At 44.6% G+C, this 144,179-nt stretch overlaps 1 protein-coding gene across 1 annotated transcript; it reads right to left on the reverse strand.

The window, feature by feature from the left end:
* Window positions 1–9,190: 9,190 nt before the first annotated feature.
* Window positions 9,191–87,011, reverse strand: LOC135051245 (vomeronasal type-2 receptor 26-like). The gene is made up of 9 exons (XM_063957335.1): window positions 86,728–87,011; window positions 79,546–79,837; window positions 77,356–77,368; window positions 75,354–75,445; window positions 74,545–74,805; window positions 68,425–69,228; window positions 61,918–62,148; window positions 29,402–29,525; window positions 9,191–10,480 (listed from the first exon to the last, which is right to left on the reverse strand). The coding sequence occupies exons 1-9, from the start codon at window positions 87,009–87,011 to the stop codon at window positions 9,567–9,569; spliced, it is 3,015 nt and encodes a 1,004-aa protein (XP_063813405.1). The 3' UTR covers window positions 9,191–9,566.
* Window positions 87,012–144,179: the final 57,168 nt, after the last annotated feature.

Below are 144,179 nucleotides of genomic sequence, written 5' to 3' on the forward strand. Positions count from 1 at the left end.
TCTCTGCAAATGTTATATCTGCCCCCCCCTGAAGTGCGCATGGTTTTGCCCAACTGCTAAAAAAATTCCTGCTGCAATCAACTTGGAATTACCCCCTGTGTCACATGATTTTAGCTATTTGGCTGGCACCAAGTCATTCCTGGTGCTAAAAATTATTTTAGGAAAAGTCCCATCATTGCATGCACAGCGGACAGTATTGCTGTTTATTAATTCAAACTAAGATTGCTGCACTAATCCTGCTAAACTGTTTTTCAGCTTAATGCACACGTGTTGCAACTATCAGCCGACTTATGCATGCCTTTTGTTTATATATTAACTAGTCTGAGTATATCAGAGATAAGACAGTACTGTCTAGTTATTAAATGTTCCTGTGTTGTGTATTTTTTATTGTTTATAAAGTGATATCACACTTATGTTATGCAAAATTGCCTGTGTAAAATAAATGGTTATTTGTGAAACCAGCATCTAAATTAACATTCTATTTTTGAGCGCCCACATTAATTATTCCTCTTATCTAATTAATTGTTGGTGAATAACGAGATACGCCTTGTGTGGGCTGCCATTAGAATAATTAATTTTATTAATATTGTACTAAAAATAGTGCCCAATTATTGTTTGCATATTTAACTAAAAGACACCCTCCACAACAGTCTAAGGGTGTCATTCCGACCCGTTCGCATGCAGTGGTTCTATGACGCCAGCAAGAAATGTGATCGCAGCTGCAATCACAAGAAGATGGACAGGTGGGAGGCTTTCCAGAATGGATCCTGGCATTTGGAGGGTGGATGTATGACGTCAGGACCGGGACCTTCGCAGCTGGATCCGTCACACTTGGTGAGTAACTCCAGCCCTGGTCTTGTTTTACTTGAAACTGTTTTAGCATAGCAGGGCTGCACAAGTGTTTGCAACCCTGCTATGCAAAAATACACTCCCCCATAGGCAGCATCAGGTTGCTCGCACGAGCAGCAAAAAGTTTCTACGAGTGATCAACTCGGAATGACCCCCTAAATCCTGACAATTGCAAAGAATAACAGAAAGTAGTTACTACGCCACAGTTGGTGAACACAATCCACGAAGAAGAATGTAAAGAGGGAGGATGAATTAAAAATGACACAAAGGTGGAGATTTATCAAAGTGTGGAGAGATATAAAGTGGAGAGAGATAAAGTACCAACCAATCAGCTTCTGACGTTTTACAGATTGTGTTTGAAATAGGACAGTAGCTGATTGGTTGGTACTTTATCTCTCTCCACTTCATCTCTCTTCAAGCTGTGATACAGTTGTGCCCTCATACTGTACATAAAGCTGCAATACACCATGCGGCATGAGATGTCTGTAGTGAATGAGCCACCAGATCCCAATCAACTCTGGATTATTTGTATGTGAATGGAGACTGTGCTGATTAATTTGATAAGACACTTGTATGTGTGTGACTGAGTCTGTACACGGAGCACAACAGAACTTGTTCTGAGAAATAGTGTCCTCTGCTACATTGTAGCACTTTGTTTACAAATTCAAAGACACACACAGACAAACAGTGCTGAATATCAAATTAATCAGCATTCACGACTGCTAATTTATGCATGCCTGGAAAATGCCATCTGAATGGGAATGACATGCCTGCGTTTGGCTGACCACTACCTGTTACTACCACTAAATGCTTTCTTCCTGTCACTCACTCTGCAGCTAGTTCCTTGATGCAGATGCCATCGCAATTCAATTGCTGAACATGCACAGTGCGACTCAGATGCATGCACAGTAAGAAACCATCGACCGATATTCATACAATAGCCCCTTTGTGACTGTATCTCAATTAGGCCCTGAGTCTAATGAAAATTTAATGTTCACCAAGGATTGCTGGTAGGTTTTCAGGTTGTTGCCTTCTGCTGTGGCTAAAGATGGAATCTTTTGTCATCAAGCAGAGACTGAAACAAAATCAGACTGGGGATCCTAAACTTCCTACTCAGTTCTCACATATGAAGATTCTGAATGGATAGCCATATCATATTTCCTAGCCTAGTCTCGGGATTATCCTTGTAATCTCATCTGCCAATCACTTTTAGCTTGGATTAATTTGAGCACAAATGTTACAAACCACTTGCAACCAGGAAGATACAGTAGGAAGGTAAGCACTGGTAATACGGGGGGATAAAGTACCTGAATAATGACGATGGTAGAGTTAGGGGTTGATGTAACAAGTACAGAAAAGAGTGGAAAAGTTGCCCATTGCAAAACAAACATCTGTCTATCATTTTATAGAATGTTCTTCTTGATAAATGCTTCCCCTGCAATGAGCAACTTCTCCACTGATCCACTTTTACATGCTTTTCTCTGCTTGATACATCAACCACTTAGAGGGTATTGTTATTATGAAGAAATTCAGCTGAAGGTAGTAGATCTACCGAGTTGTCTTGTATAGCCAAGATGTACATCCTAAGAAAGGTCTCCAGATCTAATAGAGAGGAGTACAATATTAATTTAGAGCTCATGATCACACATGAGGTTTGTATATATGTGTAAGCATTGTCTCTGCCTGTCTAACAGGCAGAGGCGATCACAAGACGGGGGCGCAATGCTCCATTTCCTAGACAGAGACAAAGCATTGTGGGGGGGTAGGCGGCCAAAAAGGGATGGCATCGCTAAAAACAAGGGACATAGTGTGGGCGTGATAGCGGCAGCTGCATGAAGTCACATGCAGCCGCCGTAATCAGAAACATGGCGGAAGGCCTCCTTCTGTGCCAGCAAGAGGCAACCTTAATTTCTGCTGTCAAGCAGAAATTGTGATGCGATCGCAATTTCTGCTTAATGTAGGGAAGGGGGGGGGAGTCAGCATGCTGGGCGGCCTTGCCCTGCGATGGGCGACCCCAGCATGCGAACAAAAGGATTGCAAATTCTGGTAATTAGCAGAATTTGCAATCCTTATTGAATTAGGCCCCATATGCTATATTCAGTGGAGTGTAAATGAGTAGGACATGCACATACTGCCCTGTAACTTATCCTACTTAGTAATTATGTATACATACAGTAAATAAAAACTATGGTACTGTGTCCAGAGCTGTGGAGCACATAATAATAACAATAATAATAATAATAATAATAATAATAATATTCATTACCACCACCACCATAACATTTTATGGAAATTATATAAAACAATTTAAGTGGTCCACTCTCATTGACACAGGCTGTCTCAAACAACTTATTGCCAATCAGACCATCGAAATGTTCATTACAGCAGAGTTGTACAGTGATTGTTCTTATGTTGCTAGATCTTTTTCGAGGCAGTGACTTGGCCTCTAGCAGTATAATTTACAGTAATTGAGAGTAAGACTGTACAAGGCAGGGGTATTGTCATGATGTAAGTAGGTTAACGTCGTCTATTTGTAAGGCACACAGGCTATAATGTCTATTAATATAAATATCCCCAATAAATAAAATATGTGATTGGTTACAGAAAAAATCTTGAAAAAAACCCTAAATGATTGTAAAATGTGCTATGGTTTACTGTAAGAGACATGTATATCAAAAGTATGGAATTAGTCATGCTCCAAGAGCTTTCTACAAATTAAGAGTGTGGGAACAGACTCGATGGCTCATACAGTAGTTTATAAAGCTTTCTTTAATTTTTCCATGGCTGTTTAGGCCTATAATTGATGATTGCTTAATCCTAAGGGAACAGTACACCAAATAAGAACAATTAAAGAAACTAATGGGTAATTTCAAGTTGATCGCAGCAAGAAATTTTTTAGCAGTTGGGCAAAACCATGTGCACTGCAGGGGATGCAGATTTAACATGTGCAGAGAGTTAGATTTGGGTGTGGTGTGTTCAATCTGCAATCTAATTTGCAGTGTAAAAATAAAGCAGCCAGTATTTACCCTGCACAGAAATAAAATAACCCACCCAAATCTAACTCTCTCTGCAAATATTATATCTGCCTCCCCTGCAGTGCATATGGTTTTGCCCAACTGCTAAAAAAATTCCTGCTGCAATCAACTTGGAATTACCCCCTGTGTCACATGATTTTAGCTATTTGGCTGGCACCAAGTCATTCCTGGGGCTAAAAATTATTTTAGGAAAAGTCCCATCATTGCATGCACAGTGGTTTTGCCCAACTGCTAAAAAATGTCCTGCTGCAATCAACTTGTTAATTTAGAAGCCAGCTAAATAGTGTCTATAGTGTTTAATGAAAGAATGTTGGAGGTTTTTTTTTGTTTTTTGAGTATACAATGGTTGTGATACTTAGGCTTCAGCATTTATCCACATGTGCTTGTGAGGGTGAACTGGAACCACGGGTCCACCTAGGTATCATTCTACATTCAAGGAAGTCACGATTTAATGTTTTATACACAAATTCAGAACAAAATAATAATTTTATATATATATATATATATATATATATATATATATTTTTTTTTTATAAAACTTCTAATAAATAATATTGTTTTTAAATATCTTGCTGTTTAGTTGAAAATAATCTTAATGGTTTTATTTAATTGAAGTGAGATTAAGTCATACTACATTTATTTTTAATTCCTCCCCATGGGAGTTCTCAGATTGGAGATGGAAGTCCAGGGCAAGTCCCTGGTCTACTCACTTCCTCAGAGAATGAGATGACTCCCTGACACGGGCCCTCATTCCGAGTTGATCGCTCGCTAGCTGCTTTCAGCAGCCGTACAAACACTAAGCCGCCACCCTCTGGGAGTGTATCTTCGCTTAGCAGAAGTGCGAGCGAAAGGATCGCAGCATTGCTACAAAAAAAGATTGTGCAGTTTCAGAGTAGCTCCAGACTTACTCCTAGCTAGCGATCACTTCAGACTATTTAGTTCCTGTTTTGACGTCACAAATACGCCCTGCGTTCGGCCAGCCACGCTTACGTTCTTCAAGACACTCCTGCGTTTTTATCTGGCACGCTTGCATTTTTTCACACACTCCCCAAAAACCACCCATAAACACCCACTTCCTGTCAATTACTTTGCAGCCAGCAGTGCGACTAAAAAGCACTGGATTTTGTGAAAGTACGACGCGTGTGCGCAGTGCGCCCCATGCGCATGCGCAGAAATGCCATTTTTTGGCCTGATCACTGCTTACGTTCTTCAAGACACTCCTGCGTTTTTATCTGGCACGCTTGCATTTTTTCACACACTCCCCAAAAACCACCCATAAACACCCACTTCCTGTCAATCACTTTGCAGCCAGCAGTGCGACTAAAAAGCACTGGATTTTGTGAAAGTACGACGCGTGTGCGCAGTGCGCCCCATGCGCATGCGCAGAAATGCCATTTTTTGGCCTGATCACTGCACTGCCAACAAAAGCAGCTAGCGATCAACCCGGAATGAGGGCGACTGTGAGAGATTGAGGTGTTTGTTAGTTTTTCAGCGACAATGAGGTATACATGTAGCTAATACTGTAAGTCATTGTCAGTGAACATGAAAACGTAACACATAAATTTAGACATTGTGAATACTAAAAGGAATTTGTATAAGGAGTAGAATGAATATAACAAGTAGAAATAAACATTTTAATATTTTGTGCTCATGCTTTAATAACAGATTATTTTAACAATTATCAACATCATAATCATTAACCAAACTCTAGTGTTACAAATAATGCTTACACAGTATTGATTAATGAGAATTGTTTATTAAATAACTAAGCAAATGTAAACTGGTTTTATTACATAGCAACCTATTTATCAAGGTGAACGAGCCTGATATATATGTACGGGATGCAGTTGGGATCCTGGCGTTCAGGATCCCAGCAGTCAGAATGCCAGCGCCGGATTCCCGAAAGCTGTCAGAATGTTGGCACCGGAATCGTGACAGCCTGAATCACCAATGTAAGTATACTTGGAGGGTGAGGGTTAGGCTGTGGGGGGGGGAGGGTTAGGTTTAGGCTGTGGTGAGGGACGGTTATGGTTAGGCTGTGAGGAGGGAGAGTTAGGGTTAGGCTGAGGGGAGGTTAGGGTTAGGCTGTGGGTAGGGAAGGTTAGGGTTAGGATTTGGGGAGGGGAGGTTAGGGTTAGGCTCGGGGAGGGAAGGTTAGGTTTAGGCTGTGGGGAGGGAAGGTTAGGGTTTGGCTGTGTGGAGGGAAGGCTAGGGTTAGGCTGTGGGGAGGGGAGGTTAGGGTTAGGCTCGGGGTGGGAAGGTTAGGTTTAGGCTGTGGGGAGGGAAGGTTAGGGTTTGGCTGTGGGGAGGGAAGGCTAGGGTTAGGCTGTGGGGAGGGTAGGTTAGGGTTAGGCTCGGGGAGGGAAGGTTAGGTTTAGGCTGTGGGGAGGGAAGGTTAGGGTTAGGCTGTGGGGAGGGAAGGCTTGGGTTAGGCTGTGGGGAGGGGAGGTTAGTGTCAGGCTCAGGGAGGGACAGTAAGGTTTAGGCTGTGGGGAGGAGTGGTTAGGGATAGGCTGTGGGGAGGGAAGGATAGGATAGGGTTAGGCTGTGGGGAGGGGAGGTTAGGGTTAGGCTGCAGAGAGGGAGGGTCAGGGTTAGGCTGTGGGAGGATGGTTAGGGATAGGCTGTGGGGAGGGGAGGTTAGGGCTAGGATGCGGGGAGGGAGGGTTTCTTATCCCGTGCCCAACCCACATGGGCAACCAGTACTTTCCACATACGGTATATTAAGCTATGGACACATTTTTCATTGTGGCAGTGCAGATAATATCATGGAAATGTCTCGCAAACACAGCACAGGCACAATGTCTATATATGCACATACACTGGAAGTTTTCAAAGCTTGACTGTGGAGAATTATAATATCTTCAAGGAGATTTCGATTGTGAGGAGGGATCTATTCTTACCCTACCACTTTTGTTGGCCCTCTCGGTATACATGAACAGTAACACTACCAAGATGGTACCCAGAAGTGTAAACTTTGGCGCTACTATTGGTGATGAAGTAGGTAGAGTTAGAGATCATGAGATAACTTATTTTCACAATTGCTCTAGTAGGATCTTCCAACGTTAATTCTTGCAATTGACAGCTTTCGCTAATTTAGTGATAAATACGCCCCATAATAAAGTAGTTAAGGGGATTTGGCAGTACACCAAAAATAAACATTATTGTTAAAAAAGATTAATATAAGCTAATTAGTAATTGTGTGTAGTTTATTAGCTAATGAGCATAGGCAAGAGCTTTAAGCATATTTCAGTTCTGGGTTGACTTCTGTATTTACTGCAGGTGTATTTACTTTTATGTCACAAAGAACCGAAATGTGGGGATCAGTATGATTTACAACAGACAGAGAGGGGGGGGGGAGTGCAAATCCCCACCCCTAAATTTCCCTTTAGCACACTAAAAATTACCTGTAACCATCCCTGAACCTATCTGGTAATAAAAATTCAGAGAATTAGTCACACATGTTTGCAAACACATGTTTAGCTGCTGGCCACTTCACGGCTTCTCCGATATCAGCAGTCCTAACACTACAATGCCTCTCGAACACAAGCAGACAAACAATGGCAGTTGCTCGGTCATTCCTGGAGATAATTATGTAATTTAGGGGTGGGGATTTGCACCCCTTCCCTCACAACTGCCATTGCTCTTCTGCTTGTGTGTGAGAGTCATTGAATGGGAGCAGTATTTGGAAGGCATGCTGTTCCTTGTAGTGCCAATGGGAGATCCTGGGGGTGGCTCCCGGGAAAGTTAGCTCTCCGTCTGGATGTGTTTTAGTAATAGCCTTTATCATGAGGCCTACTGTGACAAATTGCATGGCCATATGTGTGCACTACTATTATGTAGTGCTAGAAATGCTGATATCAGAGAAGCTGTGAAGTAGTCAGCAGCTAAACATGTGTTTGCAAACATGTGTGACTAATTCTCTGAATTTTTATTACCAGATAGGTTCAGGGATGGCTACAGGTAATTTATAGTGTGCTGAAGGGAAATTTAGGGGTGGGGATTTGCACCCCCCCCCTCTCTGTCTGTTGTTTGTCTGTGACCCCTCCCCCTTTCCAGCACCTGATACATAATTATCTCCAGGAATGACCGAGCAACTGCCATTGTTTGTCTGCTTGTGTGCGAGAGGCATTGAATGGGAGCAGTATTTGGAAGGCATGCTGTTCCTTGTAGTGCCAATGGGAGATCCTGGGGGTGGCTCCCGGGTAAGTTAGCTCTCCGTCTGGATGTGTTTTAGTAATAGCCTTTATCATGAGGCCTACTGTGACAAATTACATGGCCCTATGTGGGCGCTGCTATTATGTAGTGTTAGGACTGCTGATATCGGAGATGCCGTGAAGTGGCCAGCAGCTAAACATGTGTTTGCAAACATGTGTGACTAATTCTCTGAATTTTTATTATCAGATAGGTTCAGGTATGGTTACAGGTAATTTTTGGTATGCTGAAGCGAAATTTAGGGGTGGGTATTTGCATCCCCCCTCTCTGTCTGTTGTTTGTCTGTGACCCCTCCTCCTGTCCAGCACCAGATACATAATTATCTCCAGGAATGACCGAGCAACTGCCATTGTTTGTCTGATCAGTATGATTTACCTACAATCAAAATCCCAACGGTCAAAATACTGACAACAATTGACCAATGGTCAAAATACTGACAAGGTCAAAATACCGACATGGTCAAAATGGCAACATTTAAAATGTTGACAGTCAAAATGCCTACATTTAAAATGTTGACAAGTCAAAAAGTCGACACACGTTTTTCTAATTTTTTTCGGTGTGTATGTCAACATAGGTTGACATGGACACCGTATAAGTGTACCACGTCCCCTTGCTTGGCTTGCTGCACTCGCCATGCTTTGCCAGGCTTATATTTCCCCTCCATGTCCACTGAGATGGTAAAGTGTGAACAAGTCAGTTTCAATGAAAAATCATGAAAAACTCATGTCAATTTTTTGACCTGTCGACATTTTAAATGTTGGTATGTTGAATGTGTCGGCATTTTTAATGTCAGCATTTTGACCATGTTGGTATGTTGACCTTGTCAGTATTTTGACCATCGGTCAACGGTTGTCGGTATTTTGACTGTCGGGATATGGATTGTTGGTAAATTGACTACATCTCGTCAGAAAAAGCAGTGGCTACTACATTGAATCATACAGATTCAGAATCATTCTCACACCATATAGAGAATGTATGAGGCACTAGCATTGCTACGAATCTAACAACTTTAGCTCGGTAATAAACATTAGGAATTTTTTACTTTATTCATAATACATATACAATTCACACACAGATACACAAATGTCACACATTACATTGACAGAATAATGTAGAAAAGTATTTTTTTTTCACTTTAAGTTCTTTTATTTATACGAATAAGACCCACATTTTCAGCCAGAAAGATGCTCAGCATGGCCAAGTCGCCCGATACTTAGTGCACCGAGATGAGCTGCGTGGCTAAGGCCAGGGCACATCTGTATAATATATATGCTTAGAATGCAGAGATGTATACATATTTTCAGATCTACATCTGGACATATATATGCTATTTCTACACTTGGCATAAATCTAATATGGCACAGGAATGAATGTAACTCGAGATGTGTACAGCTGGTTACGTGCAAAGGTATTTATATAATATTATGAAGTAGAGATAAGGAGAATATTACGGGAAATGAAATCATGTTATGAGGAACTGGGTGTTTTTCGGACGAAAAGATCTTTTTTGTTTATTTCAGTTCTCGTCAGTATATAGTAGCATTTAGGGAAAAATATACAGCCTAATAACCCAATACATGAAGCTAATATAGCAAACACTTCTACAATGACCATATTTTTCCCCTTACTGCTCAGATAGGCCGGGATGGCACAGACCCACACACTGCAGAACACCAGCATGCTGAATGTAACGTATTTGGCCTCATTGTAGATGTCAGGTAATGTCCTCACCATGAAAGCCAGAACAAAGCTCACAGCTGCCAGGAATCCCATGTAACCCAACATGAAATAAAATGCCAGCACAGAACCCTCATTACATTGGATAATGATAGTCCCGGGATATGTGTCCATGTCAAACTCTTGAAATGGAGGAGAAACTGACAACCAGATGACACCATTCAGGACCTGGACAGATGAGCAGATCACCACTAAGGAATTTGATAGCTTTACTCCCATCCATTTTTTCCAAGAACTTCCAGGACTTGTGGCCTTAAAAGCGATGCAAACCATTATAGTCTTGGCCAGGACTGAGGACACAGCGATAGTAAATATGATTCCAAAGCAGATCTGCCGCAGCATGCAGGTTATATCCACTGGGTGACCGATGAAGAGAAATACACAGAGTAAACTCAACTTTAGAGAGATGAGGAGAATAAAGCTGAGGTTCTGGTTATTAGCTCTGACAATTTGGCTGTTCCAGAAGGAAATAAATATTCCAATTATGAGGACAATTATAACAGTAAATAAGGCAGTGATGACAGTAAACACTGAAGTTATAGTGTCTGTTCCATAAGAGAGAAACTCTTGTGCTTTGGCAATACACTGGTTTCTTGCATTGTTTGGCCATTCAGTGTTTCTGCACTTTATGCAATTTTCATTGTCTATAGAACAAAAGAATTGTGACATAAATGAAATATTTCAGCAATAATATCAACTTAAATTATTCTCCCTCTCTCTGTCACCTCTTCCCCATTCATTCTCTTTCTCTCTTTGGGGTAAATTTACTAAGATGGGAGTTCTGTTTAAGATGGGATGTTGCACATAGCAACCAATCAGATTCCAGGTATTATCTTCAAGAAGGTGCTAGATAAATGAGAAGTAGAATCTGATTGGTTGCTATGGGCAACATCCCATCTTAAATAGAACTCCCATCTTAGTAAACTTACCCCATTCTCTCTATTCACTTAGGAACCAATTTCTTAATAGTCACAGTTTTGCCCTGACAAGTTTTTTTCATAAAACTGCATACGGTATCAAAGAAATAATAAATGTATATGATACTGTAGGAGCTTATCCCAGCAGAGAATAAGAAGTAAAGGATAGATTTTGATATAAATAATAAATAACAGTCACACTATTAAATAGTTTAAAAACTGATACTCAGATGATTCAAGAACAACCCACAACACATGGGATTGCTATTGTTAATAAAATTGTACCAGCAGAAATAATGTTTGTTATGAAACTTAGAATATAAGTAATATCAGTGAATAAATATATACAAGTTAGTCATGAAAAAACTGAATTTTTTTTTTTTTAACAGCACCCAGGAGTGTTCCATTAACTATAAAAACTAGTGATGTGCACCGGAAATTTTTCGGGTTTTGTGTTTTGGTTTTGGGTTCGGTTCCGCGGCCGTGTTTTGGGTTCGAACGCGTTTTGGCAAAACCTCACCGAATTTTTTTTGTCGGATTCGGTTGTGTTATGGATTCGGGTGTTTTTTTCAAAAAACCCTAAAAAACAGCTTAAATCATAGAATATGGGGGTCATTTTGATCCCATAGTGTTATTAACCTCAATAACCATAATTTACACTCATTTTCCGTCTATTCTGAACACCTCACACCTCACAATATTATTTTTATTCCTAAAATTTGCACCGAGGTAGCTGTGTGACTAAGCTAAGCGACCCAAGTGGCCGACACAAACACCTGGCCCATCTAGGAGTGGCACTGCAGTGTCAGACAGGATGGCCCTTCCAAAAAATACTCCACAAACAGCACATGACGCAAAGAAAAAAAGAGGCGCAATGAGGTAGCTGTGTGACTAAGCTAAGTGACCCTAGTGGCCGACACAAACACCTGGCCCATCTAGGAGTGGCACTGCAGTGTCACGCAGGATGGCCCTTCAAAAAAATACTCCCCAAACAGCACATGACGCAAAGAAAAAAAGAGGTGCAATGAGGTAGCTGTGTGACTAAGATAAGCGACCCAAGTGGCCGACACAAACACCTGGCCCATCTAGGAGTGGCACTGCAGTGTCACGCAGGATGGCCCTTCAAAAAAATACTCCCAACACAGCACATGACGCAAAGAAAAAAAGAGGCGCAATGAGGTAGCTGTGTGAGTAAGCTAAGCGACCCTAGTTGCCGACACAAACACCTGGCCCATCTAGGAGTGGCACTGCAGTGTCACGCAGGATGGCCCTTCAAAAAAATACTCCACAAACAGCACATGACGCAAAGAAAAAAAGAGGCGCAATGAGGTAGCTGTGTGACTAAGATAAGCGATCCAAGTGGCCGACACAAACCCCTGGCCCATCTAGGAGTGTCACTGCAGTGTCACGCAGGATGGCCCTTCAAAAAAATACTCCCCAAACAGCACATGACGCAAAGAAAAAAAGAGGCGCAATGAGGTAGCTGTGTGACTAAGATAAGCGACCCAAGTGGCCGACACAAACATCTGGCCCATCTAGGAGTGGCACTGCAGTGTCACGCAGGATGGCCCTTCAAAAAAATACTCCCCAAACAGCACATGACGCAAATAAAAAAAGAGGCACAATGAGGTAGCTGTGTGAGTAAGCTAAGCGACCCTAGTGGCCGACACAAACACCTGGCCCATCTAGGAGTGGCACTGCAGTGTCACGCAGGATGGCCCTTCCAAAAAATACTCCCCAAACAGCACATGACGCAAATAAAAATGAAAGAAAAAAGAGGTGCAAGATGGAATTGTCCTTGGGCCCTCCCACCCACCCTTATGTTGTATAAACAGGACATGCACACTTTAACGAACCCATCATTTCAGTGACAGGGTCTGCCACACGACTGTGACTGAAATGACTGGTTGGTTTGGGCCCCCACCAAAAAAGAAGCAATCAATCTCTCCTTGCACAAACTGGCTCTACGGAGGCAAGATGTCCACCTCATCATCATCGTCCGATTCATCACCCCTTTCACTGTGTACATCCCCCTCCTCACAGATTATTAATTCGTCCCCACTGGAATCCACCATCTCAGATCCACGTGTACTTTCTGGAGGCAATTGCTGCTGGTGAATGTCTCCATGGAGGAATTGATTATAATTCATTTTAATGAACATCATCTTCTCCACATTTTCTGGAAGTAACCTCGTACGCCGATTGCTGACAAGGTGAGCGGCGGCACTAAACACTCTTTCGGAGTACACACTGGAGGGAGGGCAACTTAGGTAGAATAAAGCCAGTTTCTGCAAGGGCCTCCAAATTGCCTCTTTTTCCTGCCAGTATACGTACGGACTGTCTGACGTGCCTACTTGGATGCGGTCACTCATATAATCCTCCACCATTCTTTCAATGATGAGAGAATCAGTAGACGACATGTCAGTAATCATTGGCAGGTCCTTCAGTCCGGACCAGATGTCAGCATCAGCAGTCGCTCCAGACTGCCCTGCATCACCGCCAGTGGGAGGGGTCAGAATTCGTAGCCTTTTCCTCGCACCCCCAGTTGCGGGAGAATGTGAAGGAGGAGATGTTGACGGGTCGCGTTCCGCTTGACTTGACAATTTTCTCACCAGCAGTTCTTTGAACCTCTGCAGACTTGTGTCTGCCGGAAAGAGAGATCCAACGTAGGTTTTAAATCTAGGATCGAGCACGGTGGCCAAAATGGAGTGCTCTGATTTCAACAGATTGATCACACGTGAATCCTGGTTAAGCGAATGAAGGGCTCCATCCACAAGTCCCACATGCCTAGCGGAATCGCTCTGTTTTAGCTCCTCCTTCAATGCCTCCAGCTTCTTCTGCAAAAGCCTGATGAGGGGAATGACCTGACTCAGGCTGGCAGTGTCTGAACTGACTTCACGTGTGGCAAGTTCAAAAGGTTGCAGAACCTTGCACAACGTTGAAATCATTCTCCACTGCGCTTGAGACAGGTGCATTCCACCTCCTTTGCCTATATCGTGGCCAGATGTATAGGCTTGAATGGCCTTTTGCTGCTCCTCCATCCTCTGAAGCATATAGAGGGTTGAATTCCACCTCGTTACCACCTCTTGCTTCAGATGATGGCAGGGCAGGTTCAGGTGTTTTTGGTGGTGCTCCAGTCTTCTGTACGCATTGCCTGTACGCCGAAAGTGGCCCGCAATTCTTCTGGCCACCGACAGCATCTCTTGCACGCCCCTGTCGTTTTTTAAATAATTCTGCACCACCAAATTCAAGGTATGGGCAAAACATTGGACGTGCTGGAATTTGCCCAGATGTAATGCACGCACAATATTGCTGGCGTTGTCCGATGCCACAAATCCCCAGGAAAGTCCAATTGGGGTAAGCCATTCTGCGATGATCTTCCTCAGTTGCCGTAAGAGGTTTTCAGCTGTGTGCGTATTCTGGAAAGCTGTGATACAAAGCGTAGCCTGCCTAGGAACGAGTTAGCGTTTGCGAGATGCTGCTACTGGTGCCGCCGCTGCTGTTCTTGCAGCGGGAGGCAATACATCTACCCAGTGGGCTGTCACAGTCATGTAGTCCTGAGTCTGCCCTGCTCCACTTGTCCACATGTCCGTGGTTAAGTGGACATTTGGTACAACTGCATTTTTTAGGACACTGGTGAGTCTTTTTCTGACGTCCGTGTACATTCTCGGTATCGCCTGCTAGAGAAGTGGAACCTAGATGGTATTTGGTAACGGGGGCACACTACCTCAAGAAATTGTCTAGTTCCCCGTGAACTAACGGCGGATACTGGACGCACGTCTAACACCAACATAGTTGTCAAGGCCTCAGTTATCCGCTTTGCAACAGGATGACTGCTGTGATATTTCATCTTCCTCGCAAAGGACTGTTGGACAGTCAATTGCTTACTGGAAGTAGTACAAGTGGTCTTCCGACTTCCCCTCTGGGATGACGATCGACTCCCAGCAGCAACAACAGCAGCGCCAGCAGCAGTAGGCGTTACACTCAAGGATGCATCGGAGGAATCCCAGGCAGGAGAGGACTCGTCAGACTTGCCAGTGACATGGCCTGCAGGACTATTGGCTTTCCTGGGTAAGGAGGAAATTGACACTGAGGGAGTTGGTGGTGTGGTTTGCGCGAGCTTGGTTACAAGAGGAAGGGATTTACTGGTCAGTGGACTGCTTCCGCTGTCACCCAAAGTTTTTGAACTTGTCACTGACTTATTATGAATGCGCTGCAGGTGACGTATAAGGGAGGATGTTCCGAGGTGGTTAACGTCCTTACCCCTACTTATTACAGCTTGACAAAGGCAACACACGGCTTGACACCAGTTGTCTGCATTTCTGTTGAAATACTTCCACACTGAAGAGATCATTTTTTTTGTATTTTCACCAGGCATGTCAATGGCTATATTCCTCCCACGGACAACAGGTGTCTCCCCGGGTGCCTGACTTAAACAAACCACCTCACCATCAGAATCCTCCTTGTCAATTTCCTCCCCAGCGCCAGCAACACCCATATCCTCATCCTGGTGTACTTCAACACTGACATCTTCAATTTCACTATCAGGAACTGGACTGCGGGTGCTCCTTTCAACGCTTGCAGGGGGCGTGCAAATGGTGGAAGGCGCAAGCTCTTCCCGTCTAGTGTTGGGAAGGTCAGGCATCGCAACCGACACAATTGGACTCTCCTTTGGGATTTGTGATTTCGAAGAATGCACAGTTCTTTGCTGTGCTTTTGCCGCAAGTCTTTTCTTTTTTCTAGCGAGAGGATGAGTGCTTCCCTCCTCATGTGAAGCTGAACCACTAGCCATGAACATAGGCCAGGGCCTCAGCCGTTCCTTGCCACTCCGTGTCGTAAATGGCATATTGGCAAGTTTACGCTTCTCCTCAGACGCTTTTAATTTTGATTTTTGGGTAATTTTTTTACTGATCTTTTGTGTTTTGGATTTTACATGCTCTGTACTATGACATTGGGCATCGGCCTTGGCAGACGACGTTGATGGCATTTCATCGTCTCGGCCATGACTAGTGGCAGCAGCTTCAGCACGAGGTGGAAGTGGATCTTGATCTTTCCCTATTTTTTTAACCTCCACATTTTTGTTCTCCATATTTTGCGCACAACTAAAAGCCACCACAGGTATACAATGTAGATGGGTGGATAGTATACTATTATTACTTATACTTATGGACGACGAGTGACGACACAGAGGTAGGTACAGCCGTGGCCTACCGTACTGCTATATATATAATATATACAGAATAATAATAACGGACCTGGTGGACACTGTCAGCAGAATGCTAAACTAGTATGAAGAAAAAAAAAAAACACCACAGGTATACAATGTAGATGGATGGATAGTATAGTATTATATTACTTATGGACGACGAGTGCACTGACGACACAGAGGTAGGTACAGCTGTGGCCTACCGTACTGCTTATATATATAATATACTGTATATAACGGACCTGGTGGACACTGTCAGCAGACTGCTAAACCAGTATGAAGAAAAAAACAACAACACAGGTATACAATGTAGATGGATGGATAGTATAGTATTATATTACTTATGGATGACGAGTGCATTGACAACACAGAGGTAGGTACAGCCGTAGCCTACTGTACTGCTTATATAAATAATATACTGTATATAACGGACCTGGTGGACACTGTCAGCAGACTGCTTAACTAGTATGAAGAAAAAAAACAACAACACAGGTATACAATGTAGATGGATGGATAGTATAGTATTATATTACTTATGGACGACGAGTGCACTGACGACACAGAGGTAGGTACAGCCGTGGCCTACCGTACTGCTTATATATATATATATAATATATACTGTATATAAGTATAACGGACCTGGTGGACACTGTCAGCAGACTGCTAAACTAGTATGAAGAAAAAAAAAAACACCACAGGTATACAATGTAGATGGATGGATAGTATAGTATTATATTACTTATGGACGACGAGTGCACTGATGACACAGAGGTAGGTACAGCCGTGGCCTACCGTACTGCTTATATATATAATATACTGTATATAACGGACCTGGTGGACACTGTCAGCAGACTGCTAAACTAGTATGAAGAAAAAAAACAACAACACAGGTATACAATGTAGATGGATGGATAGTATAGTATTATATTACTTATGGACGACGAGTGCACTGACGACACAGAGGTAGGTACAGCCGTGGCCTACCGTACTGCTTATATATATAATATACTGTATATAACGGACCTGGTGGACACTGTCAGCAGACTGCTAAACTAGTATGAAGAAATAAAAACAACAACACAGGTATACAATGTAGATGGATGCATAGTACAGTATTATATTACTTATGGACGACGAGTGCACTGACGACACAGAGGTAGGTACAGCGGTGGCCTACCGTACTGCTTATATATATAAGATACTGTATATAACGGACCTGGTGGACACTGTCAGCAGACTGCTAAACTAGTATGAAGGAAAAAAAACAACAACACAGGTATACAATGTAGATGGATGGATAGTATAGTATTATATTACTTATGGACGACGAGTGCACTGACGACACAGAGGTAGGTACAGCCATGGCCTACCGTACTGTTTATATATAAATATATATATATATATATATATATATATATATATAAAATATATACTGTATATAAGTATAACGGACCTGGTGGACACTGTCAGCAGACTGCTAAACTAGTATGAAGAAGAAAAAAAACACCACAGGTATACAATGTAGATGGATGGATAGTATAGTATTATATTACTTATGGACGACGAGTGCACTGACGACACAGAGGTAGGTACAGCCGTGGCCTACCATACTGCTTATATATATATATAATATATACTGTATATAAGTATAACGGACCTGGTGGACACTGTCAGCAGACTGCTAAACTAGTATGAAGAAAAAAAAAATCACCACAGGTATACAATGTAGATGGATGGATAGTATAGTATTATATTACTTATGGACGACGAGTGCACTGACGACACAGAGGTAGGTACAGCCGTGGCCTACTGTACTGCTTATATATATATTATACTGTATATAACGGACCTGGTGGACACTGTCAGCAGACTGCTAAACTAGCATGAAGAAAAAAAACAACAACACAGGTATAATATAGTATTATATTACTTATGGACGACGAGTGCACTGACGACACAGAGGTAGGTACAGCCATGGCCTACCGTACTGCTTATATATATATATATATATATATATATATATACTGTATATAAGTATAACGGACCTGGTGGACACTGTCAGCAGACTGCTAAACTAATATGAAGAGAAAAAAAACACCACAGGTATACAATGTAGATGGATGGATAGTATAGTATTATATGACTTATGGACGACGAGTGCACTGACGACACAGAGGTAGGTACAGCCGGGGCCTACCGTACTGCTTATATATATAATATACTGTATATAACGGACCTGGTGGACACTGTCAGCAAACTGCTAAACTAGTATGAAGAAAAAAAACAACAACACAGGTATACAATGTAGATGGATGGATAGTATAGTATTATATTACTTATGGACGACGAGTGCACTGACGACACAGAGGTAGGTACAGCCGTGGCCTATCGTACTGCTTATATATATATATATATAATATATACGGTATATAACGGACCTGGTGGACACTGTCAGCAGACTGCTAAACTAGTATGAAGAAAAAAAACAACAACACAGGAGTGTTTTTCAGGCAGACAAACGTATACTGGACTGGTGGTCACTGTCAGCAAAACTGTGCACTGTACTCCTGCTATAACTGCTCCCCAGTCCCCACAATTAGGCAGTGTGAGCAGTGCACTCAGCACAGATATATCATGCAGCAGTGCAGCACACTGAGTGAGCACAGATATGGTGGAGCGTTTTTTTCAGGCAGAGAAACAAAGGATTAAACTCACTGGTGGTATAATCATCAAAACCCTGCACTGTACTCCCTAACAGCTGCTCCCCGTCCCCAATCCTCCCCACAATTATAACTAACCAAGTGACTCTGTGTTCTACTATAACGGAGAGGATGCCAGCCACGTCCTCTCCCTATCAATCTCAATGCACGTGTGAAAATGGCGGCGACGCGCGGCTCCTTATATAGAATCCGAGTCTCGCAAGAATCCGACAGCGGGATGATGACGTTCGGGCGCGCTCGGGTTAACCGAGCAAGGCGGGAGGATCCGAGTCGCTCGGACCCGTGTAAAAAAAAGTGAAGTTCGGGCGGGTTCGGATCCCGAGGATCCGAACCCGCTCATCACTAATAAAAACTATACAATACTGTATACATAATATATGCAAACTAATAAACAAACATAATGGCATGCAATATACTCAGTAATTAGGGATGTGCGCCTGCCCAAATCTCGGGTTTTGGTTTCTCGTTTAGGATCTGTCTCTCCTTCTTGTTTTGGATCTATATTTGTTTTGATTCTGTATTTTTTTTAAATCATAGAAACAGCTAAAATCACAGAATTTGGGCCTGTTTTTGTTCCTACAGTATTTTTAAACTCAATAACATTGATTTCCACTCATTTCCAGTCAATTTTGACCAGCTCACAATATTGTTTTCATCCAGTTTAGGCCAAAAGGTTGCTCCGAGGTAGCTGTATGACTAAGCTAAGCGACAGCAGTGGACAGCTCAAACGTGTGGCACTTAAACTTCCAACGTGGCACATCTAGGAAACAGAAAGCACTGCAGTGGCAGACAGGGTGGCAGTTTAATAAACTATACAAATGTTTGTCATAGAGATGAGCGGGTTCGGTTCTCAGAGAACTGAACCCTCCCGAACTTTGGCTTCCGAGGTGGATCCGAGCCAGGCTCGAATCTTCCCTCTTGACTCGGAAACCCGAACTCGGCAAAACGTCATCATCCCGCTGTCGGATTCTCACGGGATTTGGATACCATATAAGGAGCCGCGCGTTGCAGCCATTTTCACTCCAGTCTCAGAGAGTGCATAGACTAGAGGTGTCCTCAGTGTTCAGTGTCTTTTATTCGGGAGGGAAAGTGGGGTGACAAGTGGTTGTGCTGCTCAGTCCAGTCCATATAGCCAGTGTAGCTGTAAAGTGGTACTGTGTTGTGCATATCAGTCCAGTGTAGTCACTCAGTGTATTGTGCTGCATCAGTCCAGACAGTCACAGTGTTGGTGTTCTCTGCTGTCACATATCCAGTGTATCTTGCCGCCATATAGCCAGTGTAGCTGTAAAGTGTGGCTGTGTTGTGCAGATCAGTCCAGTGTAGTCACTCAGTGTATTGTGCTGCATCAGTCCAGGCAGTCACAGTGTTGGTGTTCTCTGCTGCCATATATCCAGTGTAGCTTGCTGCCATATATCCAGTGTAGCTGTAAAGTGGAGCTGTGTTGTGCTGTGTTGGTGTTCTCTGCTGCCATATACCCAGTGTCCTGTGTCATCAGTAATTCAGTGACGATATACGCTGCTGCTATATACACTGCTCAAAAAAATAAAGGGAACACTTAAACAACACAATTTAACTCCAAGTCAATCACACTTCTGTGAAATCAAACTGTCCACTTAGGAAGCAACACTGATTGACAATCAATTTCACATGCTGTTGTGCAAATGGAATAGACAACAGGTGGAAATTATAGGCAATTAGCAAGACACCCCCAATAAAAGAGTTGTTCTGCAGGTGGTGACTACAGACCACTTCTCAGCTCCTATGCTTTCTGGCTGATGTTTTGGTCACTTTTGAAAGCTGGCGGTGCTTTCACTCTAGTGGTAGCATGAGACGGAGTCTATAACCCACACAAGTGGCTCAGGTAGTGCAGCTCAACAGGATGGCACATCAATGCGAGCTGTGGCAAGAAGGCTTGCTGTATCTGTCAGCGTAGTGTCCAGAGCATGGAGGTGCTACCAGGAGACAGGCCAGTACATCAGGAGACGTGGAGGAGGCCATAGGAGGGCAACAACCCAGCAGCAGGACCGCTACCTCCGCCTTTGTGCAAGGAGGAACAGGAGGAGCACTGCCAGAGCCCTGCAAAATGACCTCCAGCAAGCCACAAATGTGCATGTGTCTACTCAAACGAACAGAAACAGACTCCATGAGGGTGGTATGAGGGCCCGACGTCCACAGGTGGGGGTTGTGCTTACAGACCAACACCGTGCAGGACATTTGGCATTTACCAGTGAACACCAAGATAGGCAAATTCGCCACTTGCACCCTGTGCTCTTCACAGATGAAAGCAGGTTCTCACTGAGCACATGTGACAGACGTGACAGTGTCTGGAGACGCCAAGGAGAACGTTCTGCTGCCTGCAACATCCTCCAGCATGACCGGTTTGGCAGTGGGTTAGTAATGGTGTGAGGTGGCATTTCTTTGGGGGGCTGCACAGCCCTCCATGTGCTCACCAGAGGTAGCCTGACTGCCATTAGGTACCGAGATGAGATCCTCAGACGGGTGGTTTTCAGTTTGCCGGCTGTCGGGATCCCGGCGCACAGTATACCGGTGACGGGATCCCGACAGCAGGCATACCGACACTTATTCTCCCTCGTGGGGGTCCACGACCCCCCTGGAGGGAGAATAAAATAGCGTGGCACCGTGCCCGTAGCGTGGCAAGCGCAGCGAGCCCGCAAGGGGCTCATTTGCGCTCGCCACACTGTCGGTAAGCCGGCGGTCGGGCTCACGGCGCCGGTATGCTGGTCGCCCGACCGCCGGCATACCGTAATGAACCCCCTCAGACCCCTTGTGAGACCATATGCTGGTGCGGTTGGCCCTGGGTTTCTCCTAATGCAAGACAATGCTAGACCTCATGTGGCTGGAGTGTGTCAGCAGTTCCTGCAAGACGAAGGCATTGATGCTATGGACTGGCCCGCCCGTTCCACAGACCTGAATTCAATTGAGCACATCTGGGACATCATGTCTCGCTCCATCCACCAATGTGGCATTGCACCACAGACTGTCCAGGAGTTGGCGGATGCTTTAGTCCAGGTCTGGGAGGAGATCCCTCAGGAGACCATCTGCCACCTCATCAGGAGCATGCCCAGGCGTTGTACAGGTCATACAGGCACGTGGAGGCCACATACACTACTGAGCCTCATTTTGACTTGTTTTGAGGACATTACATCAAAGTTGGGTCAGCCTGTAGTGTGTTTTTCCACTTTAATTTTGAGTGTGACTCCAAATCCGGACCTCCATGGGTTAATAAATTTGATTTCCATTGATAATTTTTGTGTGGTTTTGTTGTCAGCACATTCAACTATGTAAAGAACAAAGTATTTAATAAGAATATTTCATTCATTCAGATCTAGGATGTGTTATTTTAGTGTTCCCTTTATTTTTTTGAGCAGTGTATATCCACTGCTGCAGTATAACAAATTACAATTATATTATTATAAAAAAGTGTTGGGCTGCATCAGACCAGTGGTACTGTGTGTCCTGTGTCATCAGTAATTCCATTGGCGATATACGCTGCTGCTATATATATCCACTGCTGCCGTATAACAATTATAACAACCTGTTAGGCTGCATCAGACCATTGGTAGTGTCCTGTGTCATCAGTAATTCCAGTCATTCCTGTGACGCATATTGTCGCTTATAACTCCCAAAAAATAATGGAGAACAAAAATTTTGAGGAGAAAATAGGGAAAGATCAAGAAGAACCACTTCCTCCTAATGCTGAAGCTGCTGCCACTAGCCATGACATAGACAATGAAAATCCATCAACGTCGTTTGCCAAGGCCGATGCCCAATGTGATAGTAGAGGGCGTGTAAAAGCCAAAAAGCCAAAGTTCAGTAATAAGAACCAAAAAAAGAAATTGAAATCGTCTGAGGAGACACGTAAACTTGCCAATATGCCATTAGCGACACGGAGTGGCAAGGAACGGCTGAGGCCCTGGCCTATGTTCATGGCTAGTGGTTCAGCTTCACATGACGATGGAAGCCCTCATCCTCTCGCTAGAAAAATTAAAAGAGTTAAGCTGGAAAGTGCACAGAAAAGAACTGTGTGCTGTGAGATGGTATAACAAATACCCAAGGAGAGTCCAATTGTGTCGGCGGTTGCGATGCCTGACCTTCCCAACACTGGACGGTAAGAGGTGGCTCTTTCCATCATTTGCACGCCCCCTGCAAGTGCTGGAAGGAGCACCCTCAGTCCAGTTCCTGATATTCAAATTGAAGATGTCACTGTTGAAGTACATCAGGATGAGGATATGGGTGTTGCTGGCGCTGAGGAGGAAGTTGATGATGAGGATTCTGATGGTGATGTAGTTTGTTTAAGTCAGGCACCGGGGGAGACACCTGTTGTCCTTGGAACGAAGAAGCCCATTATGATGCCTGGGCAAACTACCAAAAAAGCCACCTCTTCGGTGTGGAATTATTTTTCCTCAAATCCAGACAACAGGTGTCAAGCCAACTGGTGCCTCTGTCAATCTGTAATAAGTAGGGGTAAGGATGTTAACCACCTAGAAACATCCTCCCTTATACGTCACCTGCTGCACATTCATCAGAAGTCATTGTCAAGTTCAGAAACTTTGGGTAAGAGCGTAAGCAGTCCATTGACACCTAAATCCCATTTTCCTCCTGTACCCAAGCTCCTGTAAGACACACCCCAACTCCCTCAACGTCAACTTCCTCCTCAGTCAGGAACGTCCGCAGTCCTGCAGGCCATGTCACTGTCAAGATTGAGGAGTCCTCTCCTAAACAGGATTCCTCCGTAGGATCCTTGAGTGGTACGCCTGCTGTTGCTGCCGCTGCTGTTGTTGTTGCTGGGAGTTGATCGTCATCCCAGAGGGGAAGTCGGAAGACCACTTGTACTACTTCCAGTATGCAATTGACTGTTCAACAGTTCTTTGTGAGGAAGATGAAATATGACAGCAGTCATCCTCTTGCAAAGAAGATAACTGAGGCCTTGACAGCTATGTTGCTGTTAGAGGTGCGTCCTGTATCCACCATTAGTTCAAAGTCACTTACAGATTTGGTAGAGTTACTGTATTCCCGGTATCAATTCCCATCTAGGTTCCACTTCTCTAGGCAGACGATACCGATAATGTACACGGACATCAGAAAAAGAGTCACCCTGGTCCTAAAAAATGCTGTTGTATCCAGTGTTCACTTAACCACGGACATGTGGACAAGTGAAGCAGGGCAAACTAAGGACTATATGACTGTAACAGCCCACTGGGTAGATGTATGGCCTCCCGCATTGACACCAGTATCAGCATCTTGAAAACGCCAACTCGTTCCTAGGCAGGCTATGCTATGTATCACCACTTTCTATAAGAGGCACACAGCTGACAACCTCTTACGGAAACTGAGGAACATCATCGCAGAATGGCTCTCCCCAATTGGACTCTCCTGGGGATTTGTGATATCGGACAACGCAACCAATATTGTGCGTGCATTACAAGTGGGCAAATTCCAGCATTTCCCATGTTTTGCACATACAATTAAATTGGTGGTGCTGAATTTTTTGAAAAATGAGAGGGGTGTGCAGGAGATGCTGTCGGTGGCCCGAAAAATTGCGAGACACTTTGGGCACTCTTCTACTGCCTGCTGATGACTGGAGCGCCAGCAAACACTCCTGAACCTGCCCCGCCATCAACTGAAGCAAGAGGTGGTAACGAGGTGGAATTCAACACTCTATATGCTTCAGAGGATGGAGGAGCAGCAAAAGGCCATTCAAGCCTATACATCCACATACGATATAGACAAAAGAGGGGTAATGCACCTGACTCCAGCGCAGAGGAGAATGATTTCCGTCTTGTGCAAGGTTCTCCAACCCTTTGAACTTGCCACACGTGAAGTCAGTTCAGACACTGCCAGTTTGAGTCAGGTCATTCCCCTCATCAGGCTTTTGCAGAAGCAGCTGGATAAATTGGAGGAGGAGCTAAGATGGAGCGATTCTGCAAAGTATGTGGGACTTGTGGATGGAGCCCTTCATGCGCTTTGCCAGGATTCAAGATGGGTCAATCTGTTGAAATCAGAGCAGTACATTTTGGCCACCGTGCTCGATCCTAGGTTTAAAGCCTACGTTGTATCTCTCTTTCCAGTAGACAAAAGTGTGCAGAGGTGCAAAGACCTGCTGGTTAGTAAATTGTCAACTCAAGTGGAACGTGACCCGTCAACAGCTCCTTCATCAATTTCTCCAGCCACTGGGGCTGCAATTAAAAGGATAAGATTTCCTAGCCCACCCGCTGGCGGTGATGCAGGGCAGTCAGGAGCGCAAGCTGACATCTGGTCCGGACTGAATGACCTGCCAACGATTACTGAAATGTCTACTGTCACTGCATATGATTCTGTCACCATTGAAGAATGGTGGATGATTATATGAGTGACAGCATCCAAGTAGGCATGTTAGACAGTCCGTACGTATACTGGCAGGAAAAAGAGGCAATTTGGAGGCCCTTGCACAAACTGGCTTTATTTTACCTAAGTTGCCCCCCCTCCAGTGTGTACTCCGAAAGAGTGTTTGGTGCAGCCGGTCACCTTGTCAGCGATCGGCGTAGAAGGTTACTTCCAGAAAATGTGGAGAAGATGATGTTCAGCAAAATGAATTATTAAGATTTCCGGGAAGACCTTTACCAGCAATTGCCTCCAGAACATACACAGGAACCTGTGATGGTGGATACCAGTGGGGACAAATTAAAATTTAGTGAGGATGACGTACACAGTGAAAGGTGTGAGTAATTGGAGGATGATGATTTGGTTTCCATCTTGCCTCTGTAGAGCCAGTTTGTGCAAGGAGAGATTCATTGCTTCTTTTTTGGTGGGGGCCCAAACAACGAGTCATTTCAGCCACAGTCGTGTGGCATACCCTGTCGCTGAAATTATTGGTTTGTTAAAGTGTACATGTCCTGTTTATACAACATAAGGGTGGGTGGGAGGGCCCAAGGACAATTCCATCTTGCACCTCTTTTTCTTCTTTGCATCATGTGCTGTTAGGGGACTAGTTTTTTTTGTGCCATCCTGTCTGTAACTGCAGTGCCACTCCTAGATGTGCCAGGTGTTTGTGCCGCACACTTGTGTCGCTTAGCTTAGTCATACAGCCACCTTGGTGCAACTTTTAGGCCTAAAAACAATATTGTGAGGAGTGAGCTGTTCAGAATAGACTGGAAATGAGTGGAAATGAATGTTTTTGAGGTTATTAATACCGTAGAAGCAAAATGACCCCCAAATTCTGTGATTTTAGCTGTTTTTATGTTTTTTTTTCCAAAAATCATCCAGAACCAAAACCAAAACCAAATCACGAAAGGGTGGTTTGGCAAAACCAAGCCAAAACCAAAACACGAAAATGGAATTAGAACCAAAACCTAAACACAAAACACGAAAAGTGCCAGCCGCACATCTCTAGTTTGTCTTCAATGTCAGCAATGCTCCAAACAGCACACAATGCAAAGAAAAGAGTTGCAAGAAGGAATTGTCCTTGGGCCCTCACACCCAGCCTTATGTTGTATATTAAACAGAACATGCGCAGTTTAACAAACCAATAATTACAGCGACAGGGACCGTCACTTGTAGCTGAAATGTTTGGTTTGTTTGGGCCCCACAAAACAATTTTTTAGAGGGACTACCTCCGATAAGTAATAACTCTGAGGATGTTGATGATGAGGTGTTAATTACATTATAATTTTGTACAATAAATTTCATGTCTTAGGCATAAATGATGATGGTGGAGGTGCCTAGATGGCTAATGTTTCTACCTCTACTAACTTTGGCCTCACAAATGGAGCAGATACTTTCACAAACATTGTCAGGTTTGGGTAAAAATAATTCCACACCCAAGAGGTGGCTTTTTTGGTTGTATGCCCATGCATCGCAATGGCTTTCTTTTTATCACGGTCAACAACTGCAGCCACTGATGGATGGCTCCCACAAACAACATCATCAACATCCTCAGTGTCAGATAGTAGTAGTACACACATATCTCCCTCATCCTTTTCCACTTCCACACATGAATCCTCAATTTCTATTATATCCTCCTCATCAGATTTATTCCCATCTTTACTTGTACTACTCCCCACTTGTTCAAATGGTTCAGGAAGTGAAAAATGCTTCTCTATAAGGACAATGTGAGTAGATGTCAGATTCACACATAGCTTACGTGGACACTGCTAAACTTTCCTCAAGAATATCTGAGGAGAAGTGTAAACTTGCCAATATGCCATTTACAACACGGAGTGGCAAGGAACGGCTGAGGGCCTGGCCTATGTTCATGGCTAGTGGTTCAGCTTCACGTGAGGATGGAAGCACTCATCCTCCCACTAGAAAAATGAAAAGACTTAAGCTGGCAAAAGCACCACTTAACCACGGACATCTGGACAAGTGGAGCAGGGCAGACTCAGGACTATATGATTGTGACAGTCCACTGGGAAGATGTATTGCCTCCCACAGCAAGAACAGCAGCGGCGGCACCAGTAGCAGCATCTCACAAATGCCATCTCGTTCCTAGGCAGGCTACGCTTTGTATCACCGCTTTTCATAAGAGGCACACAGCTGACAACCTCCTACGGAAACTGAGGAACATCATCGCAGAATGGCTTACCCCAATTGGACTCTCCTGGGGATTTGTGACATCGGACAACGCCGCCAATATTGTGCGTGCATTACATGTGGGCAAATTCCAGCACATCCCATGTTTTGCACATACATTGAATTTGGTGGTGCAGAATTTTTTAAAAAACAACAGGGGCGTGCAAGAGATGCAGTCGGTGCCCCGAAGAATTGCGGGCCACTTTCGGCATTCAGCCACCGCGTGCCGAAGACTGGAGCACCAGCAAACATTCCTGAACCTGCCCCGCCATCAGCTGAAGCAAGAGGTGGTAACAAGGTGGAATTCAACCCTCTATATGCTTCAGAGGATGGAGGAGCAGCAAAAGGCCATTCAAGCCTATACAGGTACCTATGATATAGGCAAAGGAGGGGGAATGCACCTGACTCAAGTGCAGTGGAGAATGATTTCAACGTTGTGCAAGGTTCTGCAACCCTTTGAACTTGCCACATGTGAAGTCAGTTCAGACACTGCCAGCCTGAGTCAGGTCATTACCCTCATCAGCCTTTTGCAGAAGAAGCTGGAGAGATTGAAGGAGGAGCTAAAACGGAGCGATTCCGCTAGGCATGTGGGACTTTTGGATGGAGCCCTTTTTTCGCTTAACCAGGATTCACGGGTGGTCAATCTGTTGAAATCAGAGCACTACATTTTGGCCACCGTGCTCGATCCTAGATTTAAAACCTATGTTGTATCTCTCTTTCCGGCAGACACAAGTCTGCAGAGGTTCAAAGACCTGCTGGTGAGACACTTGTCAAGTCAAGCGGAACGTGACTCATCAACAGCTCCTCCTTCACATTCTCCCGCAACTGGGGCTGCGAGGAAAAGGCTAAGAATTCCGAGCCCACCCACTGAAGGTGATGCAGGGCAGTCTGGAGTGAGTGCTGACATCTGGTCCGGACTGAAGGACCTGCCAACGATTACTGACATGTCGTCTACTGTCACTGCATATGATTCTGTCACCATTGAAAGAATGGTGGAGGATTATATGAGTGACCGCATCCAAGTAGGCACGTCAGACAGTCCGTACGTATACTGGCAGGAAAAAGAGGCAATTTGGAGGCCCTTGCACAAACTGGCTTTATTTTACCTAAGTTGCCCCCCCTCCAGTGTGTACTCTGAAAGAGTGTTTAGTGCAGTCGGTCACCTTGTCAGCGATCGGCGTACGAGGTTACTTCCAGAAAATGTAGAGAAGATGATGTTCATCAAAATGAATTATAATCAATTCCTCCGTGGAGACATTCACCAGCAATTGCCTCCAGAAAGTACACAGGGATCTGAGATGGTGGATTCCAGTGGGGACGAATTAATAATCTGTGAGGAGGGGGATGTACACAGTGAAAGTGGTGAGGAATCGGACGATGAGGAGGAGGTGGACATCTTGCCTCTGTAGAGCCAGTTTGTGCAAGGAGAGATTGATTGCTTCTTTTTTGGTGGGGGCCCAAACCAACCAGTCATTTCAGCCACAGTCGTGTGGCAGACCCTGTCGCTGAAATGATGGGTTTGTTAAAGTGTGCATGTCCTGTTTATACAACATAAGGGAGGGTGGGAGGGCCCAAGGACAATTCCATCTTGCACCTCTTTTTTCTTTAATTTATCTTTGCATCATGTGATGTTTGGGGCCAATTTTTTTAAGTGCCATCCTGTCTGACACTGCAGTGACACTCCTAGATGGGCCAGGTGTTTGTGCCGGCCACTTGGGTCGCTTAGTTTAGTTATCCAGCGACCTCGGTACAAATTTTAGGACTAAAAATAATATTGTGAGGTGTTCAGAATAGACTGGAAATGAGTGGAAATTATTGTTATTGAGGTTAATAATCCTATGGGATCAAAATGACCCCCAAATTCTATGATTTAAGCGGTTTTTGAGGGGTTTTTGAAAAAAAACACCCGAATCCAAAACACACCCGAATCCGACAAAAATTTTTAAGGGAGGTTTTGCCAAAACGCGTCCAAATCCAAAACACGGCCGCGGAACCAAATCCAAAACCATAACACAAAACCCGAAAAATTTCCGGTGCACATCTCTAATAATCACGCCACCTATTAATTTTTGGTAATTTTAAACTCCTAGTAGTGGGCCCATTGCTTGTACTTGCAAGGAAATAGCAAAATAGTATTTACAGTATATACTGTACCAGATTTATTGGATATTTCTCCTTCTGAACATGGCACACAGTTATAGCAGCATGCATGGTAGCCATCACCTGGAGCTTTTCTGAAACCATCATGACACTTTTCAGAACATTGACCTCTTGGCATCTTTAAAAAAAAAGAGAAAAACACAACAGTTGTGGTTAAGGAAGTTTAGCTGAGCCTTTGTGGAACACTAGCAAGTAAGAATTTATTGGATAGCAAATGTTGTTATGGAAAATTTGTTTGGCCAATTTTGAGAAAGAACATCTGAGGCTTGATACATCTCCACCTGTAAGTGAAAATGATTTGCTGCTCTCTGTTTTTATAAAAATAAATTTTTTACCTTTTGTAAAAAGTATGGTATATCGGTGTAAAATAATATAACCTAGAAGGCCGTTAGGCCATATAGAGTTGGCCTCAAGTCCATCATGGAAGTACAAAATGTTTTTGGTTTTTTTTGTAAATGTGGATGCCCAGTAAAATGATTAATGTCTTGATCTGTATTAAGGTTGACATGTGTATGCATTTAAAGAGGCAAGATGGTGGGGGGGCTGTGGGCAGGCACAACTTGAGTTCTGTACATATGATTTTAACTCATCCTACATGTGCAATGTTGAGGGGAAGGAGCTGCCGATTTGACACTCAGGAGGTAATTCTGCTTCAGTTGCTTGGTCGTAAGAAAAGTAAATTAAGAGAAAAAAATTCTCCCCTAAGAGCAAAAACAGCTGTAGGGCTATCAGCCTTAGCAGGGGTTGCCACAGCACATCATACACCATCATTTCTTCCACTACTCTATGCCACCATGCTTGGTGGTAAACAGGTAGGTGCAACTGCTATAATTCAACCTAGGCTGTTCATAATAATACTGCATTATTTTGGGAGATTAGTCTTGCAAATCTAATGCATGCTCCCCATAGGGTAAGCCAGCCCCAAACAAAGTGCTCTGTGCACCTAACATAGTGGAGTTCAGTTAGTAAATAAAATAAAACATATTAAAAAACTAGGGGTCTATTCATGAAGCAGTGAAATGTGTGGAGAAGTGAGCCAGTGGAGCAGTTGCCCATGGCAACCAATCAGCATTGAAGTAACATTTATAATTTACGTACTATACAATTGTACGGAGCAGCTTATTGGTTGCCATCGGCAACTTCTCCATGGACTTGCTTCTCCACTGTTTTTATAGCTTCATGAATAGACCCCTAGATTTCTTCCCAAGTTTGGGTGGGTTGTTTTTTTTATGTGCAGGGTAAATACTGATTGCTTTATTTTTATACTGCAATTTAGATTTCAGATTGAACACACCCCACCCAAATCTAACTCTCTCTGCACGTTATATCTGACCCCCCCCCCCCCCTGCAGTGCACATGTTTTTGCCCTACTGTTATCAAATTTGCTGCTGCAATCAGATCTGAATTAGGCCCAATGCCAAAATTTTCTGATTTTACTGCATTCCCAACAGCAGTGGATGAAGGTGGCATTAGATACAGTAAGTGACATTTAAACAATTGCCAGCCTCCAGTGGAAATGTGCCTGCGTTGGCAAGGGCAAATACAGTATATGCTCTATGTACAGTATAATGCGGATATGTACTTACTGCAAATAGATTGCAATATTTTTAGAGAGTGTACAAAGTGTTTCAGTAAATCAGACATACTGGACAAATCTGGTATGTCAATCTGCCATTTGGCAAGAAATGAATCCCAGGATTTGTGAGGAGAGGAATCAACTAATTTCGGTATACTGAAAATATTTAGGTTTTTTTTTACCGTGAATGTATAAAAGACAATATGGAACAAATTATATCTTCAGAATTTGAGGTATGGAATGCTGGTGGAAGGGAGGAAAGGTGATGACGCATCTGGAGATACATAAAAAAACGATGGTGAGGAAGGAGGAAACGCTCTTGCATCATGGAAAATTGGTAAATAACACCGCCAGGATCAAAAACTTTGGAGGTAAGCCCCATTTGTGCCCAGGAGTCCGCCTTGCCGGGCGCACTTAGTCGCAGATAGAGCCACGATTAGAGTGGCTCCATCTGTACCTAAAAATAGTGGCTAGGGAATAAGAATGTAAATAAGGTACACCTAATCCACCTTTACTTCTTGTGGACAGTATCTTAGTCCTAGCTATCTTAGGTTTTTTGTATTGCCATAAGAAATGTGTCATAGTATGAATAAATTCACATTCATCTTTTTTTGGAGAGGTGAATGGAGAGAATCTGCATGACATAGAAAATCTTCGGGAATATAATGTGCTTTATTTCAGCAACGAATCCAAGCAAGGAGAAGAGTAGGGACATCAAGTTATCTAACATGGTAACTATTTTTGAGATGACTGGTGTCAAGTTCAGAAGATCAGAATTTATTTTTACACTATTTAAAATGCGAGGATACCTGTTTAAAAAATAAGAAAATTGGAGGGGAACTAAAATAAGATGAAGAGCCACGAAGAGGAAGTATGTCCGATTTTTCAGCGGTGATCTTGTAGCCAGATGTGGTTCCAAAGGAATTTACAGTATAAGGCCCATAACCACAGGGGTAGATGATGCTGGATCTGTTAGCAAAATCAGAATGTCATCTGCAAATATGATTACCGTCAATTCAACATGGACCTAAGGGCATTGACTAACGGTTTTATTGCTATGGCAAATAGGAGTGGTGATAAGTGGCACCCCAGCCTTATTCTTTTCTGTATCTGAATGGGAGAGGACAGTTAACCATTACATGAAATTTGTGACTAAGAATCAGAGTAAAGAAGTTTACCTGTATTATAAACTTGTCAGGAAATTCAAAACTTTACTGAAATAAATGTGACAATGAGATAAGGGCAAAAGTCTTTTCGTCATCAAGAGTTAATATGACAGAAGGCTTGAGGGTGGGGAAACCCTGGTATGTGGTAATGACAGATAATACCCTATGGGGGTCATTCCAAGTTGACCGCTCGCTGCCGATTTTCGCAGCGCAACGATCAGGAAAAAAATGGCAAAACTGCGCATGCGTATGCACTGCAATGCGCACGTGCGTCATGCAGGTGCAAAGAGCATCGTTGCTGTGCAATGGTTCTAGTGAAGAATCCATTCGCACAGCCGATCGCAAGGAGATTGACAGGAAGAGGGCGTTTATGGGTGTCAACTGACTGTTTTCTGGGAGTGTTTGGGGAAACACAGGCGTGTCCAGGCGTTTGCAGGGCGGGTGTCTGACATCAATTCCGGCACCTCCGTCGCTGGATTCATCGCACAGGATAAGTAACTACAGGGATAGTCTTGTTCTACACAAAATGTTTTTGTACAGCTCAGCTGCACAGGCGTTCGCACACTTGCAAAGCAAAAATACACTCCCCCGTGGGCAGCGACTATGCGTTTGCACGGCTGTTAAAAGTAGCTAGCGAGCGATCAACTCAGAATGAGGGCCCATGTGCAGTAACCACTGAGTGTCAATACAATATAAAGTCTGTCTGGTCATTATAGATCAGGGGTTCTCAAACTCGGTCCTCAGGACCCCACACAGTGCATGTTTTGCAGGTAACCCAGCAGGTGCACAGGTGTATTAATTACTAACTGACACATTTTAAAAGGTCCACAGGTGGAGCTAATTATTTCACTTGCGATTCTGTGAGGAGACCTGCAAAACATGCACTGTGTGGGGTCCTGAGGACCGAGTTTGAGAACCTGTGTTATAGATCATACTGTATGTGAAAGTGCCTCTTTCAATCTGTTTGCTAATATTTTTAGTTTATAATCTATATTTAGCAAAGAAATAGGCCTATAAGAACCAGCTAGGGATACATCTCTGTCAGGTTAGTGGAGGACCTTGATCACTGCAGAGTTAAAATAAAAGGGGGGAGTTTGTCACAAGAAAGAATGGAGTCAAAGCCAATCCTAACAGAAAGACTGCGTAGGGAACATAATGTGACCGAGCAGAGTAAACGCACCGTCTGGGCTTGCGGAGCGCCTCTCAATGCATCACCTTGGCTTGGAAGGGGTTAACGTTTTGTGGTGGGAGGAACGTAGAGAGAAGGGGGGTCATTCCGAGTTGTTCGCTCGTTATTTTTTTCTCGCAACGGAGCGAATGGTCGCTAATGCGCATGCGCAATGTCCGCAGTGCGACTGCGCCAAGTAAATTTGCTATGCAGTTAGGAATTTTACTCACGGCATTACGATGTTTTTTCTTCGTTCTGGTGATCGGAATGTGATTGACAGGAAGTGGGTGTTTCTGGGCGGAAACAGGCCGTTTTATGGGAGTGTGTGAAAAAACGCTACCGTTTCTGGGAAAAACGCGGGAGTGGCTGGAGAAACGGAGGAGTGTCTGGGCGAACGCTGGGTGTGTTTGTGACGTCAAACCAGGAACGACAAGCACTGAACTGATCGCAGATGCCGAGTAAGTGTGGAGCTACTCAGAAACTGCTAAGAAGTGTCTATTCGCAATTCTGCTAATCTTTCGTTCGCAATTTTGATAAGCTAAGATTCACTCCCAGTAGGCGGCGGCTTAGCGTGTGCAAAGCTGCTAAAAGCAGCTTGCGAGCGAACAACTCGGAATGACCCCCAAGGTCTGGGAGGCTGATTGGCTGGATTGTGGATAGGGGCTGGCCTGTCATGCATATAGGCTGCTGACATGGTACTTCCTGCCTCTTTTCAGCTCTTCTCGTGGAACTGCTAAGTAATCATTTTGTAATCTACTTAAATTCCTATAACCCTTTCCTTTTTCCTAGCTCTTTATTCCTTTTTCTCCCTATATTCTCCCTTCTAACCTCTCTCTGCTTTTTTCTTTATCCTACCTTCTCCTACCCTATTCCTGTCTTTGTCATTTTGCAGCTCCCCTCCCCCCCCCTCCTTTTCTCCTCATGTCGAGACCTAGGCGCAGCGTAGGGCTCCCCGCACGGCTCATGGACTCTGCTGTTGTCCGGCCGGCATGGGGTAGACCTGCTGCGCCCGCTGTACAGGAGAATGCGGCTGTGCACAGCCGTGCTCGGCCACCCGCCCGCGCTTCCCTGAGGCCTCAGTCATCGTCTCCGTCACAGCCGCTGGCTGCGGCGCTGGACGGAGCACCGGGGGGGCGCTGCCGCCTGAGGCGGCCTGCCAGGGACGGTGTCCTGCCGTCCCTGGATCCGCCGCTCGGGGCTGCTGGCGGCCAGTCTAGCCACGTGGGGCCGGGACCGATCTCCCGCCCTGCGCATCGGCGGCAATCTCCCGTCCGGGGGGCAGCCTCTAAAAGTTACAAACACAGTAGGGAGGGGGGACACACTCCCATCGGGAGGGAGGGGGGATCGCACGGCTGCCAGATGCCAGGGGTCTGGGCAGCGCGCGCTTGCCACTTCTCACACGGTGAATAGGGGGGCCCATATGAGGCCTGTTCCTGCTCCCCAGGTACATGCTCACCGGCAGGCACCCTCCTGTGGCAGGGTGGGGTGACACACTTGCTATGCGGCTGCGGATGGGCTGCTGCCGCCGGTGGACATTGCTGGGACTGTCGGCCTGGGGTGTGCCGCGTCCACCCGCGGTGGGACGGGCCACCTGGATTCTCCTGCCGTTGTTGGACCCGTGGTGCCAGCCCCTCCCGGGTCGGCTCGTGGGCCGCTTCGTACTGCCGCCAGCCGTGACTGTGCAGCCCCTACCGGTCTCATACGGGGGCGGCGTGCGACAGCAGGAGGCGAGCGATCTGTCCCTCCCTGCGTCCAGATGTCTGCTTCCGTCGCTGCAGTGGACAGCCCTCAGTCCGACGTTGAGCTGCCTCTTTCTAGTTCTGGCGACTCTCCGGCTTCTTCTCCTGGGGGCTACTGCTCGGGATAGGAGGAGGTCGCGGCGCAGGCGGTTCGGCCGGGGGGTAGCACAGCAGAGCGGATGTGCCGTTGTACCTCCCGTGGGGCGCGCGACTCGCGTGCGGGGTCTGATCTTAGAGCACCTGCCGTGGCGGCTGCACCCTTGGTGGACGCCACCATCTTGTCCGCCATTTGTGCCGCTGTCGTGTCTCCCTTGTTATCCTCCGTACCCGGGAGACCGGGACGGGCCACCGCTTCTTTGGCGGATAGCATTGCGCAATCTCTTGCCCCGCTCCTGTCCTCTGGCGCGACGGTCGCCCCGCCTGCCCCACTCCCGGTGGCTGCGGGTCAGATGGGGGAACAGGGGAACATTATCTCTTTTGTTTCCCCAGCCACGGACGTTGGGCCAGGAATGGAGTCAGTCGGCGCATCTACAAGTCGTACGGCGGCTGCTGGGATGGACGGAGTTCCCCCTCGTACTGGTGAGTCTTCATCGGACCCTGACTGGTCCAAGGGGAGCGCAGTTACCCCCCGTAGTGGGGGGGATCTAGTACTCAGCCCCGCTCTTCTAGCAGCGGCAGCAGTGCGCGTAAGGTTACCGGCAAGCGCGATAGGCGCAGGCGCATGGACTCTTCCCTTGCCTCCACGTCCTCGGAGGGTGTGTCCTCCTCCTCCGACGGTTTGCACAGCGTCAAGCATCGCAAACGCCGCGAGCGACAGCATTCACCCTCTTCCGCCTCGCAAGTGTCAGTGGAGTCGGACACCGTTCACTGCGCCAACATGGCAGTGCACCGTGGTCTCCGGCCCCAGGTCCGAGACCGGATCCGTTAGGGCCAATCTGTCTATATTTTTGCTCTTACTAGCGATGCTCGTATAGCCTTGCTTTCGGCTAAGCAAAAGGGCCGGGGCAGCGAGGACGCTTTGCGCTCCTACCCGACTTGAGTTAGGTGCATGTTGATCTTTGCGGCGTGTTACTCAGAGACGCGCCCGGACGAACACATAAACATCATGCGCCATCAGTTCCTTATACACGTGCTGTACCATACTTGGCGACGTTACTATGAGGACTTCCGGCGCAAACAGCATGGGCGGCAGATCTATAACTTCGGTTAAAAGGATGTGGAATTGTGCTCGGAGCTGCCGCAGGGTTCAGCTGGACGATGGGTTCAACGACCTGCCTCTCATTCTGCCGGCTTTCGAGGGGGTTCATTGCACACGGGGCATGGTTAATGCTTCACTTTCAATCCTTCCCAATGCGGTTTGGGGCGGCGGTGTCGTTTTCGTCACTCCTGCATCCGCTGTGGCAGAGACCACGGGATCCAGGACTGCCCCAGTCCAGGGCACGGGGGTAATTATGGCCCGCAGAGCCGCGCTCCCGCGGCCCCAGGTGCTGGCCACAGCCCCCACCCCAATTAGACTACGGGCGCTCATACCCTGGCTGCGACGGTACCCGCGGCCGGTGGACGCCCTATTCTTGCACTCGGGTTTCGCATCTGGTTTCCCCTTGCTGGACTGGCAGGGAGTTTCCGGCCGTGCTCCGGCAGAAGGTTGCGGCTGCAGTGTCGTTGGGCAGGATGATAGGCTTTTTCCGCCCCCCCCCCTTACCAGATTTGGTCTTGTCCCCCGTAGGCATAGTGCCCAAGAAGTCCGCGGGCGAATTTCGTCTCCTCCATCCTTCCTGTCCTCTCGGGTCATCGGTTAATGAGGCTATCCCTATTATCAGGTAGGGTCGTTTACCTATCTGAAAGTTTGATTCGGCCATAGACGCCATTCGGTCGTTTGGTCCGGGGGCGGTGATGTGTGAATTGGACATCGAGTCAGCGTTTCGCTCCTCCCGCTGCACCCTTTCGCCTTTCGATTTATGGGTTTTCAACTGGATGATGGCTACTACATTGATCACTGCCTCCCTGTGGGTTTTTCTCTCTCTTGCGCATACTTCATAAGGTGCAGTTCTTTCCTCCGCTGGGGTCTGCAGCAGGCGATGGGCGAGCGGGGTATTTGGCACTACTTGGACGATTTTCTTTTGATCGGCTCACCTGGCTCTGTTCGCTGAATCGTCTTGCTGCAGAGGGCATTGGCAGGGTGCCTCCGCCTCCTTGTTTACCTCGGGATTCAGATGGATACGGTCGGTGGTCTCTGTAGGCTCCTTGGGGACAAGGTGTTGCGTCTTCACGATGGTATTCTCTATGGGCTCGCCGCGGGCAAGCTAACTCTACTACAGACTCAATCCTTCTTGGGCCTGTTTCTTTTTGCTTGCAAGGTTATCCCCATGGGTAAGGTTTTTCTGTAGGAAATTGGAACGGGCGACAGTTGGGATTAGACGCCCGCATCATTTTCTTAGTTTAGCACTCGAGGGATCTACGTATTTGGGACGGATTTCTAATTCATTTCACCACCTCCCTGGAGCTTTTCACGGACGCCTCTGGTGCTTGCGATTCTTGCTGTTGCTGGAAATTTTTCCCATACTGGGCGCATTGGAGCTCAGGCGCTATGCCCTGCTTAACAAACAGGTGGTCTTCTGGTGCGACAATTTGGGCGTGGTTTTTGCCATCATTAGGCAGGAGTCCACATCCTTGCTGGACTGTGGGTCTTCGCACAGATAGTCTTGCTATGCTGGATGAACAACATTACGTTGCGAGCCAAGCATGTCCCGGCCGAGCGCAACGAAATTGATGATACCCTTTCTCGCGGCGACTGGCAGTGGTTTAGGCAGTTGGCTCCTGCAGCTCTAATCCAAGGGGACTTCTGTCCTGCTTCTGTGTGCGGATTGGAGGATTTAGCCCACAGGTCTTTGGCTCCTGCAACTTTCGCGGCTTATCTGGCCGCTTGGGAGCGGTGGAGTCGCTACCTTCTGGAGAGGGGCCATAGTGGTAAAACCCCTCACAAGGCAAATGGCCCATAGTTGCATTGTATTCGGGATGTCTGGGATGGTGGCAGAAGGCCGATCCCTGAACATCTGGGCAGCAGGCCCTCAGGGATGGTGGCAGAAGGCCGATCCCAGAACATCGGGGCAGAAGGCCCTCCAACATTTAGGTTATTATTTCAATTATAATTTTGAGATATTTTATTTTCATGTGCTGACTGCTTTCTGCTATGTGTGATAAATCTTTCAACCGTCCCTTAGTTAGAGAGGGAGTTTTTTCATCCAAGTTTAGATTTAATAGGCCTTCCTTTCAGTCAATAACAGCCGTCGACGTACGCCCCGACGGTTTGGGGTGTAGGATTCAGCGCTCACGATACGAGGATACGGGGATACGAGGTTTGCCTCTTCATGGTGGCCTTTACAATGGCCTTCCACGGTGCGTTCAGGGTGGGTGAGCTGGTGTCCGTCTCTCGGACTTCTGCCTCGCCCATGCTGGCGACCAATGTCGTTGTATGCTCCGACGGTTTGTGGTGTCGGATTCAGCGCTCCAAGACTGATGTAGTCGGCAGGGGGCAGTGGGTTCAAATGGGTCAGGCTCGTGCGCGGGGCATTTGTCCAGTTGCCGCGGCCCAGGCTTGTTCGTCCCTTCAGCCTCCAACGCCCACCGGGTGGCTCGTCCATCGTGACGGTTCCCCGTTGACCAGATATCAATTCCGGTCGGTTTTAGGACGTTGTCTTTTGTACCTGGGTCTATCTCCGGCCGACTATTGGACTCACTCTTTCCACATCGGCGCTGCTTCAGCAGCCGCTGCGGCGGATTTGTCCGAATTCGAAGTCCGGGCACTGGGTAGGTGGAGGTCTGGTGCAGTCAGAAGCTATATCGGGCCTTTTCCTCCAAGTGCGCCCCTTTGAGGACTAGCTGCTCATCGCAGTTGCACTTTGCGATTGCGGGGGCCTTGAGGAATTTTTGTTTTATTGTTAGTTTTAATTACGGCTTTTGCCAGCTAACAAAGTTTTGTGCTTTTGCCTCAAGTCAAATTGGGCGACCCATCATCCAAACCCCCCCCCATTAGGGACGTAGTTAGGTTGCCCATTTACTACACATACTATCTTTATTTTGTGGATTAACCTTCGTCACACCCTTCTTTTGCAGGACGGCGGTTAGATCCGCACTTTATATGATTTGTCGGCCATTCATACATCTACTGGCTGTCCGTATTGGCTCTGGCCTGCGACACAACCCGGTTTCCGGAGCAGCAGGCTGTGCGCTGGTAGGCCACTGGGACGGCCTGCGGGACTGGCTTCGGGCGGCAGTTGGCCGATTTGGGTACCCGCTGTTTGTGGTCTTGTATCTGGGTGGCAATGATCTGGTGCGCCGCACTGGGCTCGACATTCGCCTCGAGATCAGACGTCAGCTGTTGGAACTTATGGCTGACTGGCCGTTTTGCCTGATCCTCTGGTAAGACATCGTCCCTCGGCAGTCTTGGCGTGGAGCCTTTAACCCCGGGGCGATTGACCTAGTTCGGAGGCAGATCAATTCGGTTGTCGGTCGTGCTGTCCTCCAGAATGGCGGGATGGTCGTGCCGCACGGTGGTATCTCCTTCCGTGATCCGACACAGTACTGGTCTGACGGGGTGCATTTGTCGCCGGCTGGCATGCTGATCTTCTTGGAGGACATTATTCACGTTCTTAGGTCCCTTTAGATGGTTTTTCTCTTTTGGTTTTGGGTTTTGTTGCGTTAGTTCGTGTTCTGCTTTTTAGATCTCTTTAGTTAGTTTTGTTCTGCTTTTTAGGTCCCTTTAGTTAGTCTATTTGGAGTTCGGTTTCGGTGGCAGGTTGGTAACCTGGTAGTTGGCCGGTTTCTGAATGGTTACTTAATTTTAATTATGAGTTCAAGGTTAGTAAGTTTGGGTGTACTTTTAGGTAAATGTTATAGTTTTATAATTAGTTTACGGGCATCACTTTACCAAGTGGGTCCATATAACTGGCATAAACATATGTGGATGGCAGGGGCGGTGGCCCAATTTTTACCACGTAGGGGCGGAGCGTACCTCCGTCCCTGCAACTGTTGGTGGGCAGGGGTAGTGGCAGAAGGTCGACCCCTGTCCTTGGATTTTTTGATTTTCGATGTCTGGGATGGAGGCAGGAGGCCGATCCCGGAACATCTGGGGCAGAAGGCTCCCTCACACATATGTTTTTTATTGTTTGTTTTTCTGTATTATAATGTTGATCACCCATGTTACGTTTATCATGTTTAACCGTTCTTCTCCCCGCCACCTTAGTTAGAGAGGGAAGTCTGCATTTTAGTTTTAGTATTTAATAGGCCTTCCTCTCAGTCAGAAAATAAAAGCTGACCCCTTTCACGCCAATTACAGTTGTTGTGTCTTTATTTTATAAGATAAGTGTGCTTGAGTGGCGCGTGGATGCATCTGACGTGTGAGGTTTAAGACTGCGTAGGGAACATAATGTGACCGAGCAGCGTAAAAGCACCGTCTGGGCTTGCGGAGCGCCTCTCAATGCATCACTTTGGCTTGGAAGGGGTTAACGTTTTGTGTTGGGAGGAACGTAGAGAGAAGGTCCGGGAGGCTGATTGGCTGAATTGTGGGTAGGGGCTGGCCTGTCATGCATATAGGCTGCTGACAGGATGGAGGCAGGAGGCCGATCCCAGAACATCTGGGGCAGAAGGCTCCCTCACACATATGTTTTTTATTGTTTGTTTTTCTGTATTATAATGTTGATCACCCATGTTACGTTTATCATGTTTAACCGTTCTTCTCCCCGCCACCTTAGTTAGAGAGGGAAGTCTGCATTTTAGTTTTAGTATTTAATAGGCCTTCCTCTCAGTCAGAAAATAAAAGCTGACCCCTTTCACGCCAATTACAGTTGTTGTGTCTTTATTTTATAACATAAGTGTGCTTGAGTGGCGCGTGAATGCATCTGACGTGTGAGGTTTATGAATCTTGTAAAAATCACTGCTAAAACCACCAGGATTTGGGGCTTTGCCTGGTTTCAAAGTCTGTGGCTTTGCCTGATTTCAAAGTCTCTATATACTGGGTAACTTCCTGTAGAGATACAGGTTCCATCAACATTTGAGAAAAGGTTTCTGTAAGTTGAGGATAAGACAAATTATCCCATTATGATGAATGAAAGGAACAAGTAGGAGTTAATATTGGTATGTCAGGTACAGTAAGGTAGGGGAAATTCTAGATATCTGTGGGGGTGACCTGTGTGCTGGATGAATAGTAGACTTTGTGTATATAAAGATGCAAAGAAAAAAATGCATAACATCAGAAATTTGAGCACTAGACGTGAGGGGTTACAGAGAGGGGGAACTACCATCGGGTGTTGAGTTCCTTGAATTAAAATGGAAAACAATCATCCTGTTTTGTTACAGAACTTGTGGAAACAGTAATTAGTGTTAAATAAGTAGCATTCCCCCATTTTATGCAGGAATTCATTAAAGTAAATGTTGGCTCTTTGGTAATGGTGTTTGGTAGTCATATTATGATTTGATTTAAAAGCCTTAAGAGCTAAGGTTAAGGATTGTTGGAGTTCTAACTAATAATAAATAATTATTATTATCTGCACCTAGATAAATTAAGACAAAATTTCTCCCCAGAGAACCAGTTTGGCAGTTTACCAGAAAAGTGGAGGGTTGGACTCTGTGTGAGCTACATTATTGAGCTGATACTCCTACCATGCAGCCTCCAGTAAAATATCAGCTCCAGATGTGGGGTTACAAGACAACCCAAAATTCAAATAGGCCAGGGGAGCCATACCAACTGCCACTGAGTCCCGGTCAGTGATGTTTGGCAGCATTTGGGGTGGCAGTTGGTGTGGTGCCCCTATCTGAATTTTGGACTGAGCTGCAGCCCCACCTCTGGAGCTGCCACTGCTCCAGTCTATTCCTAAAGTGGAGAGAATGGGAAAGTTGATAGGTGAATCTCCACTGTTTGAATGGACCTCTGATACTAGATAAATGGAGCTCGCACCAAGCCAAAGCATGGTCAGATAAAAGACAGGCTCAATGTAAGCCAATAGTGTATTAGGCATAGCCGGATTAAGGGGGGGGGGGCAGGGGGTCAGTACCCCGGGCCCCCCGTCATAAGGGGCCCCCCTACCAAAGCTGCTCTGTCCCGCTCTGATACAGGCAGCAATCTCCAGCCTCCACCGCCAGCAGCAGCTCTCCTGGCAGCAGCGGAGGCTAGAGATTGCTGCCTGTATCAGTACCTGACCCGTGCTGCCCGTGAGGAGGGAGCCGCACGCACAGTCGCGAGCGAGACATTGCACGCCCGCTGGCAGTGCGGAATCCTCCCTCCCCGGCAGCCGGGAGTCTTTCTCCTTCCCGCTGCTTTGTGTGCGTGCGGCGCGGGGTTGGGGGGGGGCGTTTGGGTCGGGAAGGGTCGGGGGTGGTCCAAAGTGTTTTTTTCAATGGCCATGGTCCTACGGCCGGCATTCGGAGCCCCGCCCCCTCGTGGCCGTGTGCCGCAATTCACGGGGCGGAGCAGAGATAGCGGCGTTAATATGAGAATTCGTGTAGAATAACGTCAGAATGGTGAACTGTGCCCCTGGCTCCCTCCCAGCAGCAATATGTCCTGCGGCATCCTCACCCCTTTCCTCAGGGCAGGCTTCAGTGAGTGTAAGTGTGCACACCGTTTGTATTCTATATGTGTGTGTGTTTGTGTTAGAGATGAGCGCCGGAAATTTTTCGGGTTTTGTGTTTTGGTTTTGGGTTCGGTTCCGCGGCCGTGTTTTGGGTTCGACCGCGTTTTGGCAAAACCTCACCGAATTTTTTTTGTCGGATTCGGGTGTGTTTTGGATTCGGGTGTTTTTTTAAAAAAACCCTAAAAAACAGCTTAAATCATAGAATTTGGGGGTAATTTTGATCCCAAAGTATTATTAACCTCAAAAAACATAATTTACACTCATTTTCAGCCTATTCTGAACACATCACACCTCACAATATTATTTTTAGTCCTAAAATTTGCACCGAGGTCGCTGTGTGAGTAAGATAAGCGACCCTAGTGGCCGACACAAACACCGGGCCCATCTAGGAGTGGCACTGCAGTGTCACGCAGGATGGCCCTTCCAAAAAACCCTCCCCAAACAGCACATGACGCAAAGAAAAAAAGAGGCGCAATGAGGTAGCTGACTGTGTGAGTAAGATTAGCGACCCTAGTGGCCGACACAAACACCGGGCACATCTAGGAGTGGCACTGCAGTGTCACGCAGGATGTCCCTTCCAAAAAACCCTCCCCAAACAGCACATGACGCAAAGAAAAAAAGAGGCGCAATGAGGTAGCTGTGTGAGTAAGATTAGCGACCCTAGTGGCCGACACAAACACCGGGCCCATCTAGGAGTGGCACTGCAGTGTCACGCAGGATGTCCCTTCCAAAAAACCCTCCCCAATCAGCACATGATGCAAAGAAAAAGAAAAGAAAAAAGAGGTGCAAGATGGAATTATCCTTGGGCCCTCCCACCCACCCTTATGTTGTATAAACAAAACAGGACATGCACACTTTAACCAACCCATCATTTCAGTGACAGGGTCTGCCACACGACTGTGACTGATATGACGGGTTGGTTTGGACCCCCCCCAAAAAAGAAGCAATTAATCTCTCCTTGCACAAACTGGCTCTACAGAGGCAAGATGTCCACCTCATCTTCACCCTCCGATATATCACCGTGTACATCCCCCTCCTCACAGATTATCAATTCGTCCCCACTGGAATCCACCATCTCAGCTCCCTGTGTACTTTGTGGAGGCAATTGCTGCTGGTCAATGTCTCCGCGGAGGAATTGATTATAATTCATTTTAATGAACATCATCTTCTCCACATTTTCTGGATGTAACCTCGTACGCCGATTGCTGACAAGGTGAGCGGCGGCACTAAACACTCTTTCGGAGTACACACTTGTGGGAGGGCAACTTAGGTAGAATAAAGCCAGTTTGTGCAAGGGCCTCCAAATTGCCTCTTTTTCCTGCCAGTATAAGTACGGACTGTGTGACGTGCCTACTTGGATGCGGTCACTCATATAATCCTCCACCATTCTATCAATGTTGAGAGAATCATATGCAGTGACAGTAGACGACATGTCCGTAATCGTTGTCAGGTCCTTCAGTCCGGACCAGATGTCAGCATCAGCAGTCGCTCCAGACTGCCCTGCATCACCGCCAGCGGGTGGGCTCGGAATTCTGAGCCTTTTCCTCGCACCCCCAGTTGCGGGAGAATGTGAAGGAGGAGATGTTGACAGGTCGCGTTCCGCTTGACTTGACAATTTTGTCACCAGCAGGTCTTTCAACCCCAGCAGACCTGTGTCTGCCGGAAAGAGAGATCCAAGGTAGGCTTTAAATCTAGGATCGAGCACGGTGGCCAAAATGTAGTGCTCTGATTTCAACAGATTGACCACCCGTGAATCCTTGTTAAGCGAATTAAGGGCTGCATCCACAAGTCCCACATGCCTAGCGGAATCGCTCCGTGTTAGCTCCTTCTTCAATGCCTCCAGCTTCTTCTGCAAAAGCCTGATGAGGGGAATGACCTGACTCAGGCTGGCAGTGTCTGAACTGACTTCACGTGTGGCAAGTTCAAAGGGCATCAGAACCTTGCACAACGTTGAAATCATTCTCCACTGCACTTGAGACAGGTGCATTCCATCTCCTATATCGTGCTCAATTGTATAGGCTTGAATGGCCTTTTGCTGCTCCTCCAACCTCTGAAGCATATAGAGGGTTGAATTCCACCTCGTTACCACTTCTTGCTTCAGATGATGGCAGGGCAGGTTCAGTAGTTTTTGGTGGTGCTCCAGTCTTCTGTACGTGGTGCCTGTACGCCGAAAGTGTCCCGCAATTTTTCTGGCCACCGACAGCATCTCTTGCACGCCCCTGTCGTTTTTTAAAAAATTCTGCACCACCAAATTCAAGGTATGTGCAAAACATGGGACGTGCTGGAATTTGCCCATATTTAATGCACACACAATATTGCTGGCGTTGTCCGATGCCACAAATCCACAGGAGAGTCCAATTGGGGTAAGCCATTCCGCGATGATCTTCCTCAGTTGCCGTAAGAGGTTTTCAGCTGTGTGCGTATTCTGGAAAGCGGTGATACAAAGCGTAGCCTGCCTAGGAAAGAGTTGGCGTTTGCGAGATGCTGCTACTGGTGCCGCCGCTGCTGTTCTTGCGGCGGGAGTCCATACATCTACCCAGTGGGCTGTCACAGTCATATAGTCCTGACCCTGCCCTGCTCCACTTGTCCACATGTCCGTGGTTAAGTGGACATTGGGTACAACTGCATTTTTTAGGACACTGGTGAGTCTTTTTCTGACGTCCGTGTACATTCTCGGTATCGCCTGCCTAGAGAAGTGGAACCTAGATGGTATTTGGTAACGGGGGCACACTGCCTCAATAAATTGTCTAGTTCCCTGTGAACTAACGGCGGATACCGGACGCACGTCTAACACCAACATAGTTGTCAAGGACTCAGTTATCCGCTTTGCAGTAGGATGACTGCTGTGATATTTCATCTTCCTCGCAAAGGACTGTTGAACAGTCAATTGCTTACTGGAAGTAGTACAAGTGGGCTTACGACTTCCCCTCTGGGATGACCATCGACTCCCAGCGGCAACAACAGCAGCGCCAGCAGCAGTAGGCGTTACACGCAAGGATGCATCGGAGGAATCCCAGGCAGGAGAGGACTCGTCAGACTTGCCAGTGACATGGCCTGCAGGACTATTGGCATTCCTGGGGAAGGAGGAAATTGACACTGAGGGAGTTGGTGGGGTGGTTTGCGTGAGCTTGGTTACAAGAGGAAGGGATTTACTGGTCAGTGGACTGCTTCCGCTGTCACCCAAAGTTTTTGAACTTGTCACTGACTTATTATGAATGCGCTGCAGGTGACGTATAAGGGAGGATGTTCCGAGGTGGTTAACGTCCTTACCCCTACTTATTACAGCTTGACAAAGGGAACACACGGCTTGACACCTGTTGTCCGCATTTCTGGTGAAATACCTCCACACCGAAGAGCTGATTTTTTTGGTATTTTCACCTGGCATGTCAACGGCCATATTCCTCCCACGGACAACAGGTGTCTCCCCGGGTGCCTGACTTAAACAAACCACCTCACCATCAGAATCCTCCTGGTCAATTTCCTCCCCAGCGCCAGCAACACCCATATCCTCCTCATCCTGGTGTACTTCAACACTGACATCTTCAATCTGACTATCAGGAACTGGACTGCGGGTGCTCCTTCCATGCAAATAGTGGAAGGCGCATGCTCTTCACGTCCAGTGTTGGGAAGGTCAGGCATCGCAAACGACACAATTGGACTCTCCTTGTGGATTTGGGATTTCAAAGAACGCACAGTTCTTTGCGGTGCTTTTGCCAGCTTGAGTCTTTTCAGTTTTCTAGCGAGAGGCTGAGTGCTTCCATCCTCATGTGAAGCTGAACCACTAGCCATGAACATAGGCCAGGGCCTCAGCCGTTCCTTGCCACTCCGTGTGGTAAATGGCATATTGGCAAGTTTACGCTTCTCCTCCGACAATTTTATTTTAGGTTTTGGAGTCCTTTTTTTTCTGATATTTGGTGTTTTGGATTTGACATGCTCTGTACTATGACATTGGGCATCGGCCTTGGCAGACGACGTTGCTGGCATTTCATCGTCTCGGCCATGACTAGTGGCAGCAGCTTCAGCACGAGGTGGAAGTGGATCTTGATCTTTCCCTAATTTTGGAACGTCAACTTTTTTGTTCTCCATATTTTATAGGCAGAACTAAAAGGCACCTCAGGTAAACAATGGAGATGGATGGATTGGATACTAGTATACAATTATGGACGGACTGCCACGGTTAGGTGGTATAAAAAAACCACGGTTAGGTGGTATATATTATAATAATAATACAATTATGGATGGACGGACTGCCTGCCGACTGCCGACACAGAGGTAGCCACAGCCGTGAACTACCGCACTGTACACTGGTTGATAAAGAGATAGTAGTATACTCGTAACAACTAGTATGACACTATGACGACGGTATAAAGAATGAAAAAAAAACCACGGTTAGGTGGTATATATTATAATAATAATACAATTATGGATGGACGGACTGCCTGCCGACTGCCGACACAGAGGTAGCCACAGCCGTGAACTACCGCACTGTACACTGGTTGATAAAGAGATAGTAGTATACTCGTAACAACTAGTATGACACTATGACGACGGTATAAAGAATGAAAAAAAAACCACGGTTAGGTGGTATATATTATAATAATAATACAATTATGGATGGACGGACTGCCTGCCGACTGCCGACACAGAGGTAGCCACAGCCGTGAACTACCGCACTGTACACTGGTTGATAAAGAGATAGTAGTATACTCGTAACAACTAGTATGACACTATGACGACGGTATAAAGAATGAAAAAAAAACCACGGTTAGGTGGTATATATTATAATAATAATACAATTATGGATGGACGGACTGCCTGCCGACTGCCGACACAGAGGTAGCCACAGCCGTGAACTACCGCACTGTACACTGGTTGATAAAGAGATAGTAGTATACTCGTAACAACTAGTATGACACTATGACGACGGTATAAAGAATGAAAAAAAAACCACGGTTAGGTGGTATATATTATAATAATAATACAATTATGGATGGACGGACTGCCTGCCGACTGCCGACACAGAGGTAGCCACAGCCGTGAACTACCGCACTGTACACTGGTTGATAAAGAGATAGTAGTATACTCGTAACAACTAGTATGACACTATGACGACGGTATAAAGAATGAAAAAAAAACCACGGTTAGGTGGTATATATTATAATAATAATACAATTATGGATGGACGGACTGCCTGCCGACTGCCGACACAGAGGTAGCCACAGCCGTGAACTACCGCACTGTACACTGGTTGATAAAGAGATAGTAGTATACTCGTAACAACTAGTATGACACTATGACGACGGTATAAAGAATGAAAAAAAAACCACGGTTAGGTGGTATATATTATAATAATAATACAATTATGGATGGACGGACTGCCTGCCGACTGCCGACACAGAGGTAGCCACAGCCGTGAACTACCGCACTGTACACTGGTTGATAAAGAGATAGTAGTATACTCGTAACAACTAGTATGACACTATGACGACGGTATAAAGAATGAAAAAAAAACCACGGTTAGGTGGTATATATTATAATAATAATACAATTATGGATGGACGGACTGCCTGCCGACTGCCGACACAGAGGTAGCCACAGCCGTGAACTACCGCACTGTACACTGGTTGATAAAGAGATAGTAGTATACTCGTAACAACTAGTATGACACTATGACGACGGTATAAAGAATGAAAAAAAAACCACGGTTAGGTGGTATATATTATAATAATAATACAATTATGGATGGACGGACTGCCTGCCGACTGCCGACACAGAGGTAGCCACAGCCGTGAACTACCGCACTGTACACTGGTTGATAAAGAGATAGTAGTATACTCGTAACAATTAGGATGACACTATGACGGTATAAAGAATGAAAAAAAAACCACGGTTAGGTGGTAGGTATATAATAATAAATAATACAATTCTGGTCGGACGGACTGCCTGCCGTGTGCCGACACAGAGGTAGCCACAGCCGTGAACTACCGCACTGTACACTGGTTGATAAAGAGATAGTAGTATACTCGTAACAATTAGGATGACACTATGACGGTATAAAGAATGAAAAAAAAACCACGGTTAGGTGGTAGGTATATAATAATAAATAATACAATTCTGGTCGGACGGACTGCCTGCCGTGTGCCGACACAGAGGTAGCCACAGCCGTGAACTACCGCACTGTACACTGGTTGATAAAGAGATAGTAGTATACTCGTAACAATTAGGATGACACTATGACGGTATAAAGAATGAAAAAAAAACCACGGTTAGGTGGTAGGTATATAATAATAAATAATACAATTCTGGTCGGACGGACTGCCTGCCGTGTGCCGACACAGAGGTAGCCACAGCCGTGAACTACCGCACTGTACACTGGTTGATAAAGAGATAGTAGTATACTCGTAACAATTAGGATGACACTATGACGGTATAAAGAATGAAAAAAAAACCACGGTTAGGTGGTAGGTATATAATAATAAACAATACAATTCTGGTCGGACGGACTGCCTGCCGTGTGCCGACACAGAGGTAGCCACAGCCGTGAACTACCGCACTGTACACTGGTTGATAAAGAGATAGTAGTATACTCGTAACAATTAGGATGACACTATGACGGTATAAAGAATGAAAAAAAAACCACGGTTAGGTGGTAGGTATATAATAATAAATAATACAATTCTGGTCGGACGGACTGCCTGCCGTGTGCCGACACAGAGGTAGCCACAGCCGTGAACTACCGCACTGTACACTGGTTGATAAAGAGATAGTAGTATACTCGTAACAATTAGGATGACACTATGACGGTATAAAGAATGAAAAAAAAACCACGGTTAGGTGGTAGGTATATAATAATAAATAATACAATTCTGGTCGGACGGACTGCCTGCCGTGTGCCGACACAGAGGTAGCCACAGCCGTGAACTACCGCACTGTACTGTGTCTGCTGCTAATATAGACTGGTTGATATTTAAAGAGATATTAGTAGTATACAACAATACTATACTGGTGGTCAGGCACTGGTCACCACTCCTGCAGCAAAAGTGTGCACTGTTAATTAATATAATTGTACTCCTGGCTCCTGCTAACAACCTGCAGTGCTCCCCAGTCTCCCCCACAATTAATTATAAGCTTTTAATTTATACATTGATGACTGTGCAGCACACTGGGCTGAGCTGAGTGCACACAGACTGAGTCACACTGTGTGACTGACTGTGCTGTGTATCGTTTTTTTTTTCAGGCAGAGAACGGATATAGCAGAGAGAAGTGAACGGATATATTATATTAAATAAAAGTTAACTAGCAACTGCACTGGTCACTGACTGTGGTAAACTAACTCTGTCTGCGACTCTGCACAATCTCTCTCTATCTAATCTATCTATCTCTATTCTAATGGAGAGGACGCCAGACACGTCCTCTCCCTATCAATCTCAATGCACGAGTGAAAATGGCGGCGACGCGCGGCTCCTTATATAGAATCCGAGTCTCGCGATAGAATCCGAGCCTCGCGAGAATCCGACAGCGTCATGATGACGTTCGGGCGCGCTCGGGTTAACCGAGCAAGGCGGGAAGATCCGAGTCGCTCGGACCCGTGGAAAAAAAAGTGAAGTTCGTGCGGGTTCGGATTCAAAGAAACCGAACCCGCTCATCTCTAGTTTGTGTGTATATGTATTTGTGTATATGTTCTATTCATTTATATGTATGTGTGTATATTTTGCTATATGTGCATAGGTGTTTTATGTGTATGTATTTGTGTATATGTGGGTGTGTGGGTGTCTATGTGTGCATTTGTGTATATGCGTTCTATGTATCGTGTGTGTGTGTGTATTATAAACTGTGTATATATATATTAGTGATGTGCACCGGACATTTTTCGGGTTTTGTGTTTTGGTTTTGGATTCGGTTCCGCGGCCGTGTTTTGGATTCGGACGCGTTTTGGCAAAACCTCACCGAAATTTTTTTGTCGGATTCGGGTGTGTTTTGGATTCGGGTGTTTTTTTCAAAAACCCCTAAAAAACAGCTTAAATCATAGAATTTGGGGGTCATTTTGATCACATAGTATTATTAACCTCAATAACCATAATTTCCACTCATTTCCAGTCTATTCTGAACACCTCACACCTCACAATATTATTTTTAGTCCTAAAATTTGCCCCGAGGTCGCTGGATGGCAAAGCTAAGCGACACAAGTGGCCGACACAAACACCTGGCCCATCTAGGAGTGGCACTGCAGTGTCAGGCAGGATGGCACTTCAAAAAAATTGTCCCCAAACAGCACATGATGCAAAGAAAAAAAAGAGGCGCACCAAGGTCGCTGTGTAACTAAGCTAAGCGCACAAGTGGGCGACACAAACACCTGGCCCATCTAGGAGTGGCACTGCAGTGTCAGGCAGGATGGCACTTAAAAAAAATAGTCCCCAAACAGCACATGATGCAAAGAAAAAAAGAGGCGCAATGAGGTAGCTGTGTGACTAAGCTAAGCGACCCAAGTGGCCGACACAAACACCTGGCCCATCTAGGAGTGGTACTGCAGTGTCAGGCAGGATGGCACTTCAAAACAATAGTCCCCAAAGAGCACATGATGCAAAGAAAAAAAGAGGCGCACCAAGGTCGCTGTGTGACTAAGCTAAGCGACCCAAGTGGCCGACACAAACACCTGGCCAATCTAGGCGTGGCACTGCAGTGTCAGGCAGGATGGCACTTCAAAAAAATTGTCCCCAAACAGCACATGATGCAAAGAAAAAAAAATGCGCAATGAGGTAGCTGTGTGACTAAGCTAAGCGACCCAAGTGGCCGACACAAACACCTGGCCCATCTATGAGTGGCACTGCAGTGTCAGGCAGGATGGCACTTCAAAAAAATTGTCCCCAAACAGCACATGATGCAAAAAAAAAAAAAAAAAAAAAGAGGCGCACTAAGGTCGCTGTGTGACTAAGCTAAGCGACCCAAGTGGCCGACACAAACACCTGGCCCATCTAGGAGTTGCACTGCAGTGTCAGGCAGAATGGCACTTCAAAAAAATTGTCCCCAAATAGCACATGATGCAAAGAAAAATAATAGAAAAAAAGAGGTGCAAGATGGAATTGTCCTTGGGCCCTCCCACCCACCCTTATGTTGTATAAACAGGACATGCACACTTTAACGAACCCATAATTTCAGCGTCAGGGTCTGCCACACGACTGTGACTGAAATGACTGGTTGGTTTGGGCCCCCACCAAAAAAAGAAGCTATCAATCTCTCCTTGCACAAACTGGCTCTACAGAGGCAAGATGTCCACCTCATCATCATCCTCCGATTCCTCACCCCTTTAACTGTGTACATCCCCCTCCTCACAGATTATTAATTCGTCCCCACTGGAATCCACCATCTCAGGTCCCTGTGTACTTTCTGGAGGCAATTGCTGCTGGGGAATGTATTCACGGAGGAATTGATTATAATTCATTTTGATGAACATCATCTTCTCCACATTTTCTGGAAGTAACCTCGTACGCCGATTGCTGACAAGGTGAGCGGCTGCACTAAACACTCTTTCGGAGTACACACTGGAGGGAGGGCAACTTAGGTAGAATAAAGCCAGTTTGTGCAAGGGCCTCCAAATTGCCTCTTTTTCCTGCCAGTATACGTACGGACTGTCTGACGTGCCTACTTGGATGCGGTCACTCATATAATCCTCCACCATTCTTTCAATGGTGAGAGAATCATATGCAGTGACAGTAGACGACATGTCAGTAATCGTTGGCAGGTCCTTCAGTCCGGACCAGATGTCAGCACTCGCTCCAGACTGCCCTGCATCACCGCCAGCGGGTGGGCTCGGAATTCTTAGCCTTTTCCTCGCACCCCCAGTTGCGGGAGAATGTGAAGGAGGAGACGTTGACGGGTCACGTTCCGCTTGATTTGACAATTTTCTCACCAGCAGGTCTTTGAACCTCTGCCTGAAATAGAGATATAACGTAGGTTTTAAATCTAGGATCGAGCACGGTGGCCAAAATGTAGTGCTCTGATTTCAACAGATTGACCACCCGTGAATCCTGGTTAAGCAAATTAAGGGCTCCATCCACAAGTCCCACATGCCTAGCGGAATCGCTCTGTTTTAGCTCCTCCTTCAATGTCTCCAGCTTCTTCTGCAAAAGCCTGATGAGGGGAATGACCTGACTCAGGCTGGCAGTGTCTGAACTGACTTCACGTGTGGCAAGTTCAAAAGGTTGCAGAACCTTGCACAACGTTGAAATCATTCTCCACTGCGCTTGAGTCAGGTGCATTCCCCCTCCTTTGCCTATATCGTGGGCAGATGTATAGGCTTGAATGGGCTTTTGCTGCTCCTCCATCCTCTGAAGCATATAGAGGGTTGAATTCCGCCTCGTTACCACCTCTTGCTTCAGATGATGGCAGGGCAGGTTCAGGAATGTTTGGTGGTGCTCCAGTCTTCGGCACGCGGTGGCTGAATGCCGAAAGTGGCCCGTAATTATTCGGGCCACCGACAGCATCTCTTGCACGCCCCTGTCGTTTTTTAAATAATTCTGCACCACCAAATTCAATGTACGTGCAAAACATGGGACGTCCTGGAATTTGCCCAGATGTAATGCAAGCACAATATTGCTGGCATTGTCCGATGTCACAAATCCCCAGGAGAGTCCAATTGGGGTAAGCCATTCTGCGATGATCTTCCTCAGTTTCCGTAAGAGGTTGTCAGCTGTGTGCCTCTTCTGGAAAGCGGTGATACAAAGCGTAGCCTGCCTAGGAAAGAGTTGGCGTTTGCAAAATGCTGCTACTGGTGCCACCGCTGCTGTTCTTGCTGCGGGAGGCAATACATCTACCCAGTGGGCTGTCACAGTCATATAGTCCTGAGTCTGCCCTGCTCCACTTGTCCACATGTCCGTGGTTAAGTGGACATTTGGTACAACTGCATTTTTTAGGACAAAAGTGATTCTTTTTCTGAGGTATGTGTACATTTTCGGTATCGCCTGCCTAGAGAAATGGAACCTAGATGGTATTTGGTACCGGGGACACAGTACCTCAATCAAGTCTCTAGTTGCCTCTGAATTAACGGTGGATACTGGAAACCACGTTTCTCACCGCCCAGGCTGCCAAGGCCTGAGTTATCCGCTTTGCAGCAGGATGACTGCTGTGATATTTCATCTTCCTCGCAAAGGACTGTTGGACAGTCAATTGCTTACTGGAAGTAGTACAAGTGGTCTTCCGAGTCATACCATACATTTCATGTCATATGGCATTAAGACAATGGGTGAAAAAGAACACATCTATATTCTTCTTTACTCAAAGAAACCACAAACCCCAAACCAATATTACTGCATTATTTCTTGATATAGATTATTGTCTAGCTAAGCATCATTACCTATTGCAGTCTTATTGGAGCAATATTAATGTGACAGTCATCTGAATCAAAAACATATTATTTTCCAATAGATTGCAACTTTGCAAGTAGGGCGCTAATTCCCCCTCCCATCTGCTCAGTATTGTTTTATTAAGGTTGGTATCGTATGACCGGCGGTCACCCTACCGACGCCAGGATCACGGCATTTAGATGCCCGGCGGGAGGAGCGAGTGCAACAAAGCCCTGTTAACATGCCGACTGTTGGTATTGCGAGGTGGCGAGATGTAGGTATTGCGACCGGCGGTCTCCTTTTAATGTGTCTGTTACCAAATGTAAAGTCCTACATAGCATGCTTGCATTACATAACTGTCATTAATAAAACATTAAGGGGCTGATTCAGAAATGGACGCAGCAGGCACGTCCATCTGATCTGGGCATGCACAAAGGCCACAATGCGCTTGCACGACCCTTCTCCTTGCTGTCGCAGTGTATGGCGGGCGCTCGTGTGGGTGGGGAGGGTGACATGGCATTTTGCGGACATGGCAGACCAAGCGGGGGTGTGGCAGGAGCATTTTTGGGGCGGCTATATGACGTCATATGCAGTTGCTCTGATAAAAAAAATGTTTGCGGACCACCTGACAGCGCAACCAGGCTGCGCTGTCAGGGGTCAACCTCAATACGATGCATCCGCAATGTAATTGCGGACACATTGGCTGGCAGGGCGCCACCCTTGCTGGGCATCCTTGCCCTGTGCTTGGTGGCCCCAAGCATGTGAGGAGATGGATACAGATCTTGCTGCGTATGCAGCCATCTACATCTATCTCTGAATCAGGACCTAAGTGTAGAAAATATCCACAGCCCAGTGGAAAAGTTTTATCCAATAATATGATTCATTCAAATATTAAAAAAGTATAAAAAGAAAGAGATCTATATAAAAACTTTCTGGATGGATTCCCCAGTATATTTCTCAAACAATTACCATGACCAGACCTCTTTGATTTGAAAGTTTCCATGCAGAATATTGGACCATTCAAAAGTTATTGGGCGGGATGTATTAAGATACATAGCCGCCCCTCGCCGCTTATCGCAGCGATGTTGATCGCATATGTACTACTACTAACATATGCGATCAATATCGCAATGCGGTGACGGAGGCCCACCGCGATACCTGTGAGGTGGTCTATGGGGGTCTCCGTCACCTCCCAGGGGTCTCCACACTGCCTGCATGCCGGGAAGCAGCAGCAGGCTGCCCCAGGCGCCTCCTCCTCCTCCCCCCTGCAGCCGGAAGGACCTCCGGCTGCATTGCTAGGGGGAGGAGGAGACTACCTTCCGGTACCAGGGCTGCCTGGAGGAAGGTATGCCAGGGGGAGGGGGGTCGGCGTCTGCGGCGAGGGCGGCGGAGGCGGCAGGTTGCGGTGGTCGGCGATAAGAAGCCCATAGGCTTCTATAGGGTATCGCCATACAGAGATGGCGATACCCTGGACGGTGAAAAACCGGCAGTAGGGTCTCAGTACATTTGAAAATGTGGTAAAACCCCCGTTTTCGGGGGTTTTACCGCATTTTTCCTTTAGTACATCCCGCCCATTGTCTCTATAAAGGTGGAATATTCATTTTAACAGTAATAACACATCTCAATTTAGCATATGTATTGTGAGGTATTAGATATGAATTAACACAAAGCATTGTGGGATTACAATTAGTGATGAGCACCGGAAATTTTTCGGGTTTTGTGTTTTGGTTTTGGGTTCGGTTCCGCGGCCGTGTTTTGGGTTCGAACGCGTTTTGGCAAAACCTCACCAAATTTTTTTTGTCGGATTCGGGTGTGTTTTGGATTCGGGTGTTTTTTTCAAAAAAACCTAAAAAACAGCTTAAATCATAGAATTTGGGGGTCATTTTGATCCCAAAGTATTATTAACCTCAATAACCATAATTTCCACTAATTTTCAGTCTATTCTGAACACCTCACACCTCACAATATTATTTTTAGTCCTAAAATTTGCACCGAGGTCGCTGGATGGCTAAGCTAAGCTACCCAAGTGGCCGACACAAACACCTGGCCCATCTAGGAGTGTCACTGCAGTGTCACGCAGGATGGCCCTTCCAAAAAACACTCCCCAAACAGCACATGACGCAAAGAAAAAAAGAGGCGCAATGAGGTAGCTGTGTGAGTAAGCTAAGCGACCCTAGTGGCCGACACAAACACCGGGCCCATCTAGGAGTGGCACTGCAGTGTCACGCAGGATGGCCCTTCCAAAAAACACTCCCCAAACAGCACATGACGCAAAGAAAAAAAGAGGCGCAATGAGGTAGCTGTGTGAGTAAGCTAAGCGACCCTAGTGGCCGACACAAACACCTGGCCCATCTAGGAGTGGCACTGCAGTGTCACGCAGGATGGCCCTTCCAAAAAACACTCCCCAAACAGCACATGACGCAAAGAAAAAAAGAGGCGCAATGAGGTAGCTGTGTGAGTAAGCTAAGCGACCCTAGTGGCCTACACAAACACCTGGCCCATCTAGGAGTGGCACTGCAGTGTCACGCAGGATGGCCCTTCCAAAAAACACTCCCCAAACAGCACATGACGCAAAGAAAAAAAGAGGCGCAATGAGGTAGCTGTGTGAGTAAGCTAAGCGACCCTAGTGGCCGACACAAACACCTGGCCCATCTAGGAGTGGCACTGCAGTGTCACGCAGGATGGCCCTTCCAAAAAACACCCCCCAAACAGCACATGACGCAAAGAAAAATGAAAGAAAAAAGAGGTGCAAGATGGAATTGTCCTTGGGCCCTCCCACCCACCCTTATGTTGTATAAACAGGACATGCACACTTTAACCAACCCATCATTTCAGTGACAGGGTCTGCCACACGACTGTGACTGAAATGACGGGTTGGTTTGGACCCCCACCAAAAAAGAAGCAATCAATCTCTCCTTGCACAAACTGGCTCTACAGAGGCAAGATGTCCAGCTCATCATCATCCTCCGATATATCACCGTGTACATCCCCCTCCTCACAGATTATCAATTCGTCCCCACTGGAATCCACCATCTCAGCTCCCTGTGTACTTTGTGGAGGCAATTGCTGCTGGTCAATGTCTCCACGGAGGAATTGATTATAATTCATTTTAATGAACATCATCTTCTCCACATTTTCTGGATGTAACCTCGTACGCCGATTGCTGACAAGGTGAGCGGCGGCACTAAACACTCTTTCGGAGTACACACTTGTGGGAGGGCAACTTAGGTAGAATAAAGCCAGTTTGTGCAAGGGCCTCCAAATTGCCTCTTTTTCCTGCCAGTATAAGTACGGACTGTCTGACGTGCCTACTTGGATGCAGTCACTCATATAATCCTCCACCATTCTTTCAATGGGGAGAGAATCATATGCAGTGACAGTAGACGACATGTCCGTAATCGTTGTCAGGTCCTTCAGTCCGGACCAGATGTCAGCATCAGCAGTCGCTCCTGACTGCCCTGCATCACCGCCAGCGGGTGGGCTCGGAATTCTGAGCCTTTTCCTCGCACCCCCAGTTGCGGGAGAATGTGAAGGAGGAGATGTTGACAGGTCGCGTTCCGCTTGACTTGACAATTTTGTCACCAGCAGTTCTTTGAACCCCAGCAGACTTGTGTCTGCTGGAAAGAGAGATCCAAGGTAGGTTTTAAATCTAGGATCGAGCACGGTGGCCAAAATGTAGTGCTCTGATTTCAACAGATTGACCACCCGTGAATCCTTGTTAAGCGAATTAAGGGCTCCATCCACAAGTCCCACATGCCTAGCGGAATCGCTCTGTGTTAGCTCCTCCTTCAATGTCTCCAGCTTCTTCTGCAAAAGCCTGATGAGGGGAATGACCTGACTCAGGCTGGCAGTGTCTGAACTGACTTCACGTGTGGCAAGTTCAAAAGGTTGCAGAACCTTGCACAACGTTGAAATCATTCTCCACTGCGCTTGAGACAGGTGCATTCCACCTCCTATATCGTGCTCAGTTGTATAGGCTTGAATGGCCTTTTGCTGCTCCTCCAACCTCTGAAGCATATAGAGGGTTGAATTCCACCTCGTTACCACTTCTTGCTTCAGATGATGGCAGGGCAGGTTCAGGCGTTTTTGGTGGTGCTCCAGTCTTCTGTACGTGGTGCCTGTACGCCGAAAGTGTCCCGCAATTCTTCTGGCCACCGACAGCATCTCTTGCACGCCCCTCTCATTTTTTAAATAATTCTGCACCACCAAATTCAAGGTATGTGCAAAACATGGGACGTGCTGGAATTTGCCCATATTTAATGCACACACAATATTGCTGGCGTTGTCCGATGCCACAAATCCACAGGAGAGTCCAATTGGGGTAAGCCATTCTGCGATGATCTTCCTCAGTTGCCGTAAGAGGTTTTTAGCTGTGTGCGTATTCTGGAAAGCGGTGATACAAAGCGTAGCCTGCCTAGGAAAGAGTTGGCGTTTGCGAGATGCTGCTACTGGTGCCGCCGCTGCTGTTCTTGCGGCGGGAGTGCATACATCTACCCAGTGGGCTGTCACAGTCATATAGTCCTGAGCCTTCCCTGCTCCACTTGTCCACATGTCCGTGGTTAAGTGGACATTGGGTACAACTGCATTTTTTAGGACACTGGTGAGTCTTTTTCTGAGGTCTGTGTACATTTTCGGTATCGCCTGCCTAGAGAAATGGAACCTAGATGGTATTTGGTACCGAGGACACAGTACCTCCAACAAGTATCTAGTTGCCTCTGCAGTAATGATGGATACCGGAACCACGTTTCTCACCGCCCAGGATGCCAAGGCCTCAGTTATCCGCTTTGCAGCAGGATGACTGCTGTGATATTTCATCTTCCTCGCAAAGGACTGTTGGACAGTCAATTGCTTGGTGGAAGTAGTAAAAGTGGTCTTACGAGTACGACTTCCCCTCTGGGATGACCATCGACTCCCAGCAGCAACAACAGCAGCGCCAGCAGCAGTAGGCGTTACACGCAAGGATGCATCGGAGGAATCCCAGGCAGGAGAGGACTCGTCATAATTGCCAGTGACATGGCCTGCAGGACTATTGGTATTCCTGGGGAAGGAGGAAATTGACACTGAGGGAGTTGGTGGGGTGGTTTGAGTGAGCTTGGTTACAAGAAGAAGGGATTTACTGGTCAGTGGACTGCTTCCGCTGTCGCCCAAAGTTTTTGAACTTGTCACTGACTTATGATGAATGCGCTGCAAGTGACGTATAAGGGAGTATGTTCCGAGGTGGTTAACGTCCTTACCCCTACTTATTACAGCTTGACAAAGGCAACACACGGCTTGACAAATGTTGTCCGCATTTCTGTTGAAATACTTCCACACCGAAGAGCTGATTTTTTTGGTATTTTCACCAGGCATGTCAATGGCCCTATTCCTCCCACGGACAACAGGTGTCTCCCCGGGTGCCTGACTTAAACAAACCACCTCACCATCAGAATCCTCCTGGTCAATTTCCTCCCCAGCGCCAGCAACACCCATATCCTCCTCATCCTGGTGTACTTCAACACTGACATCTTCAATCTGACTATCAGGAACTGGACTGTGGGTGCTCCTTCCAGCACTTGCAGGGGGCGTGCAAATGGTGGAAGGCGCATGCTCTTCACGTCCAGTGTTGGGAAGGTCAGGCATCGCAAACGACACAATTGGACTCTCCTTGTGGATTTGTGATTTCGAAGAACGCACAGTTCTTTGCTGTGCTTTTGCCAGCTTGAGTCTTTTCATTTTTCTAGCGAGAGGCTGAGTGCTTCCATCCTCATGTGAAGCTGAACCACTAGCCATGAACATAGGCCAGGGCCTCAGCCGTTCCTTGCCACTCCGTGTGGTAAATGGCATATTGGCAAGTTTACGCTTCTCCTCCGACAATTTTATTTTAGATTTTTGAGTCCTTTTTTTACTGATATTTGGTGTTTTGGATTTTACATGCTCTGTACTATGACATTGGGCATCGGCCTTGGCAGACGACGTTGCTGGCATTTCATCGTCTCGGCCATGACTACTGGCAGCAGCTTCAGCACGAGGTGGAAGTCGATCTTGATCTTTCCCTATTTTTGGAACCTCAACATTTTTGTTCTCCATATTTTAATAGGCACAACTAAAAGGCACCTCAGGTAAACAATGGAGATGGATGGATACTAGTATACTTATGGATTGACGAGCGACTGCCGACACAGAGGTAGCTACAGCCGTGGACTACCGTACTGCGTCTGCTGCTAATATAGACTGGATGATAATGATATAAAAAAAAAATATATATATCACTACTGCAGCCGGACAGGTATATATTATATAATGACGGACCTGCTGGACACTGTCAGCTGAGCACTGCAGACTCCTAAAGTAAGCTACTAGTATCAAGAAGATAGAAAAAAAAACACCACAGGTAGGTGGTATACAATTATGGATGGACGAGCGACTGCCGACACAGAGGTAGCTACAGCCGTGGACTACCGTACTGCGTCTGCTGCTAATATAGACTGGATGATAATGATATAAAAAATATATATATATATCACTACTGCAGCAGGACAGGTATATATTATATAATGACGGACCTGCTGGACACTGTCAGCTCAGCACTGCAGACTCCTAAAGTAAGCTACTAGTAGTATCAAGAAGATAGAAAAAAAAAAAACACCACAGGTAGGTGGTATACAATTATGGATGGACTAGCGACTGCCGACACAGAGGTAGCTACAGCCGTGGACTACCGTACTGCGTCTACTGCTAATATAGACTGGATGATAATGATATAAAAAATATATATATATATATATCACTACTGCAGCCGGACAGGTATATATTATATAATGACGGACCTGCTGGACACTGTCAGCTCAGCACTGCAGACTCCTAAAGTAAGCTACTAGTATCAAGAAGATAGAAAAAAAAAAAACACCACGGGTAGGTGGTATACAATTATGGATGGACGAGCGACTGCCGACACAGAGGTAGCTACAGCCGTGGACTACCGTACTGCGTCTGCTGCTAATATAGACTGGATGATAATGATATAAAAAATATATATATATATCACTACTGCAGCCGGACAGGTATATATTATATAATGATGGACCTGCTGGACACTGTCAGCAGAATGCGTTTATAGAATAAAAACACCACACGACGAGTGTTTAACTTTTTCAGGCAGACAATCACAATATACTGGTGGTCAGTGGTCACTGGTCAGTCACACTGGCACTGGCAGTGGCACTCTGGCAGCAAAAGTGTGCACTGTTAAAATATGTACTCCTGCTATAACTGCTTCCCATTCTCCCCCACAATTAAGCTGTGTGAGCAGTGAGCACTCAGCACAGTCAGATATACAGTATTACATAGATGATGCAGCACACTGAGGGCACACTGAGGCTGAGCACAGATATGGTATGTGACTGTGTCACACTGTGTATCGTTTTTTTTCAGGCAGAGAACAGATTAATTAAACTGGTGGTCACTGGTCACACTATCAGCAAGTAGTACTCCGTCCTAATATGCTCCCCAAAATTAGTAAATCAAGTGTCTCTACTCTCTACTACTCTCTAGTCTACTCTAAACGGAGAGGACACCAGCCACGTCCTCTCCCTTTCAATCTCAATGCACGTGTGAAAATGGCGGCGACGCGCGGCTCCTTATATAGAATCCGAGTCTCGCGATAGAATACGAGCCTCGCGAGAATCCGACAGCGGGATGATGACGTTCGGGCGCGCTCGGGTTAGCCGAGCAAGGCGGGAAGATCCGAGTCTGCCTCGGATCCGTGTAAAAAGGCTGAAGTTCGGGGGGGTTCGGTTTCCGAGAAACCGAACCCGCTCATCTCTAATTACAATACCTTTCTAGTTTCACTAAAGATTAAAGTGACTTTTTAATTTTACACATTTCAATCAATGTACTGTACAGTAATTTTAATGCATACCATTCCATTTAGCCAATGTATATGCCGTTGTTCAATGTGGAGCTGCTTATCATCTGTAACTGAACCATCAAAAGTTCCCACATATTTTCTGTTACATCCAGTGTGATTTCCTGCATTAAAACATACCCAATTTATAAGGTCCAATGGAGAAGGCATTTCTCCTTTTTCATTATAAAATATTTCTTCACCAATTTCGTTTTTATAATGAAGATTTTCTATGTATGTGTGAAGCTTTCAAAATAAAAAAGAGAGCAACGAGACAAAGGGAAAGAGAATGACTATAGGGGATATAACTTTTACGGAGCACAACTTGAGAAGATTTTACAGTTGTAATAAAATAATACAGATTGAGATATCTATCTATCTATCTATCTATCTACAGTACATACATATATCCATATAAATATATATATATATATATATATATATATATATATGTGTGTATACAGTATATATATATATATATATATATGCAACCAGAAAGTTCAGCACTCACAATAGCAAGCTCACTTATCCTCACAACATCAATAAATAAATGATGGGGGTTTAGTTAGTGAATTGGCCAATGCACGGAAGCCTGCATACCGCTCACCAAGGTACCCCACCTTCATGCAGGTCCTACACTATCACAAAGTCTCAAAAATTAAAACCTGGCAACAGTATCACACATAATATACTGCACACATGCCCACTAGGTTTAATGTGTATCCGCTTATGGGGTGGTGAGTGCTGTGGTTTTCTAGATTTGTTTCTATATTACGGGGTTAATCTTTGGTTAACTCTTATTAACCGTGGTAACAGGCATTTTCATGCACCCCTGTGTAATCTCACTTGTTCTAAACCTGTGTCAGCTGCTCCTTAGTAATTTATCAGCCAGTGTCAGGTGACTAGTGTACCTTTAAAAGCCATAAGATGCATGGCAGATACACATTAAACCTAGTGGGCATGTGTGCAGTATATTATGTGTGATACAGTTGCCAGGTTTTAATTTTTGAGACTTTGTAATAGTGTAGGACCTGCATGAAGGTGGGATACCTTGGCGAGCAGTATGCAGGCTTCCGTGCATTGGCCAATTCACTAACTAAACCCCCATCATTTATTTATTGATGTTGTGAGGATAAGTGAGCTTGCTATGGTGAGTGCTGAACTTTCTGGTTGTATATATTTGGGTTGGTGGCCATGGGCTGCATGCACCCCACCCTATGAGTGGTGAGTGCAGATATTGCACCCCGCTTCTGGAGTGGTGAGTGCTGTGGTTTTCTAGATTTGTTTATATATATATATATATATATATATATATACATATATAATGCAGAGTTAGAGATGAGTGCTCAACAGGAACAACACAAAATTGTCATATTATCCTTTTATCATGGTTTAGGCTGCAGTACCTCTAGTCCAGTGTTTTTCAACCACTGTGCCGTGGCACACTATTGTGCCCTGAGCATTCTCCAGGTGTGCCGCCATAGAAGCACAGCCAGGCCCGTCAGTGTTTTGCCGCTAATGAGGCCCTGGAACGATCAATACTGGTGGGTTTAGTGGTTGCAGAGCCAGTTCTAATTTTGGGCCTGGGCAGTGTTGGGCTCCTCTGGCTTTCTCAGGCGTTACCTATGGAGAAGCTGTGACCTGACATCCTAGGACACGCAACTGCACCATGCATCACCATTATACTTGAATGTGCCTTGGCAATATTTAAATCTTGTTCAGTGTGTCGCGAGTTGTAAAAGGTTGAAAATCTCTGCTGTAGTCTAAAGGTGGGTACACACTATTAGATATATCTGCAGATCAATTGATCTGCAGATATATCTATGTACGGATCGGGCAGTGTGCTGTGCATACACACAGCCCGATCCGTCGGGGGACTGACGTCATGAACTGGGCGGGCGGGCGCGAGCGCCCGCCCAGTTCACCTGTCAATCACCGGCGGCCGCCGCAGCATGTGTACGGGCGGTCGGACGACCGCCCCGTACACACACAGCGACGGGCCAATATATCGTTAGATATATTGGCTGTCGGCTGTGCTGCGCGGCCGACGCGATACGTCTGTGAACGACGGAGTTCACAGACGTATCGCCCGTACACACTGGCCGACGGTCCCGCGATGTATCGGCCGTTCAAGAGAACGGCCGATACATCGACCAGTGTGTACGGGCCTTAACAGATGTGCTGATGTGGTACACAATCTGTACTGTCCCACAAGAAATAAATACTGTACCTGATTATCCCTGATCAACTGCACTGGTAAACTGGATATTTATGACTGGTTCTCTTATCCCTCAGTGCAATTCATTTATTTATGTTACCTATGCATTCTGTGTGCGAACTTGATGTTATTTGTGAATAACCATGCTTAAAGATCTAAACTTCTTGTTTCTGCCAGTACAGTACCTTACTTTAGTATCAACTGTCTGCAACTCCATGTGCTTCAGAGAATCAGCCTCAAGCAGTGACTCTTAAAAATGTGAACATTCATCTTGTTCCTACAAACTCTTGATATTCTCACCTTAGTTACCAGTTACTCTTAAACTGGCCATACACCTAAAGATTTATCTGTCAGATCTTGCAGGATGGAATGAAAATCTGGTAATGGATGAGAGCAAATGGCAATTGACCATTTACTTATAAATGCCATAAAACAGACAAAAAAGTATTTCAGACAAATTGGTTAAATCAAATGGGTTGACCATTTTTCTCTGTTTTCCAGTGTTTGGGAGCAAATGGTTATTGTCATTTGCTCTCATCCATTACCAGATTTTCATTCCAACCAGCCAGATAAATCTTTAGGTGTATGGCCAGCTTTCCATATTACCAATCAGCAGGGCCGGCTCGTGGCACTTTGCTTAGGAGTGGCCGCACGGGGTGCCCGACTCCTAACGGAGGCCATCAGTCGGCCCGTCAGTTAAGTCATGGCACCAGTTCATCAGCCAATCAGCTCATGGACCGATGGAGGCTCCTGATTGGCTTCTGGATTGCGAGCTATGATTGGCTCATGAACTGGCACCTGACTACACTTACCCAACGCTGGAGACCAGACCCTCAGAGCAGCACCAGGAACAGCAGAGGCAGCAGTGGCAGAGAGCAGCAAGCAGCGGTGAGTATGGCTCTCGGGGCAAATCTGTATCTGGCACTTGGGGCAAATCTGTATCTGGCACTGGCAGAATATTATGTGTATCTTGAACTGGCAGCATATTATGCGTACCTGGCACAGGGGGCAAATGTGTTCCTGGCACTGTCGGAAAATGTGTATCTGGTGCTGGGGGCATATGTGTCTTTGGCACTGGGGGCATGTAATGTGTATCTGGCACTGGGGGCAGATTATGTGTATCTGGCATTGCACTGTGGAGGCATGTTATGTGTATGTGGCATTCCACTGTGGGGGCATATTAGGTGTATCTGGCATTGCACTGTGGAGGCATATGTATATCTGGCACTGCACTGCTGGGGGCATATGTGTATCTGGCACTGCACTACTGTGGGCATATGTGTATATGGCACTATTGGGGCATATGTGTATCTGGCACAGCACTATTGGGGGTATATGTGTATCTGGAACTATTGGGGGTATATGTGCATCTGCCACTATTGGGGGCATATGTGTATCTGGCTCTGTATTACTGGGGTCAATATGTGTACCTGACACTATACTGGGGACATTATATGTAATTAACACTACTGTGGGCATTATGTGCAAGACTGCTAATTGTGTGTGTAGAGGGGTTGTAAAAATATATTTATAGTTTGATAATATAAAGTTGTGAGTCCACGCCCACTTTCCCAGGAGCGCACGCGCCTATGGCACACGCTTTAGGGTGGTCGGAGGTGCTTCAAAATATCTTGCTCAGGGTGCTAATAGGCCTGGAGCTGGCCCTTTCTATGTCTGTCTGTTATTACCCAGTTTGTCTTATCACTGTTGTTTCCAATTGTAAAGTGCAATGGAAAATGCTGCGCAATTTCAGAAACTGTAAAAAATAAATAAATAATATTTTTGCAATTAACACTAGGGAAGCCAATCCTGGTATGTTTATCTTTCAATCCAGGAATCAGGATTGAAAAACAATCAATCCTGGGATTTCCAGGATACCCGAGATTGGGTTGTCAACCATCCCCCACCCCACCCATCCCCCACCCCACCATAACTTACCATCCTCTATTCAGTTGGGTGGGATGGTTGGTCCACTTCCAGAGGACTGCGGTGCTGTGCGGTAAGCTGTGTGCTGTCCGGGAGGTGCATGCAGTTGTTGTGAGGCTGTGCAGCATGACCTCTGACATCATGTCACACTGCACAGTGCACACAGACGAGGGCAGGGGGAGCTGAGAGGAGGGAGCTGGGCAGCGTTTGAGCCTGCTGTGCTCAGCTATGCCCAGCATTGAAAATAAAGGAGGGCTGGCTAATCTCGAAATCCCCGGCAATGAAAGCTCCAATCCCGGGATTGAATCTCAGACATATTTAGGCCTAAATCCTGGGATCCCGCCATTCCTGGGATTTTCCACCATGCTTAACACCTTTGTATTTATTTCATGATAGTCATTAACACCAAATTTGTCTCTTAATATTTTAGATATGTTAATTTGTACAATGTTCTCCTCTACTAAGTCTACTGCTGGTAAGTACTGTAGTTCAAATGTTTGTATTCTCTATCCTCTATATGTGGTTCTAAATTGTTATTTAGGGTATTGATGTCTTGTGTCAAATGCTTGAACTCTGTTCGTCTATCATTATTAATGAGTGTTATTAACTTAATGAAAACAGGCTATCTTAAATGTCTTGATCAAAATATGAACAAAAAAACCTACATGGTTTTATTAACGAGATAAACACAAATGTGCAATATATTACTGTTATGTTAATGTTGATAGCAAACGTCATTCTGTTATGTATACGTACAGTATATGGTATTAATACTGCCAGGCAGCTGATATCACATAAATTATGGTTAAAACATGTTATTTTTTATATTTCTCTTGTTGCTTGTTGTTTTGTTTTTATTCATCATTTTGTAATTACTATTCTGTCTACTATTTTACATGTCAATCTTTTAATGCAAATATATTTTGATAAAATTGCTTTTTAGGAATACAAATTGCACTGAACCACAGTAAACAATCATCAATTGCAGTAGCTTCTATCTGTCTATACAGGCATTCCCAGCCTCAGTCCTCAAGTCACACTAGTTCTAGTGATATCCATGCTTCCGTACAGATTGTTAAATCAAAATAACTGTGCTCAAGCATACTGTAGATATCCCAAAAATCTGGTCTGTTTGTATGCCTTGAGGACTGAGGTTGGGAATGCTTGGTCTAGAGTAAGTTTGACAATGAATACAAGTGCCTTATTGGTTGGTATGGGTTGCTGCATATTTTGCACCAGAGAGAAATGTTTGGAGAAATCAGTAATTCTAAGGGACGGATGTAATGGCGACGAGATCGTCAGAGGTTCGACATGCCGGGCGATCCAGGACGCATGGTTTTGCCTTGTAAGTGATTGCCCCTTTAAAAAAACGGGTGTGGTTCATCAAATCGACAGTGTCTAGGTCGACAATGTTTAGGTCGACCACTAAAGGTCGACAGTCACTAGGTCGACATGGATGGAAGGTCGACAGGGTTTCTAGGTCGACATGTGCTAGGTCGACAGGTCTAAAGGTCGACATGAGGATTTATTTATTTTGGTGTAGTTTTCTTCGTAGAGTGACCGGGATCCCAAATTAGTGCACCGCGTCCCCTCGCATGGCTCGCTTCGCTCGCCATGCTTCGGGCATGGTGCCTTCGCTCCGCTACCGCTTCGCTCGGCACACTTTACCGTTCCAATCGTAGTCCACGTAGATCGTTAAGTATGAAAAAATAAAAAAATTAAAAAATGTGAAAAACTCATGTCGACCTTTAGACCTGTAGACCTAGCACATGTCGACCTAGAAACCATGTCGACCTTCCATCCATGTCGACCTAGTGACTGTCGACCTATAGTGGTCGACCTAAACATTGTCGACCTAGACACTGTCGATCTTCAGACCGGATCCCTAAAAAAAATCCAAGATCGGCCAGCATCTTGCACCTCCGGCGATCTCGGACGTCACTTCATTCCGCCCTAAGTCTGTGATTAATATCCTACCTGACTTTCTGCACTAAAATGGCAAGTTGTGCTACAGTTATTTTCTTGTGCTCTAATTGACCCCTTTAAATATGGCAACATTTGTTTGGTTTTCTTGAATAATTTATATTTACATGAACTACAGATTCTACTGAATGTATACACCAGTGTTTCCCAAACGTGGTCTTCAATGCACCCCAACAATGCACGTTTTAGAGATATCCTGGCTTGTGTACAGATGGCATAATCAAACTGACTTAAGTTCTAATTAAGTCACCTGTGTCTGAGCATGGAAATCCTGAAAATCTGGACCGTTGGGGTGCCTTGAGTACCGCGTTTGGAAACCAATCACTCTTGTGGTAATTCAGCACAATATACATTTTGGAAAGACTAATAAACAATCAATCATTGTTTAAACCTACTTTGTATTCATTCATTTTAAATTCATTCCTTGTTCCATTATGGTTTAAAAGTAAATACATGTCATGCAAAGCTTGAGCTATAGTAAATACAGCAATATGCACTCGGTAGGGAAAGGGATCTCTACTAAAATTGACATAACCTTTAAGATCTATCTCCCATGTACAGTTTCGAATAGGCGTTTCAGTTATCAAAGGAAGAAGAACATTTTTTAATTTATTTTTAGACATGCACAGAAATTCAGTTATCCAGATATCCTCCAATAATGGGTCAAGTGAGTTATTTGGAGGATTAATATTATCTAGAAATTCCAACGATCCAGGGATGTTACATGTAGGAAGTGTAAACACAAGACTGCAGATAACAGGTATTCCTGACTGATAGGGCAGAGCAATCTCTGGTACATATGACCATGAGGTAGGAAAAATAAATGTCTTGCTGATAGCAGATTTTACTAGACTACGGATAAAAATGACAAAGGGAAAGCTATATTTGCCACATATGAGTATAATCTCAGTAGTAGAATGTTTAATAATTTTCTCATTTAATGAATAGTTTATATCATCAAAAAATATAATTTTGAATTCAATACATATTCCTTGATTAGCTAACTGTTTGCTCAGTTGTTGGAGCTCCTGCTCTCCACTGTTATCAATTGATGAAATAATCCCTACCCAGTTCCATCCAAAATGTTTCAATAACTTTACAGTTGCCAAACATTGCATCTGGTCATCCTGGATGGTTCGGAAAAAATGTGGGTAAATCCTTTGGTCACTCAGCACTGGGTCGCTTGCTCCATAGCTGATCTAGAATCACAATCAACTTATAGTTAGGTGACAAAATCTTGAATTTAAAAATATGCAGTTTTATTTCTAAAACATGTATGGGAAAAACAACAGCATTGCTTAATCAGGATTTTTACCTTTAATTTAATTTGTGGGTAAAATGACAAGGGACCCATCTATATATGTACTAGAGCTTTATTTTGAGAGCGATCAGTAAAATTATGGGCGGGTCTCCATTAGCTGGATATTCTGATAACCGGAATATCTCATACCTGTAGTGACATAATGATGTGCCCCACATCATGATGTCACTACTACTGTGACTAACGGCTGGCGTAGGGGAGTGGCTTTGCAGCCATTCCCTTGCCACATAGTGCATTCCTGACCTCCGTAATGACTGGCGGACCCCTGCTGACCTCACCGCAGACCCCCTTTGACCCTCACGGGCCCAAACAATGACTGCTGGACCACCCGTGATGACTGTCAGACCTGCCATTGACCACTCGTGATGACCACCAGAACAGGTATTCCATTATACGGAAAAATCCCATATCTAGAATGCTCCTGGTCCCGAGCATTCCAGATATGGTGTACTAGACCTGTACTAGAGAGTGGAGCTCTGGGTTGAGAGAGACTGATGACTGCACATGAATAATGTAGTTGTACTCCATCATTGCCGGGACCTGTCAGCCTATCTAATTTTTTCAAGCAGTATCCACAAATACATGTGATATTGCCCAGCCAGTTTTCAAAAGTAAGTACTAATATCAATATGACATTATGCTCTTATTCACAGAATGACTTTTAGATGCTCTAGGGTTCATTTATTATTTATTTATTATTATTTATTAGCAGTTTCTTATATAGCGCAGCATATTCCGTTGCGCTTTACAATTAGAACAACAGTTATAGAACAAAACTGGGCAAAGACAGACAGACATAGAGATAGGAGAGCCCTGCTCGCAAGTTTACAATCTATAGGGAAATAATCATTGATACACAGGGATAGATGCTACCTGTTACATAATGGTCCCCCAGATTGCTAGGTTCTTAATGGGTTGTATGAGATGATCACCCAGCAATGTTGGAAGACAAAATGTGAGTTTATGTAGACTGTACAGAGAGGATGTAACTGGATAGGGAAGCATTGAAGGTTATGTGGGTGGGTCTGGAATTTGGTAGGCTTGTCTGAAGAGATGAGTTTTCAGGGAACGTTTAAAGGTTTGGAGACTAGAGGAGAGTCTTATTGTGCATGGGAGGGCATTTCACAGTGTGGGTGAAGCCCGGGTAAAGTCCTGTAATTTTGAGTGGTTTTGAGTGGGAACAGGTAATACATGTGGATGAGAGATGCAGATCTTGTGCAGAGCGGAGAGGTCTGGTAGGGAGATATTTTGAGATGAGTGAGGAGATATATGATGGTGCAGTTTGGTTAATAGCCTTGTATGTAAGTAAAAGTATTTTCTATTTAACACGGTAGAATACCGGTAACCAATGGAGGGACTGACAGAGCGGATCAGCAGACAAAGAACGTCTGGCGAGGAAGATTAGCCTCGCAGCTGCATTCAAAATGGATTGTAGTGGTGAGAGCCTATGTTTGGGAAGACCAGTAAGGAGACTATTACAATAATCAATGCGGGAGATGATGAGTGCATGGATTAGAGTTTTTGCAGTGTCTTGTGTGAGATAAGGGCGTATTTTGGATATGTTTTAAGGTGCATGAAACATGATTTAGAGACAGATTGAATGTGTGGAACAAAGGACAGTTCAGAGTCAACAGTGACTCCTAGGTTCATGGGATACTTTGTGAATAATTCCCAGATGAGACAAGTGGAATGAATATTTTCTGGTGTCTCTGGAAAACCTTCCTTCAGACCATGATCTTTCCACTTAACGAGAAGAAAAAGTTATTTTCCTCAAATTCTTCATGTCCCCTTGCTGTATTTGCTGGAAAACTAGTTCAAATGGAATAGTATTGGATTGGGACACGAGGGGCCCACCAGATAATTGCAATGGTAGGGGCTCCTATGAAAGGTCAAGGTGCAAAGATGCAGGGGTGTGTCCAACCACCAGAGTGGAAGCAGGAAACAGAAGTAACTGCCACAGCCATCCCACCTGAATGATTCCTATTTCATTATTGAATAGTAAAAGAGGCAACAGGTATTATTTTGGGATTTATATGTTTTGTTGACAGTTATGTGGTCGACAGGGAAAATGTTGACAGCTTATTGTTGAGTGCAGATAGCCAGCATGGGATTAAACTGTATTTAAAGCATTTTTACTGTGTCAGCATTAGAACTGTAAATACAATGGTAAAGCATTATGTTAACAGTACTAATGCTGGCATGGTAAAAATGCTTTAAATAACACTACTCCTATGTCGGCATTTTGTGCTCAACATTAGGCTGTTTGCATTTTCAATGTCAATAGTATATCTGTTGACACTGCATCCGGTGGAGGCCGGGGATGGTCACATGCCCACGGAGCTCCCATCCTTGGCCCCATAGCTGCCCTGCAATCAACCTACAGTCAACTTGTTTGTGCCCTCAGCCCCCATCTGCAACATGGATGGCCAGTCTTGATCATCCCAGTAACCACTGCTGATTGTCTTTGGAGCCACTGACCATTGCTGCTTGTTTGCTCTCCTTTATGCCCACTTTCAGGGAAGAAGACGTGGGCAAGAAAGCCAGGCTGTCTGCCTCATCATTTGGAGGTTCGGCCGCCTCTGAATGGGAGACTGACTGTGGTTATTGATGGCTTGGTCCCACCGGATGCATCAGCTCAGTCCTACCATGACCCCTGTGGCTCTGCCCACCTCTCCATATCTACTCAGGCTCTGGACCATCCTCCCCATCTGTGAACACTGGGACTGACCATCCAGGTGATTGAGGAGCTGAGGTGGAGAACTCCAGGTCTTCCCTCTGGGCAGCCGTCCGGGGTGGAATGCCAGGGGCTCCCCATGTGCTCACACCACCCGGACCATGCTCCCACAGGATTGGGACATTTTAGAGGAAGACACATATATATTATTTGGATTAACATGATTCATGTTATCCCAACTCTCATTGTTATATATGCACACATGTAAGGAAATGTAATAGGGTCCAAGTTTGTGGAGGTCTGGGATTTCATCTTAGATTGCCCATATTTTTAATGCAGCAATCATTTACAAGGCAAAACCAAGTCGGTTTTGTATTGTAAATGATTGCTGCTTTAAAAATTTGAGCAATTTCGGATGAAATCTTGAACCACCCTATTACATTTCTCCGGTGGGCTTTGTCTGTAAGATCTTTTATTTTGCTTGTCTCCTGCTTGCAAATTTGGCCTATTTTTCTTTACGTTGATGCTGCCACCTGCGGCCTCTCCGATCTACTGCCATCTTGTATCATGTACTTCCACCCCCTCTATGCTACACCTCCAATGTTTGCATACCATGCCAAGATCAACCTATGCAGTGTGCCCCAGATGGCTGCCTCAGATGGTTACTCCACTGGCAGGATTTACTTCACATGTATCTATTCTTACATGGTATGTCATACTACCACACACGTGTTGGTTTTTCCCATATATGCCTCGGGTGCTTGTATAGCTTATAATGTACAGTGTAAACTTTGTAGTGTGCCCAACGTGGCTGCCTCACCTGGTATGCTCATGATTGGAATGAAAAATACATGGCCATGATGGTAATGCTGCGACCAGTTATGTCGCTGCATCCAACCATTTTGTGTAATTTCTTCTGGTATTCTACCCAAGGTAAGCCTTCATAGTGCGCCCAACATGGCTCCCTCACCTGGTATTCTTGGTGGATGGAATATTCAACCCACGGAAGTAATTTCACAAAATGTCTGCACCAACCCTGAATTACGCTTATTGTTCGCTCTAGGTTTTTTTTTTCCTCTGTATTACTGTATTACTTAATGTTCTGTACCATGTGCTTTCTTTTTTATTACTGCAAAGTGCCTTAAGTCCTGTTGTAGAAAGAGCGCTTTACTGTGTGTGTGTGTGGGGGGGGGGGGGGTGAAGAGAGGAAGTCTAGGGGTACTTGTCAGGGTTGCTCCTTGTTTCCCCTCCATTTTAACTTATCCCTGGACCCACTCCTCTGATTCATTTAACAAGTCCCCAACATTAAGAGTATGTTCAAGGGAAATTAAAGTATCTGCATTTGCGGATGATGTATTGCTTTACTTGTTATAGCCTACCACCTCCATATCTTATCTATTGTCCTTGCTTTGGAATTTTGGGTGATATTTCAGGACTTCAAGTTAATTTGGATAAGTCCATCACTTTATATTTAAGACCTGGTTTTGCCCACCCTTATTGATAAGATAAGATATAAGAGAAGAATAATTTATTGTCACTACAACATTCTACATGTATAGCGAAATTACATATAGTTCTCTAATATCATATAAAACACACCAGTAAATTTAGCAAAGTTAAGAATTCAGCCTAATAATTACAGAAGGGAAGAAACTATTTTACAACCAACTAGTTCGACATCCTAGACACCTATAATGTTTCCCTGATTGCAGAAGAGAAAAGAACACATTATATGGGTGGCTGCTATCTCCAATCATCTTATTTGCCTTGGACACACTCCTTGCAGCAAATATATCCACCAACCTAGAAAGGATTGGCAAGTGGTCCACTCCACAGATTTGATCACTCTATCCAAGGCAACAAGAACAGAACACTTGGCATTACCATACCACACCATGATTGCACAGGTCATCAAACTCTCAATCACACAGCAGTAAAAATTAACAAGAGTCGGTTTCTGCAAACCTGCTACTCAGAGTTTCTGCAAAAAGAAAAGACGTTGCTGAGCCCTTCCAACCACTGACGTGATATGCGAAGACCATGATAAATCATCTGTAAATTTATTTCCTAGGAATTTCACCTCACTAACCCTATCCACCTCCTCACCATTTGATATCAGAGGCCGAATGCTGGATCTCTTGGCTTTTCACCTCCTTAGTTTTTTTTTACTATTCAGCAGCAGGTTATTTTTTCCCTCCCACTCTGCAAGTCTTCTCTCTACCTCCCTGTAACTGTCCTCATCTCCCTTAGTTATCAGGCCCACTAATGTAGTGTCATCACAAACCTTATTATAAAATTTGTTTCGGAGTTGGACTTACAATCAGAAGTGTACAAAGAATATAAAAATGGGCTTAAAACACAACACTGAGGAACTCCTACATTTAATACCAATTATGAGGATAAACTAGAATCCAGTCTGACTAACTGTGGACGGCCTGACAGAAAATCCAACAGCCAATTACATATAGCCAAATCATATTCAATCTCTTAAGGCTTGTTGATTAACACTGCTGGGACTACCATGTTGAAAACAGAGCTGTAATCCACAAATAACAGTCTAACATAAGTGTCTCTATTTTCAAGACGACAGAGCTCCCTATGAAGGACCATAAGAACTGTGTCTTCAGTTGATCTGTTCAACCTGTAGGTCAACTGATTAGGATCAAATCCCAATGGAATTCCACCTTTTAGATGACTCAAAACAATTCTTTCAAAACATTTCATAATCAATGATGTGATAGCAATTGGCCTATAGTCGTTCAGATCAGTGACCAGAGCAGACTTGGGTATTGAAACAATTATTGAAGTTTTAAAACAATGCAGAACAATATATTGACTCGATGAAAAATTAAAAGTCTTAGTAAAGATACCTTTAAAGACACCTTGGCATGCTAGTGTACCATTTACCTGAGCTAGTGGGAATTTCATGTATTTAGGAGAGCAAATTACTAAAAATCTCTCCTCCCTTTATCATATGAACATATCTAAGGTTACTACTACTTTGGTTAGGGATATGGATGGGTGGCATAGTGTCCAGCTCTTCTATTTGGGTAGGGCCAGCTTGCTCAAACTGATAATGTTCCCAAGATTGATCTATTTATTAGAATCACTGCCTTACTCACAATGGAAGACACTGAAAATCTTAATTAGGTTTTTTGTTGAGTTTATCTGGAATCACAAATGGCACAGAATAGGCCTAATTAGACTTCAACGGACTAAATTTAATGGAGGAATTTATTTTCCTAATATAACATATTATAATCATGCAGCGCTCTTGCATGATCTTTGGGACTGGTTGTGTGGTACATGTATTTACACGGTTTCTTTACTAGAAGAAAACATTTTAATAGATTATAGTTTAGTCTCCTTTCTATATCTTCACAATCAGGAATTACCTCTAAGGCTGCTTGAGAATCCTCTCCTGTGGAATATATTATGATATAGAAAATAACTAATGCACACAAAACTCTTTTTCTCCCATTATTATATAATCCAGAATTCCAGCCTTAGCTGTGAACCCTTTCTTATTATGGTCGGCAACTTTGTATAAATTCTATCGGTTGTTTGGCTGATAAGCACTCCAAGAGGTCCCTTACATTCCATCAGGCGGTTGTGAAGTATGTTTTATGTCTTCTTTTCCTCTTGCTTATTACCAGGCTCAGCATTATGTGGGGCCAAATAATTAGACATTTCTCAGAAAAAGATTGGAATAGCACTTGGAATACATTTTTGTCTTACCCTCTGCCAGTATATAAGGCAATCTCCAATCACTATAATTTTCCACGTAACAATTTATATTATGACACAATCCAGACTGGCCTGCCCCAGCGTCTGCATCACTTCCCAGCTCCCACTGTGGACATATTACTGAAAAACCTGTTTGACTCATTATTCCCACTATTTCCTACAGAGAAATGTTTTTGAATATATATCATAGAACATATATTAGTCCACGCCATGGTTTATTAATGGGTCATCCTTATCACATATGTGCCCTCGATGTCAGAAGATTAATACTGATCTTTATCATTGTTTGTGGTCTTTCCCTATGGTCAGACTATTCTGGATCCAAGCCTGTATATACTGTATGTCCTTGACAATCTGGTAATTATCTGCCTTTTAATCCTGCATGGGCCATATTGAGAATTTTGCGACTGGATCAGCGGATGTCACATGGATGTCATAAACTTTTATTGGTGCTGTGTTTGGCTGCTAATTTTTTTTACAAGTCTCGAGTCACCACTTTTTCTTTATTTCAGGAAAAATGATTTTACCTGTTTTGGATGGACTGGCTGGAGGCTTCTCTGGCTTAGGAATCCAGAGTACATTTTTTGAGGTTTGGGAGAGTTACACATCAATACTTCCTACACAGACACAACAACTGCTTACTCAATGTTTCTCATCTACCTCGTGTTATTTAACAAGGCTTATAGGCAATAACACCCATATTTCTTAGTGCCCTGTATATGTGAATGTGTCTGTACTTTGTTTATCTTATAGATACATGATTAAGATTTGATGAACGATGTTAACCTAAAGAGTTACTAGTCTTGAGAAAGGTTCGTCATACGGACCGAAACGTCGACACATAAGGCTTTTCGACTTCTTCAATAAAAGTCTTTTTTATGAACGGACTTCATTCATTTTGGCGAGAGTGCACCTTCCACCTAGTGGAAATACTGCTGTTCGAGTGGACCTGATTGGGTTCATTGGGAGCACCCGCAACGTTGGAACTAATGAGATGAGAGTGCAGGATCAACGTGCATATTTCCTAGTGAGATATCCTCCTAACTCGCACAGCATGTCCTCCATTTTTCATTCATCATCAATATGCCTTACGTATTCTATCCACACAACATTTTTGTGAGTAATTATTACTGATTGTACACTTATGTCATCTCATTTGTTACAGTATTAATTGTAATATCTATGTGTATCTTAATGAGGCTGGTAAACAATGATACTCCTCTTTTCTAGTTAAATATTTTCCTAATTCGCTCAGTGTGTCTACCATTTTTTATGCTTCATTTATGTCTTATTTTTTATGTACGCTACCTATACACCATTTTTGTGAGACATTGTGATTGATTGTACCCCTAGGTCATCTCAATTATATTAGTGCTGATTGCAATATGTCTTTGTTATACTTCAGAAACAATAAAAACATTTAAAAAATATATTATTCTATTGTTATCTGCCTCCCATCGTTTTATCCAGTTCAAAGCTGCTCTCTACCTCTTCTGATCCATTTGAAATACTGTGTGCAGTACTTCTACTGTAGGTACATGTGTCTTGTCCTCCTTGAGAAAAGCAGTGTGAAGAGGGACATACCTCTCAACTGTCCCTGCAATAAGAATAAAGGAATAGTGGTGAGAAAGGTGAGGTGGATTGCTGCACTGTGGGACCTGAAGCAAGCCTAGGAGGAGTCCTGGAGCTCCCCTAAAATAGCTCCCAATGTGGAATAGTCAAACAATCCCTTATTATGGAGGTATAAAAGAATTTGCAACTCCAATGTCTGGGATCTGAGGATATGTAGAAATCTCAAATAGATTGTTGGTCAGTATAGAGAATTAAAAACAGGTACATGTTTAATACAAAATGCTGACACAGAACTTACAAACTAAAACTCATACAATGAAGTATGTGTAGACAGAAATGAATCCAAATGGGAAAATCAGTCCTATCAATGCTGGAATAGGAGCAGCATGTGTAATGGTGCAAGGTACTTCCGGGAAATACCCTGCATCCACACCTGAAGGTATGTTTCCCAAAGGTACTTCACTCAGTCCAAACATCCATATAGGTATACTAGCACTGGAGGGCAAACGCCAATGCGTTTCGGGACACCCTGGTCTCTTTTTCAAGGCTGTAACCTGTTCTTGTGTCTTCTTGGGAGATGCAAGAACACATGCCTCCTGGGCTGGTCTATCCTGTTTTACATGCATTTGGCCATTTCCAGGCATTTGTGAATGCCGCAGCAGCTGAGAATTAGGTGTAATCTGTCTCTTCCCATGCATTTTATGTTTTAACTATTGGAGTTGTGAGGCCAATTGCTGTGCAGTACATCAATTGGCCTCAGAACTCCTATAGTCCCTGCCGTGAAACACTGTCTTCCTGGTTTGTCTCCTTCCTCTGCGTGGCGGGTCTCCTCCCCTTCCACTGTGCAGTGGTACAGTACCTCCCCCCATTCCTCTGCAGAGCAGAATGCTGCTCCACTTCCTATAGCTTGCCTGACTGCCTAAAAGCTCCCATGTGACAGTGATAGAGGTGTTCCAGTGAAGTGCTGGCTGAATCGATGTGTCATGTGTGGGCATAAATAACGAGGTAATGACTTGTGGGGAGAGGGGCTGATATGTGATTTCCTCTGTTTGTATATTTCTTCTGTCTGCCTGTCCCTTACTACTCTTTGTCTCTTCCCTCTATCTCTTTCCATTCCATCTATGCCCCCTGTCTCTTCATTCTGACTTTCTGTCTCTTTCCTATCATGTCCCTGTCACTCCTGTCTCCTGAATCCTGTTCTGTCCCGTCCCTGTCCCCACTGTCCTGTCCCCACTGTTGTGTCCCTGTCCCCTCTGTCCTGGTGCTATTACATCTGTCCTGTCCCTGTCACTCCTATCTCCTGACCCCTCTGTTCTGTCCTGTCCCTCTGTCCTGGCACTATCACCTCCGTCATGTCCTCATTGTCCTGTCTCTGTCCCCACTGTCGTATCCCAGTCCCCTCTGTTTTATTTCTGTCCCCTCTGTCCTGGTGCTATTACCTCTGTCCTGTACCTGTCACTCCAGTCTCCTTACCCTTCTCTTCTGTCCTGTCCCTTCTGTCCTGGTGCTATCACCTCTGTCCTGTCCTCACTGTCCTGTCCATGTCCTTATTGTCCTGGCCTATTACCCCTTTCCTTTTCCTGACCTCTCTATTCTATCCTGCCATTACATCTGTCCTGTCCCTCAAACTTCTGTCTCCTGACATCTCTGTTCTGCCCCTGCCTCCTCTGTCCTGATCCTGTCCCCACTGTTTTGTCCCTCTCCCCTATGTCCTGTCTCTGTCATCCTTCTCTCCTGTCCACTCTGTTCTGTTCTGTCCCCCCTATCCTGGTCCTATGACCTCTGTCCTGTCCTCACTGTCCTGTCCCTATCCCCACTGTGGTGTCCCTGTCCCCTCTGTCCCAGTGCTATTATACATTTTTAATCATTTATTTCTTGTTGTAAATCCAAAATATATTTGGCAATTTTACTGTAAGTCTGATCACAAAATGCGGATCTTTGATCCATTCATATTAATAAATATATTAAACTTGCACTGTGTGGCATATATATCAGTGCTTGGAGAGAGATAAAGTGGACACAGATAAAGTACAAACCAATCAGCTCCTACTGTAACTGTCATGTTACAGGATGTGTTTGAAAAATCACAGGAGCTGATTGGTTAGTACGTTACCTCTCTCCACTTTATAACTCTCCAAGCGATACATACTGTATGCTCCACAACTTTGTGCTTATTTCTAAAGAAGTTGTGATGGGACTTACCTGTGTATACCCATAAACATTAAGCAACTGTGCCATTGTAATGGTGGTGTGAGAATTGAGATCTCCAATAAAACCAGCAACTTTACCATGTTCCATACACCTGTAATTAGGAACTGACTTTTTATGTCCAGACAATATCCGGAAAACATCTTCCACAGCTTTAAACTCACTTCCACAAGAATCATATAAATGATAACCCAGAGTAATATTGGGCAGAATGTCTGGGTTCCTGTTAATCTGATTAATTGCAAAGATAAAAGCTCGTACATGTCTGTATTCTGCACGATGTGCACTGTTGAACAAATATGTTTGCGCTGTTAGTTACTAGTATATCTTTTTAGGATTTATTCATTTTCAAAAAGTTCATATTTGTCTCAAATTAAAATTCTAAATAAGTCACAGCAATATTTAAAATTGACATTTTTACTTTGAAATTATTCTTAACATAGGGGGTCATTCCGAGTTGTTCGCTTGCTAGCTGCTTTTAGCAGCTTTGCACACGCTAAGCCGCCACCTACTGGGAGTGAATCTTAGCTTATCAAAATTGTGAACGAAAGATTTGCAAAATTGCGAATAGACACTTCTTAGCAGTTTCTGAGTAGCTTCAAACTTACTCGGCATCTGCGATCAGTTCAGTCAGTTTCGTTCCTGGTTTGACATCACAAACACACCCAGCGTTCGCCCAGACACTCCTCCATTTCTCCAGCCACTCCCGCGTTTTTCCCAGAAACGGTAGCGTTTTTTCGCACACACCCATAAAACGGCCAGTTTCCGCCCAGAAACACCCACTTCCTGTCAATCACACTACGATCAGCAGAACGAAGAAAAAACCTCGTAATGCCGTGAGTAAAATACCTAACTGCATAGCAAATTTACTTGGCGCAGTCGCACTGCGGACATTGCGAATGCGCATTAGCGACTAATTGCTCCGTTGTGACAAAAAAATAACGAGCGAACAACTCGGAATGACCCCCATACATCACATGCAAAGGGATACATACCCACACTAATATGTTTAAAGTGATGTATAAGCAGTCTGGATTTGTTTGCTTGATTTCTTGAAGATGTATTATATATAATTGAATCCCCACTATTCTGCCTATCATCAATTCATCAGGTATGGGAACTAACTAGGATCCTTCCTGGCCTCACCTTCCGTAATATTATGTGCTACAGTATATGTGATAGCACACTAGTGGCACCAACCAGGCAGCACTCAGTACATACATTCAAATAAGTTACTGTATATTATTGCTAAGCAGATGACTGCCAGAAGTATGATGGCATGACCTGTGTCCAACCCTGAATATGGGTGCAGTTAATGAGATCCAGTCAGGATTCCATTGGTCAGGATCCCAGTAGTCGAAATACTGATGCCGGAATCCCAATACTACTTGGAATGCAAGCGCCAGGATCCCGACATTGATCACTATCCCGGTCACGGAGGATTTGATGGGCCACCAGAATCGTAAGCCACTGGGGGGGTTAGGTTTAGACTACTGGGGAGGGCTAGGGATGGGCTATGGGGAGGGGGACTTAGGGTTAGGCACTACCCCAGGGAGGTAAAGGGTTAGCTTTGGGGGATGAAGGGTTAGGTTTAGGCTAGGGGTTAGGATTAGGCACCACCAGGGAGGGTTAGGCTTAGGCTTTGGGGGGGTGGGGTTAGAGTCAGGCTACAAAGGGTTAGCGTTAGGGAGGTTGGAGATTAGGGCTAGTCCCATTACCACCTTGGTGTGGGGATCCTGATTTTTGGGGGGATGCTGCTGTTGGTATTTTGACTGCTGTCATCTCAATCGACGTGATCCCAATACCATCCCCAGTTAATTATATGAAAACAACACAATGTGAAAATTAGCACTGTTACTTCTTAGTACCTGGTTTGGTTTAAACACTTGCCTGGCTGGTTGCCTGTGATCACTTGTGATAGCCTGGCTTGGCCGCATCAAATATAACCCAATATTCCTCGATGTCTGCAGTCCGAAGTCCCCATTATGCACTGAGCCTTCAGTGTGCCCGGACCCAGTAATGACACAGTGTTCTCTGACCGCTGACATCACTTCCAGAATCGTGCCCCAGAATGCCATGCGCAGAGGCAGATCTACCATTGGTGCAGCAGGTGCATTGCACCAGGGCCCCTGAGGACTAATGGGTCCAATTTTGCCCAGACCAGCAGTTATCCCCTGGGCCCCCTTCAGACCATTTAAGCAATGTTGGATAGATGGCCCAGTGCAGAAAGCAGGATGGACCCACTGCCTGAGGGACCTGCCCAATACCTTAGGTAGGCAGGGCTGACCTTGTGTGTGCTGGACTGATGATCACAGCCACATGATGCCTCTAATTAATAAATTAGAGGCACTGATGATCACAGCCACATGCTGCCTCTAATTAATAAACAGCTGCACATTTTTCCTGATTCACTGCAAAGGCAGCTCACAACCGGTGTAACTGGCACTGTTAGAGTCTGCCTGACTGAGTGCCAAACTGAGAAAAGCAGAAGGGGCGGGGGTTCAATGTCACAAACAGAGTGGAGGCTGCTGTGTGCCTGCTCCACACCATGCAGAACATTGTGTTTGTACCATTTCACCCACTGTCTCTCACTGTCACCCCCTACCTCTCCCTACCACCGACTACCATGCAGCATATTGTGATCTCGGATTTGGGTGGAGAAGGGGGTCCCAAATTATATTTTATCTGGACCCACTAATCACAAGTTACGCCAGTTGCTGTACGGCCGGCATTCTGGAGTGTATGCTCCAGAGAGGCACAGTACAGGGAGGGAACTTTGGGGGTCATTCAGACCCGATCGCTTCTGTGCGTTTTCACACAGCAGCGATCGGGTCTGAACTGCGCATGTGCCGGTGCCGCAGTGCGCCGGTGCATGCCAGACAGCCGACAGCTGTCTGAGGCTAGCGATCGTCTCCGCCTGATTGACAGGCTGGTGGTGTTTGGCAGCCATTTAGGGGGCGAGATCCGGGCAATGCAGGCATACCCGGACCATTGGGGGGTGGGCCGCAGTGACTGTGTGACGTCACACGCAGCCACTGCAATCCAAGTAGCGATGGGTATCTCACTGCAAGCTACTCCTGAAGTACAAAAGCATCGCCACTGTGCAATGCTTTTGTACTTCTGCGGGGAAGGGGGTTGGGGCTGACATGCGGGGCAGACTAGCCCTGTGCTGGGCGTCCCCCACATGTCATGGAAGATGATCGTAGATGTGTTAAATTTAGCACATCTACGATCAGGTCTGAATCACCCCCTTTGTTCCTCTCCCTGCACAATTTAGCTGATTTCTCTGTGTGCAGAGACCAGCTGTAGTGGGGGGGGCTGATGATCAGTTAAACACAGGGAAAACACAATTTTTAGTAAATTTACCCTTTAGTGTTTGTTTTTTTTGCTCACTGAACTGTCTGTTTTAAAGGTGACACCTCTACCTCTTTGAATTATTTTGATTTCAGGTGCCATTTCTTAAACTTTTTGCCCCTTGGACCACCTACAGTATAGTTGTAGTGCCATCATGACTGGCAGTAGCCACAGTATTGTTACTTTGTGGTTGCTGCCTCCTGCTCTTCCATTGACTGATTTTGATCTATATTGACTCACAGCACTTATATTATTAACGCAGGGTTACGGCACCTTCCGAACATTATTGTAAAAGTGCCACTGCTCAGCCCTGAACACACACAAGTTTTTGGGAAAAAAATTACTTTTTTCTATTTTTTGAAGAAGACAACTTCATAATGCAAGGCACATGTATTATTACGATGGTGTCACGGTATCTGCTGAGCATAGCACAAGTTTTTATTTTGTTTTGTTTAGATGTATTTTTTATACACTGCTGTGACTCACTGGCACCTTTGGTAATTGGCACACAGCAAAAACCTTAGCAGGAAGTTACAGCACCAGTGTGAGCTAATGAAGAGTGAATGCTACCCTGTATCACTGCTAGGAGCTCTGGTCTGCACTGTGGGAGCTCTGGGCTGCACTGTGGTAGATCGGGGCTGCACTGTGGACAGTTACAGCAGCAGCATGCACCAATAAAGGGTTAATGCTACCCTGTATTAGGAACTCTGGACTGCACTTTAGTCAGTTACATTCTAAGCAACAGTGTGACTGTGCACCAGTAAAAGGATATTGGTTAATGAAAAGCTGCCCTATGTTATTTAGAAGCTCTGGGCTGTGTGCACCAGTAAATAATTGATAATTAAAATACTGGCCTAGCAGTCTAGTGCGCTCACTGTCTGGCATCCTGTGTGATATGATGCCTGAATCACTATAGGGCGGACGTATATAAAATCCAAAATATGCAAGATCTGATGCCGGGAAGATTATGTTTTGCCTCATTTTGGAATACAAGCCTGGTGGGAATCCCCGAGCCACAGCTCGCACCAATCGGATTGCAGAAGTTCGGGCGGGTTTGGTGTACAGAAAACCAGACGCATACATCTCTAGTTTATAGGTCTTTTGGGCTGATGGAAAACTTGAAATCTGTGGTCACACAGATTTTTTCAAATGCTAGAGATTAGGGAAAAAGATGGTTTCTCAGTATGGGGTTTATTTATTTATTTATGGTATGTATTTAGGTATTTATATACATATATACAGTAGAATAAATAGAAATTTTGCTCCCCAAAGCCAAAAAGTTTCCACCCCCTATTGCCATTTAAAGAGTAAAGAATTTGGAAGGGAAGGGGCATAGCCATGGTGCAATGGGCATGGTATTGCAGGAAAAGACTACCTTATACCCCAGTTTTGCAGCATGCACACCCAGACATTGGTCACGACAGGGGAAAATAAATCCTTATTCATGACCCTTACATTATTTGTCATTTAAAGTAACGCGCCTTACACATTATGCCACAAACTGCAAGGCTCATTACACATTATACCACACACCGTAATGCCCCTTACACATTATGCCACTCACCGTAATGCCCATTACACAATATAACACACCGTTTTGCTCCTTACACATTATGCCACAAACTGCAAGGCTCATTACACATTATACCACACACCGTAATGCCCATTACACAAAATAACACACCGTTTTGCTCCTCACACATTATGCCACACACCGTAATGCCTGTGACACATTATGCCACATACTGTAATGTATGTGACACACCGCAATGCCCCTGACGGGATCTGGTCTGAAGATCGACAGTATCTAGGTCGACAATGTTTAGGTCGACCACTATAGGTCGACAGTCACTAGGTCGACATGGATGGAAGGTCGACAGGGTTTCTAGGTCAACATGTGCTAGGTCGACAGGTCTAAAGGTCGACATGAGTTTTTCAAAAAAAATTATTTTTTTGAATTTTTTCATACTTAACGAACCACGTGGACTACGATTGGAACGGTAAAGTGTGCCGAGCGAAGCGGTAGCGGAGCGAAGGCACCATGCCCGAAGCATGGCAAGCGAAGCGAGCCATGCGAGGGGACGCGGCGCACTAATTTGGGATCCCGGTCACTCTACGAAGAAAATGACACCAAAAAACAACAACCTCATGTCGACCTTTAGACCTGTCGACCTAGCACATGTCGACCTAGAAACCATGTCGACCTTCCATCCATGTCGACCTAGTGACTGTCGACCTATAGTGGTCAACCTAAACATTGTCGACCTAGACACTGTCGATTTGATGAACCACACCCGCCCCTGACACATTATGCCACACACCACAATACCTGTGACACATTGTGCCAGACACCACAATTCTCCTGACACATAATGCCACACACCACAATGCTCAACACATTATACCACACAATGCAATGCTCATGATACAGTATGCCACACAACACAATGCCCCTGACACATTATGCTACACACTACAATGCCCCTGACAGATTATATAACATACAGCAATGCCTGTGACACATTGTGCCACACACCATGATTTTCCTGACACATTATGCCACACACTGTAATGCCCGTGATACATTATGCCACATACTGTAATGCCTGTGATACATGATGGCACACACCACAATGCCCCTGACACATTATGCCCCATAGTAAGGCTTCTAATTACTTTAAAAATACCTGCTGGTTGACAGAAGTTTCATGCTCTGGGTTCCATGCTCATTACAAGGGGATTCATGCTCTGGGTTCCATGCTCATTGTCAGGGGTTTCATTGTCTGGGTTCCATGGTCGTTGACAGGGGTGTAATACTCATTGCCAGGGGTTTCATGTGCTTGGTGTCATACTCATTGCCAAGGATGTAATGCTTATTGCCAGGGGTGAAATGCTCATTGCCAGAGATTTCATGATTATGCCAGGGGTGTAACGTTCATTGCCAGGGATTTCATGCTCTGGGTGTAATGCTCGTTGCCAGGGGTTTCATGATCTGGGTGTAATGCTCGTTGCCAGGGGTTTCATGCACTGGGAGTCATGTTCATTGTCAGGGGCGTAATGCTTGTTGCAAGGAGTTTCATGCACTGGGTGTGATGCTCGTTGCCAGGGGTTTCATGCACTGGGTTTCATGTTCATTGCCAGGGGTTTCATGTGCTGTGTGTCATGCACATTGCCATGGGTGTAATGCTCATTGCCAGGGGTGTAGCATGTTGGCAGCGGGTAGTGACTGGCCCCACTACCAGCGCTGAGTGCACCCGCTACTTTTGGGTAACACTGGAGCACTGTGCAAGGACAAGGGAGTGAGACACTTGAGGACAAATATGACATATGGCATCTGTTTCTTCGAAGGTGGTGGTCATTTTGGAGGAGCATTAGCAGATTTACATGCTGAAGGCTAGTCCACATGGGAATCTGCTGCGTCCCCCCAAGCCTGGTGCCCCCAAGCCCCTGCAGTGGTTCTGGGGGCTGTAGCTATGGTAGTTAATATATGCCAGCTAAATTAGTCATGTCAGTATGGTTGCTAGCTTCATTATTTTATATATATATATATATATATATATATGCATACATACACTACATATAAATTTTATTAAAAAAATATATATATTTTTTAAATTGCCCATGTTGATCTGGGTAAGTTTAAAATATTGAGAAAGATGTAAATGCAGATGCATAAATCTACTGTAGTCTTTTAGGCGAAATTGTTTAATTTTTTGCTGCACTACAACTACAAGTAGATGAACTTTTCTGTAAGGACCATACTCACATTAATCACATTATGCAGATAATAAATAAAATGTATTTATTCAGAATGTTACTCACCCCATACAGAAGAATCCTTTAAGTAATTGTAAATGGTTATTAACCGTGAATATTCCACCTATTATGACATCTCCTTCCTGGGAATATTTATATTCAAATCCATATTCATTGGCAGGAGAAAAATGACATCCAGGTGCTGGGTTCTGCGTCTCAGATCTGCAGAGTGTGATGCTCAGAATGCACAGCCAAATCATTTGGTGTAAAACATTAAGTACAAAGTCAAATTGTTGAAAACATTCATTGATTTTGTCATCTCGTCTTTTAAATCTCCTCACTGACTGCATGATTCTAGTTAAATATTTAAGGATTCAGGTAAACCATAGTAAGACAATGGGACATGAATACACATCATGGCTTCATAAACTGATGAATATAAATCACTTTGTTAGTTCCCAACCACGGTCTTCAGGGCACACTGACAGTCAAAATTTTAAGGATTCCCATATTTGAGAAGGGATCTGTATATGTTCCTGGTACACTGGATGCCGACTGTCACTAAACCGACATCAGCATCCCGGGCGCCAGAATGCAGGCAAGGGACGAGCGCATCGAGGCCCCTTGCGGTCTTGCTGCGCTCGCCACGCTTCGGGCACAGTGGCTCTCTACACTCGCCACTGGTTCTATTCTCCCTGTATGGGTGTTGTGGACACCCACAGAGGGAGAATCACCTACTTGCCTATGGCCCTCATTCCGAGTTGTTCGCTCGCAAGCTGCTTTTAGCAGCTTTGCACACGCTAAGCCGCCGCCTACTGGGAGTGAATCTTAGCTTATCAAAATTGCGAACGAAAGATTAGCAAAATTGCGAATAGACACTTAGCAGTTTCTGAGTAGCTCCACACTTACTCGGCATCTGCGATCAGTTCAGTCAGTTTCGTTCCTGGTTTGACGTCACAAACACACCCAGCGTTCGCCCAGACACTCCTCCGTTTCTTCAGCCACTCCCGCGTTTTTCCCAGAAACGGTAGCGTTTTTTCGCACACACCCATAAAACGTCCAGTTTCCGCCCAGAAACACCCACTTCCTGTCAATCACATTACGATCACCAGAACGAAGAAAAAACCTCGTAATGCTGTGAGTAAAATACCTAACTGCATAGCAAATTTACTTGGCGCAGTCGCACTGCGGACATTGCGCATGCGCATTAGCGACTAATCGCTCCGTTGCGAGAAAAAAATAACGAGCGAACAACTCGGAATGACCCCCTATATTCCCATGGTGAGACAGTACCCCCGTTGGGATTACGGTGTCGGTATTGCGGCAGCCGGGATCCCTTCAGGTGGTATTTTAACTGCATACCGTTTAGCACAGGTAACTTAAATGGTAACCTCAGTATGGAATTTTGATTTAACCATCTGTGCTCAAGCATGGACGTCACCAAAACCTGGACTATTAGTGTGCCTTGAAGAAAGTGGTTGGGAAATACTGCTGTACATGTATAAATCTTAGATTGATATTTTCATGCAAAAGTACAGTATTTAACACTTAAAACCTACTGCGTTGTCAATTACAGGTTGAGTATCCCATATCCAAATATTCCGAAATACGGAATATTCCGAAATACGGACTTTTTTGAGTGAGAGTGAGATAGTGAAACTGGGATTCCAGTTGTAATAGTTTTCTCCCTCGGTCCCCACCACAAGGCTGTTGACCACATACCCCCATCACGTCGTGGTGGGGGCCGAGGGAGAAAACTATTACAACTGGAATCCCGCTGGATTTTCAGGTTGGATTGTTTATCTCCTAAGGGACTCAACGAATCGCTGGGCCTGTCACACTTTCTGTAAATTGATCTCATCGAATATTTTCTTTAGTAGTAAAAACCAACTACTTTTAAATAACCATTCGTTTAAAAACAATTTATGCAGCTTCCAGTTTTCACCACAAGAGGGCAACAGTGTTTAGGAGTTTATTTGCTTACCTGCACAAGGTTAATTGAGTATTCTTAATTGTAAGAATTTGAATAGCCCATAAGCATATAAATAATATTGTTTGCACTAGCACTTTAACTTTTGCTCCTAGGTGTTATAATTAGATTGATTTTATGGTGGTTGATATTAAGTAAACTGGGCACATGTATGTAACACCGTTCAGTTTTTTACACAGTTTTAAACTACAATTTTAAACTACTTTTGCACTGTTATGTACTGCATTTGTATTGCACATCATTGTATAGTCTTGTTTAGTCGCATTGTGTGTACACACAACTTATGCTGCCCCATTTTCTGTTGCAGTGTGTTTCCATGGTAACCGGGCCGGACGCGTGACGTCACTTCCGGCGCGACGGTGGTCCCGCGGACGGAGGTGCCGCTGCAGATCGGCGGCCGGGCACGCCTGGGAGCACACTAGGGAGGAGGGTAAGTTGTCTTAATTATTTTGTCTATTTAAACACTGGTTTTTGTTCACGTGTGTTGTCTGAGGAAGGGGCTAGTCCCCGAAACGTCACAATAAAGGTTGCCCTGCGGGGTTTTCTTTTCACCTACATCATTTTTCCAAGTCTTTGAGTGCCGCCCTCTCCAAGGTATTATATGCTAAACAGAGGTTACAAGCCCTGAAGGGAAGGCACCGGAGCAGGATTTGCATCAGTCCGGAGTGCTGGGGTCCAGTTGCTGATTGTATATTAAGATACAGCGCACTGCCGCGGTGGGTAAGTTTGCTGCATCAACCCAAGGCACCCGGCAGCACAGACATTCCCCTCCACAGCCTTATTTATTTGCACTGCAATTGCATCAGCACTTTCTGTCACAAGTGGATTTGCACACTGTACTTTATCACCGGGGCACTTTTATGGCACAAGGACACTTTGTTTCCTGTTAAGGATAAGTAAGGCACGTCAGAATCACTATGGCTACTTCCACTGGTGAAGAGGACTTCACTTCATTCCTGATGGAATGCGACAATTATGAAACATTAAGCTTTTCTGACGTAGATGCCGCTAATATTCTTCACAAAGATACTGCCCTAACAGAAGAATTTATTGAATCTAATGCTGAGATTTACAAAGAGCTGTTTAAAATCAAAAAACGGGAGATAGACTTTCTGTATCATAGCCGCACTCTTTCTGACTACTTCAGAGCCAAGCAGATTCCCCGTGGTTTCAGAGTCCACAACACACCGACAATTGGTCGGCACAATACAAGTTTCTGTAAACGATGGATTTCCATACTGAATAAGTGTTCCATGGACCTTATCCTGCTAGTAATAGAGGAGTCAACGAGAGAGTGGAATGTGGCCAGAGAGAAAATTGCCACTTTTGAACAGGAACACTTGGAGACTCTGACACAGGATCAATCAGTAAACTGGATGTCCAAACTCAAAGAACAACTAGAGACATATAAAAATGATCTGGTTAGATACAAAAAGGAAAAACACAGAAAAGTACAGGCTGACTATGCTCAGCATCGGGTATACAACTGGCTGCACCAGACACCGAATGCCTTCTGGGGACGCCAGCATCCAAATTCATATAAGAAAACTCAGAGGGTCAGATTCTCCAGCACCTCGGCGAGCGAATCTGAAGAGGGCATCCCCAGCTCCGCCACAACTATGTTATGCACACCAGTGCCTGCAGGAAAGTACTAGTGTCAGAACTGTTATGCAAAACAAATGGACTCACAGACAAACTGGGGAATATGACATAACGTACACAGAAGGTGATAGGTTAACAAAATACACACACAGTGAACAGAGAAGCCCAGAGGCTAAGAAACTGGGTATCTCCCTTGTATTAGAACTGCTCAGATGTAAAAAGCAAGATGTTGTGTTTTAATACGTAGAGAACCCGAAATGCTGTTGCTAAGGGCAACAGCAAAACCCTAAAGGGTTACCAACGGGTGTGGCAGTAAACTCCTTGGTCAGAGATGGAATGATAGACACAAGGAGAGCCTCCACAATCCTGATTCTCACTTGCAGTGCACAGGTTTAAGCTTACTGCCACTAAACTGACCCCTGACACCTAGCACAGTGAGACAGGATTAGACAGGCAAGTGTTAGAATACAGCCGCAAACTTGCTAAGTTCACAGAGTAATAACAGAACCCCAGCAAGCTAAATGACTGACTCCAGTCTTACTGCTAGGTCTGGATTGGCAGAGTGTAATACCAAATCCCCAGGCCTATTTGCATTAAGCAACAAACAAATACAAAGCTACACAGTACTGGCTAACTTTCATGAACTGACTAACCAACAGAGATTCAGCAGCATCTGCTTACCCTGAAAAGAGGCCTTATAAAGCAGGTGCTGTCCACGCCCCACTCAGACCTCACAGACTGTGAGCACAAAAACCAGCACCGGATCCCCTGCCGTGCACAGAGCCTATAACCACTGCACAGCAAAAGACCCGAACCGGAGTATCAGCTGCGCTCAGGTTACTCCACTAGCACTTGTCTCCCGGTTGCCATGACGACGTGGCAGCACAGGGCAGGAGACCCTAACAGTACCCCCCCTCTGACGAGGGGTCAAAGAACCCCTACCACCGGGTTTATCGGGGAACTGCGAGAAGAAAGAGCGTATCAGTCTGGGGGCATGAAGATCACAACTGCGCACCCACGACCACTCCTCCGGGCCATACCCCTTCCAGTGCACCAAAAATGACAGCCGACCCCGAACCACCTTGGAGTCAAGAATCCTTTCAACAACAAACTCCCTCTGGCCACGTATCAGAAGAGGGGAAGGTCTTCCACTGGAAGAAGGATTACTAATCGCCCGTTTTAAAAGGGAACAATGAAATGTTTTATTGATACCCAAAGAACGGGGCAGATCTAACTGAAATGCCACCGGATTGATAACCCTGGTGATCTTATAAGGGCCGATGAATCGGGGCCCTAACTTATGAGATGGCTGTCTCAACTTCAAATTCTTGGTAGACAACCAGACGAAGTCTCCTAATTTGAAGCTGCAGGGTCTTTTCCGCTTATCAAAAACCCTTTTGGTCACTAATGACACAGACACAAGGGCTTTCTTCACTTTCCGCCAAATACCTCTAAGGACCGAAACCACAGAGGAACCACCAGGCGTGGAGTCCAGGGGGTCAAAAGAATTGGCCTTAGGATGATGCCCATACACACAAAGGAAGGGAGAGATCCCTGTAGCAGAGTGAGCCGCGTTGTTATAGGCAAACTCCGCCATGGACAGATGAGCAACCCAGTCAGTCTGACACTTGGAGACATAACACCTGAGGAACTGCTCCAAGGACTGGTTCACCCTTTCAGTCTGCCCATTAGACTGCGGATGGTAGCCTGACGACAAGCTGACAGAAATCTGGAGATCGGAACAAAATGCCCTCCAGAATTTGGCCACAAACTGGGATCCGCGGTCAGAGACCACATCAAGTGGCAACCCGTGGAGACGCACAACATGCAGCATAAATAATTCAGACAGGCGTCTGGCTGATGGCAGCCCAACCAGTGGAACGAAGTGCGCCATCTTCGAAAACCTGTCAACGACAACCCAGATGGCAGTCATCCCCGAGGATTTGGGCAAGTCCACCACAAAATCCATTGAAATGTGGGTCCATGGCTTAGATGGGATAGAGAGTGGATGTAATAGGCCAACAGGAACCCCCTAGGAGTCTTATTTCGGGCACAGATGTCACATGCCCGAACCCACTGATCCACATCCTTAGCCACCGAGGGCCACCACACCGCCCTAGATAGCAACTCCCGAGTTCTGGCAATACCCGGGTGACCTGCCGACTTCTTGGCATGAAATTCCAGGAACACTCGCTGTCTTAACCTAGGAGGCACAAACAAAAGACCTACCGGAAGGTCTGGAGGAGCCTGCTCCTGTGCTCTAAGGACTAATGATAAGAGGTCCTGGGTAATGCCCACTTTAATACATGATGGGGAAACAATGGGCAACGGCTCCTCGGTGGTCTCCTGGATTGGAGCAAAACTCCGCGAGAGCGCATCAGCCTTGATGTTTTTTGACCCAGGGCGATATGTTATCAAAAAATTAAAGCGAGCAAAAAACAAAGCCCATCGTGCCTGCCTGGCATTGAGACGCTTCGCTGACTCTAAATATGCCAGATTCTTATGGTCAGTGAGAATTGAGACCACAAACTTAGCCCCCTCAAGCCAGTGTCTCCACTCCTCGAGTGCATCCTTAATAGCCAACAATTCCCGGTTACCCACGTCATAATTCATCTCGGCAGGCGAAAATTTACGGGAAAAGTAAGCACAGGGATGAAGGCGATTATCAGACACTCCCATCTGAGAAAGCACTGCCCCAATACCCATCTCAGAGGCATCCACCTCCACCACAAAAGGACGCTCTGGATCTGGGTGTCGCAGCACCTTGGCCGAAACAAATGCCCTTTTGAGACGGGCAAAAGCCGCTTTAGCCTCACAAGACCAGTGAGCAACATCCGCCCCTTTCTTAGTGAGTGCCACCAAGGGCGCCACTATAGACGAAAATCCAGCGATAAATCGTCTATAAAAATTCGCAAAGCCCAGGAAACGCTGAAGCGCCTTCAAACTAGTGGGCTGCACCCAATCCAGGACTGCCTGTACCTTGGAACCCTCCATTTGGAAACCTTCTGGGGAGATAATATATCCTAGAAATGCGATTTGCTGAACTTCAAATTCGCACTTCTCCAGCTTCGCCCCAAGCCGGTGGTCTCTGAGTTTCTGGAGGACTAAGCGTACATGCTTCCGATGTTCCTCCAGGGAATGGGAGAAGATTAGGATGTCATCTAAGTATACAACTAAGAATCTATCCAAATATTCCCTGAGCACATCATTCATGAAATCCTGGAAGACTGCCGGGGCATTACAGAGCCCAAAAGGCATCACCAAATATTCATAATGCCCTGAGTGGGTATTAAAGGCAGTCTTCCATTCATCCCCCTCTCTTATTCGGATTAGATTGTACGCACCGCGTAGGTCAATCTTAGAAAAAATGGTGGCAGTACGAAGCTGGTCAAACAAGACCGAAATGAGAGGCAGTGGGTATGAGTTTTTAATCGTGATACGGTTCAATTCCCTGAAGTCGATGCAGGGTCGCAACGAACCGTCCTTTTTACCCACGAAGAAGAACCCCGACCCAACTGGAGACAGTGAAGGTCTGATAAATCCCTTAGCCAAGTTCTCCTGAATGTACTCTGCCATAGCCTGAGTCTCAGGACGTGACAGGGAGTACAACCTGCTCTTGGGAAGCTTAGCATTTGGCAACAAATCAATGGCACAGTCATAGGGGCGATGGGGAGGTAGTACCTCTGCAACTTTTTTGGAGAACACGTCCGCAAAATCTGCATAACACCCTGGCAATCCTGGCAAACTTAGCTGCGAGAGCCTGACTGGAAGGCTCAAGCAACTCCTGAAACAATCAGTACCCCAACTAAGAATCTCCCCAGAGACCCAGTCAAATTGAGGATTGTGGGCCCTTAACCAGGGTAACCCCAACACCAATGGGGCAAAAGTACAGACAGTCACATAAAAGGACAATTTTTCAGAGTGTGTGGCTCCAATAAACAAAGAAATCTGGCTAGTGCAAGAGGTAATTTTACCTAGGGATAATGGTTCCCCGTTTAACCCACAAATCTCAATTTCCGATGCCAAGGGTACTAAGGGAACAGAGTGTTTTAGGGCGAATTGGCGGTCCATAAAAACCCCGTCGGCCCCACTGTCCACAAAGGCCTCAGTCTTGACAGTTTGACCGAGGATCTTCAAGGTCACCGGAATGATAAAAGTCTTCTTGGGAAATTCTGACTTCTGGCCTGACAGGATATTTCCCATCACCCTCAGGCCCTGAAGTTTTCCGGCTTTTCTGGGCATGATACTACCACATGACCTTTATTCCCACAGTACAAACACAACCCCTGCTGTCTCCTCCGCGTCTTCTCACGCGAGGAGAGGCGGGTAGCCCCAATCTGCATAGGCTCCTCAGAAAATTCCTCAGAGTCTGAGGTTCCCTTGGGAAGGAAGGAAATCTCAGTCTCCCTTTCAAGCCTACGCTCTCTCAGCCGTCTATCCACCCGGATGGATAACTGCATGAGCTGATCCAAGCTATCAGGCAAGGGATATTGTACCAGTTGGTCCTTTATCTGGTTAGGAAGACCTCTTCGGTACTGGTGTCTCAGGGCTGGGTCATTCCACTGGGTATCATTGGCCAACCTCCGAAACTCCGTACAGTAAACCTCAACTGGCCTTCGCCCTTGCTTAAGGATCGAAATCTGAGCCTCGGCTGAGGCCGTCTTGTCAGGGTCATCATACAACATGCCCAGTGCCGTAAAAAAAGCATCAACACTTTTAAGCGACGGACAGTCAGGCTGCAACCCATATGCCCAGACCTGTGGGTCTCCTTGTAGCAAGGAAATCACTATGCCCACCCGCTGAATCTCCGACCCAGAAGACTGAGGCCTAAGCCGGAAGTATAGCTTGCAGCTCTCCTTGAAACAAAAGAACTGCGAGCGATCTCCAGAAAAACGATCCGGGAGATTTACTTTTGGCTCCTTAACCCCTGCAGGTGCTGCTGCTGCGGGAGCTCCGCCAGCAGCCTGGGAGGTGTGCATTTTAATGGACAAATCATTAAATTGTCGAGTCAGGACCTGCACCTGATCGACCACCTGTTGCAACGTATTTTGAGGGGTATGCTCCATATTCCCACAAAATTTCAACAGGAGTATTAGGCTGCTGAATATGTTATGCACACCAGTGCCTGCAGGAAAGTACTAGTGTCAGAACTGTTATGCAAAACAAATGGACTCACAGACAAACTGGGGAATATGACATAACGTACACAGAAGGTGATAGGGTAACACAATACACACACAGTGAACAGAGAAGCCCAGAGGCTAAGGAACTGGGTATCTCCCTTGTATTAGAACTGCTCAGATGTAAAAAGCAAGATGTTGTGTTTTAATACGTAGAGAACCCGAAATGCTGTTGCTAAGGGCAACAGCAAAACCCTAAAGGGTTACCAACGGGTGTGGCAGTAAACTCCTTGGTCAGAGATGGAATGATAGACACAAGGAGAGCCTCCACAATCCTGATTCTCACTTGCAGTGCACAGGTTTAAGCTTACTGCCACTAAACTGACCCCTGACACCTAGCACAGTGAGACAGGATTAGACAGGCAAGTGTTAGAATACAGCCGCAAACTTGCTAAGTTCACAGAGTAATAACAGAACCCCAGCAAGCTAAACGACTGACTCCAGTCTTACTGCTAGGTCTGGATTGGCAGAGTGTAATACCAAATCCCCAGGCCTATTTGCATTAAGCAACAAACAAATACAAAGCTACACAGTACTGGCTAACTTTCATGAACTGACTAACCAACAGAGATTCAGCAGCATCTGCTTACCCTGAAAAGAGGCCTTATAAAGCAGGTGCTGTCCACGCCCCACTCAGACCTCACAGACTGTGAGCACAAAAACCAGCACCGGATCCCCTGCCGTGCACAGAGCCTATAACCACTGCACAGCAAAAGACCCGAACCGGAGTATCAGCTGCGCTCAGGTTACTCCACTAGCACTTGTCTCCCGGTTGCCATGACGACGTGGCAGCACAGGGCAGGAGACCCTAACAAACTAATACCAGTATGACCCCTTTAGGGGTTCGCACCCGGGCAAACGTGGTCACCCGGGGAAGAGGCCAACGTGGCGGGGGGGCCAGTCGCAAAGACAAACCAAAGGGAAGACAACGCAAGCCTAAGTAGACACCATCTTCAACTTGTCCAACCATGTGCTTACTGATGCAGAGCGAAGCCTTTTGAATAAAGGGTTAATCTTTATTCCAACAAATAAAGTGGACAAGTTTAGATGGAAAGTGGAAACTTTTAAATTCAACAGGATACTGAAACTAAAGGAGTACTACTCTAAACAGCCAACCACGAACCCTTCAGCTGTTTTACCAGAATGTGTATGCAGACTGGGGCCACACTCACACTTCGATCCACAATCTTCAAATCCATCTATAAAAACTTTTCATCGGCTCCTTGAGGAGAGTGTGGAGACTCCAGAATGCCCAATTAGACACAATTTATCCCGTGATGAGAGGAATGCATTGAAAGGTCTTCAAACACGGACGGACATTTTAATACGGGCAGCCGACAAGGGAGGTGCCATCATCATCCAAGAGACAACAGCCTACATACAGGAATGTGAACGGCTGCTAAGTGACACCTCGACCTACCTCAAATTGGATCACGATCCTACCATGGAATACAAGCGAGAACTGGACGGCATTCTGAAACAGGCGAAGATACAGGGGTTATTATCCTAGGTAATGGTGGAGAAATTTGGTAGCCCGTTCCCTGTTATACGCATATTTTACACGTTGCCAAAGATCCACAAAGACGCACTGAGGCCACCGGGCAGACCTATCATCTCGGCCCGTGCCTCTCTGTGCGAACCAGTGGCAATTTTTTTAGACTCGTATTTACAACCCTGTATTCAGAACACTTTTACACACCTGAAAGACTCTAGCACTTTATTAAAACATTTTGCACAGATTGGTATGGTTCCAGAGAAGGTGACACTGGTGACACTGGATGTCACCAGTTTATACACCTGCATACCGCACAAAGCAGGTGTGGAGGCTGTCCGCAAGTTGATTTTTGGTAACATATTGTACAATGGTCCTGACATTGACCAGTTTTTAACTTTGTTGCTTTTTACTTTAGAACACAACTATTTTATCTTTAATGGTGAGTTCTATAAACAGGTCACCGGGTGCGCGATGGGGTCCTCGGTGGCCCCGTCTTTCGCTAATTGTTTTATGTGGGAGACGGAAAAAAGCATCTTTTTTGAAAATCATGATATATCTACTGCACTGTTCATGTACCATCGTTATATTGATGATTTATTGATTTTGTGGCAGGATGATCTCTCAATTTTAATTTCGATCATAGATAAACAAAATGCATCTAGTAGTCCAATTAAGTTTACCATGACGAGTAATACAAGCACAATTTGCTTTCTGGACATATGCATACAGATTAGAGATCAACAAATCCACACTTCCTTGTATGCGAAGCCCACAGACCGCAATACTATCCTCCATGCGGATAGCTTCCACCCCAAAACGACAATCCGAGGTCTTCCATACTCACAATTTCTACGTGTATGCAGAAATAACAGTGATCAAAATCAGGCCGTGTCAACTTGATGTGATGGTTAAAAAATTTAGTGACAGGGGCTATTGCGTTAAGGAATTACGCAAAGCCAGAGATAAAGCCATACATATGTCGCAACAAGCATCTAAAAAATTCCCTGAAAGTATGATTAGAAAGAAAAAACAGGAGGTGGTCACTTGGGTAAATGAGTTCAATACGCAAAGTCCAAGAATCACAAAACAGGCCAAAAAATTATGGCAGATGGTCAGTTCAGATCCAGATATTAAATGCTTTCAGAAAACTAGACTAAGACCCAGCTATTCACGCGGCAGGAACTTAAAAGATCTGCTGGTTAAGACTGATGTCACAGGGTTTTTTAACATCTCCCACACCCCAAAATTTTATTACCAGAAAAAGCGGATGTTTTAAATGTTTGGGGTGTACAACATGTTCTTACTTATTAACAGGTGACACCATACCCCATCCTCACACAGGGCAACGATTCAAAATCAACTGGCCACTAACATGTACCAGCCGATTTGTAATCTATATATTGGTATGCCCTTGTGGCCTCTATTATGTCGGGAAGACCGAGTGCCAATTAAAAGTGAGGTTGACCCAGCATCGGTCGGCTATCAGAAATGCCTTACTGTCAGGGACAAGCGAACAACCGGTAGCCCGACACTTTGTCCAGTTTAAACATAATCTGGCAAGTTTGAGATATAAGGCTGTTGACCACATACCCCCATCACGTCGTGGTGGGGACCGAGGGAGAAAACTATTACAACTGGAATCCCGCTGGATTTTCAGGTTGGATTGTTTATCTCCTAAGGGACTCAATGAATCGCTGGGCCTGTCACACTTTCTGTAAATTGATCTCATCGAATATTTTCTTTAGTAGTAAAAACCAACTACTTTTAAATAACCATCCGTTTAAAAACAATTTATGCAGCTTCCAGTTTTCACCACAAGAGGGCAACAATGTTTAGGAGTTTATTTGCTTACCTGCACAAGGTTAATTGAGTGTTCTTAATTGTAAGAATTTGAATAGCCCATAAGCATATAAATAATATTGTTTGCACTAGCACTTTAACTTTTGCTCCTAGGTGTTATAAGCCACGTGGTTTATGGATGGACGCTGAACAAGGCAACATGCAGTGGTGAATCCATCTTGAATCTTTGATTTTAAAACGAATGTATCAGCTGTGATTATACCGCCATCTTTGGTACGCTTACATTTTTTAGACCTGTGTTTTATGATGTGTTAATAAATTGTCATCTTTTAATGCACTATTGGCGCCCCCCATTATTCTATCTTCTCTAGACAAAATCTTTCCCCATTGGGAGATGGGAGAACGGGGTGGACGACAGCTGATCTAATTGGCAGTGTGCAGCCAGATTATTTGGAAACTTTACCTGTTTCAATTTGGATCTAACAATCTGGACTTGGACTTGTAGTTCCACAGACATTCTCCATTTAAACCCGGTTTGTGCTCACACCTCCAATTTCAATTTCTTTTTCCATATATATATATATATATATTAGAGATGAGCGGGTTCGGTTCCTCGGAATCCGAACCCGCCCGAACTTCATGTTTTTTTACACGGGTCCGAGCGACTCGGATCTTCCCGCCTTGCTCGGTTAACCCGAGCGCGCCCGAACGTCATCATCCCGCTGTCGGATTCTCGCGAGGCTCGTATTCTATCGCGAGACTCGGATTCTATATAAGGAGCCGCGCGTCGCCGCCATTTTCACACGTGCATTGAGATTGATAGGGAGAGGACGTGGCTGGCGTCCTCTCCGTTTAGACTAGAGTACTAGAGAGAGACACAAATTTTGGGGAGCATATTATTAGGAGGAGTACTACTTGCTGCTGATAGTGTGACCAGTGACCACCAGTTTAATAATTAATCAGTTCTCTGCCTGAAAAAAAACGATACACAGTGTGACACAGTCACATACCATATCTGTGCTCAGCCCAGTGTGCTGCATCATATGTAATACTGTATATCATTATCTGACTGTGCTGAGTGCTCACTGCTCACACAGCTTAATTGTGGGGGAGACTGGGGAGCAGTTATAGCAGGAGTACATTTAAGTACAGTGCACACTTTTGCTGCCAGAGTGCCACTGCCAGTGTGACTGACCAGTGACCACTGACCACCAGTATTGTGGTTGTCTGGTGACCACCAGTATATTGTGATTGTCTGCCTGAAAAAGTTAAACACTCGTCGTGTGGTGTTTTTATAAACGCATTCTGCAGACAGTGTCCAGCAGGTCCGTCATTACATAATATATATATACCTGTCCGGCTGCAGTACTAGTGTGATATATATATATATATTTTAATTTTATCTCATTATCATCCAGTCTATATTAGCAGCAGACACAGTACGGTAGTCCACGGCTGTAGCTACCTCTGTGTCGGCAGTCGCTGGTCCATCCATAATTGTATACCACCTACCCGTGGTTTTTTTTTCTATCTTCTTGATACTAGTAGCTTACTTTATGAGTCTGCAGTGCTGACAGACAGTGTCCAGCAGGTCCGTCATTACATAATATATATATATACCTGTCCGGCTGCAGTACTAGTGTGATATATATATATATATTTTAATTTTATCTCATTATCATCCAGTCTATATTAGCAGCAGACACAGTACGTTAGTCCACGGCTGTAGCTACCTCTGTGTCGGCAGTCGCTGGCCCATCCATAATTGTATACCACCTACCCGTGGTTTTTTTTTCTATCTTCTTGATACTAGTAGCTTACTTTAGGAGTCTGCAGTGCTGACAGACAGTGTCCAGCATGTCCGTCATTACATAATATATATATACCTGTCCGGCTGCAGTACTAGTGTGATATATATATATATATATATTTTAATTTTATCTCATTATCATCCAGTCTATATTAGCAGCAGACACAGTACGGTAGTCCACGGCTGTAGCTACCTCTGTGTCGGCAGTCGCTGGTTCATCCATAATTGTATACCACCTACCCGTGGTTTTTTTTTTCTATCTTCTTGATACTAGTAGCTTACTTTAGGAGTCTGCAGTGCTGACAGACAGTGTCCAGCAGGTCCGTCATTACATAATATATATATACCTGTCCGGCTGCAGTACTAGTGTGATATATATATATATATATATTTTAATTTTATCTCATTATCATCCAGTCTATATTAGCAGCAGACACAGTACGGTAGTCCACGGCTGTAGCTACCTCTGTGTCGGCAGTCGCTGGTCCATCCATAATTGTATACCACCTACCCGTGGTTTTTTTTTCTATCTTCTTGATACTAGTAGCTTACTTTAGGAGTCTGCAGTGCTGACAGACAGTGTCCAGCAGGTCCGTCATTACATAATATATATATACCTGTCCGGCTGCAGTACTAGTGTGATATATATATATATATATTTTAATTTTATCTCATTATCATCCAGTCTATATTAGCAGCAGACACAGTACGGTAGTCCACGGCTGTAGCTACCTCTGTGTCGGCAGTCGCTGGCCCATCCATAATTGTATACCACCTACCCGTGGTTTTTTTTTTTCTTCTATCTTCTTGATACTAGTAGCTTACTTTAGGAGTCTGCAGTGCTGACAGACAGTGTCCAGCATGTCCGTCATTACATAATATATATATATACCTGTCTGGCTGCAGTACTAGTGTGATATATATATATATTTTAATTTTATCTCATTATCATCCAGTCTATATTAGCAGCAGACACAGTACGGTAGTCTACGGCTGTAGCTACCTCTGTGTCGGCAGTCGCTGGTCCAGCCATAATTGTATACCACCTACCTGTGGTTTTTTTTTCTATCTTCTTGATACTAGTAGCTTACTTTAGGAGTCTGCAGTGCTGACAGACAGTGTCCAGCAGGTCCGTCATTACATAATATATATACACCTGTCCGGCTGCAGTACTAGTGTGATATATATATATATATATATATTTTAATTTTATCTCATTATCATCCAGTCTATATTAGCAGCAGACACAGTACGGTAGTCCACGGCTGTAGCTACCTCTGTGTCGGCAGTCGCTCGTCCATCCATAATTGTATACTACCTACCCGTGTTTTTTTTTTTTTTCTATCTTCTTGATACTTGTTTTTTTGTTTTTGTGTTTTTTTGGAAGGGCCATCCTGCGTGACACTGCAGTGCCACTCCTAGATGGGCCAGGTGTTTGTGTCGGCCACTAGGGTCGCTTAGCTTACTCACACAGCTACCTCATTGCGCCTCTTTTTTTCTTTGCGTCATGTGCTGTTTGGGGAGTGTTTTTTGGAAGGGCCATCCTGCGTGACACTGCAGTGCCACTCCTAGATGGGCCAGGTGTTTGTGTCGGCCACTAGGGTCGCTTATCTTACTCACACAGCTACCTCATTGCGCCTCTTTTTTTCTTTGCATCATGTGCTGTTTGGGGAGTGTTTTTTGGAAGGGCCATCCTGCGTGACACTGCAGTGCCACTCCTAGATGGGCCAGGTGTTTGTGTCGGCCACTAGGGTCGCTTAGCTTACTCACACAGCTACCTCATTGCGCCTCTTTTTTTCTTTGCGTCATGTGCTGTTTGGGGAGTGTTTTTTGGAAGGGCCATCCTGCGTGACACTGCAGTGCCACTCCTAGATGGGCCAGGTGTTTGTGTCGGCCACTAGGGTCGCTTATCTTACTCACACAGCTACCTCATTGTGCCTCTTTTTTTCTTTGCGTCATGTGCTGTTTGGGGAGTGTTTTTTGGAAGGGCCATCCTGCGTGACACTGCAGTGCCACTCCTAGATGGGCCAGGTGTTTGTGTCGGCCACTAGGGTCGCTTATCTTACTCACACAGCTACCTCATTGCGCCTCTTTTTTTCTTTGCGTCATGTGCTGTTTGGGGAGTGTTTTTTGGAAGGGCCATCCTGCGTGACACTGCAGTGCCACTCCTAGATGGGCCAGGTGTTTGTGTCGGCCACTAGGGTCGCTTAGCTTAGTCATCCAGCGACCTCGGTGCAAATTTTAGGACTAAAAATAAAATTGTGAGGTGTGAGGTGTTCAAAATAGACTGAAAATGAGTGGATATTATGGTTTTTGAGGTTAATAATACTTTGTGATCAAAATGACCCCCAAATTCTATGATTTAAGCTGTTTTTTAGTGTTTTTTGAAAAAAACACCCGAATCCAAAACACACCCGAATCCGACAAAACAAATTTGGTGAGGTTTTGCCAAAACGCGGTCGAACCCAAAACACGGCCGCGGAACCGAACCCAAAACCAAAACCCGAAAAATTTCAAGTGCACATCTCAAATATATATATATACATATATACATACATAACAGTAGTGAAAAAGCTCCAAAGAGGTGTGAATACACCCTCAAATAAATAATCAACCCACAATTGTAACTGGGGACAGTTTCTTTACACTACTGTATGTAAAAAAATAAAAGTACAATGTTCCAATCAAACAAATGTATTAATTAATATTTCTATTTATTTATAACATTTTGAATATGTTTATTTTATTTGCAGTACATGAGAATATGCCCCCTGTTAGGTTTAATGTAATATTTTAAATTTATCTTCATAAATTTAATATTTTGGGATAAAACCACCGAAGAAATCAGTACGACTCTCATTTTCCCACATCCTTACCAGCATCCATCATAGCTATTACTTTTAACACGTATAATTTTGCAGGGGTGATATACCATTTAAAAGATTTTTCTTAAAATAATTTTCCTTTGTTTTTACATAAATTGAGGTTTTATAAAAAAAATTCTAGTACAGATATGCCATCGATTACTGATTGTCTGTATACCATACAGCATTAGTGTCCCTCTTGGAGATGCTCAGAGAGGAGTAACTTAACATTTATTTCTTTAACTTTTGCATCTAATGTGCTTGGCAGATGAAGTGAAAAGCCACATAAGTGTATTAGAAGCACTATGCTGTGACTTTAATGGCTCAATAATTAGTTTTACACACATAAAAAGCACAATTGAACTCAGAGCGAGGAAAAGCCATGGCCACTCACATCAGAGCTCTTTTTAAATGGTATCTGGATGGTAGGTCGAAAGTTAAAAGGTTGACAGATTCAAATATTTGACATGATAATGGTCAACACAGCATATGTTCGACATGAGTTTTTTTTTAATCCAATTTTTAGGAATTTTTCATATTTTACCATCCACTTGGAGTGTGATTGGGATTAGTAACCATGCCCGAAGCCTGGTGAGTGAAATGAGCCAGGTGAGGGGATGCGGTTCACTAATTGGGTGTCCACGTGCTGGAAAGGACATTTTTACACTAAAAAAACATAAAAAACTCATGTCTACCTTTTCTTATGTTGGCCATTTCCGTGTCGACCTATCAACCCGATTGACCTTTTGGCCATGTTGACATTGTGCATGTTGACCATTTGATGTCTACCTAGAAATTGACAACATTCTGACAACCCTATAATCAATAACCTTTTTACACATCTTCAGACCTCACACAGATGTACAGTACAGAACTAGCACACGAAATTAATAACTGCAAGTAATGTAGTTTTGTCACTTTTGGTTGTATTATTTGTGTGATTAAGATGCACATTTTGAGTGATAAAGATGCTTACACAGCTGAATCCCACAAGACTTGGCTCACCAAGAGGGACTATTGGCATATTCGAAGAAACAGTAAAAAAAAAAAAAAAGAATACACTTGTAATTGGTCATCTTTCAACTTTCATTTTTTTTAAGTGGAGGTCTGCATTTTGGAGATAGCCAAAAGAGATAGGAAAAAGCAAGATTAAGAGGTGAATCTAAAATTTAATCCAAACACAAGCATTAGTTCTAGTATCCATTAAGGAAGATGAATCATTACATAACACTTTTGAAAGTTTAGGGCTTCTAAATGACAAGTGTTGTTTTTATTGTACAATCTTTTTGTGTTTTCGTTTTTTTGCAGACCACATAAATTTATTAACTTCTTTTTTAATTGATTTAAGGACATCAGATTGAATTGTAAATGGTAACGAATGAAGCAAGGATATTAATATTGGCAAAATGTTAACCTCAATTGTAGTTATCCTTTGTAACAAGTACATAGTTTTTATTTCAAAGTTTATTTTTTTAAAGATTCATTAAGATTTACAAAATAGACTGCCTGATGAATTCATATTTTTGACCTAAAAATTCTGTGATATTTTTATCTATTTTAACATTTTAATTTGTAATTACTTTTAATGATTTCATTTTAATTAGCATGAAACTTTAAAGGAAGGGCTTTTGAATTGGAATTGTTCAATTTGAAATTTCTTTCTATTATTTATGGTAATGAAACTGTATTTGTGGATTAGTGAATGTACAAAGATTATTCATCTGCATAAAGTGATATATTTTGTTCTTCGAGCCAGAATCGATGTCTGAAATGTTGACGTTAAAGGACCAATAATCAAACGTTATAGAAGTATTGTTAGCACACATCCCTGTTTAGTACACTTTTAAATTAAGGGTTGTGAAGAGTTGCAATTAATGAGGATTTTAGTTTTAGCATTATAATACAGTGATTTATTGAAATACAAAATGAATCTTAAATTCCCATCTTGCACAGAGTTTGACACATAAATGACCAGCAAATAAGGTTAAAATTCTGTTCCAGAATCTAGGTAAAGTGGGAGATCTGTTTGTATGCTATTTATATTAAATGTAAGGCTCTCCTCAAATAATCATCTAATTATTTTTCAGTGATGAATGAAATATGGAATATTTGTTTTCTAGAACTTTAGCAAAAACTTTGCGATCTGCGTTATTGTAAGTGGAGCTATATGACAAAGTAAAGAAAAAATCATGCAGTTCAATAATATATAAGAATTGTTATATTGTTACTCTGGTGTTAGTTTAAAAATATATCTCATTTGAGGATTATACTGAACTGTGTTTCCATTATAACATTAAATGTATTTTTTTTTCTAAAAAATAATGATGAGAAATCATCAGCTCCAAAGTCTGAGGTATTTATTAAGAAATATATAACAAGAATTATTTCATTTGATGTGATCACTTTTCTTAGGTTTCAGTTTTGATATTCTATGATATGAAAGCATTTGACATTAAAAATTCAATAACTATTTATATTGATTGATGTTTTCAATTTAGGTTTTAAAATACACAATTTTTTATCAATAAAATGGAATCTTGCTATCACATTTAGAAGGATCATAGTTTTTATTTATTTATCTATCTGTGTTAATGGGTAGTCTATTTTCAGATCTTTTGTTTAACTTACTGTTTTTGCAATAATGTTTCTGACTTGCAACACATTCATAGTATTTCTGTCCACTTGATGTTTTTACCCAGTTATTTTTTCTTTCTCCAAGTCCTCATATGTTTTCCTCTAACTGCAAGGTGTTTAAAGTATTTTATTCTTGTGAATCTTGAATTTTTCAAATAGCAAAAGTTTTAACTCATTCTAAAGCCTTTATTTTTTTTTTTAAATTAAGATGAACTATGAATACTCTTTTGCAAATGTAAAACAATCAGGTATTAATTTAAATTTTATATTTAGGTTACTATTTTATTTACATTTCTTAATAGATTTTGAGATGATTTTTTTAGGTATTTTTTCTTTTTTAACAAGAAACTTAAAATGTACTTAGTTTTGTTGATATATGAGAATGTTTATCTCAATTATGGTCAGCTACAGGGTCTATATAACTGCATTAAGGGCCTTATTCTGAGTATGGAGGATATAATAAAGGAACAATGGGCAACATAAATCTTACAGGATATTTCAGGCAAACAGATAACAACAATTTCTAACATTTCAAATAAATAAAATAACTGACTACATATCTGCAATCTTATACCAAAAATAAAGCTGTTTGCACAGGGTGCTTTTTAATGCTTTATATAACTACAGTATCTATAGTATTGTTATTGAGCAAATGATAGATGCTTATTCTTAATGTACAGTGTTTCTCATATTCAAAACACAGCAGTGTAACTAAACCATGTTTCATTAATACTGTGATTTATTACTATCTGAAAATCTGCTTCTACCGATTTTACTATATAATTCTTATAGGACTTAAGAATTCTTTATTTTTAAGGAATCAATTTGTACATATGCAACATTTAATATAAATATTAAATCATTCTAAAATAAACAAAATCCATATTTTAAATGTTATAAATTGTTATTAATTATCTGTTTGCCTGAAATATCCTGTAAGTTTTATTTTGCAAAACCTTCTTTATACTTACAGTATGCAGATGAAAATATTCCCTCCATATCTCTTGGAAAATGTAATTGAATGTCTGTTTAATATTTCTTCAATGATGTCTTCTTCCTGATGGTATTTATGCTTAAATGTACATTCCTTCATTAGTCCAAGTCTGGAGTTCTGTATATCAGATCTGCAAATTGTCACATGCAGGGCCAACAGCCAAAACAAAATAAATAAAACAGTCAGACCCATTGTTACAGAAAATCAGGTGCATTTGAAAGGGATTCTACTCTCTTTCTAAGCATAACATCAACAGCTGCACAGCTCTAAATCTAAAGAGGAGGAGATATCTCAATGAGAAACTGAGAGATTTATACTCATTGTAAGTGGCTTTTTTTACATGAACTAAAAAAAATAGAATACTGTAAATAGAAATTTAAAAATTACATTAAACAAGATAACATATGCTACACAGGGGACACATACTTTATAATAAGATGTTGTGTATGGTGTTTGAAAGTACAATATATTTAGTATTTTAACACTTGTATTCATGAAGGATTTAAAATGGAACTAAATTATATTAATGTAAAAATATAACAAAATATAACATTATTCTGCTGTTTTTCTTAACCTGATACCAATGGTATTGACCACTTAGAGCCTGTACATAAACTATATGTTTTATTTTGGTCAAAAATTTATGGATAACAAAGAAGGGAAGATGAAATCCTCAAAAAGAGTAAAGCAAACTGGGTCTCCTACTACTATTGGTCCACTTTAGAACCTATGCATGCTAAAATAATGGCATAAACTATCAAACTATTGAAGTAAAGATATTATATCTGCATTAACAGCAATTGGTCTTGAGAAGTGTGCAACTCCAAATCAAAAATTATTATGGCAATGATTTGGAGAATGTAGACATTTTAGAAGATACATCTATAAATAATAATACTGTAAGTGTTGTGTCTGTACACAGCATTTAAAAAAAAATATTCAGTACTTCTAGGCACTGTTTATGAACTATGGAGACAAAAAATAAATTCAGAAATTTTGTCTGCCTCCTCCCATCCTGCAGTGCTCCTCAGCCATCATCGCCTTCAGGACTTATTTGATGACATTGTACCCCGTCTTAACTTTCCTGTAGTCCTGCTGTGAGAAGCTAACCATGTTTACTACATCTGGGACTGACCTCTCACATGGCCATCTCCTGAGATGTAGGTGTCCTGTCTGCCTGGGCACCTGCAACATGGCATAGACTAGGGTGCAGTTTTCTTCATAAGAAAATCTCACATTGTGCCCTGACCTGTTCTTGCCAGGTGCAGATGAAGGTGCCTTCTCATCACTGTCCTCCACACCACTCACCAGCACCTACTCCTCCTCACACTCTTCTAGCTCTGTGTCAGACACAGGCTGCTGCTGAGACATGGCTTCCTCATCCCCCTCCAGCAGCCTTCTCCTCTCCTCTCTCTACCCAGGATGGCAAGCCTGCTTCAACTCTCTGGTACACCTCTCCAAACAATACACCAACCTCACTCTCTTTCTCTCTCTCTATCTCTATCTCAAACCACCACCTCCTCCTTCAATCATTCAGGGTGCCAATGGGTGACATTCTCTCACACTATGCAACTGTTATACTAAAAGATACATTCTGGTTGGTCTGAAAAAGTTGGACATTTCCTGGTATAAATCCTGTGAGAAGTCGGATCAGATTTTCATTTGGAAAGATGCTGGATTTGCTCAAAACAATTAACTTTTCAAACTTACTAAATAATTGCTCATATGTGAGACATTCGTTTTTGCCATATATTTCCTGTGTGTCACGATCCGGGTAACTGGTCACCATTATTTACCCTTTAAGTGTCTCCTGAGGCTGGCTCAGCGTTCCAGGGTGGGATCCCATCTGCATTGCCAGCATATGGTACGCTGACCTTTCCACTTCATATCATCTCCTTGTCATCCCACAGCGCTGTCACAACAGCTTCACAAGTTTCAACACTATGCATAGCACCTCCTGCCCTCCGTGGCCTCCGCCGCCATTATCACTGCTTCCTATGTGTAATACTCAAGAATGGCGTTTCGAGCCCTCCGCCGCCTCTGCCGCCATTACCGCTATCTCATGTGTGTGGTGTTCGGCCTGGCGTCTCCTGCTCTCCACGGCCTCCACTGCTGTTGTTGTGGTTTCTTGTGTGGTGTGCTTCAGGATGGCATTCGTTGTCCTCTGTGGCCTCCGCCGCCATTGCTGGGTCCTCACATGGAAATAAAAACATACTTTCCCTCCAAAGGCTAACATGGGCGCAGCCATGTTTTTCCAGTCATGTGGTTGCCTCATCCTATCCGCTGCGCTCTGGACTCTGCTTAATCAGCCAGCCAATCCCTGTTTCCCAGCAGGTACAAATATCCTGTTCCTGGGCTGATAAGATGTCAGTACTTTGGTTGTCAAACCCTGTGTTACAAGTCTCCTCTGTTGTGGTTATTCAACTATCGTTCCAAGTATTCTAGCTCCTGAGTTCAGCTCCACTAGAGACCCGCACCAGGTACCATCTGGCGGTGCAGCCTGACTCTGCAAGTGTACCAGCATTGGTTCCAGCAACTGGCAGTAATCCAGTACCGGCTCCCAGCTTCCAGCTTCCAGCTCCCAGCGGTGTTTCATCTTGCCAGTCACCATCGGTGTCCTATCATCAATCGCAAGCTACCATCGGTGCTCTATCACCACATCCAAGTCACCATCGGTGTCCTATCATCGATCTCAATCTACCATTGGTGCTCTATCACCACATCCAAATCACCATCGGTGTCCTATCATCAATCTCAAGCTACCATTGGTGCTCTATCACCACATTCAAGTCACCATCGGTGTCCTATCATCGATCTGAAGTCACCATCAGTGTCCTATCATCGATCTCAAGTTACCATCGGTGTCCTATCACCAAACCTAAGTCACCATCGGTGTCTTACCATCGATCTCAAGTCACCATCGGTGTCTTATCACCAATCCCAAATCACCATCTATCATCAATCTTCAGTATCACCAGTACTTCTGCAATTGACTTTCCTTTACACTGGTGTTAACCATTACTCAACAGTTCACAAGTATTCATCCTGCCCGGCATTGCACCAGCATCTATTAATTTACGTTATATTATTATCTAACACTGCTGAGCATCGCTGTCTTTTGAACTGTGTTTAATAAATTCTTTTTACTTTTTACAAAGTTGTCTTGGTCACGCCTTCGGGTATTTGTTCAAGTGGTAACCTGCATGTCTAAGAACCCAATACAGCCTTCTAAGTTCTTCTACACCTCAGCCCCTACAACTGAGGCTTCCTCTAGTCAGCCTCAGCCATCAGTTGTGACACTGTGTTCTTGGAGTTATCTGGAGAAAATGAATATGTTGTATAAGTAGAATAAAACTTTGTGGTTTAATATATCTCTTAAAAATTTTTGACAAACTTCTGAAAAATTTCAAGTGCATTACAAGTCCAAACAGCACAAACAGATAATCAAAGTGTACAGCTCTGGTGTTAGAGACTGTCTTCCATTCATCAACAGAATATAAGCTTCTCTGAGATCTGGGTTCTTTAACAATTTCCTTGAGCATGCTTATGAAAGATTGCAAGACTTTGACTGAGACAGCTGAGTTCTATCTTTGAGACTGTGGCTCCCATCTCTCAGAGGAGATATGCTCTTTTACATGGTCTTGAGATACAAAGATAGCAGATCACTCCTGTATTGTGCTGCAGCAGGCTGCAAACTAATTGGTCCGATCTCTGTGGACCCCCTTGGCCCCCGCGCCCACACATCCCTTCCCTGGGAGTGAGAGAGAAAGGGTGTCAGGGTTAAAGAGAGAGGGTTTCATGGAAAAAGAGTGAATAAGAGAAAGAGAGAGAGGGGGAGAGAGAGAGAGAGAGAGAGAGTGTGTCAGAGAGAGACAGAGAGAGGAGCATGAGAGAGAGTGTCAGGGAGAAAAGGATCAGAGAGGGGAGAGGGAGAGAGAGATGGCATCAGGGAGAGTGTGTGTCACAGAGGGAGAGGAGCAATAAAGAGTAGGAGGAGAGTAAGCAAGAGTGAGAGAGAGAGAGAGAGAGAGAGTTAGTCAGGGAAAGAAAGAGAAAGAAGGGAGCAAGAGAGACTGAGAGAGTGTGTCAGGGAAAGAAAGAGGGAGAGATAGAGAGAGAGGGGGGATAGAGAGAGACAGTGTCAGGGACAGAAAGAGAGAGATAGAGTCACAGAGAGAGTATCAATGAGAGAGACAGCCAGGGAGAGAGGCAGTGTCAGGGAGAGACAGTGTCAAGAAGAGAGAGAGAGAGACAGTGTCAGGGAGAAAGTGTCAGTGAGAGAGACAGTCAGGGAGAGAGAGGAAGAGACTGTGTCAGGGAGACAGAGAGGGTGAGAGAGATAGACAGTTTCAGGTAGTCAGAGAGAGGTAAAGTGTAAGGGAGAGTGTGAGAGAGACACCATCAGGGAGAGAGACCAAGTGTCAGGGAGAGAGGGGGAGAGAGTGTGTCGGAGAGAGACAGACAGTCTCAGAGAGAGAGAGAGAGAGAGAGAGAGAGGTAGAGTCACAGAGGGAGGGAGATAGAGACTGTGTCAGGGAGAGAGAGAGAGACAGTGTCAGGGAGAGAGAGAGTGTCAGTGAGAAAGAGACAGTTAGGGAGAGAGAGGGAGGAGACTGTGTCAGGTAGAGAGACAGTGTCAGGGAGAGAAAAAGGGTGGAAGCGATACCTGTCAGGGAGAGTCAGAGAGAGAGGGAGAGAGACCATCATGGAGAGTGTGAGAGAGACACCATCAGGGAGAGTATGAGAGAGACACCGTCAGGGATAGAGCAAGTGTCAGGGAGAGAGGGGGAGATAGTGTGTCAGAGAGAGAGACAGTCTCAGAGAGAATGAGAGAGAGAGAGGCAGAGACATGGAAGGAGGGAAAGAAAGAGAAAGAGACAGTATCAGAGTTGTGGATAGAGAGAAAGAGTGTCAGGGAGAGACAGACAGTCTCAGGTAGAAAGAGGCAATGTCATGGAGGGAGGGAGAGAGAGCGAGAGAGAGAGTGTCAGGGAGAAAGAGAGTGTCAGGGACGGAGAGAATGAGTCATAGAGAGTTAGAGAGTGTCAGTAAGAGAGGAAAGAAAGTGTAGGCAGAGAGAAGGAGAGAGACAGGGAGAGAGACTGTCAGTGAGAGAGAAAGGGGAGATTGTGTTAGGGAGAGAGGGAAAGAAGGAGAGAGAGAGAGAGAGCAAGCTGGAGAGACATTAGCTGACTACAGAACATGTCTCTCATGGGTACAGGCACTTCTCAGCTTTAGGCACCGCCCCTAAATACGAATCACGGTACTGTTGATCTGCTGCCGGGAGCCGGCCCAGGTAATCGGGAAGGGGATGGGGTTGTTATGTGAACCTTGGGGCCACTCAGGACCTCGGGCCCGGGACAGGGGTACCCTTTGTTCCCCCGTCACTGGGCCTGATGGGACCTACAGTAATTATCACACTTATTGGATTCATATACAGTACCGTATGAGATGTGTTTTTGTTTGTTTTTGTTTCTTGGAAAGAATGTGTTCTTTTTGTAATTGCAAACACATATTACTAAATAAACAGAATATTCAATTTGTATTGTGATTTATAAGTAGTATTTTAAGATACTAAATATTATTATTATTATTATTATTATTATTATTACATTTTATTTATAAGGCGCCACTAGTGTTTCGCAGCACTGTTCAAAGTACAGCACTGGGAGACAAAACTTAACATTACAGAAAATAAATAACTAAAATAGTGTATATTTGGCCATACCAAGTTAGTATGTATAATTATTATGATTTTTATGAATTAAAATATAGGGCCGGATGTAATGGAGTCCTAGTTCGCCCGATGTGTGGGATGCTGGCCAAACTCGGACATTTTTTTAAAGATTCAAACATTTTCAAGGCACGTTTATGTCTTGTAAATGACTGTTCATTTAAAAAAGTCCTAGTTTGGCCAGCATCCCACACATTGGGTGAATTAGGACTATATTATATAATCTTTTAAGGATTGAAGACCTCAAATATGTTTATTAACAGGACACAGCTGCAACGTTTTTCTCATTTTTTAGTATTTCTAGTTAGGCAGGCAATTGCCCTGTTCTGTTACTGCAGCTGTACCCTTAGGGATGCAGTCAATATATCGGCTGTTGGGATCCCGGCATTCAGAAGACCGATGCCCAAATCCCAACAGCTGGTGAAATACCAATGCCCGGAATCCTGACAATTGCTTGGTATTCCCACTCAGTTTGTGGATCCCCGCCACCAACCAAGTGGAAATAGAAACTGTAGTGAGCAAAGCAAGCCACCGGGCCCGGTGCGTGGCGAACACACTCGCTGCCCGGATTCCAGCAGATGGGAGGCCGCTGTCGGTGTTGTGACAGCCGGCATCCATTCTGCCAGGATATCATATGTATTCCATGCCTTTATCTCTCTGTACCATCAGACGCAGGGTGTTACTTGTTTATGTGTTTCCCATAGAAACAGGAGCACCTACTGCATCCACCAAGTGCACAAAACTGCCAACTTGGCTATAACTAAAATATTATTGTTTCCCCCAGAGTTTCCCTTAGTCTTGTTTTCCATAGTGTTTTGCAATGTCTTACTTTGTTTTGTTATGATACTCAGCTGTTCAGATTTTCTTCCCACTATGACTCCCACCCCTTCCATATTTATCACTCCATTCTCCATCCTGTGACTTACTGGCTTGTTCTCCCTCCATATTTAAGGATCCTAAATGTGTTAAATTTTACTGCGCTCAAATCTCATGTGACTAACAGGCTCATGTCTATTAAAATCCCTCTTCTGATAATATCCACCAGCAAAAAGAATATGAGGTGAAACATCTTGGACTCACAAAACTCTAAATGTTCCTCACAATTCATAGAAAGGGGTCTGGTCCAGTGAAGAGAAGCTTGATGACAGTTGATGTTCATGCTCCTCAACTTTTACATTAATTTAATTAAAAAAAACTCTCTGCACAAACTTTTTTATTTTTTTTATTGTAACATGTCAATAAAACCATTTGAAATTAAATAGTCAATAAACCATAGAAAGTAGTGACAATTAAATGATATTTACAAAGCCATGGCATATTATGCAAACATATATGGACTACGAGCAAAGAAAATAATAATTATGAAAGACATGTTTGGAGGGATTGCCAAAAAAGTGGAAGTAACTGCAAATATAAATATGTTACAATACAAGTAAGCAAAAAAAATCCATGAGGCATGGGTGTTGCAGAGAAAAAAATAAAAATAAATAAAAATGGGGAGGCAGAGGGACCACAGAAGTGAGTGGTGAATTCACCAGCACAATAGTGGGATCATTCATATAGGTACTGGTTTCATACCAAGTAGTATTGCAGAAAAAAACTTTTAATGCTCTACTGGACAAGGTCTGGGAGAATGGCAATGTAACTCTCACAAATAATGTTTGAGTGTGACTTTCTTTCAGAGGGAGGCCTCCACCCAATCCATGTGGAGGATGTAAAATTTATTTTCTTGAAACAATATCATGGATGGTGGGATAGGTTGAATCCACATTTGAAGTATAATTTTTCAAGCAGCAGCCAAGATTGCTAAGAGAAGTTAAGAACACCTGTCGAAATCCTTGTGCCCCATGGTAAGATGCCAAAAATAGACCAGTCACATGTGAGAGGGAAATTATAAACCAGGAAGGCATTAGTGAACCATCCAATATTGAGCTAAAACCATTAATTAATTGGGCAACTCCATTAACAGTGGAATACTTTTGATAGAAGTGCATGAGGAGGGAAGACCAATTTCAAAATGTCTAAATGGGGACAAATAAGCCCTGTGATATATTGTTTAAAACATTTCCATGTAAGTGTCAGCAGGCAATACTTTATTTGTAGTAGTGAGGGTGATAAGAGTCCACTGAGAGGTGAGGAAACTGATCCAGCCATATACTCAACCCAGTATTAAGAGCCCTATAATTTAGGGAGGGGATCACAAAAAAGCATAGAGGGATGATATGGCCTTATAATGGTGTGTGTGTGTGTGTGTGTGTGTGTGTGTGTGTGTGTGTGTGTGTGTGTGTGTGTGCGTGGGGGGGGGGGGGTTTATCCAGGTTTCTGTAATGGACAGGAGATGCAGGGAGTTGGAGATGAAAAGGTCATGGGTGGGAACCAGTTTGTTACAAACCAATCTGGCATTCCATAGGGCACAGGATAGGGGGGGGGGGTGAGTTTGAGGGAGAGATGCAAATTAGATTATCAGGGTTGCTGTAGCATTGAGGTAATATTAATTAGAATGGAATGGATAAAGCGGGCATAGTGTTATTGCGGGCTTCTGAGCTAGTAGGGAAAACTGCAGGAGGAGGGCAGGGAGGGAATGCAGTGTGATATAGATGGAGATGAGGTAAGGTGACAGAGAATGGAGGGAAGGAACTGGGATGAGTGGTGGGGTAGTAGGACCATGGTGGGGCAGAAGTGACTGAATGTAGGGTGACAGGAAAAGAGGAGGGGGAGGGAGGGAGAGGGGTGGATAAAAAATAGAGGAAGGGAGAGAGTAGGAGATGTAGGAGAATTGGGGAGAGGGATATATGTGGAAGGAAGTTGCAGAAGAAAGAATTACAGTAGGTAGACAAGGGGTGATGGGGAGGATTGATGTAAACCTGTACATAGTATGGGTGAGGTAAATGGGTGTAAAAAAAATAAAAATATAAATATATATTTGAAATATGAGTGGAGACTGTATAATAGAGACAGAGAAGAAGAATTATAGGAGTTCAGGTAAAAGTACGGTGTTGGTAAATGTGTATTATTGTCGAAAGTAATTGAGTTACAAGTGAAATTTACAGTGAGGATTATAAGATTGCGTAAATTCAGTTATAAAATAGACTGCTAAAATTGAGAGTGGCTGTGAGAGTCGGGAAAACGCAATGGTAATTGAGACAGAACTTACAAGAATATGTTAAAGCAAAATTACATTGGTACAGGTGAGAAATCAGATGTTTTTGGTAAGCTATAAACATAAATTTGAGTAGTTGCAGAAGTTGAAAGGGCTTGCAACGTTCCTAACACAGATTTAAGCTATAAGTGTCCAGATTACTCAGACTGGATTAGTTTGATGTGTAGAGTAAGTGGACTCACATTTGTTTGAAAGCAGTCATTCAGTGGTCCAGATTGTGGGTTGATTGTTCTCCTTCAATTTTCCTTCAGTTTAACGTCGGTTTAACGTTCCCACTATACTGTATGTGACAAAGACAGAGTCAGAGCTGGCGCAACACGCCCAGCAAGGTCAGCAATGCAGGGAGGCTCTGAACTATATAGGCGCTCTGCCTGCTAAGCTGTTCTACTACAGTGTCCGCTGCCTCTGCGCCTGTCAAACTGACAGGCAGTAGCAGATCAGCAGCGTCAAGGTGCCTCAACACTGATCCCCCAGTGCTGTTGCTGCTGCTATATATAGGAGGTACTTGCCTGCAACTTTAGACTCAGAGCAGCCATCAAGTAGCTGTAGCTACGCCCCTTCCCACAGGATCTGCCCCCACTGTGGCCCGCAGGTCCCCCTGGGCAGAGGATAGGGAAAGGTAAGGAAAGCTTCTTCTCTTATATCCCATTCTCCGATCTCTGCACTATCCAGCTCTTTCCTTAACCCATTCATGATCCACTGTTCCATCTCACTGCTTCCCAGCAGTTCTCTCTGTGCACCAAATCTTTCACTCCTTCCTCCTGTGTCCACTCCATGCTGCACTTTTCTGTTCCTGTCTCCTTGATTCTCCTATTGTGGGTATTATGTGTGTAAGTGGCACTAGTACTATTGTCTATGGACACTGTGGGCCTTATTCAGAGTTGGACACAGCTCTTACATTCGCATGCACAGCCGTGTCAAAAGAGTCTGCACACATGTAGCAGCTGTAGGGCACGTGTGCGACCCTTCACTATGTGATCGCATCCAAGAAGGATTCAATCACGTACTGATTGACAGGCATTAGGCGCCCGGGGACGGCAACTCGGCATTGGGGGAGGGCAGCAGGAAATGCAGGCATGTCATGGCCATTTTCGGGGCCAGCTGATATCATTGCCTGTGTTTCCTGTAAGTGGAAACATGGCAGCGGTACCCCTGCTTATACAGCCATGCAGCGTAGGCAGGGGTCACCTTTATTTGATGTTTTTGCTATGCGACCGCAATTGAATTGCGATCGCATGGGGTGGCACCAAACATGCTGGGTGGCCTTGCCATCAGCATATGAGTCGTACAATTGCAGTTTTTCTAATTTAACTGCAAAACACCTGTGGGCATTGTGTGTGGGTAAGCCACACTACTGTGGGCATTGTGTATGTAAGTGACACTATAACTGTGGGCAATGTGTGTGGGTAAGTGACACTACTTTGGAGATTGTGTGTAAGTGGCAATACTACTGTGGGCATTGAGCATTTATAAGCGGCACTACTGTTGTGGACATTGGACATGTGTAAGCCACACTACTACTGTGGGCATTGTGCATGTGTAGGCGGCACTACTACTGTGGGCATTGCACATGTGTAAGCTGCATTACTACTGTGGGAATTGGGTGTGTGTAAGCAGCACTACCCCTGTGGGCATTGCGCATGTGTTAGCGGCACATCTACTGTGGGCATGTGTGTGTGTAAGCGGCACTACTAATGTGAGCATTATGTGTGACTATTTTGTGTCGTAACTAGAGATGAGCGGGTTCGGTTCTCAAAGGAATGAACCCTACCGGACTTCACATCACGGGCCCGGATCCGAGTCAGGCTCGGGTTTTCCCGCCTGACTCGGAAACCAGTCACAGTGGTATACTCTGCTGCCATATGTCCAGTGCTACTGTACAATGATAACAAGTTCCTTTCAGTGTTGCTGTGTTGTCCTGCATCAGTCCAGTGGTAGTGTCCTGTGCATCAGCCATCAGTCATTCCAGTGACCAGTCACTGTGGTATACTCTGCTGCCATATGTCCAGTGCAGCTGTATAATGGAGAACAAAAATTTGGAGAATAAAATATGGAAAGATCAAGAACCACTTCCTCCTAGTGCTGAAGTTGCTGCCACTAGCCATGACATAGATGATGAAATGCTATCAACGTCATCTGCCAAGGCCAATGCCCAATGTGATAGCACAGGGCATGTAAAATCCAAAAAGCCAAAGTTCTGTAAAAAGACCCCAAAAATAAATTTAAATGGTCTGAGGAGAAACGTAAACTTGCCAATATGCCATTTACGACACAGAGTGGCAAGGAACGGCTAAGGCGCTGGCCTATGTTCATGACAAGTGGTTCAGTTTCACATGACGATGGTAGCCCTCATCCTCCCGCTAGAAAAATTAAAAGAGTTAAGCTGAAAAAGCACAGAAAAGAACTGTGCATTCTGAGATGGTATCACAAATCCCCAAGGAGAGTCCAAGTGTGTCGGCGGTTGCGATGCCTGACCTTCCCAACACTGGACGGGAAGAGGTGGCTCCTTCCACCATTTGCACGCCACCTGCAAGTGCTGGAAGGAGCACCCACATTCCAGTTTCTGATATTCAAATTGAAGATGTCACTGTTGAAGTACACCAGAATAAGGATATGGGTGTTGCTGGCGCTGAGGAGGAAGTTGATGATGAGGATTCTGATGGTGATGTGGTTTGTTTAAATGAGGCACCGGGGGAGACACCTGTTGTCTGTGGGATGAAGAAGCCCATTGTGATGCCTGGGCAAAATCCCCAGAAAGCCACCTCTTCGGTGTGGAATTATTTCTCCACAAATCCGGACAACAGGTGTCAAGCTGTGTGTTGCCTCTGTCAATCTGTAATAAGTAGGGGTAAGGATCTTAACCATCTAGGAACATCCTCCCTTTTACGTCACCTGCTGCGCATTCATCAGAAGTCAGTGTCAAGTTGTGAAACTTTGGATAAGAGCGTAAGTAGTTCACTGACACCTAAATCCCTTCTGCCTCCTATACCCAAGCTCCTGCAAGCCATACCAGTAACTCGCTCAACGTCAACTTCCTCCTCAGCCATGAAAGTCAGTAGTCCTGCAGGCCATGTCCCTGGCAAGACTGAAGAGTCCTCTCCTAACCGGGATTCCTCCGGAGGATCCTTGAGTGGTACGCCTGCTGTTGCTGCCGCTGCTGTTGTTGCTGTTGGGAGTTGATCGTCATCCCAGAGTGGAAGTTGGAAGACCACTTGTACAACTTCAACTAAGCAATTGACTGTCCAACAGTCCTTTGTGAGGAAGATGAAATATGACAGCAGTCATCCTGTTGCAAAGTGGATAACTGAGGCCTTGACACTTATGTTGGTGTTAGACATGCATCCGGTATCTGCCATTAGTGCAGAGGGATTTAGACAAATTATGGAGGTATTGTGTCCCCGGTACCAAATCCCATCTAGGTTCCACTTCACTAGGCAGGCGATACCGAAAATGTACAGAGACGTCAGGAAAAGTGTCGCCAGTGTCCTGAAAAATGCGGTTATATCCAGTGTCCACTTAACCATGGACATGTGGACAAGTGAAATAGGGCAGACTAAGGACTATATGACTGTGACAGCCCACTGGGTAGATGTATTGCTTCCTGCAGCAACAACAGCAGCAGTGGCACCAGTAGCAGCATCTCGCAAATCCAAACTCATTTCTAGGTGGGCTACGCTGTGTATCACCACTTTCCGTAAGAGGCACATCACTGACAACCTCTTAAGGAAACTGAGGGACATCATCGCGCATTGGCTTACCCCAATTAGGCTCTCCTGGGGATTTGTGATATCGGACAATGCCACCAATATTGTGCGTGCATCACAACTGGGCAAATTCCAGTATGTCCCATGTTTTGCACATACTATTAATTTGGTGGTGCATAATTTTTTGAAAAATGACAGTGGTGTACAGGAGATGCTGTCGGTGGCCCAAAAAATTGTGGGCTACTTTTGACACTGCGTGCCATAGACTGGAGCACCAGCAAACACTCCTGAACCTGCCCTGCCATCAACTGAAACAAGTGGTGGTAACAAGGTGGAATTCAACACTCTATATGCTTCAGAGGATGGAGGAGCAGCAAAAGGCCATTAAAGCCTATACATCCACCTACGATACAGGCAAAGGAGGGGGAATGCACCTGACTCAAGCACAGTGGAGAATGATTTCCGTCTTGTGCAAGGTTCTCCATCCCTTTGAACTTGCCACACGTGAAGTCAGTTCAGACACTGCCAGCTTGAGTCAGGTCATTCCCCTCATCAGGCTTTTGCAGAAGCAGCTGGAGGAATTAAAGGAGGAGCTAAGATGGAGCAATTCTGCTAAGTATGTGGGAATTGTGGATTGAGCCCTTCATTCGCTTTGCCAGGATTCAAGGGTGGTCAATCTGTTGAAATCAGAACACTACATTTTTGCCACTGTGCTCGATCCTAGGTTTAAAGCCTACGTTGTATCTCTCTTTCCGGCAGACACAAGTGTGCAGAGGAGTAAAGACCTGCTGGTGAGTAAATTGTAAACTCAAGCGGAATGTAACCCGTCAACAGCTCCTCCTTCAAATTCTCCCACCACTGGGGCTGCAAGGAAAAGGATAAGATTTCCTAGCCCACCCGCTGGTGGTGATGCAGGGCAGTCAGGAGCGAAAGCGGACATCTGGTCCGGACTGAAGTACCTGCCAACGATTACTGACATGTCTACTGTCACTGCATATGATTCTGTCACCATTGAATACATGGTGGAAGATTATATGAGTGACAGCATACAAGTAGGCATGTCAGACAGTCCGTATGTATACTGGCAGGAAAAAGAGGCAATTTGGATGCCCTTGCACAAACTGGCTTTATTTTACCTAAGTTGCCTCCCCTCCAGTGTGTACTCCGAAAGAGTGTTTAGTGCAGCCGGTAACCTTGTCAGCGATCGGTGTAGGAGGTTACTTCCACAAAATGTGGAGAAGATGATGTACTGTACATCAAAATGAATTATAAATTCCTCCAGGAAGACCTTGACCGGCAATTGTCTCCGGAAAGTACACAGGGATCTGTGATGGTGGATTCCAGTGGGGACGAACTAATACTCTGTGAGGAGGGGGATGTACATAGTGAAAGGGGTGAGGAATCGGAGGATGAGGTCGACATCTTGCCTCTGTAGAGCCAGTTTGTGCAAGGAGAGATTGATTGCTTCTTTTTTGGTGGGGGCCCAAACAAACCACTCATTTCAGCCACAGTTGTGTGGCAGACCCTGTCGCTGAAATGATTGGTTTGTTAAAGTGTGCATGTCCTGTTTATACAACATAATAGTGGGTGGGAGGGCCCAAGGACAATTCCATCTTGCACCTCTTTTTCTTCTTTGCAACATGTGCTGTTTGGGGACTATTTTTCTAAAGTGCCATCCTGTCTCAAACTTCCGCATATGTCCAGTGGTACTGCCATTTAATTCCAGTGATTTTGCCGTATAATTCTACTGATTTTGCCGTATAATTCCAGTGATTTGTATGTATAATTCCAGTGATTTTGACATATAATTCCAGTGATTTTGACGTATAATTCCAGTGATTTTGACGTACAATTCCAGTGATTTTGCAGTATAATTCCAGTGATTTTGCCATTTAATTCCAGTGATTTGGCCGTATAATTCCAGTGATTTTGCCATTTAATTCCAGTGATTTTGCCATGTAATTCCAGTGATTTCGACGTATAATTCCAGTGATTTTGACGTATAATTCCAGTGATTTGGACGTATAATTCCAGTGATTTTGCCATTTAATTCCAGTGATTTGGACGTATAATTCCAGTGATTTGGACATATAATTCCAGTGATTTGGACGTATAATTCCAGTGGGAATTGTTTATGTCGCTTGGCTTAGTCATACAGCTACCTCATTGCACCTCTTAGACATCTTTGCATGAGGTGCTGTTTGGGGCCTAATTTTTGAAAAGTGCCATCCAGTCTGACACTGCCGTGTGAGTCCAGGGGTACTGCTGTATTAGTCCTGGGGTACTGCTGTATAAGTGAAAAATGACAGGGGCGTGCAGGAGATGCTGTCAGTGGACTGAACAATTGCAGTTTACTTTTGACATTCAGCCACTGCGTGACACTACTAGATGGGCCAGGTGGTTGTGTCGCTTAGCTTAGTCATACAGCAACCTCGGTGCACCTCTTTTTCTTCTTTGCATCATGTGCTGTTTGGGGCCTTTTTTGGGGATATCTGCCCTCCTGTCTACCACTGCAGTGCCTTTCCTAGATGGGCCAGGTTTTTGTGTCGGCCACTTGGGTCGCTTAGCTTAGCCATCCAGCGACCTTGGTGCACCTCTTTTTTTCTTTGCATCATGTGCTGTTTGGGGACTATTTTTTAAAATCTGCCATCCTGTCTGACACTGCAGTGCCACTCCTAGATGGGCCAGGAGTTTGTGTCGGGCACTTGGGTCGCATAGCTTAGTCACACAGCTACCTCATTGCACCTTTTTTTGTTTGCATCATGTGCAGTTTGGGGACTATTTTTTTAAATTTGCCATCCTGTCTGACCCTGCAGTGCCACTCCTAGATGGGCCAGGTGTTTGTGTCGGCCACTTGTGTCGCTTAGCTTATGCACACAGCTACCTCATTGCACCTTTTTTTTTCTTTGCATCATGTGCTGTTTGGGGACTATTTTTTAAATCTGCCATCCTGTCTGACACTTCAGTGCCACTCCTAGATGGGCCAGGTGTTTGTGTCGGCCACTTGTGTCGCTTAGCTTAGCCATCCAGCGACCTCTGTGCAAATTTTAGGATTAAAAATAATATTGTTAGGTGTGAGGTGTTCAGAATAGACTGGAAATTAGTGGAAATTATGGTTATTGATGTTAATAATACTATGGGATCAAAATGACCCCCACATTCTATGACTTAAGCTGTTTTTTAGGGTTTTTTGTAAAAAAAACACCCGAATCCGACAAATAATTTTCAGGGAGGTTTTGCCAAAACGCGTCCGAATCCAAAACACGGCCACGGAACCGAATCCAAAACCAAAACACAAAACCCGAAAAATTTCCGGTGCACAACACTAGTTCAGAGTCTCCAGTGCTTCCTGCATGCAGTGTGTTTTACAACTTGCAGAGTCCCAGTGCTTCCAGCCTGCAGTGTGTTCAGAGACTCCAGTGCTTCCTGCATACAGTGTGTTTCACAGCTCGCAGAGTTCCAGTGTTTCCAGCCTGCAGTGTGTTCAGAGACTCTAGTGCTTCCTGCATACAGTGTGTTTTACAACTCGTAGAGTCCCAGTGCTTCCAGCCTGCAGTGTGTTCAGAGACTCCAGTGCTTCCTGCATACAGTGTGTTTCACAGCTCGCAGAGTTCCAGTGTTTTCAGCCTGCAGTGTGTTCAGAGACTCCAGTGCTTCCTGCATACAGTGTGTTTTACAACTCGCAGAGTCCCAGTGCTTCCAGCCTGCAGTGTGTTAAGAGACTCCAGTGCTTCCTGCATACAGTGTTTTTCACAGCTCGCAGAGTCCCAGTGCTTCCAGCCTGCAGTGGCCCTCATTCCGAGTTGTCCGCTCGCTAGGTACTTTTAGCAGCCGTGCAAACGCATAGTCACCGCTTTGTATTTTCGCTTTGCAAGTGTGCGAACGCCTGTGCAGCCGAACTGTGCAAAAACATTTTGTGCAGTTTCTGAGCAGGTCTGGACTTGCTCAGCCCTTGCGATCACTTCAGTGTTTTTGGTCCCAGAATTGACGTCAGACACCCGCCCAGCAAATGCTTGGACACGCCTGCATTTTTCCAAACACTCCCAGAAAACGGTCAGTTGCCACTTACAAATGCCCTCTTATAGTCACTCTCATTGCGATCTCCTGTGTGAATGGATTCTTTGTTAAATCCATAGCTCAGCAACGATCCGCCTGTGCATTGCGGTGCATACGCATGCGCAGTAGAGACCTGATCGCTGTGCTGCAATAAACAGCAGCGACGATCAACTCAGAATGACCCCCAGTGTGTTCAGAGACTCCAGTGCTTCCTGCATACAGTGTGTTTCACAGCTCGCAGACTGCAGTGCTTCCAGCATCCCGCGTGCCTCTCAGATCGCAGACTTCAGTGTTCTTCAGCATCAACCACAAGTCATCTTTCATTCCGTGTTCTTCAGCATCGTTCACAAGTCATCTTTCATTCTGTGTGCTTCAGCATCATTCACAAGTCATCTTTTATTCAGAGTTCTTCAGCATCGTTCACAAGTCATCTTTTATTCAGTGTTCTTCAGCATTGTTCACAAGTCATCTGTCATTCAGAGTTCTTCAGCGTCATTCACAAGTCATCTTTCATTCCCTGTTCTTTAGCATCATTCACGAATTTATGTTCTATTAATCCCGCATGAGGAAGACCTACATTCGGCCGTCTCTATTTCAACCCAACTACGGTTCTTCTTCCCAACCATCGGAAGAATCCCTGAGTTCCCAACTCTCTCATCCCAGGTTCGTGACAGTATACTAAGGCCCAATTGACTGGAACAAGGGGGACTGGAACGAGGAGGCAAGTGCCATCCAAAGCTTGGCTTCCCGTGTACAGAGTCACGAGGTGGCACATGGCCAGGTGATGCAATATCTTCAGGAATTATCCGGCCCTCTGGATCAAATCACAGCATCTTTGGCTTTGGTGGCTCCGGGCCCTGCTCCAGTACCTGCTCTGGTAGCAGTTTCCAGTAGCGTCCAGCCTACGGCAGCAGTCAGTCACGCCTCTAGCTTCGTACTCCATCCCGCTATAACAGAGATTATAAACATTGCCGCATGTTCCTAAACCAGTGCCAGGTGCACTTTGAACTGCTCTCACATAATTTCCAAACAGATCGTTCCAAGGTGGCGTACTTCATTTCCTTGCTCGAGGGTTCAGCGTTGGACTGGGCATCTCCATTGTGGGAACATTCTGATCCGTTGGTCTCCAATTACACAGATTTCATTGCTTCTTTCAAAAGAATCTTTGATGAGCCCGGCAGGTCCACCGCTGCTTCTACCGAACTGCTCCGTGTTCGTCAGGGCTCTGACGTTCCGTAGGACAGTATGTCGTCCAATTCCAGGCCATTGCCTCAGAATTACGCTGGAATAAAGAAGCCCTCAGGGCTGCCTTTTGGAGTGGGCTCTCGGACCACCTGAAGGATGAGCTGGTCACCAGGGATCTGCTGGATCAGCTTGAAGAGTTTATCTTGCTTTGCATCAAGGTGGACCTCCACATGCGGCAACATGTTAGTGAGCGCAGTTGGTCGGATCGGTCCAGATTCTGGCCTCTTCTGCCTAGGCAATTAGCATTACCAAGTCCTGACAAACCCATGCAGATCAACCGGTCCCGGTTGCCTCCGGAACAGCGACAATGCCGTCGTAAGGGTAAACTCTGCCACTATTGTGGAGCCGCGGATCACTTTATCAAGTTCTGTAAATCATGTCTGGGAAACGGGCAAGCCTAGCTTTTTCTAGAGGAGTCAAGTTGGGTGTCATGTCTAAATCTTCTCCAGCAGTGGACTGTTTACTTTCCGTATAATTGTTCTGCGAATCTACCGCCAAGCCTTTCTATGCCTTGCTGGACTCTGGAGCCACTGAGAATTTTATCTCTTTCTCGTGTGTCCGGTGTGTAAACCTGAAGATGAAGTCCCGCAAATGACCAATTATGCTGATGGCTATCAATGGTACCCAAATCTCTAATGGCCTTACTTCAAGTCGCACAAATCCGACCAAGCTGTAGGTCAGAGCTCTGCATCTTGAATATCTGTAGTTACTATTATTTCTGGAGATGCCTCATGATCTTGTCATAAGTTTACCCTGGCTCGAGACCCATAACCCCCACGTCGACTGGAAGTCCTCTCAAATCCTGTCCTGGAGCTCCTATTGTCATTCTAGTTACCTCACGCCCATTTTCCCGCTACCTGTGTCTTCCAAGTTGGACGAAGAGCTTATTCCAGAAACCTATCAGTAGTTTGCAGAAGTGATTTCTAAGCAAGCAGCCGATCAAGTACTGCCCCATAGACCCTTGGACTGTCCCACTGATATAATCCCTGGAGAGGTGCCGCCTCGAGGTCACACGTATCCTCTGTCGTTACCGGAGACTCAAGCCATGTCAGATTATATTTAATAAAATATTTAAAAAGGGTTCATTTGTCCCTCTACCTCCCCGGCTGGAGCTGGTTTCTTTTTTGTGAAGAAAAAGGATGGGGGACGAAGACCATGTATTGATTATAGCGGGTTGAACGATACCACCATCAAGAATAGATACCTGTAGCCATTGATCACGGAGCTATGTGACAAGGTTCGAGGAGCCCACGTTTTCATGAACCTTGACTTGAGGCGAGCCTATAACCTCATACGCATCAGACAGGCGGACGAGTGGAAGACCGCTTTTAATACCGAGGATGGGCATTACGAGTATTTGGTAATGCCGTTTGGACTCAGCAATGCTCCTGCCATCTTCCAGGGATTTGTGAACGAGATCTATCGAGACATGCTATAACAGAGCATAGTGGTTTACTTGGATGACATTCAAATATTTTCCAAGAATCTTGCAGAAAATAGGATGCAGGTTAAAGAAGAACTTTACCGACTGCGTAGGAACCATCTATATGGCAAGATCTCCAAGTGTACCTTTGAAGTTCCATCAATTCCTTTCCTCAGATATGTCATCTTGGGCACAGAGCTTTGCATGGATCCGGAAAATCTTAAAGCCATCCGGGATTGGACTCAACCTCTCTCCTTGAAAGCGGTGCAGATTCCTTGGATTCGTGAATTATTACAGGAAGTTCATAAAAGGGTTTTCCAACATTGTAGCACCCATTACCGCTCTGACCAAGAAAGGTTTCAACCCGAGTTCGTGGCCTCCCGAAGCCGTAGATACGTTTGCCCTGTTTGAATCGGCCTTTATGTCTGCTCCGGTTCTCCAGCAGCTAAACTTTGAGGAAACATTTTTCATGGAAGTCGATGCCTCCTCAGTTGGTGTCGGAGCCATCCTCTCACAGTACTCTTCTGAAGGGAAGCTGCATCCTTGTGGTTTCCACTCTCGAAAGTTTTTATCTGCTGAACGTAATTATACCATTGGAGATCAGGAAATTTTGGCAATAAAATCTGCCTTGGAGGAGTGGAGATATTTATTGGAAGGTGCTAAACATCTAATTACCATCTACACCGACCACAAGAACTTGTTATACATTAAGACCGGCCAATGTTTGAATCCCCATCAAGCTAGATGGTCACTCTTTCACTTGGGTTTCATTTGTCATTACATACCGGGCAGGGACTCTCAAAGCTAAAGCTGACAACCTGTCTCGCTCCCTAACGGCCTCAGATGAAGAGAATTCCATTGAGAAGAGTTTAATTATCAGTCCTGTTTCCATTTATGCAGCTCCCACCTCTCTTGGTCCTCCTCCTTGGAGGACATCCATTCCAGCTGAACTCCGACCGAAATTGCTTCACTTGGCCCATATCTCAAAGTTCTCAGGTCACCCTGGAGCCCAAAAAATGTCCTACGGAAAATGTTCCTGCTGTGACCTCCACTCTGCAGCACTTCAGTCGCATCTGGAGTAAAGTTCATGCCAACCTCAAAAAGGTCTCCATCAGATACAAACTTTTCGTGGACTAGAGACGACGGGCAGCTCCTCAATACAAGGTTGGTGACAGGGTATGGCTCTCCACCTGCAACCTTCGTCTCAAGGTACCTGCTATGAAATTTGTTCCGAGATTCATCGGTCCTTACCATGTACTGCAAGTCCTGTATCCTGCTGTCTGCAAATTGGGTTTGCCCTCTCACTTCCAAATACCGAACTTTTTCCATGTTTCTCTTCTCCGTCCTCACATTCTAAATCATTTTCGTTCAGACTCTCCCAGATGAGCTCCAGTGGAGACTGAATATGGAATGGAATTTAAAGTCCAGAGTAGTCTTGATTCTTGTTATTATTGCAATAGTCTGCAGTATATGGTGGAATGGAAAGGTTATGGACCTGAGTAGAGAAGTTGGGTGAAGGCTTCAGATGTCTCTGCCCCCTCGACTTGTGTGAATCTTTCACTCCATGCACCCAACCAAACCAGGAAAGTGTCCAGGGGCCACTCCCAGAGGAGGGGGTACTGTCACGGCCGCACAGCGGCGACTGACGCACTTACCCTGCCACATGTCCTGGTCCCCGAGGCATCCTCTCTCTCAGCCAGCATCTAGATCCCGGTGTGCGGGTAGCGCTGCCATCGGCGGTTCCCCACTCCGTGGGTGCCACCATGTCTAAGCCCACATAGGGCGAGGGGGCTAGTGATGTAGTGACCGCCCCTCTGCCAATGATATGTGGGCGGTAAGTTCAAAAGGAAGTGTCGGGGAAAGGCCCAGCACTTGAGTATCGTCGCTGCAAGCTTCCTTCCAGGCTCGTGTCTTGCTGCTCTGAGAGTCCCAGTGCTTCCAGCCTTCAGTGTGCTCAGAGACTCCAGTGCTTCCTGCATACAGTGTGTTTCACAGCTCACAATGTCCCAGTGCTTCCAGCCTGCATTGTGTTCAGAGACTCCAGTGCTTCCTGCGTACAGTGTGTTTCACAGCTCACAGAGTCCCAGTGCTTCCAGCCTGCAGTGTGTTCAGAGACTCCAGTGCTTCCTGCATACAGTGTGTTTCACAGCTCACAGAGTCCCAGTGCTTCCAGCCTGCATTGTGTTCAGAGACTCCAGTGCTTCCTACATACATTGTGTTTCACAGCTCACAGACTCCAGTGCATCCAGCATCCCGCGTGCCTCTCGGCATCGTTCACAAGTCATCTTTCATTCCGTGTTCTTCAGCATCGTTCACAAGTCGTCTTTCATTCAGAGTTCTTCAGCATCATTCACAAGTCATCTTTCATTCAGTGTTCTGCAGCATCGTACACAAGTCATTTCATTCAGAGTTCTTCAGCGTCATTCACAAGTAATCTTTCATTCCATGTACTTCAGCATCATTCACGAATTTATGTTCTATTAATCCTGCATGAGGAAGACCTACATTCGGTCATCTCTATTTTGACCTAACTACCATTCCTCTTCCCAACCATCTGAAAAATCCCTGAGTTCTCAACTCTCTTAACCCAGGTTCGTGACAACTAGGATGAGGAGGATATTGGTGTAGCTGGTGCTGCGGAGGAAGTTGACGATGAGGATTCTGATGATGATGTGGTTTGTTAGAATAAGGCACCAGTCGAGCCAGTTGTTGGCCATGGGATGAAAAAGCGTCTTGTCATACCTGGGCAAAATACCAACTAAAGCCACCTCTTTGGTGTGGAATAAATCCATAAATCCGGACAACAGTTGTCAAGCCATCTGTTGCCTTTGTCAATCCTTAATATGTAGGGGTAAGGACATTAACCACCTTGGCCCATGCTCTCTTATACGTCACCTGCAGTGCATTCATCATAAGTCATTGTCAAGTTCAGAAACTTTGGGTAATAGCGTAAGCAGTCCACTGACATGTAAATTATGTGGTTTTGTTTGTTTGAATATTATTTATCTCTGAGGATGTGAACACTGACGTGGGGGTTGGAATCTGAGCATGAGGACGACATCTTGCCACTATAAAGCTAGTTTGTGCAATGAGAGATTAATTGTCTCTTTTTTTGGTGGGGGACCAAACAAACTAATAATTTCAGCAACAGTCATGTGGCAGACCCAGCCACTGAAATGATTGGTTTGTTAAAGTGTGCATGTCCTGTTTATAGAACATAAGGATGGGAGGGCCAAGGACAAGTCCATCTTGCACCTCTTTTTCTTCTTTGCATTATGTGCTCTTTGGGGACTAAATTTTAAAACTGCCATCCTGTCTGCCACTGCAGTGCCACTCCTAGATGGGCTAGTTGTTTGTGCCGCCCACTTGGGTTGCTTAGCTTAGTCATCCAGCTACCTCATTGCACCTCTTTTTCTTCTTTGCATTATGTGTTTTTTTGGGGCCTAGTTTTTAAAACTGACATCCTATCTGACACTGCAGTGCCACTCCTAGATGGGCCAGGTGTTTGTGCCGCCCACTTGTCATCCAGCGACCTTGGTGCAACCTTTTGGCCTAAAAACAATATTGTAAGGTGTGAGGTGTTCAGAAAAGACTGGAAATGAGTGGAAATAATTGTTATTGAGGTTAATAATACTGTATGATCAAAATTACATCCAAATTCTGTGATTTTAGCTGTTTTTTTTTCTTAAAAAAATCATCCAGAGCCAAAACTCGAAATCGTGGTTTTGGCAAAAACAATCCAGATCCAAAACACGAGCAGGGACACAGATCCAAACCCAAAACACAAAACTTGAAAAGTAGAAAAACAGTAGTGGATTTTGTTGCTGAACAACATACAATATATTGGATTTTTACAATGATTTCTATTCAGTATTATTAATAATTAAAAAATATTAATGTTATGCATTATAAATTAATATTTATTGTTTGTGGATAAATGTATAGTGGAGCATGCCACCAGATTTATCAAGGTTCATTTATTTATTTATTTAGTACTAGTTATTTATATAGCACAAACATATTCTGCAGCGCTCTACAGAGAATATTTGGCCATCATGTGGTTTTTCAAATCTTATTGCTAATGCCCCTTGTGGAGCTTACAGTCTATATTCCCTACCACATGTATACACACACACACACACACACACACACACATACTAGGATTAATTTTGTTGATGATCCAATTAACTTAGTATAGTTTTGGATTGTGGGAGGAAACCGGAATACGTGAGTACAGGGAGAATATACAAACTCCACACAGTTACGGCCATGGTGGGAATTGAACCCATGACCTCAGTGCTTTGAGGCAGTAATGCTGACCATTACACCATCTGTACTGCTCATGGACTGTGTCTTCAATAGTCAAATAGTAATGTACATTCTATAACACCACTACTGTATATAGTAGGTACAATTTGTCATATTATATTTGTGCCACAGAGATGACTTTGGCTTCAGGTGATCTTGACCCTCAATCTATACATATACAGTTGCTCTCTATACATGAAATACTGTAGTCATTGAACTCCTGCCACTGTCCTCCTGTCTGGTGAAACATTTTCAGTTTTTTTCCTACACTTAAGATATAAGAAAAGTGCCTTGAAGGAGTAATCTGAATACTGCCTCCCACTAGTGAGCAGATAGATTGTCATGAATTGTGTATGCATCCAACGGGTGTAGTAGGGTATGCCGGCGGCCAGGCTCCTGGCGACCAGCATACCGGCGCCAGAATCCCGACCGCCGGCATACCGACAGCTGTGTGAGTGCAAATGAGACCCTTGCGGGCTCACTGCGAGCACGGTGGCGCGCTACGCATGCCACGCTATCTATTCTCCCTCCAGGGGGGTCGTGAACCCCCAAGAGGGAGATAAAGTGTCAGTATGTCGGGTGTCGGGATTCCAGCACCGGTATACTGTGCGCCAGGATCCCAACAGCCGGAATAATGAAGACCACCCCATCCAACATTTCATCAAACCTTTAGGACCAAATGTAATAGCTGGGGCAATTCCAACAAGATAGTCACTAAATTTAAAGAGGCAATTACTGTAAATGCAAGTTCAGGTTTGTTTTGCTTTAAACTAATTGTCTCTGTAAATTGAATTACTATTTCTCCAGAAATGTGCTGGCTCCTGAAAATGGTGATCTAAAGATGTGTCCTCATAAAAGATGCATCCTTAATAGTGAGTCATGTTAAGGGGTGTAGCAACTTATTAGCAACTTTGTCTCCCAAATTTTTGTCTCGGGTACAATGCGATGTGACATAACAAATTCACAAGATTGCACTGTTTCATTTGTTATAAGACACTTGTACATCTATTTGCGACTGAGTATGTATCAGAATACAAAGCTTGATAGAACTTGGCATGGAAAAGAGCTGCTGCATTGTAGTACTTTGTTTACAGAGTCAGGCTTATACTCACATATGTACGAGTGGTGCATATCAAATTAAGCATTGCAGTCTTGTGAAGCGGTTTTGTCACAGCACTGAGGTCATGAGTTTGATTCCCACCATGGTCCTAACTGTGTGTAGTTAGTAAATTCTCCCCATGCTTGCGTGGGTTTCCTCGTGGTACTCCGGTTTCCTCCCACAATCCAAAAATATACTGGTAGATTTATGTCTCCAAACAAAATGAACCCTAGCATGAATGTGTGTGCATGCACATGTGGTAGGGAATATACTGTACATACATCTCCACGGGGCAGAAACTGATGGGAATGGCCAAATATTCTGTGTAAAATGCTGTGGAATATGTGTGCATTCTATAAATAACAAGTAATAAATAAATAATAAATAAATCACGTGGTGACTAAGATGAAAAATCTGGGAAAAATGCTTAGCGCAAGCAGAGTCTCACGAGACCTGGTGCACTCAGAGGGCTGTTTGGCATGACTGCCATAACCGTGTTTGAGGACGCATTTTGCTCCATGTCTTTATTAATGCCTAAAAGTAAAATTGTACAGTGCATGTTTAAATTCAGATTACGTAAGTGGAATAACAGAAAGAAAAGGACAGTTATAGATAACTAAATGACTTATTAACACAATTTATACAGTTATTTCTTGAATCCTAATGAATTTTTTTTTTGCCACACATTTATTACATAATTAAATTCTACTTTTCAAAATATGTCTCTTTAACCTGGATTCTTGTAGAAAGTGGTATTTCAGATAGAACTTGTGACTTTCCTCCAGACACGTAATTTTCAGATTTAAATTCATGCAATTACAGCTGTTGTTAATGATTATTTGCGTGTTTTGTTAATTAAAAACTCTAAGGGTTTCTGTTTTTCTCACTTGTCCTCAGTGTTGCCCGTCTATTGTAATGTAATCTTATATTATTAAAAAAGAAATGTATGAGCCTGTTCTAAGTAATTATGAGTTTAATGTTACTGACATTTGCTAGTTGTGTATTCAGTGTTCTAGAAGCTATGTTTTAATCTCTAAATTACTAGTTCTGTTTTAATTTGTGTATGTTCTTCATCTTGAATTACTTAGACAAATGTGTAAGTAAGAATAATGATTATGTACAGTAAAATGTGAATGTTATTGTCAATTGTTCATGATTTTGCCAAGTTCACACGTTATGTATTTATTTGATGATTATGTGTTTTATATATATATATATATATATATAAAATTATTATTATTATTATTTTTTTCATTTTACTACAGCATTTACAATGACCTGGCAGTTTTTATTTATTTTATATGATTACTTTTAAGATTAACTTTGGAATAGAAAAGTTGACAGCTTTTAAAAATGTGTAACATGGTTATGTTTAAAAGAATATGTATAGTACCTATTTACAACATATATATTTATATTTTAATGGAATAAGTCCTGACTTAATCAAAGTTTATTAATTGATATAACATTTATTATAAAGTCCCACCTGCCAATACAGGTTGAGTATCCCATATCCAAATATCCGAAATACGGAATATTCCGAAATACGGACTTTTTTGAGCGAGAGTGAGATAGTGAAACTTTTGTTTTCTGATGGCTCAATGTACACAAACTTTGTTTAATACTCAGTTATTAAAAATATTGTATTAAATGACCTTCAGACTGTGTATATAAGGTATATTTGAAACATAAATGAATTGTGTGAATGTAGACACACTTTGTTTAATGCACAAAGTTATAAAAAATATTGGCTAAAATTACCTTCAGGCTGTGTGTATAAGGTGAATATAAAACATAAATGCATTCTGTGCTTAGATTTAGGTCCCATTGCCATGATATCTCATTATGGTATGCAATTATTCCAAAATACGGAAAAATCCGATATCCAAAATACCTCTGGTCCCAAGCATTTTGGATAAGGGATACTCAACCTGTACCAGCACTGAACTATAAAAAATCATAAAAAAAAGTTTTATTTTCAATCAAACTCATAATAATCAAGTAGATTGAGTGATATAATCATTACATTTAAAATAATAATATATCTTCACAAGGATAAATGATTAAACAGGATTTTTTGGATTCGTATTATATAGCTACAACCAAATGTGTACCTGATATTATAACTAACAATTAATATGTAAGACTGAAAAAGTAACACTTGGTTTTCTCTACTTATGTTTTTATTTTTTATTTTTTTAATAACAATATCTGAAAACAATTAAAAAAATGTACATTTGGAACTGAAATATGAAAAGATAGTTAACCATAGAACACAGAACCGGTCCTAGGCATAGGCAAACTAGTCAAATACCTAGGACATTTGGGATGCCTAGAGGCACAAGCAGCTTTTGATGATTAAAATGATATGTGGCATGCCTATATTCTGTGTGTGACTGCGGCTGTATCTGCATACAAATTGCTATGTTGCAGTGTATTCATGGAATTCACCGTAACATAGCATTTCGTATGCAGATACAGTTGCACACAGAATATAGGCATGCTGCATATCATTTTAATCAGCAGAAGCTACTTGTGCATCCTAGCCACATATTAATTCAAATAACATGCATTTTCATCAAAAAAGGAGCCCGACATTAGCAGAACTGCCAGCTGACTCACACCAGGCATCTCCTGCTGTATGGCGGTTTGAGACAAGCTGTATGAGGGTACATCTGTATCCAAGCAGAGGTCACAGTGTTAGCGGCCATGTGAGTGCTGTGTGCGGGTGGGTTGTGCAATAGTGTTCAGCATATGGGTTAGGGGCATTATGTGTGTTGTGTATAAATTCATTAATAATGTGTGGCATATGTGTAAGAGGCACTATGTGTGTCAATATGTTTATAAGGGCATTACTAATGTGCGGCATATGTGTAAGAGACAATATGTGTGTCTTTATGTGTATAAGAGCATTAATAATGTGTGGCATATGTGTTAGTGACATTGTGTATAAGGGCATTAATAATGTGTGTCATGTGTAAGGGGCATTACTGTGTGGTATTATGTGTATAAATGCATAACTAATGTCTAATGTGAATAAAGAGCATTATGGTGTGGTGTAATGTAAATAAGGAACAATTTAGTGTGATGTAAAGTGTATATAAGGGGCACTACTGTGAAGAGTAACATATATAAGATAAAGTGGTACTACTGTGTGATGTAACATAAATAAGGAACACTATTGCATGATAAAATGTGAATAAAGTTGCACTACTGTCTGGTTTATTTTGAATTGAGGGTACTATTGTGTGGCCATGCCCCTTCCCAGCAAGAACACACCCCTTTTTGGGATGTGCGCCGAATGTGCACATTGTTCCTATTTAAAATATAGGGGGTTGGAACACTAAAATGTGTACTGCTATGGGTGAGGGGTGATGGTGCTGGGAAAGGGGCTTAGGGTCAGAGGTGGAACTAGCAGTGGTACTAGGGGGCACCAGCTAATATCTTACCTAGGGAATCATATTGGTTAGGGCCGGCTCTGATAGAACATACTATGGGCCTGATTCAGAATTTTCCACTATACCAATGTTTTTGCAATTGAGTAATTATTGGTAGACTGTGCATGTGCTGCGGAGGTCACTCTGTGCATGTGTGAAGGCACCTTTTCTATTCCTCTCACATTGAGGATTTCTCTGCAGAGTGATTGACATGATGTGGTAACGGGAGTGAAAGCAAAAATGCAAGCATGTCATGTCCGCTTTTTGGGGTGTGTATCTGGTGTGAACTGTGTTCATGTATGCAGAGAATAATGTCTCCTGCATAGCTACTGCTGCAGCCAGTCTGCAGAGCCATAGACCTACTCTAGCAGTCAATGTTTTACATTGTTGCATATAGACTGTGAATGTGTATGTCAGGGGCGGATCCAGAAGAAAATGATAGGGGGGGCACCATGGAAGGGGCAAGTACATTTGCGTGCGGCTTCGGTGCATGTGAGGTGGTGCTTCTTATACAATGCCCACAGTTGTAGCGCTCATTATGCAATGTCCACTGTACTGGTATTGCCCCTTATATAGACCCATGGTAGTGGTGCCCCTTATGCAATGCCCGTATTGCCCCCAGTAGTAATGTTGCCTGTAGTAATGCCCCCAGTCATTTAGTGCCCTAGTAGTTATGCCCCCAGTGGTAATGCCCCAGTTTACCCCCCCCTTTAGTTTAGCCTCCCAGTGGTAATGCCCCCAGTAGTTTGTCTGCTTGTAGTTTAGCCACCATTACAGATGGAGTTCCGTCTGTGCCTGGGCCTATCACCGCGTCTGGGGCGCGCACGTATCCGTGACACACATGCGCCCCATTCACTGGAATGAGAGCGTCTGTGTGCACTCCCGGCGGGGCTAAGCGGCGACCAATCAGACAGAGAGTGCCCCATAGAGGTACTGTGCCCCACGGCACGCGCGCAAAAAAAAAGGTGTGGCCAATTAAAATGGGACGTGAAACACAGACATATGCCCCCAATAGTGCAGTGCCAGATCCACAATTGCCCCCACAGTGCCAGATCCACAATTGACCCCACAGTGCCAGGTATACAAATGCCCCCACAGTGCCAGGTACACAAATGCCCCCACAGTGCCAGATCCACAAATGCCCCCACAGTGCCAGATCCACAAATGCCCCCACAGTGCCAGATCCACAAATGCCCCCACAGTGCCAGGTATACAAATGCCCCCACAGTGCCAGATCCACAATTGCCCCCAGTGTCAGGTAATACCTGACACTGTGGGGGCAATTGTGGATCTGACACTGTGGGGACAATTGTATACCTGACAGGTATACAAATGCCCCCACAGTGCAAGGTAAACAATTGCCCCCACAGTGCCAGGTATACAAATGCCCCACAGTGCCAGCCAATTGCCCCCACAGTGCCAGGTATACAATTGCCCCCACAGTAGCCAGTGCTGCAGCTGCTTACTGCTGCTGCACTGCTGCAGCTGCTGCTCCTCCTCCGGGCTCCGGCTGTGAGGGACTGGTGAGTCAGGAGAGGGGAGCGCCCACCAGCGCGGCTGTGTCTGGCGCGGCGGCGTATAGCGGACTTCGTTCAAACCAGCTGCCGGTTCGTGAGCCAATCAGAGCTCGCGGACCGGCGGCTTCTGATTGGCTGCCGGTCCGCGAGCTGGTTTGAACGAAGTCCGCTATACGCCGCCGCACCAGACACAGCCGCGCTGGCGAGCGCTCTCCTCTCCTGACAGCTGAGACACGCTGCCGCCGGACTGAGCGGCAGCATGTCTCAGTGACACAAGCGGGGGCGCTGTGCAGGGAGACGGGCGCCCGCTGGTAACACAATCTCAGCGGGCGCCCGTCATCTCTCTGTGCGGCGCTGGGGGGGACGGAGGCCACAAATGACAGGGGGGGCACGGGCCCGAGTGCCACCCCCCCCGGGATCCGTCACTGGTGTATGCAGTTGTGAATGGGTGTGAGATTGCTCCAGTGGGCTGCTCTTTTCAGTTCTGCGTGGCAGCTTTACTTGCAAACATTAGCAGTTCAGTAGCAAATGCATTAGCATACAACTCTGAATTAGGCCCATTATGGTAAAAGATCAGTCCACACAGTTTAAAAAACCAAGCAGTTCAGAGAGAGGGACTACCACATTCATGGCTAATTTTTTTTTTTGGGGGGGGCTTCACAATTGGTTAAACCAAGCTATCAATGAGCTTAAGTTGGCTAACAGTGTTGTTAGTCATTGTCACAGCCATATAGATATCATCATTATAATTACTGAAGCCAGTCCCAGACCAATTTTACAATCTCGGATATCAGAATTGAAAAATGGTCAATCCCAGGATACCCAGGATTGGCCTTTTTACTTTGTGTCTGCCCGTCTGCACCGCACCTTCCCACAAATATAATTCACCTAACTGCAGGGGCGGGTGGGTAGGGATCTTCCATTCATACTCGCGGTGGGTGACAACCGGCTTTCTGGGCTCGGTGGCGGGTGACAGGTTGGAGATTGCGCAGATAGACCTCAGAGTCAGAGTTCACGCTGAGCAGGGGAAGCCAGGAGGAGGGAGCCAGGCAGCGTTGAGCGTCCTAAGGACGCTCAATGCTGCCTGGCATTAAAGGGCCATCTGATCCCACAATCCCCGGGATTGGCGTTTCCAATCCTGGGATTGAATCCCGGCATTTTTTGGCCCAAATCCCGGGATTCCTAAGACCCAGTGCCTGAAGAACTAAAAAGATAATCATACTAGAGATGAGTGGGTTCGGTTCTTAGAGAACCAAACCCTACCGGACTTTACCACTCGAGCCCGGATCCGAGTCAGGCTCGGGTTTTCCCGCCTGACTCGGAAACCAGAACGAGGTAAAACATCATAATCCCGCTCTCGGATTCTCACGTGGTTTGGATTTCATATAAGGAGCCGTGCGTCCCCACCATTTTCACTCCGGTATTGGAGAGTGTAGAGAGAGGACGTGTCTCCGTCCTCAGTTTCCGCAGTGTCCGTGTCTTGTGCTGCATCTGTCCAGTCACAGTGGTTGTGTCCTCTGCTGCCATATGTCCAGTGCTGCTGTATAAGTCCCTTACAGTGCTGTGTTGTGCTGCATCAGTTCAGTGGTGGTGTATTGTGCTGCATCAGTTTAGTGGTGGTGTATTGTGCTGCATCAGTCCAGTCACAGTGGTGGTGTCCTCTGCTGCCATATCTCCAGTGCTGCTGTATAAGTCCAGTACATTGCAGTGGTGCTGTGTTGTCCTGCATCAGTCCAGTGGTGGTGTTCCTGTGCTGCCATATATGTCCAGTGGTACTGCGATATATGTCCAGTGATACTGCAGTATATGTCCAGCGGTACTGCCGTATAAATCCAGTGATCCTGCCGTATAATTCCAGTGATCCTGCCGTATAATTCCAGTGACCCTGCTGTATAAGTACAGTGATCCTTCCATATATGTCCATTGATACTGCCGTATATGTCTAGTGATACTGCCGTATATGTCCATTGATACTGCTGTATATGTCCAGAGATACTGCCGTATATGTCCATTGATGCTGCCGTATATGTCCAGTGATAATGCTGTATATGTCCTTTGATAATGCCGTATATGTCCAACGTTACTGCTGTATATGACCAGCTGTACTGCCATATAATTCCAATGATCCTGCTGTATAATTACAGTGATCCTGCCATATAATTACAGTGATTTTGCCGAATATGTCCATTGATAATGCTGTATATGTCCAGCGGTAATGTCATATATAAATTCCATTGATACTGCCGTATAAGTCCAGTGATCCTGCCATATAATTACAGTGATCCTGCTGAATAATTACAGTGGTACTAGCATATAAATCCAGTGATCCTGCTGTATATGTCCATTGATACTGCCATATATGTCCAGCGGTACTGTCGTATATATCCAGCGGTACTGCCATGTAAATACAGTGATCCTGCTGTATAATTACAGTGATCATGCCGTATTAATCCAGTGATTCTGCCGTATAATTACACAGTTCACATATGATTGCATCCTGTAGTACCAAATTCTGCCAATATTTTAATGCAAATACCCCCAGAAATTACTAGTGATGTGCACCGGACATTTTTCGGGTTTTGTGTTTTGGTTTTGGATTCGGTTCCGCGGCCGTGTTTTGGATTCGCACGCGTTTTGGCAAAACCTCATCGAAATTTTTTTGTCGGATTCGGGTGTGTTTTGGATTCGGGTGTTTTTTTCAAAAAACCCTAAAAAACAGCTTAAATCATAGAATTTGGGGGTCATTTTGATTAGAGATGAGCGGGTTCGGTTTCTCTGAATCCGAACCCGCCAGAACTTCATGGTTTTTTTCACGGATCCGAGCAGACTCGGATCCTCCCGCCTTCCTCGGTTAACCCGAGCGCGCCCGAACGTCATCATGACGCTGTCGGATTCTCGCGAGACTCGGATTCTATATAAGGAGCCGCGCGTCGCCGCCATTTTCACACGTGCATTGAGATTGATAGGGAGAGGACGTGGCTGGCGTCCTCTCCATTTAGATTAGGGTTGAGAGAGAGAGAGAGAGATTGACCTGAGGCTGTGATACTGTAGAAGAGAGTGCAGAGTTTAGTGACTGACGACCACAGTGACCACCAGACAGTGCAGTTGTTTGTTTTATTTAATATATCCGTTCTCTGCCTGAAAAAAACGATACACACAGTGACTCAGTCACATACCATATCTGTGTGCACTGCTCAGCCCAGTGTGCTGCATCAATGTATATATATATCTGACTGTGCTCAGCTCACACAGCATATAATTGTGGGGGAGACTGGGGAGCACTGCAGTGCCAGTTATAGGTTATAGCAGGAGCCAGGAGTACATAATATTATATTAAAATTAAACAGTGCACACTTTTGCTGCAGGAGTGCCACTGCCAGTGTGACTAGTGACCAGTGACCTGACCACCAGTATATATAATATTAGTAGTATACTATCTCTTTATCAACCAGTCTATATTAGCAGCAGACACAGTACAGTGCGGTAGTTCACGGCTGTGGCTACCTCTGTGTCGGCACTCGGCAGCCCGTCCATAATTGTATATACCACCTAACCGTGGTTTTTTTTTCTTTCTTTATAGTCATACTAGTTACGAGTATACTATCTCTTTATCAACCAGTCTATATTAGCAGCAGACACAGTACAGTGCGGTAGTTCACGGCTGTGGCTACCTCTGTGTCGGCACTCGGCAGCCCGTCCATAATTGTATATACCACCTAACCGTGGTTTTTTTTTCTTTCTTTATACATACATACTAGTTACGAGTATACTATCTCTTTATCAACCAGTCTATATTAGCAGCAGACACAGTACAGTGCGGTAGTTCACGGCTGTGGCTACCTCTGTGTCGGCACTCGGCAGCCCGTCCATAATTGTATATACCACCTAACCGTGGTTTTTTTTTCTTTCTTTATACATACATACTAGTTACGAGTATACTATCTCTTTATCAACCAGTCTATATTAGCAGCAGACACAGTACAGTGCGGTAGTTCACGGCTGTGGCTACCTCTGTGTCGGCACTCGGCAGCCCGTCCATAATTGTATATACCACCTAACCGTGGTTTTTTTTTCTTTCTTTATACATACATACTAGTTACGAGTATACTATCTCTTTATCAACCAGTCTATATATTAGCAGCAGACACAGTACAGTGCGGTAGTTCACGGCTGTGGCTACCTCTGTGTCGGCACTCGGCAGCCCGTCCATAATTGTATATACCACCTAACCGTGGTTTTTTTTTTCTTTCTTTATAGTCATACTAGTTACGAGTATACTATCTCTTTATCAACCAGTCTATATTAGCAGCAGACACAGTACAGTGCGGTAGTTCACGGCTGTGGCTACCTCTGTGTCGGCACTCGGCAGCCCGTCCATAATTGTATATACCACCTAACCGTGGTTTTTTTTTCTTTCTTTATACATACATACTAGTTACGAGTATACTATCTCTTTATCAACCAGTCTATATTAGCAGCAGACACAGTACAGTGCGGTAGTTCACGGCTGTGGCTACCTCTGTGTCGGCACTCGGCAGCCCGTCCATAATTGTATATACCACCTAACCGTGGTTTTTTTTTCTTTCTTTATACATACATACTAGTTACGAGTATACTATCTCTTTATCAACCAGTCTATATATTAGCAGCAGACACAGTACAGTGCGGTAGTTCACGGCTGTGGCTACCTCTGTGTCGGCACTCCGCAGCCCGTCCATAATTGTATATACCACCTAACCGTGGTTTTTTTTTCTTTCTTTATACATACATACTAGTTACGAGTATACTATCTCTTTATCAACCAGTCTATATTAGCAGCAGACACAGTACAGTGCGGTAGTTCACGGCTGTGGCTACCTCTGTGTCGGCACTCGGCAGCCCGTCCATAATTGTATATACCACCTAACCGTGGTTTTTTTTTCTTTCTTTATACATACATACTAGTTACGAGTATACTATCTCTTTATCAACCAGTCTATATATTAGCAGCAGACACAGTACAGTGCGGTAGTTCACGGCTGTGGCTACCTCTGTGTCGGCACTCGGCAGCCCGTCCATAATTGTATACTAGTATCCAATCCATCCATCTCCATTGTTTACCTGAGGTGCCTTTTAGTTGTGCCTATTAAAATATGGAGAACAAAAATGTTGAGGTTCCAAAATTAGGGAAAGATCAAGATCCACTTCCACCTCGTGCTGAAGCTGCTGCCACTAGTCATGGCCGAGACGATGAAATGCCAGCAACGTCGTCTGCCAAGGCCGATGCACAATGTCATAGTACAGAGCATGTCAAATCCAAAACACCAAATATCAGTAAAAAAAGGACTCCAAAACCTAAAATAAAATTGTCGGAGGAGAAGCGTAAACTTGCCAATATGCCATTTACCACACGGAGTGGCAAGGAACGGCTGAGGCCCTGGCCTATGTTCATGGCTAGTGGTTCAGCTTCACATGAGGATGGAAGCACTCAGCCTCTCGCTAGAAAAATGAAAAGACTAAAGCTGGCAAAAGCAGTAGCACCGCAAAGAACTGTGCGTTCTTCGAAATCCCAAATCCACAAGGAGAGTCCGACTCCAATTGTGTCGGTTGCGATGCCTGACCTTCCCAACACTGGACGTGAAGAGCATGCGCCTTCCACCATTTGCACGCCCCCTGCAAGTGATGGAAGGAGCACCCGCAGTCCAGTTCCTGATAGTCAGATTGAAGATGTCAGTGTTGAAGTACACCAGGATGAGGAGGATATGGGTGTTGCTGGCGCTGGGGAGGAAATTGACCAGGAGGATTCTGATGGTGAGGTGGTTTGTTTAAGTCAGGCACCCGGGGAGACACCTGTTGTCCGTGGTAGGAATATGGCCGTTGACATGCCTGGTGAAAATACCAAAAAAATCAGCTCTTCGGTGTGGAAGTATTTCACCAGAAATGCGGACAACAGGTGTCAAGCCGTGTGTTCCCTTTGTCAAGCTGTAATAAGTAGGGGTAAGGACGTTAACCACCTAGGAACATCCTCCCTTATACGTCACCTGCAGCGCATTCATAATAAGTCAGTGACAAGTTCAAAAACTTTGGGTGACAGCGGAAGCAGTCCACTGACCAGTAAATCCCTTCCTCTTGTAACCAAGCTCACGCAAACCACCCCACCAACTCCCTCAGTGTCAATTTCCTCCTTCCCCAGGAATGCCAATAGTCCTGCAGGCAATGTCACTGGCAATTCTGACGAGTCCTCTCCTGCCTGGGATTCCTCCGATGCATCCTTGCGTGTAACGCCTACTGCTGCTGGCGCTGCTGTTGTTGCTGCTGGGAGTCGATGGTCATCCCAGAGGGGAAGTCGTAAGCCCACTTGTACTACTTCCAGTAAGCAATTGACTGTTCAACAGTCCTTTGCGAGGAAGATGAAATATCACAGCAGTCATCCTGCTGCAAAGCGGATAACTGAGGCCTTGACAACTATGTTGGTGTTAGACGTGCGTCCGGTATCCGCCGTTAGTTCACAGGGAACTAGACAATTTATTGAGGCAGTGTGCCCCCGTTACCAAATACCATCTAGGTTCCACTTCTCTAGGCAGGCGATACCGAGAATGTACACGGACGTCAGAAAAAGACTCACCAGTGTCCTAAAAAATGCAGTTGTACCCAATGTCCACTTAACCACGGACATGTGGACAAGTGGAGCAGGGCAGGGTCAGGACTATATGACTGTGACAGCCCACTGGGTAGATGTATGGACTCCCGCCGCAAGAACAGCAGCGGCGGCACCAGTAGCAGCATCTCGAAAACGCCAACTCTTTCCTAGGCAGGCTACGCTTTGTATCACCGCTTTCAAGAATACGCACACAGCTGAAAACCTCTTACGGCAACAGAGGAAGATCATCGCGGAATGGCTTACCCCAATTGGACTCTCCTGTGGATTTGTGGCATCGGACAACGCCAGCAATATTGTGTGTGCATTAAATATGGGCAAATTCCAGCACGTCCCATGTTTTGCACATACCTTGAATTTGGTGGTGCAGAATTTTTAAAAAAACGACAGGGGCGTGCAAGAGATGCTGTCAGTGGCCAGAAGAATTGTGGGACACTTTCGGCGTACAGGCACCACGTACAGAAGACTGGAGCACCACCAAAAACTACTGAACCTGCCCTGCCATCATCTGAAGCAAGAAGTGGTAACGAGGTGGAATTCAACCCTCTATATGCTTCAGAGGTTGGAGGAGCAGCAAAAGGCCATTCAAGCCTATACAATTGAGCACGATATAGTAGGTGGAATGCACCTGTCTCAAGCGCAGTGGAGAATGATTTCAACGTTGTGCAAGGTTCTGATGCCCTTTGAACTTGCCACACGTGAAGTCAGTTCAGACACTGCCAGCCTGAGTCAGGTCATTCCCCTCATCAGGCTTTTGCAGAAGAAGCTGGAGACATTGAAGGAGGAGCTAACACGGAGCGATTCCGCTAGGCATGTGGGACTTGTGGAT

This window comes from Pseudophryne corroboree, chromosome 1, assembly GCF_028390025.1.
Source record: "Pseudophryne corroboree isolate aPseCor3 chromosome 1, aPseCor3.hap2, whole genome shotgun sequence".
In the NCBI taxonomy this organism is placed as follows: domain Eukaryota; kingdom Metazoa; phylum Chordata; class Amphibia; order Anura; family Myobatrachidae; genus Pseudophryne; species Pseudophryne corroboree.

What these genes read in the sequence shown, in the direction of transcription:
- LOC135051245 (XM_063957335.1), bottom strand. Translation starts at nt 87,011, where the DNA reads ATGCAGTCAGTGAGGAGATTTAAAAGACGAGATGACAAAATCAATGAA. An exon ending in AAAGGATTCTTCTGTATGGG is followed by an intron (nt 79,838 to 86,727) that starts GTGAGTAACATT and finishes TTTGTTCAACAG; the next exon opens with TGCACATCGTGCAGAATACA. An exon ending in TTAAAATGAATGAATACAAA is followed by an intron (nt 62,149 to 68,424) that starts GTAGGTTTAAAC and finishes TTATTTTGAAAG; the next exon opens with CTTCACACATACATAGAAAA.